The 144,179-nt window shown below is 50.8% G+C and overlaps 1 protein-coding gene and 1 long non-coding RNA gene across 3 annotated transcripts; one reads left to right on the forward strand and one right to left on the reverse strand.

Moving 5' to 3' along the window:
* Positions 1-6,729: 6,729 nt before the first annotated feature.
* LOC147101933 (neutrophil cytosol factor 2-like) lies at positions 6,730-103,818 on the forward strand. The gene is made up of 12 exons (XM_085965157.1): positions 6,730-6,735; positions 10,187-10,321; positions 19,119-19,226; positions 19,665-19,724; positions 36,826-36,848; positions 48,845-48,983; positions 73,116-73,172; positions 89,345-89,464; positions 91,651-91,796; positions 96,441-96,546; positions 103,228-103,351; positions 103,558-103,818. Exons 1-12 carry the CDS (start codon positions 6,730-6,732, stop codon positions 103,671-103,673), a joined length of 1,140 nt encoding a protein of 379 aa, XP_085821283.1. The 3' UTR covers positions 103,674-103,818.
* On the reverse strand, positions 80,484-85,540 carry LOC147101934 (uncharacterized). Of its 2 annotated transcripts, none has more exons than XR_015073395.1 (2): positions 84,626-85,540; positions 80,484-81,690 (listed from the first exon to the last, which is right to left on the reverse strand). It is a non-coding gene; the product is annotated as an uncharacterized LOC147101934 (long non-coding RNA). The 2 variants fall into 2 exon arrangements; XR_015073394.1 differs by having other exon boundaries at positions 80,484-81,706.
* Positions 103,819-144,179: the final 40,361 nt, after the last annotated feature.

The raw sequence follows: 144,179 nt of genomic DNA on the forward strand, positions 1-144,179 counted from the left end.
CGATCCGGCGTGGTGGCGTCGTTTAGGCGCCGGTAGTCCCCGCAGGGGCGCCATCCCCCGTCGGGTTTGGTGACGATGTGGAGTGGGGAGGCCCAGGGGCTGTTGGAGCGGCGAATGATGCCGAGCTGTTCCATTGTGGCGAACTCGGCCCGCGCGATCTCCAGCTTGGCCGGGTCCAGCCTGCGGGCGTGGGCGTACACTGGTGGGCCTGTGGTGGGGATGAAGTGTTCTACCCCGTGCTTAGCAACTTTCGCGGAGAAGGTCGGGTTGGTGAGGGCTGGGAACTCAGCCAGGAGTGCTGAGTAGTCGTCCGTTGAGTGGGCGCGGCACTGCCACGCCATTTCGGCGGGTTGGGGGGGGACCATGGCGCCCAGGATAGGTGACATGGTGTTCATGTCCACGAGGCGGCGCCGAGGCATGTTGACCAACAGGCCGTGGGCGCACAGGAAATCCGCACCGAGGAGCGGGGAGAGCACCTTGGCGGTGATAAACTCCCAGTGGTAGCGGCGGCCTGTGAGGTCGATGGTAACGGTGCGGGTGCCGTACGTCCGGATGTCAGTGCCGTTGGCGGCAGCCAGCGCAGGGCCGCGGCCGCCTCACTGGATCTCGAGGGCGGATGCGGGGATGATGCTGCGCTGCGCGCCCGTGTCGCATAGGAAACGGCGTCCGGAGGCGCTGTCCGTAACGTACAGCAGCGCGCCTGCTTGCCCCACGGCCATCGTGTAGGCCGGTGTGGGGGCGGTTGGAAACGTGCAGGGATGGCTGCAGTGGCGTGCCCGTGTGCCGAACCGGGTATGGAAGTAGCAGTAGCCCTGGGTCGGAGGGCTTGGGGGACGTGGGGGCCTCGTGGCCGAGCTGTGTGGCCGCGCGATAGAGGGTGGAGCGCGCGCCGACGCTGCGGAGGCCAGGTCGGGGGTGACGACGTGGTTGGAGCTGGCGGACAGGCGCTTATCGGCTTCGTCGGCCAGGGCCTCGAGGTCCATGAGGCTGGACGCCACGATCGCCGGGCGGATGCTGGGAGGTAGTTGGCGGATAAAGAGCGTGCGGAAGAGGGAGCCGGGCGGTTTCTCGTCGGTCAGAGCAAGCATGTGTGAGAGCAAGTCTGACGGCGTGGAGTCACCGAGGCCCGGGAGGTCGAGGAGGTGGCAGTTACGCAAAAATTGGGAGGCTGTGAATTTTTTAAGGAGCGCGGCCTTGAGATGTGCGTACTTGCCTTCCTCCGAAGGGTTTTGTAATGTTGTCCAGACTTTCGTGATTGTGGAGCTGCCCAGGGAGGCGAGGAGGTAGTCGTACATCGTTGCGTCGGCGGTGATGCCGCGGAGTCGGAATTGCGATTCGGCTTGAAGGAACCAGGCGGTGGCTAGGTTCTCCCAGAACTCCGGCAGCTTCACAGAAACTGCGTTTGTGTCAGCCATGGTTACGCTTAGGAGTCGTCCTGAGCGTCGGGGTCACCAATGTCGGAGTCTACGTACTCCCAGCAAAAAATACTGAACTCGGAGAGGTTCAACAGAAAAGGTTTAATTGTTGAGACTGCATGTTGAACACAAAACTTAGAGATATTACATCTAGTCCCCTCGTCTAGATCATTAATATATATTGTGAATAGCTGGGGTCCTAGGACCGATCCCTGCGGTACCCCACTAGTCATTGCCTGCCACTCGGAAAAAGACCCGCTTATTCCAACTCTTTGCTTCCTGTCTGCCAACCAGTTCTCTACCTTACCCCCAATCCCATGTGCTTTAACTTCACACGCTAATCTCTTAATGTGGGACCTTATCGAAAGCCCAAATACACCACATCCACTGGTTCTCCCTTATCTATTTTACCAGTTACATCCTCAAAAAATTCCAGTAGATTAGTCAAGCACGATTTACCTTTTGTAAATCCATGTTGACTTTGTCTGATCCTGTCACTGTTTTCCAAGTGCTCTGCTATTACATCTTTTATAATGGACTCTAGCATTTTCCCCACTACTGATGTCAGGCTTACCAGTCTATAATTCCCCATTTTCTCTCAACGCCTTTTTTGAATATTAGCTACCCTCCAATCCATGGGAACTGTTCGAGTCTATAGAATTTTGGAAGATGACCAGCAATGCATCTACTATTTCTAGGGCCACTTCCGTAAGTAAATTCCCCTGATTCTGACTGCAAGGGACCTATGCTTGACTTCACCAATCTTTTTCTCTTCACATATCTATAAAAGCTTTTACAGTCAGTTTTCATGTTCCCTCAAAGCTTACTCTCATACTCTATTTTCCCACTCTTAATTAATCCCTTTGTCCTCCTTTGCTGAATCCTAAACTGCTCCCAATCCTCAGGTTTGCTGCTTTTTCTGGCCAATTTATATGTCCGCTCCTTGGATCTTATGCTATCCCTAATTTTCCTTGTTAGCCACGGTTGAGTCACCTTTTTTGTTTTATTTTAATGCCAAACTGGGATGAACAAATTCTGTAGTTCATCCATGCGATCTTTAAATGCTTGCCACTGCCTATCCACCATCAACTTTTTAAGTAAAGTTCCCCAATCCATCCTAGCCAACTCGCGCCCCATACCATCGTAGTTTCCTTTATTTAAATTCAGGACCATAGTCTCTGAGTCAACTACTTCACTCTCCATTTTAATGAAGAATTCTATCATAGTATGATCGCTCCGCCCCAAGGGGCCTCGCACAACAAGATTGCTAATTAATCCTTTCTCATTACATATAACACCCTGTCTAAGATGGCCTGATCTCTAGTTGGTTCCTCGACATATTGGTCCAGCAAACCATCCCGTATACACTCCAGGAATTCCTCCTCCACAGTATTGTTACTAATTTGGTTAGCCCAATCTATATGTAGATTAAAGTCACCCATGATAACTGCTGTGCCCTTATTGCACGCAGCTCTAATTTCCCATTTAATGCCATCCCCAACCTCAGCATTACTGTTTGGGGGTCTGTATACAACTCCCACTAACGTTTTCTGCCTCTTGGTATTTCTCAGCTCTACCCATACAGATTCCACATCATCAGAGCTAATATCCTTCCTTACTATTGTGTTAATCTCCTCTTTAACCAGCAATGCTACCCCACCTCCTTTCCCTTTTTGCCGGTCCTTCCTGAATAATGAATACCCCTGGATGTTGAATTCCCAGCCTTGGTCACCCTGGAGCCAGGTCTCTGTAATCCCAATTATATCATCTCCGTTTACATCTGTTTGTGCAGCTAATTCATCCACCTTATTACGAATGCTCCTCGCATTAAGACACAAAGCCTTCGGGCTTGTTTTTTTAACACTCTTAGACCTTTTAGAATTATTGTTTACCGTGGCCATATTTGATTTACACCCTTGATTTCTCTGACTGCCACTTTTGCTTTTCTCCTTCCTCTCTTTTGCTTCCCTTTCCTCTGTCTCCCTGCACAGGTTCCCAACCCCCTGCCATTGTAGTTTAAACCCTCCCCCAGAGCACTAGCAAACACTCCCCCTAGGACATCGGTCCCGGTCCTGCCCAGGTGCAAACCATCCAATTTGTACTGGTCCCACCTCCCCCAGAACTGGTTCCAATGTCCCAGGAATTTGAATCCCTCCCCCTTGCACCATTCCTCTAGCCACGTATTCATCTGAAATATCCTTCTATTTCTACTCTTACTAGCACGTGGCACTGGTAGCAATCCTGCGATTGCTACCTTTGAGGTCCTATTTTTTAATTTACCTTCAGCCTTTAGGACCTCATCCCGGTTTTTACCTATATCGTTGGTACCTATATGCACCACGACAACTGGCTGTTCATCCTCCCCCTCCAGAATGCCCTGCAGCTGCTCCGTGACATCCTTAACCCTTGCACCAGGGAGGCAACATGCCATCCTGGAGTCTCATTTGCGGCCGCAGACACGACTACCTATTCCCCTTACCATAGAATCTCCTATCACTATAGCTCTCCCACTTTTTCCTTCCGTCCTGTGCAGCAGAACCACCCATGGTGCCCGGAAGTTGGCTGCTGCTACCTTCCCCGATAAGCCATCTCCCTCAACAATATCCAAATTTGAGAGGGGGATGGCCACAGGGGACCCCTGCACTACCTCCCTTGCCTACTACTCTGCCTGGCGGTCACCCATTCCTTTACCTGCGGTGTGACCAACTGATTAAACGTGATATCCACGACGTCCTCAGCATCGCAATGCGGTCTGCCAGTAGCTGCAGCTGGATACATTTCCCGCACACATGGTCATCAGGGACACAGGAAGTGTCCCTGATTTCCCACATAGTGCAGGAGCATGCCATGGGGCTGAGCTGTGCTGTCATGACTTACCCTTCAATTAATTTAAATTAAATTAAATCAAATCAATGCCACCAATTACACTACAATTAAATGATATACTCAAGGGCCCTTGGTTACTAGCACTCCCCGATACACAACAGAGACCTTAGAAACTATAACCACAAAAATTGAGACCTTCTAAACTTTATAAACTATTAACCGTAACTGTCAAACTATAGTTTGGTATAAATACCCACCTGGCCGTACTCACCCAATCAGCTGCTTCCTCTTGCCCGTGTCACTTTTTGAATCATGGCATGGCTCTGGAACGCCGTCGCCAGTCTGCGAGATTGACCGGCCTTTGAGAAAAAGCCTGCAAAAGTGAGTTTAAATACTCACTACTCTCCTGCTGTTCCTGACACCGGCCTCTTCCTACAGGGTGAAAAGGTAGGAAAAACAAAGGCGAAGCAAGGGAGCTCCTCCTTACATTCCTCATCGGACTCCCTGACTCACCCAACTCGCAGCACTCTGTTGAAACCGCACTCAGTGCAAAATCACACTTCAAAGTCTGTTTTATAGCCCTGACACAAGAGGGACTTGCTGAGCCCAGCTACAGGAAAACTAGTTTAATCTAGTTTCCCTAATTAACTGCCTTCAGCTGCTCTGAATTGTAGGCCTTGTACATCCCTTTATAACCCTGCTTAAAGCTGGGAAACTTAGATTTTAAACAGTAAACAGTCACAGCAAATGTGGAGAGAGACACACAGGCTGCGAGATTCTCAGCAGCTCAGCTCAACTCCGCTCTGCTAGGCGCTGTGTGAATGGGCTCCACACCCCGGCTGCTTGCAGGGAATGCCAGTGTGGAGGACCCAGTGCAGAAGGCCCAGGGTGGAAGACCCAGAGGAAGGTGTCCTAGGCGGGAGGCCCAGCACAGAGGACCCCAGGCGGGGGGGCCTAGGGCGGAGGACCCCAGGCGGGAGGCCCAGGGCGGAGGGCTCACTGCGGAGGGCCCAGTGCAGAAGGCCCAGGGTGGAAGACCCAGAGGAGAGTGTCCTAGGCGGGAGGCCCAGCACTGAGGACCCTAGGCGGGAAGCCCAGCCCGGAGGGCCCAGTGCGGAGGACCCAGTGCAGAAGGCCCAGGGTGGAAGACCCAGAGGAGGGTGTCCTAGGCGGGAGGCCCAGCACAGAGGACCCCAGGCGGGGGGGCCTAGGGCGGAGGACCCCAGGCGGGAGGCCCAGGGCGGAGGGCCCAGCACGGAGGGCTCAGTGCGGAGGGCCCAGTGCAGAAGGCCCAGGGTGGAAGACCCAGAGGAGAGTGTGCTAGGCGGGAGGCCCAGCATGGAGGATCCCAGGCGGGGGGCCTAGGGCGGAGCGGCTGGTCGACAGAAGCGGAGTCGGGTGATGCTGTGGGTGAGCATGCTGCACGGTTTCTAAGGTTGAAGACGGTCTCAGGCCCGAATGAGTTCCAGCGGCCCCGCCTGTGCTCCATCTGGTGGCAGCTGTGAGGCTTTGTTTCGGTGATGGGATCGGGTTTGTGCGCTGCCATTCTGGTGGAGGAAGGACAGACTGTTTCCATCTGTAGCCTGGCGTATGAGCGGCCATAAGATGGGAAAAGAGAACGGAATAAAAGTGGGAAAAAAAAGGAAAATAAAAGGAAGATAAAAGACAAAACAAAGTAATATCGGCGAGGAATACTGAGTATTTTGATGGTTGGGTCCTGTGAGCGATAACAGCAAGTAGAAGAAAATTTGAGTATTCGGTCTTTTTACGGGATTTGATAAAGTGGTTGGCTTCTTTTCCGTGGAAAAGCTGAGGACCGTGGACAAGGATTGTGACATTACATGGTTAGACGGCATCAAGTGAAAACGAGGAGTTATTCGATTGCCAATAGGACTGGCGTAGAACTGGTATTCACTTGTTTTGTTGAAGAAGTTTCTAGTTTTCTGGTTGAAAGCAGTCTACTTGAAGCTTTAATTGATTTCTGATAAGGCTATGGGACTTTGTACATTGTGATGTTAATTAGTGTTTGTCATAAATTTCATCATCGAGAAACTACCTGTGAAATAACACTGGACGGCCAGCTGGTGGCGCTGTCCAGTGTTATTTCATAGGTAGTTTCTCGATGATGAGATTTATGAGTGTTTATGTGGAATTTACTTTGAGATTATTGCCCAGTAAATGATATGTTTTACCAAGGGGAGAAAAATAAGTTAACGGGGAGGGGAAAAAATAGATAAAATAAATTATATTGTTAAGAAATCTGAGTACTTCGACGGCTGGGTTCTGGATCAAACGAACGCTCGAGTGAACGCACGCCGCAGAGACAAATGATACGCACGCACGCATGCAGGCACAATGGAACTTACAAATGAACGAACGGACGAACGCACGCATGCTCGCATGTAGACACAAATGACATGCACGCACAATGGAACTTACGCTCGAACGAACGAGCGAACGGATGATTGAACGATTGAATGGGTAAACGATGCCAGTAGGACTGGCATGATACTGGGTTTTTTTCTTGGTTTATTGAAATAGTGGTAGTTTGCACTGTAAATATTATTGATTTATTTGTAAAAATTTATCATTGCATTTATATTGTTAACCATAAAGCTGTTTTTTAAGACTAAAAAAAGCAGTAAATGTGAAACAAACAAAAGTTTGATTTTAGCAACCAATTAAACTGTTTCTGTTCCCTGACTGATTATGTTACCCTTATTCCTTACTTTGGTCTGATCTTTACTCTCATCTCTTATTTCTTTTATCTTCAGGCTTATGTTATTTTCACCAGATCTTGCTATTTTAAAGTCTTATCCACAGCCCTATTTATCCATTCCAATAGGACACTGGCCTCATTCAATTTAGGTGCAGCCTATCCCAGTGGTACAGCTCCTTCCTGTCCCAGTAGTGGTGCCAGTGTCCCATGACATGGAGCCCCTCCTTCCCACACCAGTCTCTCAGCCACGCATTACCTTCCTGATCTGTCTGTCCTGATGCCAATTAGCCCGTGGCTCAGGTTCCCCAGATTACCACCCGAGGTCCTGTTTTTTAAATTTAGTTCCTATCTCCTGATACTCCCTCAGCAGGAGCCTGTTCTTCCTATGTCATTGGTCTCGACATGGACCACAAGAACTGGATCTTCCCCCTCCCTTTCTAAGTTCCTCTCCAGTTGCTTTGAGATATCTTTTACCTTTCCAGCAGGTAGACAACACACCCTTCTGGATGCTCGGTCATGACAACAGCAACAACTTGCATTTATATAGCGCCTTTAACTTAGCATTAAGTCACAAGCCGCTTCAAAGGAGCATTTTCAGACACAATCTGACACCGAGACACATCATGAGATTTAGGACAGGTGACCAAAAGCTTGGTCAAAGTGGTAGGTTTTAAGGAGCGTCTTAAAAGAGGAGAGAGAGGCGGAGAGGTTCAGGGAGGGAATTCCAGAGCTTAGGGCCCAGGTCATCGTTGGCAATGGTGGAGCGATTAAAATTGGGAATGTGTAAGAATCCAGAATTGGAGGAGTGCAGAGATCTCGGAAGTTGTAGGGCTGGAGGAAGTTACAGAGATGGGGAGGGGCGAGGCCATGGAGGGATTTGAAATCAAGGATGAGAATTTTAAAATTGAGTCATTGCCAGACCAGGAGCCAGTGTAGATCAGTGAGCACAGGAGTGATGGTGAACTGGACTTTGTGTGAGTTAGGACACGGGCAGCAGAGATTTGGATGATCTCAAGTTTATGGAGGGTAGAATATGGGAGGCCGGCCAGGAGAGTATTAGAATATTCTATGCGGTAACAAAGGCAAGGATGAGGATTTCAGCAGCAGATGAGCTGAGGCAGGGGCAGAGTTGGGCAATGTTACAGAGGTGGAAATAGGCGGACTTGGTGATCGCGTGGTTATGTGGTCGGAAGTTCATCTCGGGGTCAAAGTTGCAAACAGTTTGGTTCAGCCTCACACAGTTGCCAGGGAGAGGGATGGTGTCGGTGGCTAGGGAACGGAGTTTTTGGCTGCAAAGGACGCTATCTATCTCTCTAATTATCAGATCACCTGTGACTACAACCTTTCTATTCTGCGCTTTCCCCCTTGGACTGCCTCCTGCTCCACGGTACCGTGGTGAGCATTCTGGCCATCCTCCTTGTAGCCTTTATCCTTATCCTCACGGGCAGTGTCTGCAGGACCTCCTTCTCTTACCTCCCCTCGGTTCCCCCTACCCTGCTGACTGACAGTCACACTCTGCTTCCTGCACCTGTGCTCTCTGAGGTGTGACTGCACGCTTCAGAAAACTATCCAGATATTCCTCCCCCTTCCTTATGTGTCGGAGTTTGTCTTGACTCTCACACCACCAGTTCAATGAGTCTGAGACGGAGTGTCTCAAGGTAGAAAAGGAAGAATGAGGAGAGGCAATATAAACTAAATTGGTACAATTTTAAAGAACATAAGAATTAGGAGCAGGAGGAGGCCATATGACCCTTCGAGCCTGCCCTGCATCCAATAAGATCACAGTTGATCTTCGACCTCAACTCCACATTCCTGCCTGATCCCCCATATCCCTTGTTTCCCCATGAGTCCAAAATCTATCGATCTCAGCCTTGAATATACTCAAAGACTCAGCATCCACAGCCCTCTGGGGCAGAGAATTCCAAAGATTCACAACCCTCTGAGTGAAGAAATTCCTCCTCATCTCAGTCTTAAATGGCCGACCCCTTATCCTGAGACTGTGCCCCCTAGTTCTAGACTCTCCAGCCAGGGGAAACAACCTCTCAGCATCTACCCTGTCAATCCCCCTCAGAATCTTGTATGTTTCAATGAGATCACCTCTCATTCTTCTAAACTCCAGAGAGTATCGGCCCATTCTACTCAATCTCTCCTCATAGGACAGCCCTCTCATCCCAGGAATCAATCTAGTGAACCTTCGTTACACCACCTCCAAGGCAAGTATATCCTTCCTTAGATAGGAGACCAAAATTGTGCACAGTACTCCAGGTGTGGTCTCACCAAGGCCCTGTACAATTGTAGCAAGAGGGTGCAGGAACAAAGAGACCCGGGAGTGTATGTACACAAGTCTTTGGCCGGACAAGTTGAGAAGGCCGTTAAAAAGCATCTGGGATCCTTGGCTTTATTGATAGTGGGATAGAGTACAAAAGCAAGGAAGTTAGGCTAAATCTTTATAAAACACTGGTTCGACCTCGGCTGGAGTACTGTGTCCAATTCTGGGCACTGCACTTTAGGAAGAATGTCAGGGCCTTGGAGAGGGTGCAGAGGAGATTTACCAGAATGGTACCAGGGATGAGGGACTTCAGTTATGTGGAGAGACTGGAGAAGCTGGGATTGTTCTCCTCAGAGCAGAGAAGGCTAAGGGAGATTTAATAGAGGTGTTCAAAATTATGAAGGATTTTGTTTGAGTAAATAAGGAGAAAGTGTTGCCAGTGGTGGGCGGGTCAGTAACCAGAGGACATGGATTAAAAATCATTGGCAAAAGAACCAGAGGGGAGACGAGGAGAATGTTTCCACCCAGCGAGTTATTGTGATCGGGAACGCGCTGCCTGAAAAGGCAGGGGAAGCAAATTCAATAGTAACTTTCAAAAGGGAATTGAATAAATACTTGAAGGGAAAAAATTTAGTGATGTGGGGAAAGAGCAGGGGAGTGGGTCTAAATGGATCGCTCTTTCAAAGAGCTGGCACTGGCACGATGGGCCGAATGGCCTCCTTCTGTGCCATATGATTGTATGTAATTCTATGAAAGCCCACCATCTAATTGCAAGTTGTTATCATCAATGACACTTCTCATTTCCTACACTGAGGCTCCTCAGCCTCTGTCGTCAGGTTAACAAAATGCACACCCACAGTTTCAAGTAAGAGCTGAAAATCTTCGGTTGCGAATCACATGCTGTGAAAGTATTGCCCCAGGATCAGCCTAACACTTGCTCTTACCATCATGTCTTAGGTTCTGTACAACTTGGCTGCAGTGTACTGCAGACTGGGCCAGTGGCTGGAGGCCCAGCAAAGCCTGGAGGAAGCTGTGCAAGCGAGGCCCCAGGGCAGCAACACTGAGCTGGAGAGTGCGCTAAGCATGGTGAAGGTACGATTGCCGCTGTATTTTGTTGTTGAGCATCACCACTAATTTCCAGTGATGAGCTGCGGTGATGACATTTTCCTTCAATGTGTAGGACGACAGAGAGCTGGTATTGGCACAATAACTAGCCCAGAGAACACTAATGGTGGCAAATTGAAGTTCACAGCGTCAGTTCGAAACAAAGACTGCAGCGATATTAGTACAGCCTCACCTTAGCGGCACATAAAGCGTCGAAACATGCAACTAACTACTGGAAGGAGTTGTTTGAAAGCCAGTTACTGAATGATGGGGGTTTCTGACCTGACCAAAGGACAGTTACACGCTAGTGAACCGAGCCTGTGTTTCTTTCACAATTACGGACAAGCAAGTATCCTGAAGTTAGGAAAGTGTCAGGAAATAATGAGACTTTTCTCCCCCTCTGTTGACTGGAGGTTGTTACAGTGGAAATTCTTGTGCATTGCACGGCACCAATCTCTCCCGTGATCAGACCTCGCGGCTTCTGCAAGCTGGAGAGTGCTATTTCCAGCTAAACGATAGTGAGACATGAATCATAACAGAGAACCCTCTCCCTCTGCTGCTGGTGAATGATCAATATGCCGTCTAAACAGTGATCATACACCCCAGAGGGGGAGGAGGAGGGGGAGGAGTCCCTGAGCCCCCTGATCCCCGCCCCCCCCGAGGCTCTCGCCCCCTCCCAACGAAGCACCGAACTCCGGAGGCCCGATCTCCCGAGCACCGGCCCCCCGCCCTCCCGAGCTGGCTTCAAGACCGCCGATTGCGGCTGTGAGAGACGGCCGGCGGGCCCGGTTGCCGGGGTAACCCTTCCCACTCTCCAAGCCCAGCCCGAGATCCGCACTCCCGAGAGCCCCGCCCGAGCCGAGCGGGGAACAGAGAGAGACGCCGCGTCTCAGCTGCTCCTGCTGCGCGCGCACCCTGACACTCGTGACCCTCGTGGCTGACGCCGTTGCCCCGGGTAACGTGACACTGGGGGGGGGTGAGGAGCTTAGCAGAAGCCGTGGGACAATTACCTAGCTCGTGCCTGGCTGGGCAAGAAAGACCCAGGCTTTGAGGCCTAACAAAAACGGGGAAAGGTAGGAAAAATAATCTTCAGGTTAGAGAAAATATTTACAAATGAATGAAGTTTTTTTTAAAACAATTTAATAAAAGCAATTTTATTTTGCTGGAAATGTATATTTGAAAAGAAAGACGCAGAAAGCAGGAAAAAGAATGGAAGCAAGATGGCGGCTACTCACCTCGGTTCAGAACGATAAGGCCCGCCCTCGAACGTCAGGTCACCAAAGCGTAGGATTGGTCAATCGTCCCGTCACTCGACCGTAGGAGGGCCCGGCCGCACGCGCCAGCAACCCGGCGTACGATTGGTCGACCTCGAGGTCACTCTGTCACTAATGAGCGGATAATGAGATGCTAATGAGCGGAATGTTGAACGTTTTTCGGATACCGCGGGCGCGATTTTCGTCCGGCCGAAACGTAAATACGCTTACCAGCGTTTCGGAAAGGTAAGCTTTCTTTCGACGTAACGCACGCGTAGGTACGCTCTATAACTTTCGAGCGCATAGCCGGACAGACGCACACCCGAGGACAGACAGAAGGACAGGCAGAAGTATCCGTTTATATATATAAAAATAAATAAGATATATATATAAATAAAAGGATACATCTGTCTGTCATTCCGTCTGTCTGTCTGTCTGTCTATTGTATAAACTCAAAAGTTATAGAGCGTACCTGCACGTGTGTTACATCGAAAGAAAGCTTACGATTCCAGAACCGTCATAAGCGTATTTACGTTTCGGCGAGACAAAAATTGCGCCCGCGGTATCCAAAAAACGTTCAACATTCCGCTCATTATCTGCTTATTAGCATCGAGTGATGTCGAGGTCGACCAATCGTACGGTCGAGCGACCCGACGGTCGACCAATCGCTGCGTGGCGGGGGCGGATTCCTGGCGCGTGCGGGCGGGCCCTCCTACAGTCGAGTGATGGGACGATTGACCAATCCTACGCTTCGGTGACCTGACGGTCCACCAATCGGTGCGTGTGTGGGCGGCCCTTATCGCTCTGAACCGAGGTGAGTCGCCGCCACCTTGATTCCAAACTTTTCATTACTTTTTCCCGCTTTCTGCATGTTTCTTTTCAAATCTACATTTCCAGCAAAAAAAAAGTTGCTTTTAAAACACAAATTGTTTTGTAAAAAAGTTAATTAATTTGTAAATCTTTTCTGTAACATCTAGAATTTTCCTACCTTTAACCGTTTTTCCAGGTCTGTAAGCCTGGGCCTCTGTTGCCCAGCCACGCCCGAGCTGGGCACCACCCGTCGCGCTGAACAAGCGGCTCGCGATCGCCACCATCTTTGTGAAGGTTGGAGGGGGCGGGCCTCAGCCGAGCGTCGCCACCGCCGCCATGTTAGTAAAGGCGGGTGGGGCAGGAGTCAGCGCGCGCGACTTGAGTCTGGCCGGGCCTCACGCGGTAGGCTGCGCGGCGGCGTCTCTCTGCTCTTGAAGCCGGCTCGGGCGGGGGGCGGGGCATGGGAGATCGGGCCTCCGGAGATCGGGGGGGTGGCCAGCCTCGGGAGATCGGGGGGGGTGCGGGGCTCGGGAGATCGGGCCTCGTGAAATCGGGCCTCGGGAGGGCGGGGCTCGGGGACTCCCCCTCCCCCCATCCCGTCCCCTCCCCTCCCCCCTATCCCGTGCCCTATCCCGTCCCCTCCCCTCCCTCCCCTCCTCCCCCCTCCCCTCTCCCACTTCCCCCCCTCCCCTCTCCCACTTCCCTCCCCTCCCCATTCCAGCCCCTCCCCCCTCCCCTCCTCCCCTCCCCTCCCCTCCCCCCCTTCCTCCCCCCCCTCCCCTCCCCTCCTCCCCTCCCCTTCCCTCCTCCGCCCCTCCCCTTCCCCCCTTCCCCCCTCTTCTCCCCACTTCCCCCCAGTCGCTCTCTCTTCCCCCCCAGTCGCGCTCTCTCTCTTCCCCCCAGTCGCTCTCTCTCTTCCCCCCGTCGCTCTCTCTCTTCCCCCCAGTCGCTCTCTCTCTTCCCCCCAGTCGCTCTCTCTCTTCCCCCCAGTCGCTCTCTCTCTTCCCCCCAGTCGCTCTCTCTCTTCCCCCCAGTCGCTCTCTCTCTTCCCCCCAGTCGCTCTCTCTCTTCCCCCCAGTCGCTCTCTCTCTTCCCCCCAGTCGCTCTCTCTCTTCCCCCCAGTCGCGCTCTCTCTTCCCCCCAGTCGCGCTCTCTCTTCCCCCCAGTCGCTCTCTCTCTTCCCCCCAGTCGCTCTCTCTCTTCCCCCAGTCGCTCTCTCTCTTCCCCCCAGTCGCTCTCTCTCTTCCCCCCAGTCGCTCTCTCTCTTCCCCCCAGTCGCTCTCTCTCTTCCCCCCAGTCGCTCTCTCTCTTCCCCCCAGTCGCTCTCTCTCTTCCCCCCAGTCGCTCTCTCTCTTCCCCCCAGTCGCTCTCTCTCTTCCCCCCAGTCGCGCTCTCTCTTCCCCCCAGTCGCTCTCTCTCTTCCCCCCCAGTCGCTCTCTCTCTTCCCCCCAGTCGCTCTCTCTCTTCCCCCCAGTCGCTCTCCCTCTTCCCCCCAGTCGCTCTCTCTCTTCCCCCCAGTCGCGCTCTCTCTTCCCCCCAGTCGCTCTCTCTCTTCCCCCCAGTCGCTCTCTCTCTTCCCCCCAGTCGCTCTCTCTCTTCCCCCCAGTCGCTCCCTCTCTTCCCCCCAGTCGCTCTCTCTCTCTCCCCCAGTCGCTCTCTCTCTTCCCCCCAGTCGCTCTCTCTCTTCCCCCCAGTCGCTCTCTCTCTTCCCCCCACCCGCTCTCTCTCTTCCCCCCAGCCGCTCTTTCTCTTCCCCCCCAGTCGCTCTCTCTCTTCCCCCTCAGTCGCGCTCTCTCTCTCTTCTCCCCCCACCCCCCCCCCCCCCCCCCAGTCGCTCTCTCTCTCTCTCTTCCAACAACTACATGCCCTCGAAAAAGCCTCGGCACCGCCGGGCACTTCAGCTAGTCTATATATATAAATCGGGACATCTGTCATTCTGTCTGTCATTCTGTCATTCTGTCTATCTGTCTATCTGTCATTCTGTCTGTCATCGCCTGTGCGTCTGGCGGGCTATGCGCTCGAAAGTTACAAGGCGTACCTACGCGCGCGTCACCTCCAAATAAAGCTTACGCTTCCGAGACGGTTTTAAGCGTATTTACGTTTCGGCCGGGCTAAAATCGCGTCCGCGGTATCCCAAAAACCTTCAACATTCCGCTCATTAGCATCTCATTATCCGCTCATTAGCAACAGAGTGACCTCGAGGTCGACCAATCGTACAGCGGCTTGCTGCCGCGTGCGGCCGGGCCAATCGGTGCGTGTGTGGGCGGGCCTTATCGTTCTGAACCGAGGTGAGTCGCCGCCATCTTGATTCCAAACTTTTCCTTCCTTTTTCCCGCTTTCTGCGTCTTTAAAAAAAACGTTGCTTTTAAAACACATATTGTTTTTAAAAAAATGATTTAGAAACGAATTAACTTATCTAATCTCATTAATTTTCCTACCTTTCCCCGTTTTTCCAGGTAGGCCTCGAAGCCTCGGCTTCTCCTCCACACCCACGCCCGAGCTAGGCACCTCCTGGCCCCACTCGAAGGCTGCAGGGGCCGGCCTCAGCCCAGCGCCGCTACCTTACTAAAGGGTGCGCGCGCAGCAGGAGCTGAGACGCGGCGTCTCTCTCTGGCTCGGCCGGGGGGCGGGGCTTGCTGAGCGTCAACAGTTGCCCTGGCAACCGGGCCCGCCGGCCGTCTCGCACAGCCGCAATCGGCGGTCTTCACCTCGGCGGGGGGGGGGCCGCGACCCTCGGGGGGGGGCGCGACCCTCGGGGGGCGCGCGACCCTCGGGGGGGGTGCGACCTTCGAGGGGGGCGCGACCCTCGGGGGGGGGGGCGCGAACCTCGGGGGGGGGCGCGACCCTCGGGGGGGGCGCGAACCTCGGGGGGGGCGCGACCCTCGGGGGGCTGCGACCCTCGGGGGGGGCCGCGACCCTCGGGGGGGCCCCCGCCCTCCCTCCCCCCCCCGCCCCCCCGCCCTCCCCCCTCTCCCCCCGCCCTCTCCCCCCTCCCTTCTCCCCGCCCTTCCCCCCTCCCCCCCGCCCTCCCCTCCCCTCCCTCCCTCCCCCCTCCCCTCCCCCTCCCTCTCTTCCCCCCAGTCGCTCTCTCTCTTCCCCCCAGTCACTCTCTCTCTTCCAACAACAACATGCCCTCGAAAAAGCCTCGGCACCGCCGGGCACTTCAGCTAGTGGACTAATAAAGGAGAGCCAGCACGGATTTTTTAAGGGCAAATTATGTTTGACTAACTTGATTGAGTTTTTTGATGAGTAACAGAGGGTGGACGAGGGCAGTGCAGTTGATATTGTGTATATGGGCTATAAGGCTTGTTAGCAAAATTGAAGCCCAGGGGATAAACGGGGCAGCAGCAGCATGGACATAAAACTGGCGAAGGAATCGAAAACAGAGCGTTGTGGTGAATGGCTGTTTTTCAGACTGGAGAGAGGTGTTCCCCAGGGTTCAGAACTAGGACCACTGCGGTTTCTGCTATACATTAATGACTTGGACTTGGGGGTACAGGGCACAATTTTGAAATTTGCGGATGACACGAAACTTGGAAGTGTAGTAAACAGTGAGGAAGATAGTAATAGACTTCAAAAGGACAGAGACAGCCGGTGGAATGGGCAAACACATGGCAGATGAAATTCAACACAGAAAAGTGTGAGGTGATACAATACACAGTAAATAGTACAATTTTTCAGGGGGTGCAGGAACAGAGAGACCTGAGGGTGTCTGTACACAAATCTCTGACGGTGGCAGGACAGGTTAACAAAGCTGTTAAAGCACGTGCGATCCTGGGCTTTATAAATCGAGGCATGGAGTACAAAAACCAGGGAGTTACACTAAACCTGTGTAAAACACTCGTTCGGCCCCAGCTGGAGTTTTGTGTCCAGTTCTGGGCACCACTCTTTAAGAAGGACGTGAAGACTTTGGAGAGGGTTCAGAAGAGATTTACTGGAATGGTTCTAGGGATGAGGGATTACAGTTACGTGGATAGACTGGAGAATCTGGGGTTGTTCTCCTTAGAGCAGAGAATGCCAAGAGATCTGATAGAGGTGTTCAAAACCATGAAGGGTTCAGGTACAGTCAGTAAAGAGAAACTGTTTCCAATGGCTGAAGGGTCGATAACCAGAAGGCCCAGATTGAAGGTGATCGATAAAAGAACCAGAGGCGACATGGGAGAACACTTTTTGATGCAGTGGTTAGGATTTGGAATGTGCTGCCTGGGTGGTGGATACAGATTGAATTGTAGCCTTCAAAAGGGAATTGGATCAATATTTGAAGGACAAAAGATTGCAGTGATATGGGGAAAGAGCGGGGGAGTGGGGCTGACTAGAGTGATCTTTGAAAGAGCTGGCGCAGACTCGATGGGCCGAATGGCCTCCTTCTGTGCTGTACTATTCTATGATTCCTGCTCCATGAAACAGCTTACAGCTTCAAAACTGGGTTAGTTTACCTATTGCTTGGCACAATCCTGACCCTCAAATTTTCTGTTGGCTGAAAAGCAGATTCAACCCCCACACTGAGGACCTTCAGGCAACCCCACCCCAACCCCCGCCGCCCGCCAGAGAAATACAATCCAAAGACCTCGGAAGTTGCAAGGGATAAAATATCATTGTAAAAGGCTGCATTCCCTTTAGCAGCATTAAATGTCGAGCCGTTCTTCAGCAGTGCTGTATGATGCTTGTCATTTAGTCTGAAGTCTCTGGCCGTTTGACCTTATTAGAACCTTAGGGGGAGAAAATGGCCTCCTTTGCGCCTCCCGCTAACACCTCCGGGGGGCGATAACGGGGGGCTAAGGGCTTACTGACCGGGCGCAGTGAAATTACCGACGCCCGCAATCTTCCATGGCGGGTTAGCGCTGGCGCTGAAACTTACCGCCTGGATCTCCTGCGCTCTGGAGATGATGACGTCATCCGGTGCGCGGCGCCCCATTATCACCCCGGATGTGAAATTCGCTCCTGCCCCCTGCAGCATCGCCGGGCGTCAACAACAGCAGCTGCAGGAGGGGCGTCACCTCGGCCGGCCGCTTGCAGAGCGCTAATTAAAGGCAGCGTGGTCAGGTAGGCCAACATTTAATAATCTCCCCAGTCTGTTGTACTTTGATTATTTTCCAGCCCAGGATTGATCAGCCCTGCACTCTGAGTGCTCGGGGCTGCTGTGTGCGTATCACAGGTGCTGTCGATGACCATTCCCAGCCTCAGCCTTCAATGACCGCAGCTTTGGCCCTTCCCTTTACGGGAGGGAAGGAGCCTGTAAAACCGGCAGTGCTGCACGGGACATCGCTCAGCGCTCTGCTGCTCCCGCCCCTCTCACTCACTCTGGCGCTCGAAGGGAAGTGGTATCACTTGATTTAGTGCTTCACTTCCCTCTGGGATGCGAAAACGGAAGGGCCTGTCGGAATCAGTAGTGTAGCGCCCGGCGTTGCTTTTGCGCTCCCACAAATGTTATCGGCAGAAACCATTAAGCCTCTCGCCCCTGATGACCACGCCCGCTAACTCCCCCGCTAACAAGGAAAGGGAATACACATTAAATGGTAGGACACTGAGTAGTGTAGAGGAACAAAGGGACCTTGGAGTGCATGTCCACAGATCCCTGAAGGTAGCAGGCCAGGTAGATAAGGCGGTTAAGAAGGTATACGGAATGCTTGCATTTATTAGCTGTGGCATAGAATACAAGAGCAGGAGCGTTATGCTTCAACTGTATAAAACACTAGTTAGGCCTCAGCTAGAGTACTGCGTGCAGTTCTGGTCACCACATTACAGGAAAGATGTGATTGCACTAGAGAGGGTACAGAGGAGATTTACAAGGAAGTTGCTGGGAGTAGAGAATCTTAGCTCTGAGGAAAGACTGGATAGGCTGGGTCTGTTTTCCTTGGAACAGAGGAGGCTGAGGGGAGACCTTATTGAGGTGTATAAAATTATGAGGGGCACAGATAAAGTGGATAGAAAGGACCTATTTCCCTTAGCAGAGGGGTCAAAAACCAGGGGAAACACAGATTTAAAGTAATTGGTGGAAAGTTTAGAGGGGATTTGAGGGGAAATTTCTTCACCCAGAGGGTTGTGGGGGTCTGGAACTCACTGCCTGAAAGGGCGGTAGAGGCAGGAACCCTAACCACATTTAAAAAGTACTTGGATGTGCACTTGGGATGCTGTAACCTGCAGGGCTACGGACCAAGAGCTGGGAAGTGGGATTAGGCTGGATAGCTCTTTGTTGGCCGGCGCGGACACGATGGGCCGAAATGACCTCCTTCCGTGCTGTAACTTTCTATGAGTCTAACCCCCCCCGCTGACCCCCCCGTTGACCCACCCCGCTGACCCCCCCTGCTGACCTTCCCCTGCTGACCCCCCCGCTGACCTTCCCCCGCTGACCTTCCCCCGCTGACCTTCCCCCCGCTGACCTTCCCCCCCGCTGACCTTCCCCCGCTGACCTTCCCCCGCTGACCTTCCCCCGCTGACCTTCCCCCCCCGCTGACCTTCCCCCCCGCTGACCTTCCCCCCCGCTGACCTTCCCCCCCGCTGACCTTCCCCCCCGCTGACCTTCCCCCCGCTGACCTTCCCCCCGCTGACCTTCCCCCCGCTGACCTTCCCCCCGCTGACCTTCCCCCCGCTGACCTTCCCCCCGCTGACCTTCCCCCCGCTGACCTTCCCCCGCTGACCTTCCCCCCGCTGACCTTCCCCCGCTGACCCACTCCCCCCCCGCTCGATGCTGTAGTTGATTGATCTTTGATTGGTTTTCTCAGTGCAGTAACACCTTTGAACCAGTCGATGTGCCTGAGGGGACTGTGTTCAGACCTCGGAAACATGAGGTGGACGAGCTGAATCTGAAAGACTTCCTGGGAACCCCCAAGGTAACCGGTGGATTCGGGTCTGGCGGTTAGTCCATGTCACTGTGTGCTGTCCTCGTAATTCAACCATTTCACCCACAAGAACATTTGTAAATTTAAGTCATAGCTTGTCATAGCAGTCTGTTTATATTGCTCCAGCTCAGCCCATCATTACATTGGATGATATTTATACAGATAATGCTGTCTGTATTTCTCCATTCCCCGGGTATATCTCTCTCATCCCATCTGGTCTGGAGCTCTCCCGATGGTTTCAGGTCAGTGAGCGAGCTGAGATTCCCCACCTCACTAATCTTCTGCCCCCAAGTGGTTGGGAGGGCCCCTGGAGGATTGAATGGATGTTCAGATCCCCTGCCCTGGCTCTGCTTTAAAGTGAAAGCGCGGGATGCTAAAGCGGGTTTCCAGCTGATTAACGTGCAAATCTTCTCCGCTCTGTGTCTCCAGGTGATCTCCTCCGTTGTCCCGAACGACAACTTCGCTGGATTTGGGCCCCTTCGCCCAACAGTACGTCTGTCTGTGCAACTTGCAATCACAGCTCTGGTGGGCGTGAGATGGGGCATGGGGAGGGAGACGGGGGGAGAGAGGGGGTGGGGAGGGAGACTGAGGGAGAGTGGGGGTGGGGAAGGAGACAGAGGGGGTGGGGAGGGAGACGGGGGAAAGGGGGTGGGGAGCGAGATGGGGAGAGAGGGGGTGGGGAGGGAGACGTGGGGGGAGAGGGGGCATGGGGAGGGAGACGGAGAGGGGGGGTGGGGAGGGAGACTGGGGGAGAGAGGGGGCATGGGGAGGGAGACGGAGGGAGAGAGGGGGCATGGGGAGGGAGACGGAAGGAGAGAGGGGGCATGGGGAGGGAGACGGAGGGAGAGAGGGGGCATGGGGAGGGAGACGGAGGGAGAGAGGGGGTGGGGAGGGAGACGGAGGGGGTGGGGAGGGAGACTGAGGGAGAGAGGGGGTGGGGCGGGAGACGGAGGGAGAGGGGGTGGGGAGGGAGACGAAGGGAGAGAGGGGGTGGGGAAGGAGCCGGAGGGAGAGAGGGGGTGGGGAGGGAGATGGAGGGAGAGAGGGGGCATGGGGAGGGAGATGGAGGGAGAGAGGGGAGGGGAAGGAGACGGGGGAGAGAAGGTTGGGGAGGGAGACGGGGGGAGAGGGGGCCTGGGGAGGGAGACGGGGGGAGAGGGGGCCTGGGGAGGGAGAGAGGGTGTGTGGGGAGGGAGACGGAGGGGCCTGGGGAGGGAGACGGGGGAGAGGGGGCCTGGGGAGAGAGATGGGGCAGAGAGGGGGCGTGGGGAGAGAGACGCAATGGGAGAGGGGGCGTGTGGAGGGAGATGGGGGAGAGGGGGCATGCGGAGGGAGAGGGGAGGGGGGGCGTGGTGGGGGAGAGGGGGCCTGGGGAGCTAGACGGGCGAGAGGGGGCGTGGGAGAGAGACGGGGGGAGAGGGGGCGTGGGGCGGGAGAGACGGGGCATGGGGAGGGGAGACGGGGAGGGGAGACGGGGCCTGCAGAGGGGAGATGGGGCCTGGGGAGGGGAGGAGGGGAGGGGAGATGGGGCCTGGGGAGGGGAGATGGGGCCTGGGGAGGGGAGGTGGGGAGGGGACATGGTGCCTGGGGAGGGGAGATTGGGTGTGGGGAGGGGAGATGGGGAGAGGAGATGGGGCCTGGGAAGGGGAGATGGGGAGCGGAGATGGGGAGGGGAGATCGAGCGTGGGGAGGTATTTATTGTGCCCTCCCTTCCATGCAGAGGACTGTGGGGTGAGAAGATTGAGTGGATTTACAGCAAGCTGTGCCCCCCTTGCCCCCCCCCCCACACTTTGTGTGCTCACGCGCTAGTCAGTATTAAGATGGTGGAGGAATACATGGCTGGAGAGATGGCGGAGGAGGGAGGGATTCTGATTGGAAACCTGTGCAGGGAGACAGAGGAAAGGGAAGCAAGGATAGAAGTAAAAGACAGGAAGGAGAATAGCAAAAGTGGAAGTCAGAGAAATCAAGGGTGTAAATCAAACGTGGCCGCATTAAACAATAATTCTAAAAGGTCTAAGAGTGTTAAAAAAACAAGCCCGAAGGCTTTGTGTCTTAATGCGAGGAGCACTCGTAATAAGGTGGATGAATTAGCTGCACAAATAGATGTAAACGGATATGATATAATTGGGATTAACATAGAAACTAGGAGCAGGAGTAGGCCATTCGGCCCTGCTCCGCCATTCAACGAGATCATGGCTGATCATCCAAACCCTAGCACCCGGTCCCTACACCGACAGCCATCCCACCCAAGCCCTATCCCCGTAACCCCGTGTATTTAATCCGCCCTAACACTAAGGATTAATTTTTATCATGGCCAATCAAACTAACCTGCACATCTTTGGACTGTGGGAGGAAACCGGAGCACCCGGAGAAAACCCACGCAAACACGGGGAGAATGTGCAAACTCCACACAGACAGTCACCCGAGGCCGGATTTGAACCCGGGTTCCTGGTGCTGTGAGGCAACAGTGCTAACCACTATGCCACCGTGCTGCCCTTTACGGAGATATGGCTCCAGGGTGACCAAGGCTGGGAATTCCACATCCAGGGGTATTCATTATTCAGGAAGACAGGCAAAAAGGAAAAGGCAGTGGGGTAGCATTGCTAGTTAAAGAGGAGATTAACACAATAGTAAGGAAGGATATTAGCTCTGAAGATGTGGAATCTGTATGGGTAGAGCTGAGAAATATCAAGGGGCAGAAAACGTTAGTGAGAGTTGTATACAAACCCCTAAACAGTAATGCTGAGGTTGGGGATGGCATTAAATGGGAAATTAGAGAGGCGTGCAATAAGGGCACAGCAGCTATCATGGGTGACTTTAATCTACATATAGATTGGTCTAACCAAATTAGTAACAATACTGTGGAGGAGGAATTCCTGGAGTGTATACGGGATGGTTTCCTGGACCAATATGTCAAGGAACCAACTAGTGATCAGGCCATCTTACACTGGGTATTATCACAGAAATCACAGAATCACAGAAACCCCACAGTGCAGATAGAGGCCATTTCGGCCCATCGAGCCTGCACCGACACATATCCCACCCGATCCCCGTAACCCCACATATTTAATCCCCCTAACACTAAGGGTCAATTTATCATGGCCAATCAACCTAACCCGCACATCTTTGGACTGTGGGAGGAAACCGGAGCACCCGGAGGAAACCCACGCAAACACGGGGAGAATGTGCAAACTCCACACAGACTGTGCAAACTCCTTATGTAATGAGGAAGGATTAATTAGCAATCTTGTGCGAGGCCCCTTGGGGCGGAGCGATCATAATATGATAGAATTCTTCATTAAAATGGAGAGTGAAGTAGTTGATTCAGAGACTTGGGTACTGAATTTAAATAAAGGAAACTACGATGGTATGAGGTGCAAGTTGGCTAGGATGGATTGGGGAATATTACTTAAAGGGTTGATGGTGAATAGGCAATGGCAAACATTTAAAGATTGCATGGATGAACTACAGAATTTGTTCATCCCTGTTGGCATAAAAATAAAACAAAAAAGGTGACTTAACATTGGCTAACAAGGGAAATTAAGGATAGCATAAGATCCAACGAGAGGACATATAAATTGGCCAGAAAAAGCAGCAATCCTGAGGATTGGGAGCAGTTTAGGATTCAGCAAAGGAGGACAAAGGGATTAATTAAGAGTGGGAAAATAGAGTATGAGAGTAAGCTTTCTGGGAACATAAAAACTGACTGTAAAAGCTTCTATAGATATGTGAAGAGAAAAGGATTGGTAAAGTCAAGTGTAGGTCCCTTGCAGTCAGAATCAGGGGAATTTATAATGGGGAACAAAGACATGGCTGACTAATTAAATACATACTTTGGTTCTGTCTTCACAAAGGAGGACACAAAAAAACTCCCAGAGATGTTGGGGAACATAGCGTCTAATGAGAGGGAGGAACTGAATGAAATCAGTATTTGTAGGGAAATGGTGTTCGGGAAATTGATGGGGTTGAAGGCCGATAAATCCCCAGGGCCCGATAATCTACATCCTAGGGTACTTAAGGAAGTGGCCCTAGAAATAGTAGATGCATTGCTGGTCGTCTTCCAGAATTCTATAGACTCTGGAAGGGGAGGGGGAGGGAGAGCGGGGAGGGGGAGCGGGGAGGGGGAGGGAGAGAGGGGAGGGAGAGCGGGGAGGGGGAGGGAGAGAGGGGAGGGAGAGCGGGGAGGGGGAGCGGGGAGAGGGAGCGGAGAGCGAGGGCAACGGAGAGCGGAGAGAGCGAGGGGAGGGAGAGGGGGAGCGAGGAGGGAGAGCGGGGAGGGAGAGAGGGGAGGGAGAGCGGAGAGGGGGAGGGAGAGCGGAGAGTGGAGATGGCGAGGGCGGGGAGTGCGGCCGAGGGCGGCGAGGGCGAGGGAAGGCGGAGAGCATGAGGGAGGGCGAGGGAAGGCAGAGAGGGCATGGGAGGAGAGAGAGGGCGGGTGAGGGAGTGCGGCGAGTGAGTGCGGGGAGGGCGAGGGAGGGCGAGGGAGGGGGAGAAGGCAAGGGAGTGCGGAGCGGGAGAGGGAGGGAGGAGAGGGCGAGGGAGGGAGGAGAGTGAGTGCGGAGAGGGCGAGGGAGTGCGGCGAGGGTGGGGAGGGCAAGGGAGTGAGGGAGAGGGCGAGGGCGGGTGGAGGGGGCGAGGGCAGGCGGAGAGGGCGAGGGAGGACGGAGAGGAAGAGTGGAGAGGGCGAGGGAGGGCGGAGGGGGCGAGGGAGGGCGGAGGGGGCGAGGGAGGGCGAAGGGGGCGAGGGAGGGCGGAGGGGCGAGGGAGGGCGGAGGGGGCGAGGGAGGGCGGAGAGGGCGAGGGAGGGCGGAGAGGGTGAGGGAGTGCGGAGAGGGTGAGTGGAAAGGGTGACTGAGGGAGGGGAGGGCGGAGAGTGCGAGGGTGCGGAGCGTGCGAGGGAGGGCGGGGAGGGCGAGGGGGTGCGGCGAGGGCGAGGGGGTGCAGAGATTGCGAGTGGAGAGGGCAAGGGAGGGCAGAGAGGGAGAGCGGAGAGAGCGAGGGAGGGCGGAGAGGGAGAGCGCAGAGGGCGAGGGAGGGCGGAGAGAGGGAGGGCGGAGAGGGCGAGGGAGGGCGGAGACTGCGAGGGAGGGCGGAGCGGGAGTGTGCAGAATGAGAGGGAGCGCGCGCTCCCTGAGCCAAAGTAAGCAACCTCTTCAAAATGGCGTCCCCCACAGCCACCCCCCCCCCCGGAACGTGGACACCATTTTCGACACAAAACGCCACCCCCCCCCCCCCCCCCCGTAGTGCAGACAATCGGGTGCCGCGAAGCCGAATGTCCAGGCCCAGGAGTCATAGAGTCATAGAGTTATACAGCACAGAAAGAGGCCCTTCGGCCCATCGTGTCTGCGCCGACCATCAATCCCTGTCCAGTCTAATCCCATTTTCCAGCATTTGGTCCATAGCCTTGTATGCAATGGCATTTCAAGTGCTCATCCAAATGCTTCTTGAATGTTATGAGGGTTCCTGCCTCTACCACCCTTTCAGGCAGTGAGTTCCAGATTCCAACCACCCTCTGGGTGAAAAAGTTCCTCCTCAAATCCCCTCTAAACCTCCTGCCCCTTACCTTGAATCTATGCCCCCTTGTTATTGACCCCCCTACTAAGGCGAAAAGTTCCTCTTTATCTACCCTATCTATGCCCCTCATCATTTTGTACACCTCAATCAGGTCCCCCCTCAGCCTTCTTTGCTCCAAGGAAAACAACCCCAGCCTGTTTAGTCTTTCTTCATAGCTGAGGCGCTCCATCCCAGGTAACATCCTGGTGAATCTTCTCTGCACCCTCTCCAAAGCAATCACATCCTTCCTATAGTGAGGCGACCAGAACTGCACACAGTACTCCAGCTGTGGCCTCACCAGCGTTTTGTACAGCTCCATCATAACCTCCCTGCTCTTATATTCTATGCCTCGGCTAATGAAGGCAAGTATCCCATATGCCTTTTTAACCACCTTACCTACCTGTTCCGCTGCCTTCAGGGATCTATGTACATGTACACCAAGGTCCCTCTGACCCTCTGTACTTCCTAGGGTCCTACCACTCATTGTGTATTCCCTTGCCTTATTTGACCGTCCAAAATGCATCACCTCGCACTTTTCAGGGTTAAATTCCATTTGCCACTTTTCCGCCCATCTGACCAACCCGTTTATATCGTCCTGTAGCCGGAGGCTTTCCTCCTCGCAATTTACCACCCCACCAATTTTCGTGTCATCTGCAAACTTACTGATCATACCTTTTACATTCTCATCCAAATCATTTATGTAGATCACAAACAGCAAGGGTCCTAGCACTGATCCCTGAGGTACCCCACTGGACACAGGCTTCCAGTCACAAAAGCAACCTTCGACCATCACCCTCTGCCTCCTGCCACTCAGCCAGTTTAGGATCCAACGCGCCAAGGCACCCTGGATCCCATGGGCTCTTACCTTCTTGACCAGCCTCCTATGCGGGACTTTGTCAAATGCTTTACTGAAATCCATATAAACCAGCATTTCCCTCATCCACACACCTAGTCACCCCCTCGAAAAATTCAATCAGATTGGTCAGACATGATTTACCCTTGACAAAGCCATGCTGACTATCCCCGATTAATCCTTGTTTTTCCAAGTGGAGACTAATTTTGTCCCTCAGAATTTTTTCCAATAATTTCCCTACCACAGATGTTAGGCTCACTGGCCTGTAATTCCCTGGTTTATCCCTGGTTTATCCCTGCTACCCTTCTTGAATAATGGTACTACGTTAGCTGTTCTCCAGTCCTCTGGTACATCCCCTGTGGCCAGAGAGGTTCTGAAAATTTGTGTCAGAGCCCCTGCAATCTCCTCCTTTGCCTCATACAACAGCCTGGGATACATCTCGTCCGGGCCTGGGGATTTATCCACTTTTTGGCCTGCTAAAACCACTAGTACCTCCTCCCTCTCGATGCTAATATGTTCAAGTATGTCACAGTCCCCTTGCCCGATTTCTATGTCTACATCGTCTTGCTCCATAGTGAACACAGATGCAAAAAATTCATTTAAAACCCCACCTACATCATCTGGCTCTACACACAGATTGCCACTTTGGTCCCTAATGGGCCCTACCCTTACCCTGGTTATCCTCTTGCCCTTAATATACTTATAAAACATCTTAGGATTTTCCTTTATTTTGCTCGCCAGTGTTATTTCATGGCCCCTCCTCGCCCTCCTAATTTCTTTTTTAAGTATGCCCCTGTAGAAAGGAAAGAACGAAACAAACCGAAGGAGTTTAAAAGTTGAGTCAGATTGACAAACAGGCAGGGCAAGGCTTGAGTTGTATTTATGTAAATTCATAAAGTCTTTTGAATAAAATTGCTGAGTTAAAGACACAAATTAATGTCTGGGAGCTGACCATTAATGTCTGGGAGCTGACCATTAACATCTGGGAGCTGACCATTAACGACTGGGAGCTGACCATTCCTGCTTATAAAACATCCAGGGGGGATAGAGCAGGAAAAAAGTGGGTGGGTGGCAGGATTTTATCGCTGCTTTAGAACATAAGGACGTGTGTTAAGACAGGATCCACGTGGATAGGAAGGGAAATGTTACAATTCTGGGTGTGAATGACAGCCCAGCACTGGAGATGTGATAGAGGGAGGACTGCTCCCAGATAGACTGGAATGAAGCTGGAGGAGATTGCAGGGGCTCTGACACAAATTTTCAGAACCTCTCTGGCCACAGGGGATGTGCCAGAGGACTGGAGGACAGCTAACGTAGTACCATTATTCAAGAAGGGTAGTAGGGATAAACCAGGGAATTACAGGCCAGTGAGCCTAACATCAGTGGTAGGGAAATTATTGGAAAAAATTCTGAGGGACAGAATTAGTCTCCACTTGGAGAGGCAAGGATTAATTAGGGATAGCCAGCATGGCTTTGTCAAGGGAAGATCATGTCTGACCAATTTGATTGAATTTTTCAAGGGGGTGACTAGGTGTGTGGATGAGGGTAGTGCAGTGGATGTGGTTTACATGGATTTCAGTAAGGCTTTTGACAAAGTCCCGCATAGGAGACTGTTCAGGAAGGTAAGAGCCCATGGGATCCAGGGTGCCTTGGCACATTGGATCCAAAACTGGCTTAGTGGCAGAAGGCAGAGGGTGATGGTCGAAGGTTCTTTTTGTGACTGGAAGCCTGTGTCCAGTGGGGTACCGCAGGTATCGGTGCTGGGTCCCATGCTGTTTGTGGTCTACATTAATGATTTGGATGTGAATGTAAAAGGTATGATCAGTCAGTTCGCAGATGACACGAAAATTGGTGGGGTGGTAAATAGCAAGGAGGGAAGCCTCAGGCTACAGGACGATATGGGCGGAACAGTGGCAAATGGAATTTAACCCTGAAACGTGTGAGGTGATGCATTTTGGAGGGACTAACAAGGCAAGGGAATACACAATGAATGGTAAGACCCTAGGAAAGACAAAGGATCAGAGGGACCTTGGTGTGCATGTACATAGATCCCTGAAGGCAGCAGAACAGGTGGATAAGGTGGTTAAAAAGGCATATGGGATACTTGCCTTCATTAGCCGAGGCATAGAATATAAGAGCAGGGAGGTTATGATGGAGCTGTACCAAACGCTGGTAAGGCCACAGCTGGAGTACTGTGTGCAGTTCTGGTCGCCACACTATAGGAAGGATGTGATTGCTTTGGAGAGGGTGCAGAGGAGATTCACCAGGATGTTACCTGGGCTGGAGCGCTTCAGCTATGAAGAAAGACTGGACAGGCTGGGGTTGTTTTCCTTAGAGCAGAGAAGGCTGAGGGGGGACCCGATTGAGGTGTACAAAATTATGAGGGGCATAGATAGGGTAGATAGAAAGGAACTTTTCCCCTTAGTAGAGGGGTCAATAACAAGGTGGCATAGATTCAAGGTAAGGGGCAGGAGGTTTAGAGGGGATTTGAGAAAAAACTTTTTCACCCAGAGGGTGGTTGGAGTCTGGAACTCACTGCCTGAAAGGGTGGTAGAGGCAGGAACCCTCACAACATTCAAGAAGCATTTGGATGAGCACTTGAAATGCCATAGCATACAAGGCTACGGACCAAATGCTGGAAAATGGGATTAGAATAGACAGGGCTTGATGGCTGGTGTGGACGCGATGGGCCGAAGGACCTCTTTCTGTGCTGTATAACTCTAGGACTCTATGACTATGACTCTAAGCTGATGGATGTGGTCAGAGTGGGAACACTCTTTGGGATGGACCAAGAGCTGCCTCCTGTATCAGTGCATTTCTAGTCCAACATTGATTAATTTGGTTCTGGGAAATGAAGTGGGGCAAAAAGCAGATGGAATTAGGAGAACAATTGAGAAATAGTGACCACGGCAGTAAGTTCAACGTAAGAACAGAAAAGGGTAATGAAGAGTCAAAGTTAGGCTGCAGGGCTGGGCAAGGGCAAAGTTAAACGAGATAAGAAGGGGAATGTAATTAATGATCGGGCAGTGAAGTTAGAAACAGTCGATGGATCAATAGCGGTCAATCTTCAAATATGAGATGGAGAGAGTTAAAAATATATAATGCTATCAGGTGAAAAAGGGGTGCATTAAAAAATACAGTTCCCTTGACAAAGAGATTAAAACTAGAGTAAAACTTAAAAGGGAGCAATATACTGAAGTTAGCAATTCTAAAGAAAATCATTAGGAATATAGAAAGTATAGTTAGGTTGATTGGCTATGATAAATTGACCCTTAGTGTTAGGGGGATTAAATACGTGGGGTTACAAGAATAGGGTGGGATATGTGTTGGTGTGGGGGTTACGGGGATCGGGTGGGATATTCGGTGCAGGCTCGATGTGCCGAAATGGCCTCTATCTGCACTGTGGGGTTTCTGTGATTTCTGTGATCTGTGATCTGTGATATAGTGTGGAGGTGAAAAAGGAGGTTGGCAAGGTTAAAAGGGAATGTGATAAACAGGAATAAGTAAAGCAACGGTGGGACAGACTAAGGTGTCCGCGATGTAGGAGACCAATTCCGGTTCAGTGGGAAGCGTCCTGAGACTGGGGAGAGTCCCCTAGAATGGGGAGAGTCCCCTAGAATGGGGAGAGTCCCCTAGAATAGGGAGAGTCCCCTAGAATGGGGAGCGTCCCCTAGAATGGGGAGCGTCCCCTAGAACGGGGAGCTTCCCTTAGAACGGGGAGCGTCCCCTAGAACGGGGAGCGTCCCCTAGAACGGGGAGCTTCCCTTAGAACGGGGAGCGTCCCTTAGAACGGCGAGCATCCCTTATAACGGGGAGCGTCCCTTAGAACGGGGAGCGTCCCTTAGAACGGGCTGTAGGGGGTGGCGTGTGCCCAGTCAGCTCTGCCCCTGACTGTCTCTGAGCGGTTCGAATCGCTCCCACACCCCCTGGATTCTAGAGGCGGCGATACAGAAAATAGAGTAGACAACTGGTTTGGTGCAAGAAAAACGTAATTTTTATTAAAGGCACAATAAAGTCACAACACTGAGAATTACTGGAATAATTACAGGCATATAAAATTACACATATTTGGGAATGGGGAACACACGGCACATCGAGGGAACAAACACATTAAAAATCCCCCTACCCTTATCCCACTCCCAATGCCTAACTAGATTAAGCTACGAGGGGCCAGGGATTTATGCTCACCAATGTGGTTCCTTTTTGATGGTTCGAAACCTGTCGATTAAGCCGGTTGTGGTTTTGGGGTTCGCTGTTGTTGTCCTTTGGGGCCTGCTGTCGTCACGTGGTCTCAGGGCACGGCGGTGGAGTCATCTGTGTAAAGTACCCTCCTTTTCCTCCATTAGAGAATAGGGAGTAAAGTCTTTGTTGGGTACTTTACCTTGCAGAAATGGTTGTTCTTCTGGTGGTGGTCTGGTCGCCGACGGTTTTGTTGCGGATGGGGTTCAGTTGGCGGTTTATATCGTTAGCTTGATTTTCCTACCCATGCTTGAAACTCCAGCTTATAACTGGACCGGGGTGCGTGCCCGCTCGTCCCCAACGCTTCTTTTCGCTGCCCTTCTCTGCTTATCGGTTTTTGCCGTTCTTCTCGTGTCCTGTGCATGTTTGATTCGGGTTCCGTTCTCCTCCCGCGTTTGGCCCCCGGTGTTGTAATGGGCGTCCTCGGTGTTGAGCAGCGCGGGGAGGGAGAAGAGAGCCAGCCAAGAGGCAAGAGACCTTGGCTACCGGTGGGCCTACAATTATACCCGGCTCTTCACCCCTTATCTGCGCACCGAATCAGGTCAGTTCTTTGTTTAATTTTGGCGGGCTCATCTAAAGTGATTACAATCATCCACTTTAACTGTTTTTGGGGCGGTTGTCTCCTTGTTTAATGGCTTCAATATCCTGGCTGTTTGTTATTTATGAAATTTAATCGTCTTTTCCTGGCTTGGTAGCTACCTTGAGCTGTTACCGATTATTTATGCAAAAGGTTAATGGTCTCAAGATTAGGTCCATCCTGAGTTGATCTGTTCCAAGATAAAGAATGCATATTCTGTGTTTACCTAGCTGTCTGGCTTTAGAAAAGGACAAAGTCTTTCACAGATCCATGCATGTTAGGTTTCGTTTCAGGATTTCAATGGGCCTGCCTTCTGCAGGGCCTTGCTTTTAAAATCCTGCAGGCCTTGGTCACGAGTTTTCAGAAGCCATTTTGGGTACCCTTTTTAATTTTTGGTCCATACAGGGTCCCTTTATCCATAACTTTCGGGTAATGTGGGAATTTTGAGAACCCTACAGGGGGTAGTCCCGTAGGACGGGGAGAGTCCCTTAGAAAGGGTGGAGTCTCTTAGAACAGGGAGAGTCCCTTAGAACGGTTGTTTTTGTGACTGGAAGCCTGTGTCCAGTGGGGTACCGCAGGGATCGGTGCTGGGTCCCTTGTTCTTTGTGATCTACATAAATGATTTGGATGTGAATGTAAAAGGTATGATCAGTAAGTTCACAGATGACACGAAAATTGGTGGGGTGGTAAATAGCGAGGGGGAAGCCTCAGGCTACAGGACGATATGGACGGGTTGATCAGATGGGCGGAACAGTGGCAAATGGAATTTAACCCTGAAAAGTGTGAGGTGATGCATTTTGGAGGGACTAACAAGGCAAGGGAATACACAATGAATGGTAGGACCCTAGGAAAGACAGAGGATCAGAGGGACCTTGGTGTGCATGTACATAGAGCCCTGAAGGCAGCAGAACAGGTGGATAAGGTGGTTAAAAAGGCATATGGGATACTTGCCTTCATTAGCCGAGGCATAGAATAGCAGGGAGGTTATGATGGAGCTGTACAAAACGCTGGTAAGGCCACAGCTGGAATACTGTGTGCAGTTCTGGTCGCCTCACTATAGGAAGGATGTGATTGCTTTGGAGAGGGTGCAGAGGAGATTCACTAGGATGTTACCTGGGCTGGGGCACTTCAGCTATGAAGAGAGACTGGACAGGCTGGGGTTGTTTTCCTTGGAGCAGAGAAGGCTGAGGGGGGACCTGATTGAGGTGTACAAAATTATGAGGGGCATAGATAGGGTAGATAGAAAGGAACATTTCCCTTTACTAGAGGGGTCAATAACAAGGGGGCATAGATTCAAGGTAAGGGGCAGGAGGTTTAGAGGGGATTTGAGGTAAAACTTTTTCACCCAGAGGGTGGTTGGAATCTGGAACTCTCTGCCTGAACGGGTGGTAGAGGCAGGAACCCTCACAACATTCAAGAAGCATTTCGATGAGCACTTGAAATGCCATAGCATACAAGGCTACGGACCAAGTGCTGGAAAATGGGATTAGATTAGACAGGGCTTGATGGCTGGCGCGGACGTGATGGGCCGAAGGGCCTCTTTCTGTGCTGTATAACTATGACTCTATAACGGGGAGAGTCCCTTAGAACGGGAGGGACCCTTAGAACGGGGAGCGTGCCTTAGAACGGGGGGGTCCCTTACAACGGGGGGGGAGTCCCTTACAACGGGGGGGAGTCCCTTAGAATGGGGGGAGTCCCTTAGAACCGGGGGGGTCCCTTAGAACCGGGGGGGTCCCTTAGAATGGGGGGGGGCGGGGGGGGAGTCCCTTAGAACGGGGTGGGAGTCCCTTAGAAGGGGGGGAGTCCCTTAGAAGGGGGGGAGTCCCTTAGAAGGGGGGAGTCCCTTAGAAGGGGGGAGTCTCTTAGAACGTGGAACGTCCCTTAGAACGGGGGAGTCCCTTAAAACGGGGGTAGTCCCTTAGAACGGGGGTAGTCCCTTAGAACGGGGGTAGTCCCTTAGAACGGGGGTAGTCCCTTAGAACGGGGGTAGTCCCTTAGAACGGGGGGAGGCCCCTCAGAACGGGGGTTGTCTCTCAGAACGGGGAGAGTCCCTTAGAACGGGGGTAGTCCCTTAGAACGGGGGTAGTCCCTTAGAACGGGGGGAGCCCCTTAGAACGGGGGGAGTCCCTTAGAACGGGGGGAGGTCCCTCAGAACGGGGGTTGTCTCTCAGAACGGGGAGAGTCCCTTCGAACGTGGAGCGTCCCTTCGAACTTGGAGCGTCCCTTCGAACGGGGAGAGTCCCTTCGAACGGGGAGAGTCCCTTCGAACGGGGAGAGTCCCTTCGAACGGGGAGAGTCCCTTCGAACGGGGAGAGTCCCTTAGCAGCGGGGGAGTCCCTTAGAAGGGGTGGAGCCCCTTAGAACAGGGGAGAGTCCCTCAGAAGGGGGGGCGGTCCCTCAGAAGGGGGGGCGGTCCCTCAGAAGGGGGGGCGGTCCGGTAGAACGGGGGGTGGGGTCCGGTAGAACGGGACGGTCCCTCAGAACGGGGGAGAGTCCAATAGATTGGGAGGGAGACCGTTAGAACGGCCAGGGGGTGGGACGATCCCTTAAAATGGGGGGAGACCAATAGAACGGGGAGTGTCTGAATGGGAAAGTCCCTTAGAACGGGAAGGGTCTGAATGGGAAAAGTCCTGCAGAACGGGGAGAGTCCCTGAGAACGGGGAGAGTCCCTGAGAACGGGGAGAGTCCCTGAGAACGGGGGGGTGGGGGGGTCCCTGAGAAGGGGGGGGTCCCTCAGAACGGGGGGTACTCCCTCAGAACGGGGGGTACTCCCTCAGAACGGGGGCTACTCCCTCAGAACAGGTGGAATCCCTCAGAACGGGGAGGGTCCGGTAGAACAGGGAGGGTCCCTCAGAACGGGGGAGAGTCCAATAGAATGGGAGGAAGACCCTTAGAACGGCCGGGGGGGGGGGGAACGATACCTTAAAACGGGGGGAGACCCATAGAACGGGGAGTGTCCCTTAGAACAGGGGGTAGTCCCTTAGAACGGGGAGAGTCTGAATGGGGAAAGTCCCTTAGAACGGGGGGTGTCCCTTAGAACGGCAGGAGTCCCTTAGAGCGGGGCGAGTCCGGTTGAAGGGGGGAGGAGTCCCGGTCGAGGCGGGGGGAGTCCCGGTCGAGGCGGGGGGAGTCCCGGTCGAAGTGGGGGGAGTCCCGGTCGAAGGGGGGGAGAGTCCCGATCGAAGGGGGGGGAGTCCCGGTCGAAGGGGGGGAGTCCCGGTCAAAGGGGGGGGGGGAGTCCCGGTCGAAGGGGGGGGAGTCCCGGTCGAAGGGGGTTAGTCCCGGTCGAAGGGGGCGTAGTCCCGGTCGAGGGGGGGGGAGTCCCGGTCGAAGGGGGGGGGAGTCCCGGTCGAAGGGGGGGGTGTCCCGGTCGAAGGGGGGGGAGTCCCGGTTGAAGGGGGGGTAGTCCCGCTCGAAGAGGGGGGAGAGTCCCGGTCGAAGGGGGGGGAGAGTCCCAGTCGAAGGGGGGGGAGAGTCCCGGTCGAAGAGGGGGGGAGAGTCCCGGTCGAAGGGGGGGGGAGAGTCCCGGTCGAAGCGGGGGGGAGAGTCCCGGTCGAAGGGGGGGGAGAGTCCCGGTCGAAGGGGGGGGAGAGTCCCGGTCGAAGGGGGGGGAGTGCCGGTCGAAGGGGGTGAGTGCCGGTCGAAGGGGGGGGGGAGTGCCGGTCGAAGGGGGGGGGGGAGTGCCGGTCGAAGGGGGGGGGGGAGTGCCGGTCGAAGGGGGGGAGAGTCCCAGTCGAAGGTGGGGGAGAGTCCCGGTCGAAGGGGGGGGGAGAGTCCCGGTCGAAGGGGGGGGGAGAGTCCCGGTCGAAGGGGGGGGAGAGTCCCGGTCGAAGCGGGGGGAGAGTCCCGGTCGAAGCGGGGGGAGTGCCGGTCGAAGGGGGGGGGAGTGCCGGTCGAAGGGGGGGGAGTACCGGTCGAAGGGGGGGGGGGCGGGGGAGTGCCGGTCGAAGGGGGGGGGAGTGCCAGTCGAAGGGGGGGGGGAGTGCCGGTCGAAGGGGGTGGAGTGCCGGTCGAAGGGGGGTGAGTGCCGGTCGAAGAGGGGGGGAGTGCTGGTCGAAGGGGGGTGAGTGCCGGTCGAAGGGGGGGGGGGAGTGCCGGTCGAAGGGGGGGGGGGGAGTGCCGGTCGAAGGGGGGGGGAGTGCCGGTCGAAGTGGGGGGGAGTGCCGGTCGAAGGGGGGGGAGTGCCGGTCGAAGGGGGGGGAGTGCCGGTCGAAGGGGGGGGGAGTGCCGGTTGAAGGGGGGGGGAGTGCCGGTCGAAGGGGGGGGAGTGCCGGTCGAAGCGGGGGGTGAGTCCCTTAGAACGGCGGGGGGGCGGTGGCGGTCCCTTAGAACGGGGGCTGTCCCTTAGAACGGGGAGAGTCTGAATGGGGAGAGTCCCTCGGAACGGGGGGAGTCCCTCGGAACGGGGGGAGTCCCTCGGAGCGGGGGGCGTCCCTCGGAACGGGGAGAGTCCGGTAGAATGGGGGGGAGTCCCTTAGAATAGGGGGAGTCCCTTAGAACGGGGGGTGGGGGGGGCGTTCCATTAGAACGGGGAGAGTCCCTTAGAACCAGGAGAGCCCGGTAGAATGGGGGGGAGTCCCTTAGAATGGCGGGGGGAGTCCCTTAGAATGGTGGGGGGGCGGTGGCGGTCCCTTAGAACGGGGGCTGTCCCTTAGAATGGGGAGAGTCTGAATGGGGGGAGTCCCTTAGAATGGGGGGAGTCTTTCAGAACGGGGAGTGGTCCCTTAGAACGGGGGTTGTCCCTTAGAACGGAGAGAGTCCCTTAGAAGGGTGTGTGTCCCTTAGAAGGGGGGGTAGTCCCTTAGAACAGGGGGTACTCCCTTAGAACGGGGGGTGTCTCTCAGAACGGGGAGCGTCCCTCAGAACGGGGAGAGTCCGGTAGAATGGGGGGAAGTCCCTTAGAATGGGGAGAGTCTGAATGGGGAGAGTCCTTTAGAACAGAGGGAGTCCCTTAGAACGGGTGGTGGTCCCTCAGAGTGGGGGTTGTCTCTTAGAACGGGGACAGTCTCTAAGAACGGGGAGAGTCCCTTAGAACGGGGAGAGTCCCTTAGAATGCGGAGCGTCCCTTAGAATGGGGAGCGTCCCTTAGAATGGGGAGCGTCCCTTAGAACGGGGAGCGTCCTTAGAGCGGGGAGCGTCCTTAGAGCGGGGAGAGTCCCTTAGAATGGGGAGCGTCCCTTAGAATGGGGAGCGTCCCTTAGAATGGGGAGCGTCCCTTAGAACGGGGAGCGTCCTTAGAGCGGGGAGCGTCCTTAGAGCGGGGAGAGTCCCTTAGAGTGGGGAGAGTCCCTTAGAACGGGGAGCGTCCTTAGAATGGGGAGCGTCCCTTAGAGCGGGGAGAGTCCCTTAGAGCGGGGAGAGTCCCTTAGAGCGGGGAGAGTCCCTTAGAACGGGGAGCGTCCTTAGAATGGGGAGCGTCCTTAGAATGGGGAGCGTCCCTTAGAATGGGGAGCGTCCTTAGAATGGGGAGCGTCCCTTAGAGCGGGGAGAGTCCCTTAGAACGGGGAGCGTCCCTTAGAGCGGGGAGAGTCCCTTAGAACGGGGAGCGTCCCTTAGAGCGGGGAGAGTCCCTTAGAGCGGGGAGAGTCCCTTAGAGCGGGGAGAGTCCCTTAGAGCGGGGAGAGTCCCTTAGAGCGGGGAGAGTCCCTTAGAACGGGGAGAGTCCCTTAGAGCGGGGAGAGTCCCTTAGAGCGGGGAGAGTCCCTTAGAGCGGGGAGAGTCCCTTAGAGCGGGGAGAGTCCCTTAGAACGGGGAGAGTTTTTTAGAACGGGGAGCGTCGCTGCGAAGGGGCAGAGTTGCTGACTTGGACATATATGTTTGTGCCTCCATCGTCACTGGGTCAATATCCTGGAAATCTCTAACAGCACTGTGGGAGGACCTTCAGCACACGGACTACAGCGGGTCAAGCAGCCTCACCGCTTTGTTAGGAGAGCTAGGGCTGGGCAATTAATGTGGCCATGTCAGCAACATTAGAACAGATAGAGTGTCAGAGGTTAGGACCACAGTGCGATGAAGGAAGGAGCCTCACTTTCGAGGATGGAGGTTTGGCAGAGATTTGAAAAATGTTGCATCACGTTTTATAAATGATGGGAGTGAGAATGTAGGGCAACTAGTGGGAATCTGGAACAATTGGATGAGATAACAGGAGAGAGGAATTGGTTTGGGAAAAATAAGCAGAGCTCAAGGTGGATCAGTCGCAGAGTTCTAATGGCTACACCATAGGCTGGGGAAAGTAGTCAGAGTGGAGAAAGCAGAATGTGCAGCTTCCTAAAAAGGATTACATGAAGAGAAACTGGATTTGTACGGAGCTTTTCAGGGTAAAGAGGGCTCAGAATGTCTAACAGCCTGTCTGTCGTTTTCTTTGACAGATATCGGAAGATGAAGCTGCAACGTAAGTAAAACCCAATTATACAGCACATTACACAGTGAGTTCCCCCACATTACACAGTGAGTTCCCCCACATTACACAGTGAGTTCCTCCACATTACACAGTGAGTTCCCCCACATTACACAGTGAGTTCCTCCACATTACACAGTGAGTTCCTCCACATTACACAGTGAGTTCCTCCACATTACACAGTGAGTTCCCCCACATTACACAGTGAGTTCCCCCACATTACACAGTGAGTTCCCCCACATTACAAAGTGAGGTCCCCCACATTACACAGTGAGTTCCCCCACATTACACAGTGAGTTCCCCCACATTACACAGTGATTTCCCCCACATTACACAGTGAGTTCCCCCACATTACACAGTGAGTTCCCCCACATTACACAGTGAGTTCCCCCACATTACACAGTGAGTTCCTCCACATTACACAGTGAGTTCCCCCACATTACACAGTGAGTTCCCCCACATTACACAGTGAGTTCCCCCACATTACAAAGTGAGGTCCCCCACATTACACAGTGAGTTCCCCCACATTACACAGTGAGTTCCCCCACATTACAAAGTGAGGTCCCCCACATTACACAGTGAGTTCCCCCACATTACACAGTGATTTCCCCCACATTACACAGTGAGTTCCCCCACATTACACAGTGAGGTCCCCACATTACACAGTGAGTTCCCCCACATTACACAGTGAGTTCCCCCACATTACACAGTGAGTTCCCCCACGTTACACAGTGAGTTCCCCCACGTTACACAGTGAGTTCCCCCACATTACACAGTGAGTTCCCCCACATTACACAGTGAGTTCCCCCACATTACACAGTGAGTTCCCCCACATTACACAGTGAGTTCCCCCACGTTACACAGTGAGTTCCCCCACATTACACAGTGAGTTCCCCCACATTACACAGTGAGTTCCCCCACGTTACACAGTGAGTTCCCCCACGTTACACAGTGAGTTCCCCCACGTTACACATTGAGTTCCTCCACATTACACAGTGAGTTCCCCCACATTACACAGTGAGTTCCCCCACATTACACAGTGAGTTCCCCCACGTTACACAGTGAGTTCCCCCACATTACACAGTGAGTTCCCCCACATTACACAGTGAGTTCCCCCACATTACACAGTGAGTTCCCCCACATTACACAGTGAGTTCCCCCACATTACACAGTGAGTTCCCCAACATTACACAGTGAGTTCCCCCACATTACACAGTGAGTTCCCCCACGTTACACAGTGAGTTCCCCCACGTTACACAGTGAGTTCCCCCACGTTACACAGTGAGTTCCCCCACGTTACACAGTGAGTTCCCCCACATTACACAGTGAGTTCCCCCACGTTACACAGTGAGTTCCCCCACGTTACACAGTGAGTTCCCCCACGTTACACAGTGAGTTCCCCCACATTACACGGTGAGTTCCCCCACATTACACAGTGAGTTCCCTCACATTACACAGGGAGTTCCCCCACGTTACACAGTGAGTTCCCCCACATTACACAGTGAGTTCCCTCACATTACACAGTGAGTTCCCCCACATTACACAGTGAGTTCCCCCACGTTACACAGTGAGTTCCCCCACATTACACGGTGAGTTCCCCCACATTACACAGTGAGTTCCCCCACATTACACAGTGAGTTCCCCCACGTTACACGGTGAGTTCCCTCACATTACACGGTGAGTTCCCCCACGTTACACGGTGAGTTCCCCCACATTACACGGTGAGTTCCCCCACATTACACAGTGAGTTCCCCCACGTTACACAGTGAGTTCCCCCACGTTACACAGTGAGTTCCCCCACATTACACAGTGAGTTCCCCCACGTTACACAGTGAGTTCCCCCACGTTACACAGTGAGTTCCCCCACGTTACACGGTGAGTTCCCCCACGTTACACGGTGAGTTCCCCCACATTACACAGTGAGTTCCCCCACGTTACACAGTGAGTTCCCCCACGTTACACAGTGAGTTCCCCCACGTTACACGGTGAGTTCCCCCACATTACACGGTGAGTTCCCCCACATTACACAGTGAGTTCCCCCACATTACACGGTGAGTTCCCCCACATTACACAGTGAGTTCCCCCACATTACACAGTGAGTTCCCCCACGTTACACAGTGAGTTCCCCCACATTACACGGTGAGTTCCCCCACATTACACAGTGAGTTCCCCCACGTTACACAGTGAGTTCCCCCACGTTACACGGTGAGTTCCCCCACATTACACAGTGAGTTCCCCCACGTTACACAGTGAGTTCCCCCACATTACACAGTGAGTTCCCCCACATTACACAGTGAGTTCCCCCACATTACACGGTGAGTTCCCCCACATTACACAGTGAGTTCCCCCACGTTACACAGTGAGTTCCCCCACGTTACACGGTGAGTTCCCCCACATTACACGGTGAGTTCCCCCACATTACACGGTGAGGTCCCCCACATTACACGGTGTGTTCCCCCACGTTACACAGTGAGTTCCCCCACGTTACACGGTGAGTTCCCCCACATTACACGGTGAGTTCCCCCACATTACACGGTGAGGTCCCCCACATTACACGGTGAGTTCCCCCACATTACACAGTGAGTTCCCCCACGTTACACAGTGAGTTCCCCCACGTTACACGGTGAGTTCCCCCACATTACACAGTGAGTTCCCCCACGTTACACAGTGAGTTCCCCCACATTACACAGTGAGTTCCCCCACATTACACAGTGAGTTCCCCCACATTACACGGTGAGTTCCCCCACATTACACAGTGAGTTCCCCCACATTACACAGTGAGTTCCCCCACATTACACGGTGAGTTCCCCCACATTACACGGTGAGTTCCCCCACATTACACAGTGAGTTCCCCCACGTTACACAGTGAGTTCCCCCACGTTACACGGTGAGTTCCCCCACGTTACACAGTGAGTTCCCCCACGTTACACAGTGAGTTCCCCCACGTTACACGGTGAGTTCCCCCACATTACACGGTGAGTTCCCCCACATTACACAGTGAGTTCCCCCACGTTACACGGTGAGTTCCCCCACATTACACGGTGAGTTCCCCCACATTACACGGTGAGTTCCCTCACATTACACAGGGAGTTCCCCCACATTAATGTATGTGTCATGGCTGAGTAGTAACTCTGTCACCTCATGAATCATACCGTCGTGGTTTCCAACCCGCTGCACTGCCACATGTGCCATCTTTCGGATGAAACATTGAACTGAGGCTCCTCTGCCCTCTCAAAGGGATCACCTGGCACTATGTGAAAAAGAGCAGGGGGGTTGTCCCCAGCATAAGGATAAGGGGTAAGCCATTTAGGACAGAAATGAGGAGGAATTTCTTCACCCAGAAAGTGGTGAAGCTGTGGAATTCTCTACCACAAAAGGCAGTCGAGACCAATTCATTAAATATATTCAAGAAGGAGTTGGATATATTTCTTAAGACTAAAGAGATCAAGGGGTTTAGGGAGAATGCCGGGACAGGGTACTGAATTTTGATGATCAGCCATGATCGCATTGAATGGCGGAGCAGGCTCGAGGGGCCGAATGGCCGACTCCTGCTCCTATCTTCGATGTTTCTGTGTTTGCTGATGATCTGGTCATTCTGTCCTTGCTGTCTGCAAATTCACTGCTGCTTTTCCGACATTGCGAGTGGGACGACATTTCAAAAGATCTTCTTTGGCTGTCTTAGCTTTGGGACATTCTGAATTTGTGAACGGCGCGATAGAAGAAGTTTTTCTTATATAGCGAGATCCTGGCCAGTCTGTTTCTGGTATCCATGGGTGGGGCAGTGCCAGAGTGACTGGGATCCAGGGGTGGGGCAGTGCCAGTGTGACTGGGATCCAGGGGTGGGGCAGTGCCAGTGTGACTGGGATCCAGGGGTGGAGGCAGTGCCAGTGTGACTGGGATCCAGGGATGGAGGCAGTGCCAGTGTGACTGGGATCCAGGGGTGGGGCAGTGCCAGTGTGACTGGGATCCAGGGATGGAGGCACTGCCAGTGTGATTGGTATCCAGGGGTGGGGGCAGTGCCAGTGTGACTGGGATCCAGGGATGGAGGCAGTGCCAGTGTGATTGGTATCCAGGGGTGGGGGCAGTGCCAGTGTGACTGGGATCCAGGGGTGGGGGCTGTGCCAGTGTGATTGGTATCTGACAGCCTCTCATACTGCACTGGGCTGGCATTCTATGTTCTCAAACTGTCCCTAGTTTTGACCACTTCAGTAATAGTTCTATGGAAACATATTCATCAAGGGAGCCAGTTGTAATATTGACACCTTTGAAAGTTGAAGCTCAGTTAGCTAAGCAAGAACAGCAATAGCAACCTGCAGTTATGAGGCACCTTTTACGTAGAAAAAATGTCCCAAAGCACTTCACAAAGGTGTCATCGAAAAATGACACTGGTCCAGAGAATGATATTAGGAGGCACGACCAAAGGTTTAATATAACCAATGATTGCCAGGTCTGGCTGGACCACCTAAAACACTCTCGGGTCCTGCTCTCCTCGGCTAAAGCTGCTCACTGTTCCAGGATCATCCTGCAATTTAAAGATAACCCCCGACCTTTCTTCTCTCCTGTAAAACATCTCAATTTATCCCTCTCCCTGTCTCCTCCACCCTCACCTCCAACAACAAGTGTCAGCTCATGGTGTCTCTAAGATTGAGACCATTTGTTCAGTGCCTTTGTCACTTCCCTCCCTTCCGCTTGCCCACCAGGCCAAACTTCCTCTAAGGTTCCCCCCTGCCCTAGCCCTGAACTCACATCTTTTTCTAGTTTCTCTCCTATCTCCCCTCATGACCTCTCCGCTCTCATCTTGTCCATGAGACCTACCCCCTGCTCCCTCGACCCTATTCTCACCAATCTGCTGACCACCCAACTTCCCTTCCTGCCTGCCATGTTAGCTGATATTGTAATGGTCCCCTCTCCTCAGGTACTGCCCGCCTCCCGTCAAATCTGCCATCATCACCCCTCTCCTCAAAAACCCCATCATTGACCTCTCCGCCCTCACAAACAACCGCGCCATCTCCAACTCCCTTTCCTCTCCGAAGTCCTTGAATGTGTCGTCGCCTCCCAAATCCACGTCCACCTTTCCCGCAAATCCATGTTTGGCCCCTCCCATCAGGTTTCCACCCCACCAAGCACTGAAATTACCCTTATCAAAGTCACAAATAACATCCTTCTCGACCTGTCTGCAGCCTTTGACACTGTTGACCACACCATCCTCTTCCAACGTCCCATCGGCCAGCTGGGTGGGACTGCACTCGCCTGGTTCCAATCTTACCTATCCCGATCATCACCTGCATTGGCTCGACCTCACCACCACTTCTCTCAACACCTCCACTGTCTCTGATTTGTCACACTGCTTGTCAGACATCCAGCATTGGATGAGCAGAAATTTCCTCCAACTAAATATTGGGAAGACCAAAGCCATTGTCTTCAGTCTCTGCCACAAACTCCGTTCGCTCACCACTGACTCCATCCCTCTCCCTGGCAACTGTCTGAGGCTGAACCAGACCGCTCACAACCTTGCTGTCATATTTGATCCTGAGCTGAGCTTCCGACCACATATCTCCTCCATCACCAAGACCACCTACTTCCACCTCCGTAACATCGCCCGACTCTGCCCCTGCCTCAGCTCATCTGCTGCTGAGACCCTCCCATGCCTAGGCTGGACTATTCCAATGCTCTCCTTGCCGGCCTCCCATCTTCCATCCTCCATAATCCTGAGTTCATCCAAAACTCTGCTGCCCATATGCTAACACGCACCGAGTCCCGTTCACCCATCAGCCCTGTGCTCGCTGACCTACATTGGCTCCCAGTCCAGCAACTTCTCAATTAAAAAATTCCCATCCTTGTTTTCAAATCCCTCCATGGCCTCGCCCCTCCCCATCTCTGTAACCTCCTCCAGCCCCACAACCCCCCAAGATCTCTGCTCATCCGATTCTGGCCTTTTGCGTATCTCCGATTTTAATCACTCCACCATTGGTGGCCATTTCTTGAGCTGCCTGGGCCCCAAGCTCTGGAATTCCCTCCCTAAACCTCTCCGCCTCTCTACCTTGGTCTCTTCTTTTAAGACTCTCCTTAAAACCTACCTCTTTCGCCTGTCCTAATAAGGGATACTTGCCTTCATTAGCCGAGGCATATGGGATACTTGCCTTCATTAGCCGAGGCATAGAATATAAGAGCAGGGAGGTTATGATGGAGTTGTACAAAATGCTGGTAAGGCCACAGCTGGAGTACTGTGTGCAGTTCTGGTTGCCACACTGTAGGAAGGATGTGATTGCTTTGGAGAGGGTGCAGAGGAGATTTACCAAGATGTTACCTGGGCTGGAGCACTTCAGCTATGAAGAAAGACTGGACAGGCTGGGGTTGTTTTCCTTGGAGCAGAGAAGGCGGAGGGGGGCCCTGATTGAGGTATACAAAATTATGAGGGGCATAGATAGGGTAGATAGAAAGGAACTTTTCCCCTTAGTAGAGGGGTCAATAACAAGGGGGCATAGATTCAAGGTAAGGGGCAGGAGGTTTAGAGGGGATTTGAGGAAGAACTTTTTCACCCAGAGGGTGGTTGGAATCTGGAACTCACTGCCTGAAAGGGTGGTAGAGGCAGGAACCCTCACAACATTCAAGAAGCATTTGGATGAGCACTTGAAATGCCATAGCATACAAGGCTACGGACCAAATGCTGGAAAATGGGATTAGAATAGACAGGGCTTGATGGCCGGCGCGGATGCGATGGGCCGAAGGGCCTCTTTCTCTGCTGTATGACTCTATGGCCTAGAAATTCGGTTGGTTGCGCCAGCGATTAGCACCTAAAGAGGCCAAGAATTGGGGCGTTACCCAATGTTCGGGCGGGCGCAATGAAGATAGCGACACTTCCCATATTGCGTATCCATTTAGCGCCAGCGCTAACTCTTAGCGCGCGCCCGCGTGCGCAGGCAGCTAATGACGTCATTTCAGTGTGCAACGCCTTTTTGGCGCCCCTGACTGGATATTTGGTGGTGCCCGGAACCTTTCCGCCTGGCACTATGGTGACAGTTGTATGGAACATTCCCAGGCCCTTCTCGGAGTCGGGGGGCGCTATTTAAAGGGGACAGCTCTAGTATAAAAGCCGCAGGCACTTGGCCTGTTCATTCTGTTCGTTGCTGGAGAGAGTTGGTGAACTACTGTTGCACACTATTTTTCGGATTTAGCCTTCGAAGACTTGGGAGCTGCAGGCCTGTCTGGAGCAGTTGGAGCGCGAGACATTACTGTGTGTTGCCCGTCTGGCATAGCAATGGGAGCTGCTTTGGAGGGGAACGTCCTCATGGCCGGACACTTGGAAGGGGCACAGAGACGGCGGGAGAGAGGGCCGGGATTGGCCAGAAGGAGGAGGGGCAATGGAGGTCGGCCAATCCGACAATACGCTGCGAGGTTTTTCAGGCAGCAGGTGTCATACCTCACCATGTCCGAGGAGCAGTGTCTGCGAAGGTCAGATTCGGTAAGGAGGTTGTGACTGAGCTGTGCCACCTGCTTGCTGAGGATCTGCAGCCGCGTCTATGGTGCAGAACCTCTCTGTCGGTTGCCGTCAAAGTGACTGTTGCCCTGAACTTTTACGCAAGCGGATACTTTCAGTCAGCCACTGGGGACATCGCGAATATAACACAATTTGCAGTGCATTGTTGCATCTGGCAAGTGACAGCTGCCCTCTATAGAAGGAGGCGTCAATTAATCACCTTCACTGCGACCCTGGAGAAGCAGGCGGAGCGCGCGCAGGGCTTCGCTGCTATTGCGGACTTCCCCATGGTGCAGGGGGCCATAGATTGCACACACGTGGCTTTGCGGGCGCCATTGCAGAATCCAGAGGAGTTCCGCAACCGAAAGGGGTTCCACTCCCTCAATGTCCAGCTGGTCTGTGACCACCGCCAGATGATCATGGCAGTCAATGCACAATTCCCTGGGAACAGAAACCATAACTAACAAAATAACAGTCAACTCTCTGGCAAAGCCGCAAAACTAAACAAACCATCACAAACAATCACAACAGGTGAGGGCGCCCTTGAATTTGGAGGAAGAAACGTCTCAGCAACTCCCTCTACTGCTGGCCCCTTGATGGAGACCAACTTCTCTTTCGTGGTCGGCCCCTTCCCTCCCTGCTGCTCCTACGTAATTGAACCCCAGTGGCGGGGTCAAGGCTGGGGGATGCCTGGTGACTGTCTGGAATCGCAGAAGCCCCTGATGGACGGCCTGGATGACCTCTGGGCTTGGAGGGTGCGGAGGCTGGCTGCTTGATCTGGGCATGGCTGGAAGCAGTGTGCCCTGCAGGTGGTGGCAGCTGCACTGCAGACGTTCCAGCGGTGGCAAGAGCAATGGTCACCTGCCGAGAGAGGACACCTGCACCATGGTCGGACGACATACTGGCTCTCGGAGGGGACCGGCTCGGCTCTACCGCCACAAGCGACTGCTCCACTGATTCCTGGCCTCGTGTGGTAATGGAAGGGCCCCGGGTGATCCTAGCTGATGCAGAGAGGGTGGCAGCAGTGAGAGTTCGCGTTGCCTCAATCTGGGTCTGGACGAGGCCAGCAAGTGACTGCGTGGCAGCAGTGAGGACCTGTGTGGCAGGTGCCAGTGCTTCGGAGAAGCCCTGGACAGTTCTCTCCATTGCTTCGGGCAAGGCCGGAGAAGTCCGTTCCACTGCCTCGGACAAGCCCTGGACAGACCTTTCCAGGGATTGTCCGAAGCTCTGAACAGTCCTTTCCATAGCGGCCTCGAAGCCCTGGACAGTCCTCTCCATTGCTGCCCCGAAGCCCTGGACAGTCCTCTTCATTGCAGTGCCAAAGTCCAGCACACTCTTTGCCACTGTTTCTATCGACTGAGGCATCCTCCCCACTGCAGCCATAAGCTCAGTGTGCCTGAGCCGGGCCTGGGTGCTCATTTCAGCCAGGCTATGCACCGCCTCTGCACTCTGTGCAGCAGTCATCGCTCCCTGCCTCGCCCTCCGGGGAGCCGGTGTCCGAACTTGCCTACCCCCCTCGCGTTGCTGCAGGCCGCTTGTTCTGGCAACTGGCTCCTCATCAGAGCTCCCCCCCCCCTCCCCTCCAGGGAGCGACTATCCCCAGTCTGCAGATGTGTTGGCTCCCCTGCGGCTGGAACGGATGGTGCAGCTTCCTCCTGATCCTCGCCTCCGGAGCCACTGGCACTGGCAGCTTCAGGGCCCGGATCCCGAGCTGGTGATGCAGCACCTGAAAGCAGGGAGGTGGAAGAGTGGCTTTAGCAAAAGGACAGGTTGGCAGCAAGGCATGCCAGATTGCGGCAAGGCTATGACATGGCTCCACAGTGAGAAAGCATGCTGGCGGGGGGACCAAGTGGAAGGAGACAGCTGAAAAAGGTGAGATCCTTACCAATGGGGTCGGCAGCTGCAGTGGTAACAGGACCACTCGGACGTCCTCCAAGAATCTGATGCACTCTCTCCTCTAGATCCATCAGAGTGACCACTTGTGGAGGTCCTCCACCGGTTCGAAGCTGGTCCTTGCGAATGGTCGCCAGCTTGGACTGCAGGGGAAAGAAGGGGAAGTTCTGTTACATGATGCCCTGAGTGATCATCTCATGCCCCCCATGGTGCAAGAGCCCTTACATGATGCCCTGAGTGATCATCTCATGCCCCCGATGGTGCAAGAGCCCTTACATGATGCCCTGAGTCAAATGTGCATGTGTGTGCCCAGAAAGGGCCATGGGTGCTTGCTGACACATGGCCATTGGGGCATCGCGCACCCTGTAGCCATGAAGTCAGGTGCAGATGGAGGGAATCAGAAGTTTGCATAAACACCACTCACCCTAACGACCCGAGTGAGGTTGTTGAATTTCTTCCTGCACTGAACAGGGCTCCTGGCCGCCATGCTGCTGGAGTTGACCCTCTGACAAACATCCCTCCAAGCTCGGCGGTAGTCCTTTTGATTTGGCCTCCTGCCATTGTCAGGATAGAGAACATCTCGACGGCGCTCCACTGCGGCCACCAACTGCTCCAGAGCCTCAGTGCTGAAGCGCTCTGCTCTCTGTCTCACCTTCTCCATCTTGGCCAAGTTTTTTGCGCCAGAGAAGGGCGTGCGCCGATTCTGAGGCCTACAGGGTGATGAGTGTGGAAGCTGAGGCTGACTGACCCACCCCTTTAAGAGCCGGCCAGCGCCTGGAAGTCTCGTGGTTATCGGTAATTGAGATCACCTGCGCTGCGCCCGTCCGCGCCGATATTGGGTAACGCCGGAAGTTTTCCACCTTAGGAGGCCCGTGCAACATCTGAATTCGCGCCTCAATCACCTTTGGGGGCGATGCAACCCAATATCGCGCCAGGCGGCGATAAGTTTCGTCTGGCTATAAACTTTGCGCAGCGCCAGTTCTAACGCCTCAAGCGGGGGCTATACCCAATTTCTAGGCCTGTGACTCTTATGTGGCTCAGTGTCAAAGTTTGTTTGATAACGCTCCAGTGAAGCACCTTGGGACGTTTTACTATGTTAAAGGCACTATATAAATACATGTTGTTGTTGTTAAAGAGGTGGATTTTAAAGGGGGTCTTGAGGAGGAGAGGCAGATATAGATGTGGAGAGATTTAGGGGGTGAATTCCAGACCACAGGGCCTAGGCAGCTGGAGGCACGGCCGGCAGTAGTGTGGAGTTGGAGGGTTGGAGGAGGTTACTGAGATAGGGAGGGGTGAGGCCAAGAAGGGATTTAAACATGATAATGAAAATTGTAAATTTGAGCTGTTAAGGGACTAGACCCAATGTGAGGATGGGTGAGTGGAAGTTATGCAAGTGGAAGTACTGGATCTTTGTAACATTCAAAAAAGTAGAGGCCTTTCAGCCCCTCAAGCCTGTTCTGCCATTCAGGTAGATCATGGCTGATCCACAACTCAACTCTATCTACCCGCCTTGGTTCCGTAACCTTTAATACTTTTACCCCCAAAAAATGTATCAACCTCAGTCTTGAAAGTTCCAATTGACCCCCACCATCCACAGCCTTTTGGCGGGGTGGGGGGGGGGGGGTGGAGAGTTCCAGATTTCCACTACCCATAGTGTGAAAAAGTACTTCCTGACATTGCCCGTGAATGGCCTGGCTCTAATTTTTTAAGATTTTGCCCCCTTATTCTGGACTCCCCCACCAGAGGGAATCGTTTCTCTGTATCTACCCTATCAAATCCTTTTAACACTTTAAACACCTTGATTAGATCACCCCTCAATCTCCTATACTCATGAGAATACAAGTCACATTTATGCTACCTGTCCTTATAATTTAACCCTTTAAACTCCAGTACCCCATTCTGGTGAATCTGTGCTGCTTCCCCTCCGAGACCAATCTATCCTTCCTGAGGTGTGGGGCCCAGAACTGAACCAGTGTCCAGATGGTGTTTAACCAGAACTCTGTACAACTGGAACATCACTTCCTCCCCCTTTGTATTCCAGCCCTCTTGAGATGAAAGCCAACATTCCATTAGCCTTTTTGATAATTTTTTTGTACCTGTCCACTAGTTTTTAGTGATTTCTGCTCATCCATTTCTATTGCACCTTTCACGGCCTCAGGACATCCCAAAGCATTTTACAACCAATAAAGTACTTTTGAAGTTCAGTCCCTGTCGTAATGTAGGAAACACGGCAGTCAATTTGCCCACAGCAAGATCCCACAAACAGCAATGAGATAATGCCCAGATCATCTGTTTTTAGTGATGTTGGCTGAATGATCAATATTTGGCTAGGACACTGGAGAGAATAGTGTTGTGGGATCTTTTACATCAACCTGAGAGGGCAAACGGGACCTCGGTTTAACGACACATCCGAAAGACAGCACCTGCGACAGTGCAGCACTCCCTCAGTACTGCATTGGAGGGTCAGCCTAGATTTTATGCTCAAGCCTCTGGAGTGAGACTTGAGCTCACAGCCTTCTGACTCAAGTGAGAGTGGGCCCCACTGAGCTACAGCTGACACCTGTTGTTATTAATGGTCCCTGCTTGCTATTGGCTAATTAGTTATCCTGCCTGTTATCAGAGGAACAAGAGGATATCACCATCTGCTGTTTGACTTCACTCCGAAAACAGCAAGTGAGGCTGAAGCGAAAGTTGGGAGTGTTGTGTTCGTCCTGGAAAATGGAGAGGATGGCTGGTCAACAGTTATTGCTGATGGTCAGGTGAGAGCGGTGTGGAATTTGTTCCCTGTACTAGTGTGTTAACCCACTGAGGTTCACCATTGACACTGCCATTTCACCAACCCCAGCTAATCCATGGGGAGGAGCCTGGGGACAGGCTGGGTTATGGGGAGGGGCCTGGGGACTGTGCTGGGTTATGGGGAGGGGCCTGGGGACTGTGCTGGGTTATGGGGCGGGGCCTGGGGACTGTGCTGGGTTATGGGGAGGGGCCTGGGGACTGTGCTGGGTTATGGGGCGGGGCCTGGGGACTGTGCTGGGTTATGGGGAGGGGCCTGGGGACTGTGCTGGGTTATGGGGAGGGGCCTGGGGACTATGCTAGGTTATGGGGAGGCGCCTGGGGATGGACCACCCGGCATCGACCTCGGCACTGGCTACGGACATGACAGTGGCACACCCAGCCCAGTCAACCCTGCAAAGTCCTCTTCACCAACATCTGGGGACTTGTGCCAAAATTGGGAGAGCTGTCCCACAGACTAGTCAAGCAACAGCCTGACATAGTCACACTCACAGAATCATACCTTTCAGCCAATGTCCCAAACTCCTCTTTCACCATCCCTGAGTATGTCCTGTCCCACCTGCAGGACAGACCCACCAGGTTGGCAGCACAGTGGTACACAGTCGGAATGGTGCAAGGGGGAGGGATTCAAGGGGGAGGTGGGACCAGTACAAACTGGACGGTTTGCACCTGGGCAGGACCGGGACCGATGTCCTAGGGAGAGTGTTTGCTAGTGCTCTGGGGGAGGGTTTAAACTAAAATGGCAGGGGGTTGGGAACCTGAGCAGTGAGACAGAGGAAAGGGAAACAAGGATAGAAGCAAAAGACAAGGAGAAAAGCAAAGGTGGCAGTCAGAGAAAGCAAGTGGTTTAAATCAAACATGGCCATAGTAAATAATAATTCTAAAAGGTCTAAGAGTGTTAAAAAAATATGCCTGAAGGCTTTGGCCATTTGGGGTGCCAGCCTCGCCAGGGCGCCGGAAATACCGCCCGCCGCAAATTCAGTTTCAGCGCCCCAGAGGGAAGTGCGGCACTACTCGAGGCGCCCCTGCATCCCTCTTGGGGCGCTGCAACTGAAAATCGCAGCGCAACGTGCCGCAGCGCCACACACTGCGGCACGGTGCGCTGTGGTACTGCAGGCCTTCCTCCCCTTCTTAAAGGGGAGGGGCCTGCTGCAGCGTGCTCAAAGAGCGCGAGTGCCGGCAAAAGAGCCCGGCACCGAGGAGAAGTGCCGGGCTCTTGGGACACAGCCGGCACTCCGCGGGGGAGGGGCTCAGGAGGCCGGGGAGGGTGGCGTGGCGAGGTGCTGGCAGGCGGCCAGCAAAAATAATGGCTGCTCAGCTCCTCTACCGCCGCAGGTGGGACTCCCTGAACCGGTCGCAAATTGCGACCGGCGTTAAAGCGGGGGGCGCAACTAAATTTCGCGATCGGGGCGGTAGCGGGGCACTGCTAGCGCCGCCATTAGCGTTCCGCTAAATTTAGCAGGAGGCGTGGCCAGTGGCGTAAAACCCACTAAGTGCCCTCTTAGGGTGCTAACGGGTGGCGCAGCCCACTGAATTTCTAGGCCTTTGTGTCTTAATGCAAGGAGCATTCGTAATAAGGTGGATGAATTAGCTGCGCAAATAGAGGTAAACGGATATGATTTGATTGGGATTAAAGAAACATGGCTCCAGGGTGACCAAGGCTGGGAACTCAACATCCAGGGGTATTCAATATTCAGGAAAGACAGGCAAAAAGAAAAAGAGGCGGGGTAACATTGCTGGTTAAAGAGGGGATTAACACAATTGAAAGGAAGGATATTAGCTCTGATAATGTGGAATCTGTATGGGTAGAACTGAGAAATACCAAGGGGCAGAAAACGTTAGTGGGAGTGGTATACAGACCCCCAAACAGTAATGCGGAGGTTGGGGATGGCATTAAACAGGAAATTAGAGACGCGTGCAATAAGGGCACAGCAGTTATCTACATATAGATTGGGCTAACCAAATTAGTAACAATACTGTGGAGGAGGAATTCCTGGAGCATATACGAGATGGTTTCCTGGACCAATATGTCGAGTAACCAACTAGAGACCAGGCCATCTTAGGCTGGGTATTATGTAATGAGAAAGGATTAATTAGCAATCTTGTTGTGTGAGGCCCCTTGGGGCGGAGCAATCATAATATGATAGAATTCTTCCTTTAAGATGGAGAGTGAAGTAGTTGACTCAGACTAGGGTCCTGAATTTAAATAAAGGAACCTACGATGGTATGAGGCGCGAGTTGGGTAGGGTTGATTGGGGAATGTTACTCAAAGGGTTGACGGTGGATAGGCAATGGCAAACATTCAGAGATCGCATGGATGAACTACAGAATTTGTTCAACCCTGTTTGGCATAAAAATAAAAAAAAAAGGGCAGCACGGTGGCATAGTGGTTAGCACTGTTGCCTCACAGCGCCAGGGACCCGGGTTCGAATCCGGCCTCGGGTGACTCTCTGTGTGGAGTTTGCACATTCTCCCCGTGTTTGCGTGGGTTTTCTCCGGGTGCTCCGGTTTCCTCCCACAGTCCAAAGATGTGCGGGGTTAGGTTGATTGGCTATGATAAAAATTGACCCTTAGTGTTAGGGGGATTAAATACGTGGGGTTATGGGGATAGGGTGGGATATGTGTAGGGGTTACGGGGATCGGGTGGGATATGTGTCGGTGCAGGCTTGATGGGCCGAAATGGCCTCTATCTGTACTGTGAGGTTTCTGTGATTTCTGTGATTTCTGTGAAAACAAAAAAGGTGACTCAACCGTGGCTAATGAGGGAAATTAGGGATAGCATAAGATCCAAGGAGAGGGCATATGCATTGGCCAGAAAAAGCAGTAAACCTGAGGATTGGGAGCAGTTTAGGATTCAGCAAAGGAGGACAAGGGATTAATTAAGAGGGGAGGAATAGAGTATGAGAGTAAGCTTTCAGGGAACATAAAAACTGACTGTAGAAGCTTTTATAGATATGTGAAGAGAAAAAGTTGGTGAAGTCAAGTATAGGTCCCTTGCAGTCAGAATCAGGGGAATTTATAATGGGGAACAAAGACATGGCTGACCATACATACTTTGGTTCTGTCTTCACAAAGGATGACACAAATAACCTCCCAGAGATATCGGGGAAAATAGAGTCTAATGAGAGGGAGGAACTGAATGAAATCAGTATTTGTAGGGAAATGGTGTTCGGGAAATTGACAGGATTAAAGGCCGATAAGTCCCCAGGGCCTGATCATCTACATCCTAGGGTATTTAAGGAAGTGGCCCTAGAAATAGTAGATGCATTGCTGGTCATCTTCCAAAATTCTATAGACTCTGGAACAGTTCCCATGGATTGGAGGGTAGCTAATGTTACCCCACTGTTCAAAAAAGGTGGTAGAGAGAAAACGGGGAATTATAGACCGGTAAGCCTGACATCGGTAGTGGGGAAACTGCTAGAGTCCATTATAAAAGATGTGGAAAAGACTTAGAAAACAGTGACAGGATCGGACAAAGTCAACATGGATTTACAAAAGGTAAATCGTGCTTGACTAATCTTCTGGTATTTTTTTGGAATGTAACTGGTAGTATAGATAAGGGAGAACCAGTGGATGTGGTGTATTTGGACTTTCAGAATGCTTTCAATAAGGTCCCGCATAAGAGATTAATGTGTAAAGTTAAGGCACATGGGATTGGGGGCAAAGTACTGACTTGGATAGAGAACTGGTTGGCAGACAGGAAGCAAAGAATTGGAATAAACAGGTCTTTTCCAAGTGGCAGGCAGTGACTAGTGGGATACCGCAGGGTTCGGTCCTAGGACCCCAGCTATTCACAATATATATTAATGATCTAGATGAGGGAACTAGATGTAATATCTCTAAGTTTGCAGATGACACAAAGCTTGGTGGGCGTGTGTGCTGTGAGGAGGATGCCGAGAAACTCCAGTATGATTTGGACAGGTTGGGCGATTGGGCAGATGCATGGCAGATGCAGTATAATGTGGATAAATGCGAGGTTATCCACTTTGGTGGCAAAAACAGGAAGGCAGCTTATTATCTGAACAGCAATAGATTGGGAGAAGGGGAAGTGCAACGAGACCTGGGTGTCCTTGTGCACCAGTCGCTGAAGGTAAGCATGCAGGTGCAGCAGGCGGTATCGAAATCTCGACTCCGAGTAAGACTCTAACACACAAGCAGTACCGTCAGATTGTTAGTTTATTTAACTTGTGCACAAGGGGAGAGTGCCTAGTCAAGGGCTAGGCAAGCAACTCCGAAAATCATCAGTAATCGCAGCATATTTATACACTTAAGTAAACAAGTTCCTCAGCGATGTTATTCTTCTCTAATTAACCACTTTAACAGTGTTATTAAATCAACACTCATCTTTGCCTAGTAACAGTTACCATCTCCTTATAGGGACTACCCTTTTCTCGACCCTTACTCATTGTTGTCATAGAGTCATAGAGTCATAGAGTAATACAGCACGGATAGAGGCCCTTCGGCCCATCGTGTCCGCGCCGGCCATCAAGCCCTGTCTAATCTAATCCCATATTCCAGCATTTGGCCCGTAGCCTTGTATGCTATGGCATTTCAAGTGCACATCCAAATGCTTCTTAAATGTTGTGAGGGTTTCTGCCTCCACAACCCTTTCAGGCAGTGAGTTCCAGACTCCAACCACCCTCTGGGTGAAAAAGTTCTTTCTCAAATCCCCTCTAAACCTCCCGCCCTTTACCTTGAATCTATGCCCCCTAGTTATCGACCCCTCTACTAAGGGAAAAAGCTCCTCAGCATCCATCCTATCTATGCCCCTCATAATTTTGTACACCTCAATCATGTCCCCCCTCAGCCTCCTCAGCTCCAAGGAAAACAAACCCAACCTGCCCAGTCTCTCTTCATAGCTGAAGCGCTCCAGCCCTGGTAACATCCTGGTGAACCTCCTCTGCACCCTCTCTAACGCGATCACATCCTTCCTGTAGTGTGGCGACCAGAACTGCACACAATATTCCAGCTGTGGCCTAACCAGTGTTTTATACAGCTCCATCATAACCTCCTTGCTCTTATATTCAATGCCTCGGCTAATGAAGGCAAGTATCCCATATGCCTTTTTTACCACCTTATCCACCTGTTCCGCCGCCTTCAGGGATCTGTGTACTTGCACACCCAGATCCCTCTGACCCTCCGTCTTGCCTAGGGTCTTTCCATTCATTGTGTATTCCTTTGCCTTGTTAGTCCCCCCAAAGTGCATCACCTCGCACTTTTCCGGGTTAAATTCCATTTGCCACTGTTCCGCCCATCTGACCAACCCATCTATATCGTCCTGCAGACTGAGGCTACCCTCCTCGCTATTTACCACCCTACCAATTTTTGTATCATCCGCGAACTTACTGATCATACCCTTTACATTCATATCCAAGTCATTAATGTAGACCACAAACAGCAAGGGACCCAGCACCGATCCCTGTGGTACCCCACTGGCCACAGGCTTCCAGTCACAAAAACAACCTTCGACCATCACCCTCTGCCTTCTGCCACTAAGCCAGTTTTGTATCCAATGTGCCAAGGCACCCTGGATTCCATGGGCTCTTACCTTCTTGACCAGTCTCCTGTGCGGGACTTTATCGAAGGCCTTACTGAAATCCATGTATACCACATCCACTGCGTTACCCTCATCCACACACCTAGTCACCCCCTCAAAAAATTCAATCAAATTAGTCAGACATGATCTTCCCTTGACAAAGCCATGTTGACTATCCCTGATTAATCCTTGCCTCTCCAAGTGGAGACAAATTTTGTCCCTCAGGATTTTTTCCAATAATTTTCCTACCACTGATGTTAGGCTCACTGGCCTGTAGTTCCCCGGTTTTTCCCTACTACCCTTCTTGAATAATGGTACTACATTAGCGGTTCTCCAGTCCTCTGGCACATCCCCTGTGGCCAGAGAGGTCCTGAATATATGTGTTAGAGCCCCCGCAATCTCCTCCTTTGCCTCACACAGCAGCCTGGGATACATTTCATCCGGGCCTGGGGATTTATCCATTTTTAGGCCAGCTAAAACCGCCAATACCTCCCCCCGCTCGATGTTAATATGTTCGAGCATATCACAGTCCCCCCGCCCTATTTCTATGTCTACATCGTCCTTCTCCATAGTGAAAACAGACGCAAAAAATTCATTCAGAACCCCTCCTACATCTTCCGGCTCCACACACAGATTGCCACTTTTGTCCCTAATGGGCCCTATTTTTTCCCTAGTTATCCTCTTACCCTTAATATACTTATAAAACATCTTCGGATTTTCCTTTATTTTGCTTGCCAGTGTTATTTCATGGCCCCTCCTTGATCTCCTAATTTCTTTTTTAAGTATCCCCCTGCACTTTTTGTACTCCTCTAGGGCTTCCTCCGTCTTTAGCCTTTTGTATCTACCAAAAGCCCTCCTTTTTTTCCTAATCCATTCCCGTATATCCCCTGACATCCAAGCTTCCCTGTGGTTTATGGAACCACCCTTGACCTTTACGGGAACATGTTGCCATTGTATGATCTCAATCTCCCTTCTGAAAGCCTCCCATTGCTCCGATGCGGATTTTCCTCCAAGTAGCTGATCCCAGTCCATTTTGGCCAGATCCTGCCTTATCCTATTAAAATCGGCCTTCCCCCAATTTAGAACCTTTATTTCCGGCCCATCCCTGTCCTTTTCCATGGCCACCTTAAATCTTACCATATTATGGTCACTATCACCAAAGTGCTCACCTACTAGCACTTTTTCCACTTGGCCGGCCACATTCCCTAGAATTAGGTCCAGTACCGCCCCCTCTCTTGTAGGACTTTCTACATGCTGGCTCAAAAAGCTCTCCTGGATGCACTTTAAGAATTCTACACCCTCTGAGCCTTTCACACTCTGACTATCCCAGTTAATATTGGGGAAGTTGAAATCCCCCATTATTATTACCCTATTATTTGCACATTTCTCTGAGATTTGCCTACATATCTGTTCCTCTATCTCCCCCTGACTGTTTGGAGGCCTATAGTACACTCCCAGCAAAGTGCTTGCCCCCTTTTTGTTTTTAAGCTCCACCCATATGGCCTCATTGGAGGACCCTGCTAATATATCATCCCTCCTTACTGCAGTAATTGACTCCTTAATTAATATTGCGACACCCCCTCCTCTTATACCTCCCCCTCTGTCTCGCCTGAAGATTCTGTACCCCGGAATATTGAGCTGCCAGTCTTGCCCTTCCCTCAACCATGTCTCCGTGATAGCAACAATATCATACTCCCATGTGTTTATCAACACCTTCAGTTCATCCACCTTATTCGCAAGACTCCTTGCATTAAAATAGATGCCATCCAGCCTTGCCCTTATATATTTGCCCTGTCTACCAAGCTGACTTGTTTTTTTCTCTATAATTGGCAGCACATCCCCCCCTATTTCAGCTCCCCTCTGTATCCCATCCCCCTGCCAAGTTAGTTTAAACCCCCCCCAACAGTGCTAGCAAACCTCCCCGCAAGGATATTTGTCCCGCTCTGGTTCAGGTGCAACCCGTCCGACTTGTACAAGTCCCACCTTTCCCAGAAGCAGGCCCAGTGATCCAGGAAAGTAAAACCCTCCCCCCTACACCAACTCTTTAGCCACGCATTCATCTGCTCTATCCTCCCATTCCTATACTTACTAGCACGTGGCACTGGGAGTAATCCAGAGATTACAACCTTTGAGGTCCTGCTCTTTAATCTGTTACCTAGCTCCCTAAATTCTTGATGCAGGACCTCATCCCTCTTTTTACCTATGTCGTTGGTACCAATGTGGACCACGACCATTGCCTGTTCACCCTCCCCCTCCAGAATGCCCTGCAGCCGCTCAGTGACATCCTTGACCCTGGCACCAGGGAGGCAACAAACCATCCTGGATTCACGTCTACGGCCACAGAAACGCCTATCTGTTCCCCTTACTATAGAATCCCCTACCACTATTGCTCTCCCACTCTTTTTCCCCCCTTCCTGGGCAGCAGGAGCACCCCCAGTGCCAGGAAGTTGGCTGCTGCTGCCTTCCCCTGGTGAGTCATCCCCCTCAACAGTATCCAAAGCGGTATACTTGTTTGAAAGGGGGATGCCCGCAGGGGTTCCCTGCACTACCTGCCTGCCTTTGTTGCTCCGCCTGATGGTCACCCCCTGTGCCGCCCTGCCCTGAGGCGTGAACAACTCGCTAAACGTGCTATCCACGAGCCTCTCAGCATCGCGCATGCTCCAAAATTCATCCACCTGCAGCTCGAGCGCCGCAATGCGGTCTGCAAGTAGCTGCAGCTGGATGCATTTCCCGCACACATGGTCGTCAGGGACACTGGCAGCTTCCCTGATTTCCCACATGGAGCAAGAGGAGCAGAACACGGGTCTGAGCTCTCCTCCCATGACTTACTCCTTTAATTAATTAAAAATTTTATTCAATACCCCAGTTACTGGTTTCGGTTATCACATCCTCATTGTTGTTACAACTGCTGACAGCTTGCCTGGTATTAGTTGCTGAGGTAAGCTCTAATTCTAAGTTGACCGAATATGATACCCCAGCAAGCCTTGCAATCTATAGTTGCCCCCTTTTTCTATATTTCCACATTCCCCCCTTTTGTCCTTACAAGGCCAATAACTTTAGTCTAACTGAATTTTACAGAGTCTTTCCATCTCCATGGTTTCTGCCTTCTTTGAGGTTTCTGGGGTTGTTGCTATCATCATAGTGGCAGCCCCCTCTGGTACGGCTGCAGCCCCTAGTCACGCACAGCAGCATTTTATCAGGACAAATACCGAATATAGGGCAAAGATAATGATCAGGAATATGATCAGCCCTTGTACTAAGGACTGACCTATAGGCCCTAACCATCCGTCTGCCCAATCAAATATGCCCCAAGAACCTGGTTCTTTTAACTTTTCAACTTCTTTCAGATGTGGTCCACTAAATCACCTATTTCCTCAGAATTGTCAGGAATGTATGTGCAACACTCAGATCCTATCAGGGCACATGTTCCACCCTTCTCTGCTAGCAGATAGTCTAGAGCCATTCTATTCTGTAGGGCAACTGTGCGTATTGCCACCATCTCGGTGTAGATTTTACTCAGTGACTCAGCTGTGTCATTGGCTACTTCCTCAAGAATCGAGGCTACAAGCCGAATTTCTTTTATTGCCCTGGCCATTCCATACCCGGGGAATAGGATAGCGAAGAACCGTTCTGTTTCTGTAACAGCTCTTTTGGATCGATAATGGTGATGATTCGCTAGAGAGGGCAAGTGATGAATGTATGGCACCACATATGCCAGGTAACATGATCCTGTCCAGCCCCTTTGCAACCAGGGGTATGCCTTGTGGCCACAAATAAAGTATGTCCCATTGTACGAGGTGGTTTTATCAACATCAAACCCTGCGGATACCAGGGAGTAGTTGAAAGTACCTGTCTGGTTGGCGTATGGGACTTCCAGCGTACAACCATAATACTGAGCGGACGTATAAAGGGGGAACCCGTCAGCAGTACAAGTTACTGTAAAATTATACTCGCACCGACTAGTGCCTACGAATATTCCCCCAGCCAAGTTCCTTTCTAAATATATTGTCCCCAGTAGCCTTCCCATACCTGTGGCCTTGGTGAGGGTGAGGAAGAGAGGCTGTTGGGAGCAGTCGTACCCTGGTTGGTACCACCCTTCGAAGGTATTCAGATAATATCCCCACGCTTCCCAGGGCTCTGCAGATATGGGGTAAAATGACAAACTCGAGGATGCCTCTCTCTTCCCGTCTGTTACCACAGACACAACTCTTATCATCCTAGGATTGGCGTGTGCCGCTCTGGTATATATACCACTCTACTACTTCTGACAGATTAAGTGGGACAGGTCTAAGGGGAATCCCTCCCTTAGAGTGGAGAGGGATTTGGGTACATACCCAACAACCTCCTTCCTTATTGTTTTCCGTAGCGTATTTGTGGGACATATACAAGAAGGTGTTTACATGCAATCCGGACATTACCGGTATTATAAGTGTCACAAGGAAACATAATCTTAATGTCCATTTCCATTTACTGATGGGGTTGGTGATTCCTTTTCCTCGTGTTCTGGAGCTCTTTTGCAGTGCGAGGCGTGGATCCATGTTGGTCTCTCTTTCACCTTTACAGCAGTATTGGTGGTTAACAGGATCTGGAATGGACCCTCAAATCTTGGGTGAAGGCTACTCTTTCTCTTGAACACCTTTACGTAAACGAACTCGCCAGGCTCCAAGCTATGGCATCTTCCTTCAGCAGGGTCAACCCATTTGAGTCCAGTCTCATCGCATAACTTAGCTAACTTATTTTTCAACATTCCATTATATCGCTCCACCAGCCCAGCTGACTGGGTGATAGCTGCAGTGAAAATGCTGATTGATTTGCAAAGCCTTACACATCTCTCGCATAATTGTCCCAGTGAAATGTGACCCATTGTCACTCGAGAGTTGTACAGGTATACCGAATCGTGGTACAATTTCCTTTAACAAATATTTAGCGACAGTAACAGCGTCATTCTTTTTACATGGAAAAGCTTCAACCCATTTACAAAACACATCTATAATAACCAATACATACTTAAAACCCATCCATGCGGGTAATTCAATAAAATCCATTTGCAAATTTACAAAAGGTCCTGTTGGATTTGGGTGGGAGGCAGACTGTACTTTCTCCATTTTTTCCCGGATTCATCGTTTGACAGGTAGTACACTTTTCACTAATTTGTTTTGTAATTGCCGAAATACCCGGTGCGTACCATGTCTGTGCAATATAGTCTGCCTTCCCCCCTTTGCCCGCATGTGTGAAAGTATGAACACAGCGGGCAATCCATGGGAGCAAAGATCTGGGTGCCACCACGCGGCCGGCATGGTGAACCCACACTCCCTCAGGTGTTTTAATGCATTGATCTTGTGCCCAATTTGTCTTTTTCGGGAATGCTGTATGCAATGCAGTCCAACAATTTGTCCAGAAATCACCTTGTGGTCTTGTGGTAGGACCTGCAGCTTGATCCTGGCGATGGTTTAAGAAACCATCAAAATGCTGCTCTAACATTCTAAACTTAGACTCCTTTAACCATGCTTTCATCAATATTTCACCATCCAAAATACTTGGTTCATGGCAAAGGACAATTGTTTTTAACTGTTCCAGAGCCTTTTCTAATTCTAATCTTGGGTCTGGAAGCCCATCCACCATAGTTCTTAATTCACTTGGGGTCCAAAGTCGGTGGACCACCACTGGTGGCCCTCCCGCTTGTTGGGTATTCGGAAAATATCTGAGCGGGAACATTCCAGGTGGGCCAGGATCCGATGTCAGTACGGCCACTATTGGAGTTACTGAGCCAGTTGCCTGGCCGTCATGTCCCGCCGCTCCCTGTCCTTCCAATTCCTGTCTTTGTTGTCCTAGTGACTGTGTTTGTTTTTCTTGCTGTTGTTGTTGCCTCAGACGTTCCTGAGCCCCAGTATTATTTGCGGGTGCGCCTGACCCACCTACTTGTGCTGCGGCGCCGTGACCATCCCCATTAGAGTTGTTGCCTGGTTGTTGAACCGGGGCAGGAGGATTGTTTACTGGACCCTGATTTTGCCCACCTGGATTTTGGACTGGTATGGTGGCGGTGGATAGGGATTATATATTTCTTCCTCTACTTCTTCCTCCTCCTCGTCAGTCCAACGAGGGGCAGTTGGTCTATTTCTTCGTGTCCCCCTTAATATCATTTGTTTATGAATTCCTACATCGCCTTTACCTTCCTCAACTTGCTTTTTCTTTCTACGGCCTGCATTACTGGCCTCGATACTTCACTCACGTCTTTTCTCAGCTTCTCGTTTCCAGTCCCCAAATCAAATCAAATCAAATCAAATCAAATCAACTTTTATTGTCATTGTTAGTGCACAAGTGCAGTACAACGAAATGTAGGCTTGCGGCTCCCGAGAGTGTACAATTTGGATTAGGACACTTAAACATTTCAACATACATTTGTACATATATATTAGCATAAATATGACCATAATAAAGTGAATAAAGTGCATCGGCAGATGTGCAGGCTTTAGTGTTTATTTGTGGAGTTCAGTAGGATGACAGCCCTGGGAAAGAAGCTGTTCCTAAATCTAGTCGTACGGGTGCGAATGCATCTGTAGCGTCTTCCAGATGGTAGGAGGGCGAACAGACTGTGGCTGGGGTGGGTAGGGTCTTTGATGATGGTCCGTGCCCTCCGTAGGCAGCGTTTTTAATATATATGTTCTATGGTCGGTAGCCGGGTGCCGGTAATGCATTGGGCAGTTTTGACTACCCGCTGCAGGGCTTTCCGGTCATGGGAGCTACAGCCGCCGTACCATACCGTGATACAGTTTGTCAGGATGCTCTCTATAGTGCAGCGGTAGAAGTTAGAGAGGATCGGGGGTGACAGATTACATCCCTTCAGCCTCCTCAAGAAATATAGGCGCTGCTGGGCCTTCTTCACCAGAGAGGAGGTGTTGAGGGACCAGGAGAGGTCTTCCGTGATGTGGACTCCGAGGAACTTAAAGCTGGCCACCCTTTCCACCTCCGCCCCATTGATGTGGATGGGGGTGTGACTTCCGCCTTTGGACTTCCTGAAGTCCACGATTATTTCCTTTGTTTTCTTGGTGTTAAGGGCCAGGTTGTTGTCGGCGCACCACTTCACGAGATGCTGGACCTCCTCCCTGTAGGCTGACCAGTTCACCTTCTTCGTACCACTCCTCCCTGGGTCTCTATTTAAGAGGCACTCCTCGAGATACGTTATCCTGTCGAGGTTAAATGTACCATCTGGTGGAAACGGCCTATTTCCCTTTTTGGTCCATTTTACCCATTTTGGTAAGTCATTTATTGATGTCTGACCACAATCCTGGAGCATATAACAGGCTGGTGTGCCTTTTTCTGGTATTTTGCTTGCTCCGGCACCCATTCTTAATGGTTGAGGTTATCACAGGTATTAGATCCGTGTGTTAATGGAGACACGGAATGCAGGAGTTGGTTTAACAAGTCTTTACTGAATGGAGACAACCTGGAAACTGAAACTACAGAAGCCTGCTAGGGCCTTTTATACAGGGGTGGTCACTGCTGGTACTGCAGTCTGAGACCAGTTATTCCCTTAAAGGGACATACACAACAATTCCTCCCCTTTTAGATAAACAGTACATAACATTCATTTAACAACTAAATAATAACTAATTACAATTACAATTACGGTTGCTAGATACATTGGTTGAAGTTAAGCAATTATAAGTTCAGTCTTTGAGGAGGCTCCCTGATTCACACAGAAATCACACAGAAACCCCACACTGCAGATAGAGGCCATTTCGGCCCATCGAGCCTGCACTGACACATATCCCACCCGATCCCCGTAACCCCTACACCAACACATATCCCACCCTATCCCCGTAACCCCACGTATTTAATCCCTCTAACACTAAGGGTCAATTTATCATAGCCAATCAACCTAACCTGCACATCTTTGGACTGTGGGAGGAAACCGGAGCACCCGGAGGAAACCCATGCAAACACGGGGAGAATGGGCAGCACGGTGGCATAGTGGTTAGCACTGTTGCCTCACAGCGCCAGGGACCCGGGTTCGAATCCGGCCTCGGGTGACTGTCTGTGTGGAGTTTGCACATTCTCCCCGTGTTTGCGTGGGTTTCCTCCGGGTGCTCCGGTTTCCTCCCACAGTCCAAAGATGTGCAGGTTAGGTTGATTGGCTATGATAAATTGACCCTTAGTGTTAGGGGGATTAAATACGTGGGGTTACGGGGATCAGGGGGGATTAAATACGTGGGGTTACGGGGATCAGGTGGGATATGTGTCGGTGCAGGCTCGATGGGCCGAAATGGCCTCTATCTGCACTGTGGGGTTTCTGTGATTTCTGTGATTTCTGTGAATGTGCAAACTCCACACAGACAGTCACCCGAGGCCGGATTCGAACCCGGGTCCCTGGCGCTGTGAGGCAACAGTGCTAACCACTATGCCACCATGCTGCCGATTCTGTCTGGATAACGCCTCTTTGGGATATCAGGTTCTTCTGGCAAGGTTGAGTCAGGATCAATGTCGTTGTTTGGTTCGTCTGCTTCCAATATCACCGATTCGGCGGTAGATGCAATTGGTACTTCGGTTTCATCACCAGGTGTATCAGATCGTGCTGTGGAGTTAATGTTTTCCAGTGACTCTAGACTCTGGTCAGCATGGCATCTTACAATGCTCTCTCCAACGTCCATGGTATACATTAGAGGTCCTTGCCGTGTACAGATCGTCCCTGGCTGCCATTTCTCTGTGCGGTAGTCCCGGGCCAAAACTGGTTGACCTATCTTAAAACTCCTGGTCGGCCTTTCATTCATATTCTGAAACTGCCTGTTCTCCACATCTCTTCTGACATTTGGCTTAACCAAATCCAAGCGGCATCGTTGTCTTCGATTGAAGAACATCATGGCTGGAGTTTGGTTGGTAACTGCATGTGTCGCATTCCGGTAGGCAAACAAGAAGTTATCCACTTTGTGTTGTAGGGGTATATCTTCATTACACATTGCCTTGATAGCCTTCTTGAATGTTTGAACAAACCTCTCGGCCAATCCATTAGTGGCTGGATGATATGGGGCGGATGTGTAATGCTTAACACCATTGTTCTTTAAGAACCTCCGGAACTCTTCAGACACAAACTGTGGTCCATTGTCAGAGCAAATCTGTTCAGGCAGCCCATTCCTGGCGAATATGGTTCGTAAGACTGTGATAGTTTTTTCTGTGGTGGTTGAGGACATTTTTATTACCTCTGGCCACTTTGAATGTGCATCCACCGCAATTAAAAACATCGAGTCCATAAAGGGACCAGCAAAATCAATGTGCACCCTTTGCCATGGCGATGAGGGCCACTCCCATGGATGTAGAGGGGCTTGTGGTGGGGCGTTTTGGACCTTCTGGCATCCTGTACAGCTCTCGGTCATCTCTTCGATTTCTCTATCGATTCCCGGCCACCACACAAACGCTCTGGCTAAGTTCTTCATTTTTACCCCTCCCAGATGACCCTCATGAAGCTCATTGAGCACTCTATCCTTCAATTTGGGTGGAATTACTACTCTGGATCCACACATCAAGGTTCCTCTGCACACTGACAGCTGTTCTCTTCTCGGCGAGAATGCTGGCAGCAGTGGTTCGCCATGTGCTGGCCATCCCTTCACCGTTAAATCATAGACCCAGGAGAGTGTTGGGTCATTTCGTGTTTCCTTTTCTATGTTTGCATTCATCACAGGGAGACATTCGACTATAGTCGAATGGAATAACTCCACTGGATCCACTGCCAGTTCTTCTTCCACCATCGGCAACGGTAGACGCGACAATCCATCAGCATTCCCATGCTGTTTAGTTCCTTTGTACTCGATGTCATATTGGTGTGCCCCTAGGAAAAGGGACCACCTCTGTAGCCGTTGTGCCGTCATTATTGGTACGCCCTTCTGAGGGTTGAAAATGCAGACGAGAGGTTGATGATCAGTTAGTAGAGTAAATTTCTGACCGTGCAGGTAGTGATTGAACTTCTTCACCCCCCACACCAGGCTGAAGGCCTCTCTGTCAATCTGGGCATAGTTACGCTCGGCTGAAGTTAACGAGCGTGACGCAAAAGCTATCGGCCTCTCAGAACCATCAAGGAATTTATGTGACAGTACCGCCCCAATGCCGTAGGGAGACGCATCACACGCCAGTCTTATCGGTAGTGATGGGTTGTAGTGAGCCAATACTTCTCTTGAAGTGATTAGGTCCTTATTCTTCTGAAAGGCCCGCTTACATTCATCGCTCCATTTCCATGCTACTCCCGTTCGTAGTAGGGCGTTCAGTGGATGCAGAATTGTGGACAAATTCGGCCAAAACTTATGGTAGTAATTCACCAATCCGAGGAATGACCTCAGTTGCGACACATTTTCAGGCGCTGGAGCCTTAACTACCGCTTCAATTTTGTCAGGGGACTTATGCAACCCCTCTTCATCAATCACGTGGCCACAATACGATATCTGTTTCTTAAAAAACTTGCACTTGGGGCGATTGGCTCGTAGCCCATGTTCACGTAGTCTAGTGAGCACCTGCTCTAGGTTGGCAAGGTGTTCACTGTCATCTTCACCTGTCACTAGGATGTCGTCCAAGTAACACTGAATCCCCGGAATCCCTTGCAGGACTTGTTCCATCGCTCTTTGCCATATCGCCGGAGCTGATGCTACTCCGAACACCAGTCGATTATACTGGTAAAGACCTTTATGAGTGTTTATCGTGAGATACTTTCTAGAGGATTCTTCAACCTCCATCTGCAAATATGCTTGTGCTAGGTCAATTTTTGTAAAACGCTTCCCTCCAGATAGTGAGGCGAAGATATCTTCTATCCTTGGAAGAGGATATTGTACTGTGTGAAAGACTGGGTTCACCGTCACCTTGAAGTCCCCACAGATGCGAACCTTCCTTGGCTCCTCAGACTTATTGTTTAACGTTTTCTTCATGACAGGAACAATGGGTGTCGCCCACTCGCTCCAGTCTACCTTAGATAACATGCCTGCATTCTCCAGCTCTGCCTCGATGGCTGGGCGAATTGCATATGGTACCGGTCTTGCTTTGAAAAACTTGGGAATTGCATTCTCCTCTATTTTTATCGAGGCGGTTACGCCTTTAAGAGTGCCCAGTTCTTGTTGAAATACCTCTTTGGCGTCAGCTAAGATTGTTGACAATCGTCCAGGAGTGACGTCATCATCCTTTTTACCAGCCACCGTCAGTGCCTGAATGGAGTGCCAGTCTAAACTTCTCTTTCTGATCCATTCACATCCCAATAACGGTGGTCCACCATCTTGCAGAATGTAGAGATACAATTTCCGTATTTTCTTGCCATTGTATTCGACAGGCACCCTTATTTTTCCTCTGGGGTATACTTTTTGCCCCATATACATCCTCAAGACAATGGATGTCTCTCTCAAGGGTATGTGTGAGAATAGCCGCTCGTAGTCTCGTCGATTCATGACGGTTAGAGCTGATCCTGTATCCAATTCCATTTTGACTTGGGACCCTGCTATCGTGAGGGTGACCCAAATGGTTTGGTGATCCTCTTTTGCGATTACGTTGTGAAGTTTGAGACAGCTTAGTCTCTTGTTCCCGGATTCACTATCGCTCATCTGGTCTTCGGAACTACTGTCCGTCATCTTTTGTACTTTCCTGTACGGTTCCTTAGTAGCCTTTTTGTTGTCGTTGGTCTTCTTCCCAGACCTGCAAACTCGTGCAATGTGTCCCATCTTTCCGCATTGCCTGCATATTTTGCCCTTGGACCAGCAGTCCTTCTGGTCATGGTTTGTTCTGCCGCAGCGATAAGTCATAGAGTTTTACAGCACAGAAAGAGGCCCTTCGGCCCATCGTGTCTGCGCCGCCCATCCATCCCTGTCCAGTCTAATCCCATTTTCCAGCATTTGGTCCATAGCCTTGTATGCAATGGCATTTCAAGTGCTCATCCAAATGCTTCTTGAATGTTGTGAGGGTTCCTGCCTTTACCACCCTTTCAGGCATTGAGTTCCACATTCCAACCACCCTCTGGGTGAAAAAGTTCCTCCTCAAATCCCCTCTAAATCTCCTGCCCCTTACCCTGAATCTATGCCCCCTTGTTATTGACCCCCCTACTAAGGGGAAAAGTTCCTCTTTATCTACCCTATCTATGCCCCTCATCATTTTGTACACCTCAATCAGGTCCCCCCTCAGCCTTCTTTGCTCCAAGGGAAACAACCCCAGCCTGTCCAACCTCTCTTCATAGCTGAGGCGCTCCATCCCAGGTAACATCCTGGTGAATCTTCTCTGCACCCTCTCCAAAGCAATCACATCCTTCCTATAGTGAGGTGACCAGAACTGCACACAGTACTCCAGCTGTGGCCTCACCAGCGTTTTGTACAGCTCCATCATAACCTCCCTGCTCTTATATTCTATGCCTCGGCTAATGAAGGCAAGTATCCCATATGCCTTTTTAACCACCTTATCTGCCTGTTCCGCTGCCTTCAGGGATCTATGTACATGTACACCAAGGTCCCTCTGACCCTCTGTACTTCCTAGGGTCCTACCACTCATTGTGTATTCCCTTGCCTTATTTGTCCGTCCAAAATGCATCACCTCGCACTTTTCAGGGTTAAATTCCATTTGCCACTTTTCCGCCCATCTGACCAACCCGTTTATATCGTCCTGTAGCCTGAGGCTTTCCTCCTCACAATTTACCACCCCACCAATTTTCGTGTCATCTGCGAACTTACTGATCATACCTTTTACATTCTCATCCAAATCATTTATGTAGATCACAAACAACAAGGGACCCAGCACCGATCCCTGAGGTACCCCACTGGACACAGGCTTCCAGTCACAAAAGCAACCTTCGACCATCACCCTCTGCCTCCTGCCACTCAGCCAGTTTAGGATCCAACGTGCCAAGGCACCCTGGATCCCATGGGCTCTTACCTTCTTGACCAGTCTCCTATGCGGGACTTTGTCAAAAGCTTTACTGAAGTCCATGTAAACCACATGCACAGCATTTCCCTCATCCACACACCTAGTCACCCCCTCGAAAAATTCAATCAGATTTGTCAGACATGATTTACCCTTGACAAAGCCATGCTGACTATCCCCGATTAATCCTTGCCTCTCCAAGTGGAGACTAATTTTGTCCCTCAGAATTTTTTCCAATAATTTCCCTACCACAGATGTTAGGCTCACTGGCCTGTAATTCCCTGGTTTATCCCTGCTACCCTTCTTGAATAATGGTACTACGTTAGCTGTTCTCCAGTCCTCTGGTACATCCCCTGTGGCCAGAGAGGTTCTGAAAATTTGTGTCAGAGCCCCTGCAATCTCCTCCTTTGCCTCCCACAGCAGCCTGGGATACATCTCGTCCGGGCCTGGGGATTTATCCACTTTTTGGCCTGCTAAAACCGCTAGCACCTCCTCCCTCTCGATGCTAATATGTTCAAGTATGTCACAGCCCCCTTGCCCGATTTCTATGTCTGCACCATCTTTCTCCATAGTGAACACAGATGCAAAAAATTCATTTAAAACCCCGCCTACATCATCTGGCTCTACACACAGATTGCCACTTTGGTCCCTAATGGGCCCTACCCTTTCCCTGGTTATCCTCTTGCCCTTAATATTTTGCAAATCCCCGTGTCATTTCGTGGGTGCCGTATTCCTGTGGCTTTTGTTGTATTTCCGCAGCTCCCCTTGCTGCTGCTTCATACGATACTGCCACGCTGAAAGCCTTATCTAGCGTCAGCTCTTTCTCTGAGAGTAACCTCTTCTGGTTTCCTTCACTCAGGAGTCCACAGACAAATTTGTCCCGTAAGGTATCTGCCAGTCCTGCTCTGAACTGGCAGTGCTTTGATAGCTTGTGTAGTTCCGTAAGGTAATCAGCATTGCTCTCATTTTAATGCTGATTTCTCCTGTGGAATTTAAATCTTTCTGCTATCAGCAGCGGTGTAGGATTTAGGTGTTCCTGTAGGATAGCAACAATTTCATTAAAACTCTTCGCCTTCGGTTTGGCTGGAGTAATCAGGTCCCGCAATAGGCCGTATGTTCTTGCACCCATTAAATTTAGCAATACCGATGCCTTTTTCTCATCGGCTATTTCGTTTGCCTCGCAATATACCTCGACTCTTTCCACATACGTGGTCCAGTCTTCTATTGCATTATCGAAGGCAGTGATATCGCCAGTCTTTGGCATCTTAAAAATCTAAAATGGTGCCTCCCGCGCTTTTCCTTCTTCCCCGCCGAGTTGAGATGGCGCCTCCCGCGCTTTCCCGCCGCTGCCACTGCTGCCAACGCTGTCCTCCACGGTATTTTTATTTTTCTATCGCGCTTCAATATTTGCTCCGTTAATTGAAGAACCGTTCCCGCCGTGGAGCGGACCCTCTGGGACACTTCCCTCCCTCTTCTTAGGTCCGAACGCTGCCCGGCTGCGAAGCACCGGCCGCGCCCTGTGTGCTCCACCCTCTCTCTTGCTTCCCGACTCGCTGCCCGGCCCCGTTGCAGAGCCACCCGATCGAGCTCTAGCCCGCCGCAGCCCAGGAAGGATCAGTGCACTACCTGCCACCAGCCCGATTAGCTGGGAAACCACAGACTGGGGAACCAAGCCTGGCTCTCGACAGTCTCTCCTGCAAGTTTTCAATCCGATGATTTGGAGGGCGGTTGCCCATGGTCGACGCCCGTTTCTCGAGTTTCTTTGGATTTTTTTTTTTCTCTTTCTTCTGGCTTTGACCTTCAATAACGTCGTCTGAGGTGCTGCCGAGTTGCAGGTAAGTTTGTTTCTTACACGAGTATTAGATCCGTGTGTTAATGGAGACACGGAATGCAGGAGTTGGTTTAACAAGTCTTTACTGAATGGAGACAACCTGGAAACTGAAACTACAGAAGCCTGCTAGGGCCTCTTATACAGGGGTGGTCACTGCCGGTACTGCAGTCTGAGACCAGTTATTCCCTTAAAGGGACATACACAACAACAGGTATTCGGAATCACAATCCTTCCGTTCCAACCGAGTTCTCTACGCCCACTTCATCTGACCGTCATGTGACCCATTTGGGCTCTTAATTCGGGCTCAGTCTGGGTGTGCGAGATACTGTTGGACACAGACCATGGGTGTATCGATCAACTGATCACTGTTTACTCTCCACCAATTTAAGTGTTTCTGAGACACAACCTCCCTTATTGAGTTCCCTGTTATGTCTTCCTTCGAGCTCACAGACAATTGACGCACAAAAATACGCACATAATAATATTACGAAGATAATAAAAATCGCGAAGACCAAAGGGGTATGTATACAGATCATAATCCTTATGCTCTAACTAAACATATAGTCAATTCTCAGTCTGCATTGTACGCCCCTACAGACTGAGTCCTTAACACAGCAACTTAACAACTTTAAGATCCTATCACACAAGGATCGATCCTATCAAACAAGGATCACGTCCCTTCTTATTTCTCCCTATCACACAAGGGTAATTGTTTCCATCACACAAGAAACAGGGACCTCTTAACGAACCTAGTAGTTTAATAATTCTAAGATCCTATCCAACAAGGATCGGTCCGATCACACACGGACTCTGTCCCTTTTCACCTTTACCCTATCACACAAGGGTACTTATCCTATCACACAAGGATAATTGTTTCTATCACACAAGAAACAGGGACCTCTTAGCGACATCTTTTCTTACCTTCCCCTTATACAATCTGCCCGGCCTGTTTCAGGGTTCAAGTTTTCGGAATCTGTCTTCTTTTACCATCAAGCTGAAAGAGGAAGTGATTACAAAAATTTCAACTCAACCCTGAAATGAGTCTTACAGATCGCAGTACTCCCACCGAGACAAACAGACTACACTCGCGCACCGTCCAAGGAAGGGCCCCTTTAGTGACTAAAATATCACCGATAACTGGCCAGTTAGGGTCCCTCCTTAGAGAGTCACCGTGTTTTTGTCCGTTTACGCACCGGCAAGTAGTAAGCGATCTTGGTGGAACCTCCAAGTAATACTGTCGAAATCTCGACTCCGAGTAAGACTCTAACACACAAGCAGTACCGTCAGATTGTTAGTTTATTTTACTTGTGCACAAGGGGAGAGTGCCTAGTCAAGGGCTAGGCTACCAACTCCGAAAATCATCAGTAATCGCAGCATATCTATACACTTAAGTAAACAAGTTCCTCAGCGATGTTATTCTTCTCTAATTAACCACTTTAACAGTGTTATCAAATCAACACTCGTCTTTGCCTAGTAACAGTTACCATCTCCTTATAGGGACTACCCTTTTCTCGACCCTTACTCATTGTTGTGTCTGGTTTCGGTTATCACATCCTCATTGTTGTTACAGCTGCTGACAGCTTGTCTGGTATTAGTTGCTGAGGTAAGCTCTAATTCTAAGTTGACCGAATATGATATCCCAGCAAGCCTTGCAATCTATAGTTGCCCCCCTTTTTCTATATTTCCACAGCAGTTAAGAAGGCAAATGGTTTATTGGCCTTCGTAGCGAGAGGGTTTGAGTACAGGGACAAGGATTTCTTGCTGCAGTTGTACCAGGTCTTGGTGAGACCACACCTTGAGTATTCTGTGCAGTTTTGGTCACCTTATCTGAGGAAGCATGTTCTTGCCATGGAGGGAGTGCAGCAAAGATTCACCAGACTGATACCTGGGATGGCAGGAATGACATATGAGGAGAGATTGGGTCAATTGGGCTTTTACTTGCTGGAGTTTAGAAGAATGAGAGGGGATCTCATTGAAACTTATAAAATTCTAACAGGACTAGACAGACTAGATGCAGGAAGAATGTTCCTGATGGCGGGGGAGTCCAGAACCAGGGGTCACAGTCTAAAGGTAAGGGCTAAGCCATTTAGGACAGAGATGAGGAGGAATTTCTTCACCCAGAGAGTGGTGAACCTGTGGAATTCTCTACCACAGAAGGCAATTGAGACCAATTCATTAAATATCTTCAAGAAGGAGTTCGATATATTTCTTAAGGCTAAAGGGATATGGGGAGAAGGCAGGGACAGGGTACTGAGTTTGGATGATCAGCCATGATCTCACTGAATGGCGGAGCAGGCTCGAGGGGCCGAATGGCCTACTCCTGCTCCTATCTTCTATGTTTCTATGACATCCATGTGGCGCTGTGGGCCATCAGCAGCAGAATTCTATTCCACCACAATCTGTAGCCTCGTGGCCCGGCATATCCCTCACTCTACCATTACTATCAAACCAGGGGACCATCCCTGGTTCAATAAGGAGTGTAGAAGAGCATGCCAGGAGCAGCACCAGGTGTACCTAAAATGAGTGCCAACCTGGGGAAGCTGCAGCACAGGACTACATGCATGCTAAAAAGCAGAAGGAACCTGCTATAGACAGGGCTAAGCGATCCCACAACCAACGGATCAGATCAAAGCTCTGCTGTCCTGCCACACCAGTCGTGAATTAAACAACTAACGGGAGGAGGAGGCTCTATGAATATCCCCATCCTCAATGATGATGGAGCCCAACATGAGTGCAAAAGACGAGGCTGAAGTGTTTGCAACCATCTTCAGCCAGAAGTGCCAAGTGGATGATCCATATTGGCCTCCTCCTGAGGTCCCCACCATCATAGGAGCCAGTCTTCAGTCAATTCGATTCACTCCACATGATATCAAGATTCAGCAAAGGCTATGGGCCCCGGTAACATCCCAGCTGTCGTGTTGAAGACTTGTGCTCCCGAACAAGCCGCGCCTCTAGCCAAGCTGTTCCACTACAGTTACAACACTGGCATCTATCCAATAATGTGGAAAACTGCCCAGGTATGTCCTGCCCACAAAAAGCAGGACAAATCCAATCCGACCAATTACCGCCCCATCAGTCTACTCTCAATCAGCAGCAAAGTGATGCAAGGAGTCATCAACAGTGCTACCAAGCGGCACTTACTCACCAATAACCTTCTCACTGATGCACAGTTTGGGTCCTGCCAAGACCACTCGGCTCCAGACCTCATTACAGCCTTGGTCCAAACATGGACAAAGGAACTGAATTCCAAAGGTGAGGTGAGACTGACTGCCCTTGACATCGAGGCAGCATTTGACCAAGTGTGGCATCAAGGAGCCCTAGTAAAACTGAAGTCAATGGGAATCGGGTGGGAAAACGTTCCACTGGCTGGAGTCATACCGAGCACAGAAGAAGATGGTTGTGGTGGTTGGAGGTCAATCATTACAGCCCCAGGACATTGCTGCAGGAGTTCCTCAGGGCAGTGTCCTAGGCCCAACCATCTTCAGCTGCTTCATCAATGACCTTTCCTCCAACATAAGGTCAGAAATGGGATTGTTCACCAATGACTGCACCGTGTTCAGTGCCATTCACAACTCCTCAGATAATGAAGCAGTCCATGCCCGCATGCAACAAGACCCGAATGACATTCAGGCTTGGGCTGATAAGTGGCAGGTAACATTCATGCCACAGAAGTGCCAGGCAATGACTATTTCCAACAAGCGAGAGTCTAACCACTGCCCCTTGACATTCAACGGCATTGAAATAGGCTCCAGACCACAGAGCCACGGACTGTGTCCAACTGCTGTGTCTCCACTCCATTCACATTCATACTGCTCAGTTTTCTTGATAACAAAAATAATACTGATTTCTTTTTGCTTATAGAGAGGGTTAATTCCAACTGCGTACATGAAGGTTTCAGCTGGAGGCAGAGGCAACATGGTGAGGTTGATTCATTCCTTCGACTGCTGGAGGTTGTGTGATTGCCCTCTCTCCGATTAGATGGCTGGAATTGTTTTAAAGGGTATCCCACAGGCTCGGGACCTGATCAGCTTCTGAGTCAGACAAACCAGACACCAGATTCTGCGCTCAGTTGGCTGATCTGGACCGAGAAATTGGCAATGCAATTTAACACTCCTTGGTAGAGACTGAAGGAGGGGTCTGGGACATGCATTGTGTGGTGAAATTTAACACTCCTTGGTAGAGACTGAAGGAGGGGTCTGGGACATGCATTGTGTGGTGAAATTTAACACTCCTTGGTAGAGACTGAAGGAGGGGTCTGGGACATGCATTGTGTGGTGAAATTTAACACTCCTTGGTAGAGACTGAAGGAGGGGTCTGGGACATGCATTGTGTGGTGAAATGTCAACAATCTGATGAGCGGTTATATCTAGAGTAAGGCAGTAGAAATCTCCTGAGGTTGTACGGGGGCTTTGCAACACACTGGGGTCCTGAGTTCTACTCTGCTCACCCTGTTAGAGATCGGACACAAGACTGGGGATGGTGCTGAGAGGGGCAGCAGGACTGGGGATGGTGCAGAGAGGGGCAGCAGGATTGGGGAGGGTGCAGAGAGGGGCAACAGGACTGGGGAGGGTGCAGAGAGTGGCAACAGGACTGGGGAGAGTGCAGAGAGGGGCAACAGGACTGGGGAGGGTACAGAGAGGGGCAACAGGACTAAGGAGGGTACAGAGAGGGGCATCAGGACTGGGGAGGGTACAGAGAGGGGCAACAGGACTGGGGAGGGTGCAGAGAGGGGCAACAGGACTGGGGAGGGTGCAGAGAGGGGCAACAGGACTGGGGAGTGTGCAGAGAGGGGCAACAGGACTGGGGAGGGTGCAGAGAGGGGCAACAGGACTGGGGAGGGTACAGAGAGGGGCAACAGGACTGGGGAGGGTGCAGAGAGGGGCAACAGGACTGGGGAGGGTACAGAGAGGGGCAACAGGACTGGGGAGGGTACAGAGAGGGGCAACAGGACAGGTCCCAATGTAAAGGTCGTGAGCTGTGTGGATCAGTGAGAGGAATTCTAACTCTACAGTCTCGTTGAAGGCGGGGGGGGGGTTCTCACTGAGGGATATCAAATCTATATCTTATATATATATATCGGTACTTCTGTCTGTCTGTTATTCTGTCTGTCTGTCATCGCGTGTGCGTCTGTCGGATATGCGCTCGAAAGTTACAGGGCGTACCTACGCGCGCGTTACCTCCAAAGAAAGCTTACGCTTCCGAGACGGTTTTAAGCGTATTTACGTTTCGGCCGGGCTAAAATCGCGCCCGCGGTATCCCAAAAACCTTAACATTCCGCTCATTAGCGACAGAGTGACCTCGAGCTCGACCAATCGTACGCCGGGTTGCTGGCGTGTGCCGCCGGGCCAATCGGTGCCTGTCTGGCCGGGCCTTATCCTTCTGAACCGAGGTGAGTCGCCGCCATCTTGATTCCAAACTTTTCCTTTCCTTTTCCCGCTTTCTGCGTCTTAAAAAAAAACGTTGCTTTTAAAACACATATTGTTTTAAAAAAAAATGATTTAGAAAGTAATTAACTTATCTAATCTCATTAATTTTCCTACCTTTCCCCGTTTTGCCAGGTAGGCCTCGCACCCACGCCCGAGCTAGGCACCTCCCGGCCCCACTCGAAGGCTGGAGGGCCGAGCCTCAGCCCAGCGCCGCTAGGGTGTGCGCGCAGCAGGAGCTGAGACGCGGCGTCTCTCTCTGGCTCGGCCGGGGGGCGGGGCTTGCTGAGCGTTCAGCGTTACCCTGGCAACCGGGTCCGCCGGCCGTCTCGCACAGCCGCAATCGGCGGTCTTCACCTCGGGGGGGGGCTGCGACCCTCGGGGGGGGCCGCAACCCTCGGGAGGGGCCGCGACCCTCGGGGGGGGGGGCCGCGCGCGCAGCAGGAGCAGCTGAGACGCGGCGTCTCTCTCTCTGGCTCGGCCGGGGGGCGGGGCTTGGTCAGCGTCACGGTTACCCTGGCAACCGGGCCCGCCGGCCGAGCCAGAGAGAGACGCCGCGTCTCAGCTCCTGCTGCGCGCGCAATCGGCGGTCTTCACCTCGGGGGGGGTGGGGGGGGGGGCGGCGACCCTCGGGGGGGGGCTGCGACCCTCGGGGGGGGCGCGACCCTCGGGGGGGGGGCCGCGACACTTGGGGGGGGCGCGACCTTCGGGGGGGGCCGCGACCCTCGGTGGGGGGGGGCCGCAACCCTCAGAGGGGGCCGCGACCCTCGGGGGGGGGGGCCGCGACCCTTGGGGGGGGCGCGACCCTCGGGGGGTCCGCGACCCTTGGGGGGGGGCGCGAACTTCGGGGGGGCCCCCCGCCCTCCCTCCCCCCCCGCCCTCCCTTCCCCCCTCTTTTTCCGCCCCCGCCCTCCCCACCTCCCTTCCCACCCCGCCCTCCCCCCCTCCCCCCTCCCCTCCCCCCTCCCCTCCCCCCCCCGCCCTCCCCTCCCCTCCCCCCCCCGCACTCCCTCGCCCTCCCCTCCCCTCCCCCCCTCCCTTCCTCCCCCTCCCCCTCCCCTCCCCCCCTCCCCTCCCTCTCTTCCCCCCAGTCGCTCTCTCTCTTCCCCCCAGTCGCTCTCTCTCTCTCTTCCAGCAACAACATTCCCTCGAAAAAGCCTCGGCACCGCCGGGCACTTCAGCAAGTATATATAAATAAATCGGTACTTCTGTCTGTCTGTCATTCTGTCTGTCTGTCATCGCGTGTGCGTCTGTCGGGTATGCGCTCAAAAGTTACAGGGCGTACCTACGCGCGCGTTACCTCCAAAGAAAGCTTACCCTTCCGAGACGGTTTTAAGGGTATTTACGTTTCGGCCGGGCTGAAATCGCGCCCGCGGTATCCGAAAAACCTTAACATTCCGCTCATTAGCATCTCATTATCCGCTCATTAGCGACAGAGTGACCTCGAGCTCGACCAATCGTACGCCGGGTTGCTGGCGTGTGCCGCCGGGCCAATCGGTGCGTGTGTGGCCGGGCCTTATCGTTCTGAACCGAGGTGAGTCGCCGCCATCTTGATTCCAAACTTTTCCTTTCTGTTTCCCGCTTTCTGCGTCTTTAAAAAAAACGTTGCTTTTAAAACACATATTGTTTTAAAAAAAAAATGATTTAGAAACGAATTAACTTATCTAATCTCATTAATTTTCCTACCTTTCCCCGTTTTTCCAGGTAGGCCTCGAAGCCTCGGCTTCTCCTTCGCACCCACGCCCGAGCTAGGCACCTCCCGGCCCCACTCGAAGGCTGGAGGGCCGAGCCTCAGCCCAGCGCCGCTAGGGTGCGCGCACAGCAGGAGCTGAGATGCGGCTTCTCTCTCTGGCTCAGCCGGGGGGCGGGGCTTGCTGAGCGTCAAGCGTTACCCTGGCAACCGGCCCCGCCGGCCGTCTCGCACAGCCACAATCGGCGGTCTTCACCTCGGGGGGTGGCGCGACCCTCGGGGGGGGGGGGCGCAACCCGGGGGGGGGCGCAACCCTCGGGGGGGGGCGCGACCCTCGGGGGGGCCGCGACCCACGGGGGCCGCGACCCTCGGGGGGGCGCGCGACCCTCGGGGGGGGGCCGCGACCCTCTGCAGCAGCCGCGACCCTCGGGGGGTGGGGCGCGACCCACGGTGGGGGGGCGCGACCCTCGGGGGGGGGGCGCGACCCTCGGGGGGGGGCCGCAACCCTCGGGGGGCCCTCCCTCCCCTCCCTCCCCCCCACCGTGCCGCCCCCCCCCCCACGCCGCCCCACCCCCCCTCCCCCCTTTCCCTTCCCCCCCTCCCCCCCTTCCCTTCTCCCCCGCCCCTCCCTTCCCCCCCGCCCCTCCCTCCCCCGTCCCTCCCCCACGCCCTCCCTTCCCCCCCTGCCCCCCCTCCCTCCCCTCCTCCCTCCCCCCCCCAGTCGCTCTCTCTCTCTCTCTTCCAACAACAACATGCCCTCGAAAAAGCCTTGGCACCGCCGGGCACTTCAGCTAGTATTAAATACAATCGATTAGCAAACATAAATTTAGGCTAGGACAGTAGGAACATGAGACATCATTTAAATTAATGAGAAGTACATTTTAGAGTGAGGAGAAATCAGCCAGAGTTCCTGCTCCTGATCACTGTCCAGTGACCCCTGGGTTAGAGAGAGGGGATATCAGACCGGGTTCCTGCTCCTGATCGCTGTCCAGTGACCCCTGGGTTAGAGAGAGGGGGAAATCAGCCAGGGTTCCTGCTCCTGATCGCTGTCCAGTGACCCCTGGGTTAGAGAGAGGGGAAATTAGCCAGGGTTCCTGCTCCTGATCACTGTCCAGTGACCCTTGGGTTAGAGAGAGGGGAAATCAGCCAGGGTTCCTGCTCCTGATCATTGTCCAGTGACCCCTGGGTTAGAGAGAAAGGAAATCAGCCAGGGTTCCTGCTCCTGATCGCTGTCCAGCGACCCCTGGGTTAGAGAGAGGGGAAATCAGCCAGGGTTCCTGCTCCTGATCGCTGTCCAGTGACCCCTGGGTTAGAGAGAGGGGAAATCAGCCAGGGTTCCTGCTCCTGATCGCTGTCCAGTGACCCCTGGGTTAGAGAGAGGGGGAAATCAGCCAGGGTTCCTGCTCCTGATCACTGCCCAGTGACCCCTGGGTTAGAGAGGGGGGAAATCAGCCAGGGTTCCTGCTCCTGATCGCTGTCCAGCGACCCCTGGGTTAGAGAGAGGGGAAATCAGCCAGGGTTCCTGCTCCTGATCACTGTCCAGTGACCCCTGGGTTAGAGAGAGGGGGAATCAGCCAGGGTTCCTGCTCCTGATCACTATCCACTGACCCCTGGGTTAGAGAGAAAGGAAATCAGCCAGGGTTCCTGCTCCTGATCGCTGTCCAGTGACCCCTGGGTTAGAGAGAGGGGGAAATCAGCCAGGGTTCCTGCTCCTGATCGCTGTCCAGTGACCCCTGGGTTAGAGAGAGAGAGGAAATCAGCCAGGGTTCCTGCTCCTGATCACTGTCCAGTGACCCCTGGGTTAGAGAGAGGGGAAATCAGCCAGGGTTCCTGCTCCTGATCACTGTCCAGTGACCCCTGGGTTAGAGAGAGGGGGAATCAGCCAGGGTTCCTGCTCCTGATCGCTGTCCAGTGACCCCTGGGTTAGAGAGAGGGGAAATCAGCCAGGGTTCCTGCTCCTGATCACTGTCCAGTGACCCCTGGGTTAGAGAGAGGGGAAATCAGCCAGGGTTCCTGCTCCTGATCACTGTCCAGTGACCCCTGGGTTAGAGAGAGGGGATATTTTAAGAACATAAGAAATCGGAGCAGTTCGAGCCTGCTCCGCCATTCAATGGCTGAGCTTCTACCACAAATCCACTTTCCCAATAATCTCTGTCTTGAATATACTCACCGACTGAACAGCCCCCTGGGGTAGTCACATATTGACCCAGACTGGGGTAAGGATGGATGATTTGCTTCCCTAAAGGACGTTAGTGAACCAGACACTAGCTTTTTATTCCAGATTTATTTAATTAACTGGATTTAAATTCCACAGCTGCCATGGTGGGATTTGAACTCATGTCTCTGTGATCATTAGTCTAGTCACTCTGCATTATTAGCCCAGTGACATTACCACTGTGGTACCATTCCCAATACTGTCACCCCTGGTTCTAGTCACTCTGCATTATTAGCCCAGTGACATTACCACTGTGGTACCATTCCCAATACTGTCACCCCTGGTTCTAGTCACTCTGCATTATTAGCCCAGTGACATTACCACTGTGGTACCATTCCCAATACTGTCACCCCTGGTTCTAGTCACTCTGCATTATTAGCCCAGTGACATTACCACTGTGGTACCATTCCCAATACTGTCACCCCTGGTTCTAGTCACTCTGGATTATTAGCCCAGTGACATTACCACTGTGGTACCATTCCCAATACTGTCACCCCTGGTTCTAGTCACTCCAGCCAGGGGAAACATCCTCTCTGCATCTACCCTGTCAAGCCCTATAAGAATTTTGTATGTTTCAATGAGATCACCTCTCATTCTTCTAAACTCCAGGAAATATAGGCCAGTCTACTCAATCCTCATAGGACAATCCCCCCATCCCAGGAACCAGTCTGGTGACCCTTCGTTGCACTCCCCCTAAGGCAAGTATATCCTTCCTTAGTTAAGGAGACCTAAACCCTAGGATGTAGGCCATCAGGTCCAGGGATTTCTCAGCTTTTCGTCCCATCAATTTCTCCAGTACTATTTCTTTACTAATACTAATTTCTTTAACTTCCTCATTCTCACTAAACCCTTGGTTCCCCACTATTTCCGGAATGTTTTTTGTGAAGACAGACACAAAGTACTTGTTTAATTTCTCTGCCATTTCCTTATTCCCCATTATAATTTCTCCTGTCGCTGCCTGTAAGGGATCCACGTTTACTTTCACTAAACACTTCGTTTTTACATACCTATAGAAGCTTTTACAATAATGGGCCGGAATTTCCAGTGAGTAATAACGGCGAACTAACAGCGTTCACTGTTATTACCCCTTTGAAACTGACCGCAACTTGGATGTAAAACATGCGCAGCTAAACGCAGAAATCCTGAAGTTGTGGTCAGTCATTCACTGCTCCAAAACTGGCTGCACTGTGGCCCCTCCCCCAATACTGGCAATCAGTGAAACTGATGAAAACATTTTCCACACTAATATTGCTGTTAAATTCCCCATTAAATGTTAGGCCTCGATGGTTAGGCGTAACTGGGGTTTTAACAGCGTATTGACTGCTAAACAAACATTATGGTCCTCAAAAACTAATTTTAATTTTGTGGAGTGTTAAATTTCTCCATTATGATAAAAATTATTTTTAAAAAAATTGTTTTAAAAAAAGTAAATTTTTTTTTAAGTTTATTCATATTTATTTCAGGTTTACTTTATCCCCATGTGAGAGCCCCAATCTTTGTTTTGCTCTCTGTAACATTTTTAAAAAGTCAGGATAAAAGTAGGTTCTCTTTTTCTGCTTCCCTGAATCTAAGAATTCTGCAATATTATTGGCTGCTCAGACAGCTGTTGACATCTCAGCAAAGCACGCTTGAGATTACCCACTACACTGTACTGAAATCACTTGCGCATTGAAAAAGGCAAAATTCTCTCCACAGAGATCGCAAGATCTTTTGTGGGCAGCTTGTGGTATGTTGCCTCCCTGGTTCCAGGGTCAAGGATGTCACTTAATGGCTGCAGGGCATTCTGAGGGGGGAGGGTGAACAGCCAGAGGCCGTGGTCCATATCGGTACTGTAAGAACCGGGTTTTTCTGGTCCTCGTCTTGAGTTACGTAGCACAAAGAATTCCAGGCTCGAGGGTTCGGAGAGTTAAAACAACATCATTTTATTCATTACTGTTCGGAGTGGTCATACAGCATATCGACAGTACATTCGTGTCCCGAGGGTCACACCGGGTTAGACACGTGGTGCCAGCATTTACGTCCCCGGGAGATGCCTGACCCTCTTGCATCACTTCCCTGGCAACAAGTGTTTCCTTACATCACTTCCCTGGCAACAAGCGTTCTCCAATAAGGGATCACTCAAGCCCTTTCGGTTTGACCATGATCTGGTCTTCAGTCTGGCAGGCAAGTCCTGACTTGCCTCACTGCTGTGGGCACCGAACAATGGCTAGTCAATCATTCTCTAGTCAGCAGTTAGGCCCTTTCAGTGACCCTGATCTGGTCGTTAGCACTTCATTAATACTTGGCCTCAGGCTGGGGCAGGTATTTCTCTGTTCTGCTAGCTTTTGCACTCTGCAAAGCTGGGGCTGCTTTTTAATTTAATCTAGACTTGTCTTGTGTGAAGCCATTTTGTGAGCCAATTCATTGCCCATTTTATTCCCATTTCCAAATCCAAACCATTTTTGTAAGCCAATTCATTGTCCATTTTATTCACGTTTCCACATCCCTCCCTTTGATTCTTTATACAATCTACAAGAATCATTATATACAAGGTATCCTCTTGATAGTGCACTTTATCAAGAACATACCCCGTGGCTCCGTTTTGTTTGTGTTCTGGCCATGAATACAACCAAAAGGGTTTTAATTTCGAATTTACAGATAACTGTGTAGGACCGAACAGGCTTCCTCTGGGGGTTCCCCCTGCTTTGCTGTGTCTACTTCTACCCTAATTCGGGAGAGGCGAGGGGGTATAGTAGCTCCTGCACGACTTATACAACATTTGATAATATTTACAAAAATAATAATTCCCAAAATTACACCACTTATAACAATCAAACCATACATTAATTTCTGCCCCAATGTTTTCAGCCATGTATGGGAATCATGGTACACAATAAGTCCAATTTATCCTTCTGTTGGGGCTCCTGTCGTATCTCTTTTCATGTGTGACGCGTGTATCCAAGCTTTCTTTCCTTGTACTTTCACGGCTGCTCCTGTGGTCAACAGGATGACATACGGACCTTCCCACTTGTCTTCCAGAGGGGCTGGCTTTATTTTCTTTACCCAAACTTGTAGCCCGGGGACTAAGCTGTGTCCTCCCGGTGGGGGTTCTTGCCAAGCTGCGCTGACCTGTTGGGAAGCAAAACTGACAGCATCTGTTAGATCTTTGCAATACTTTAGTACTGTGTCACTTAGAAGATGAATGTCAGCCCTACGTAGATCTATTGTTCCGGGTAGCGACATTGGTCTACCGGTAACGACCTCATAGGGGCTGAGTCCAGTGGTCCTATTCGGGATGGCTCGAATACTACATAGGACAAGGGGTAGGGCCTGAGGCCATGGCACTCCTTCAGAGTGATACTTAGTGAGCCGTTGTTTAATTGTCCTGTTTGCTCTTTCCACTTGTCCCGATGATTGGGGGTGGTATGGGCAATGCAATGACCATTGTATTTGTAGTAGTCTGCAAAGTTCTTTTTCCCTTGTTTCATGGGGGCCGAAACACTAGGTCATTTTGTGGGTTCTATCGAATTCTGTTGTAACCGCCCACCCTGCCAATCGGGTTCCTTTTTTCACAAAGGATGACCCATCCGTGTAAAGGACCATTTCGGGATTGTGTAAGGGTAGTTCCTGTGTCTCAGCCCTCTGCTGCTCAACTTTCGGCACTTTCTCGAGAGCCAGTTTCTTCCCCGAGATTTCCCTCGGTCGATTACACTGTAGTTAAAAGTCTCGCTTGCTAAATACACCACCTTAGTCTTTCCATCTAATGGGCAGTCTTGGGCATATTGTGTGGGGAAGACCGTTAATTCTGCTCCTGTATCCAATAGGCAGTCTACTTCCAGTGGGGGTGAGTGATCTGTTTTTCCCACCAACAAAGTCATATAGAGGCCGTCCCTGGCTTGGGTGATTAAAGCTCTCAGTTGCCAAGGTACCTCTACCTTCGGGGGTTCGTTGGTGGGGTCTATTGGTTTTTTGAATGCTGTCGGGCCATGCTGTCGAAGGTTTCCCTTCCGGTGAAGTTTGAGTTCCGGTACATTTCTACCATCGCCATCTCTCCAGGGCTAAGGGTCGGTGGGGAGGGGGTAATTGTCTGGGTGTCATACAGGCCGGCGGCGCCCAGGGTCTGCCACGGATTTGTGCCGGGTTGATTATCTGGGACTGCCTGTCCTTGCCATTGTCCTCCCCCACCTCTTCCTCTACCCCTGTTGCCCACTCGGCATGTTCTAGCCCAGTGTCCCTCTTTCCCACATTTGTGTCAATTGCCTGGTTTCTTATCTGGGTTTTCCCAGGGGGGTGCAGAGTTTACTCGCTCCGGGGGGTTTAGTTTCATGGCTCGGAGCTGGGCAGTGTTCTCTATCCTGGGTTACGGCTTGTTGGGTCAGGTCCGCAAAAGAAACTGCGTTTGTTTTCCAGTTTGCCATTGTTAATTTTACCAATTTTGCCAGGTCAGGTCTCAAACCATTCATAAAGGCATTTTTCAATGGTTCATGGGTGCAGGCATCCACCTCTGCTTCGGTATTCTGTCCCATGCCAGAGTACTCTAACCACTGGTTGGCGAAATGACCGGCGAAGTCATTGGGGTCTTCTTTTTCTTTTTGGACACAGGAGGCTATTTTGGACCAGTCTGGATTGGTCGGGCCCCTTTCCTGTAGCCAATTTCTAATGGCCGTCCACCCTTCTGTCCTATCGGCTTCTGATTCTATCAGAGCTAGGTCAGGGGGGACTATTAGGACTGGTGGTGCGGGAGGTGGTACGGCGGGGGGTTGGGCTCCGACAGCTGGAGGTGGGTTGGCTGCTTGGTGCGCCGCTAAGGCCACTTGGTGTGCTTGTCTGGCTGATTTAAGTAGGGCGTTTGCTCGTCTGGTGACGGCCATATTTACTATTGCTGTCAGGGCGGCCGACTCTCTTGCGCTAACTACTACTGCTATAACCTGGCATCCATCAAATGGGTGCCGGTTATAGATTGTTCTTTTTCGTTCCAGGAACTGCCAGGCTTTTACTCCGCTTTTCTTTGGATGCGGCATATCAGTTGCCCATTGATCTATATCTTTTGGGTTGGCCGGGTAGTAGGTATAAATTCGGAGATTTCGGCCGCCTACTTCATGTTTTTGTAACCTGATGGGGGCAAGGCGTGGGGGTGGTTTCTTGGTTATATCTTCCTCATCTGATGAGTCCGTAAGAGGGGTATTTATTATAGCAATATGGGCTTCGTTTGATCGGGGTTGGAGCGTGGGCTGTTCATATGCCGGAGGGGCTGTAGGGGGCGCTGCAGGATAGGTAGGATACAAGGGTGTTGGAGTAGTCGTCACCACTCTGGGATTTTCCCTATTTTCCCTGTGTATCTCCCTTTCTTTCTTGGTTTTTGCCTTCCACTTTTCTGCTCTTTCGTTTGCTTTTTCAAGGCATTTTTGGTGTTTCTCTAACTCGGCTTTGTATTTTGTTATCTGTTCGTGGAGAGCTGTTTTTTGTTCTTTCTCTTTGGCCTCTGCCGCCTTCCGAGTTATTTCCCCTCTCTGCCTACACTGTTTCAAGGTGGCCAATACTCAGCCCGTTTTTCTTTTCCCTCCTTTCATACGGGTGGTCTTGCCCCATGCTCTTTTTATATCATCAAGGGACCATTGTCCTTTTGAGGCACCAAATTTTTGTTCGATATTATATTCATGTTGTGGGACATCGAATGTACTTTCTATATACTGTTTGAGTTGGATTACTATTTCTTCTAACGTGGTCTCAGGAGGGGCTCTGCCTCCTTTTTCCGTCGTTGGTTTTCTACTTGGTTCCGTCATGTTGCCACAGGTCGTAGACTTAACGAATAAGTTTAAAATAGACTAGAGTCGTCCCGGACTCCGCCGCGTGCTAGCTAGCAATGGGACCTGTGCACAGGTCGTAGACGTAACGAATAAGTTTAAAATAGACTAGAGTCATCCCGGACTCCGCCGTGTGCTAGCTAGCAATGGGACCTGTGCTCCGTTAACCGCCAGCCAGAAGGTACGCTACCCGGTTGGTTCGTTCAATAAAGATCACAGAGACAGGGTGCAAAAAGGGCACAATAAATTCCAGTGCTTACCTTTTTCCCCTTTCTTGATGTCTTGCGATCCTGCCGACTACGCCAAGCTGTAAGAACCGGGTTTTTCTGGTCCTCGTCTTGAGTTCCGTAGCGCGAAGAATTCCAGGCTCGAGGGTTCGGAGAGTTAAAACAACATCATTTTATTCATTACTGTTCGGAGTGGTCATACAGCATATCGACAGTACATTCGTGTCCCGAGGGTCACACCGGGTTAGACACGTGGTGCCAGCATTTACGTCCCCGGGAGATGTCTGACCCTCTTGATGTTCCACACGCCTTCTGGCTAAGAGAGAGAATACCTGTGGGGAAGCCCCTATTATACCGTTGGACAAGGGTCACTACATCACTTCCCTGGCAACAAGTGTTTCCTTACATCACTTCCCTGGCAACAAGCGTTCTCCAATAAGGGATCACTCAAGCCCTTTCGGTTTGACCATGATCTGGTCTTCAGTCTGGCAGGCAAGTCCTGACTTGCCTCACTGCTGTGGGCACCGAACAATGGCTAGTCAATCATTCTCTAGTCAGCAGTTAGGCCCTTTCAGTGACCCTGATCTGGTCGTTAGCACTTCGTTAATACTTGGCCTCAGGCTGGGGCAGGTATTTCTCTGTTCTGCTAGCTTTTGCACTCTGCAAAGCTGGGGCTGCTTTTTAATTTAATCTAGACTTGTCTTGTGTGAAGCCATTTTGTGAGCCAATTCATTGCCCATTTTATTCCCATTTCCAAATCCAAACCATTTTTGTAAGCCAATTCATTGTCCATTTTATTCACGTTTCCACTGCACCAACGACATAGGTAGGAAGAGGGATGAGGTCCTGCAGGCAGAGTTTAGGGAACTAGGAAAGAGGTTAAAAAGCAGGTCCTCAAATGTAGTAATCTCCAGATTACTACCAGTGCCATGTGCTAGTGAGTTCAGAAATTGGAAGATAAAGCAGATGAATGCGTGGCTCGAGAGATGGTGTAGGAGGGAGGGCTTTAGATTCCTGAGGAATTGGAACCATTTCTGGGGGAGGTGGGACCTCTACAAGCCAGACGGGTTGCACCTCAACAGGAACGGGACCAATATCCTCACGGGGGGGGCGGGGGGGGGTGTTGCAAGTGCTGCTGGGGAGGGTTTAAACTAGCTTGGCAGGGGGATGGGAACCTAAGAGTAGAGTCAATAGGGAGGGAAGAAAAACTGGAATTGGAAAACAAAAATGTAGAAAGTAAATTGGAAGGACAGAGGAATCAAGGGCTAGATAGTAGTCAACAAGGAGGTTTGCCTGTACTAAATGGTATATACTTCAATGCAAGGAGTATAGCGAACAAGGCAGATGAGCTGAAGGCACAGGTATTGATATTATAGCTATTACAGAGACGTGGCTGAAAGAGGGGCAGGTATGGCAACTCAACATTCCTGGTTACAGGATTTTCAGATGGGATAGAGGGGGAGGTAAAAGGGGAGGGGGTCGCGGTATTGATTAAATAAACTATTACAGCTGTGCGGAGGGATGATATGTTGGAGGGATCATCAAACGAGGCCATATGGGTCGAATTGAAAAATAAAAAAGGGGCGATCACACTGCTGGGAGTGTACTACAGACCCCCAAACAGTGAGAGGGAGATAGAAGAACAAATATGTCGACACATTTCTGAGAAGTGCAAAAACTATAGGGCAGTAATAGTAGGGGATTTCAACTACCCCAATATTAACTGGGATAAAATGAGTGTGAAGGGTATAGAAGGTGCGGAATTCATAAAATGCATCCAGGAGAACTTTTTTAGCCAGTATGTAGCAAGCCCAACAAGGGAGGGGGCGGTCCTGGACTTAGGTTTAGGGAATGAAGCTAGGCAGGTAGAAGGCGTATCAGTGGGGGAGCATTTTGGCGCTAGTGACCATAATTCTGTTAGATTTAAGATAGTTATGGAAAAGGACAAGGATAGACCAGGAATAAAAAAATTCAAAATTGGGGAAAAGCAAATTTTGCTAAGCTCAGAGGGGATTTAGCCATAATGGACTGGAAACAGCTACTTGAAGGTAAATCAGTGTCAGAGCAGTGGGAAGCATTCAAAGATGAGATCCAGAGGGTTCCAACCAAACATGTGCCCTTAAAGAAAAAAGGTGAGACTAACAAATCTAGAGCCCCCTAGATGTCTAGGGACATACAGGGTAGGATAAAGAAGAAAAGGGAGGCGTATGACAGATACCGAGGGCTAAATACTCCAGAATCTTTAGAGGAGTACAGAAAGTGCAGGGGTGCAATTAAAAAAGATATTATAAAAGCAAAGAGAGAGGATGAAAAATTCTTGGCAAGTAAAATCAAGGAAAACCCAAAGATGTTTTATAAATATATTAAGAGTAAGAGGATAACTAAAGAAAGGGTAGGGCCTATTAGAGATCATGAGGGTAATCTGTGTGTGGAGGCGGGAGACGTCGGTAGGGTTCTTAATGAATACTTTGCGTCTGTTTTCACAAAGGAGAGGGACGATGCAGACATTGCTATCGGGGGGGGAGGAGTGTGAAATATTAGATGAAATAAACATAGCGAGAGAGGAAGTATTAAGGGGTTTAGCAGCTTTAAAAGTGGATAAATCCCCAGGCCTGGATGAAATGTATCCCAGGCTGTTAAGCGAAGCAAAAGAGGAAATTGCAGAGGCCCTGACCATCATTTTCCAATCCTCTCTGGCTTCAGGTTTGGTGCCGGAGGACTGGAGGACTGCTAATGTGGTACCCTTGTTTAAAAAGGGAGAAAGGATAGACCGAGTAATTACAGGCCAGTCAGCCTAACCTCGGTGGTGGGAAAATTATTGGAAAGAATTCTGAAGGACAGGAAAAATCTTCATTTAGGAAGACACTGATTAATCAAGGATAGTCAGCACGGATTTGTTAAGGGAAGGTCGTGTCTGACAAATTGACTGAATTTTTTGAGGAGGTAACAAGGAGGGTAGATGATGGTAGTGCATTTGATGTAGTGTATATGGACTTTAGCAAGGCTTTTGATAAGGTTCCACATGGCAGACTAGTCACGAAGTTAAAAGCCCATGGGATCCAGGGTAAAATGTCAAGTTGGATTCAAAACTGGCTCGGAGACAGGAAGCAGAGGGTAATGGTTGATGGGTGTTTTTGTGACTGGAAGGCTGTTTCTAGTGGGGTTCCGCAGGGCTCAGTACTAGGTCCCTTGCTTTTTGTGGTATATATCAACGATCTTGACTTGAATATGGGGGTATGATTAAGAAGTTTGCAGATGATACTAAAATCGGCTGTGTGGTTAATACTAAAGAAGGAAGCTGTAGACTGCAGGAAGATATCAATAAATTGGTCAGGTGGGCAAAACAGTGGCAAATGGAATTCAATCCGGAGAAGTGTGAGGTAATGCATTTGGGGAGGGCTAACAAGGAAAGGGAATACACATTAAATGGTAGGACACTGAATAGTGTAGAGGAACAAAGGGACCTTGGAGTGCATGTCCACAGATCCCTGAAGGTAGCAGGCCAAGTAGATAAGGTGGTTAAGAAGGCATACGGAATGCTTGCCTTTATTAGCCGTGGCATAGAATACAAGAGCAGGGGGGGTTATGCTTCAACTGTATAAAACACTAGTTAGACCTCAGCTAGAGTACTGCGTGCAGTTCTGGTCACCACATTACAGGAAAGATGTGATTGCACTAGAGAGGGTACAGAGGAGATTTACAAGGATGTTGCTGGGAGTAGAGAATCTTAGCTATGAGGAATGACTGGATAGGCTGGGTCTGTTTTCCTTGGAACAGAGGAGGCTGAGGGGAGACCTTATTGAGGTGTATAAAACTATGAGGGGCACAGATAAAGTGGATAGAAAGGACCTATTTCCCTTAGCAGAGGGGTCAAAAACCAGGGGGCACAGATTTAAAGTAATTGGTGGAAAGTTTAGAGTAGATTTGAGGGGAAATTTCTTCACCAGAGGGTTGTGGGGGTCTGGAACTCACTGCCTGAAAGGGTGGTAGAGGCAGGAACCCTAACCACATTTAAAAAGTACTTGGATGTGCACTTGGGATGCTCTAACCTGCAGGGCTACGGACCAAGAGCTGGGAAGTGGGATTAGGCTGGATAGCTCTTTGTTGGCCGGCGCGGACACGATGGGCTGAAATGACCTTCCGTGCTGTAACTTTCTATGATTCTATGATTCTAGCTTTCTTCAGGCCAATGCTGAACACCTTTGCTTCGCCGCTGACAGCAAATGTCTATGTCTCTTGCTAGTTTATTCTCATATTTTATCTTCTCTCTCTTTATCAATTTCTTGGTCATCCTTTGCTGAACTCTAAAATCCTCCCAATCCTCAGGCTTACTATTTTTGGCAACATTCTAAGCCTCTTTCTTTAATCTATTCCTCTCTTTAACTTCTCTTGTTAGCCATGGTTGAACCACTTTTCCCTGGGCTTTTTATTCCTGAAGGGAATGGATATTTGTTGCGAATTATGAATTAGTTCTTGAAATGTTTGTAATTGCTTATCTTAACTATCATATCATTTAATCTAGTTTCCCAATCTACTTTAGCCTATTCATCCTCATACCTATGTAGTTTGCTTTGTTCAGATTTAAGACCCTAGTTTCAGTCTTAACTAAATCACTCTCAAACTTAATATAAAATTCCATCATATTATGATCACTCTTCCCCGAGGCCCTTTACTACAAGGTTATTAATTAACCCTTTCTCATTGCATTTTTGCTTTTTGAGATTGAGATTTAAGATTACTTTTTTGTGGCAGCAAAGGCAAGGATCTGGAAATGTTGGTCAGACAGCTCCCCAGATCCCGCCCAGCAGACCAGAGCCTACTGGAGGAGAAATACATTCAAAGACTCTCTCATCAGCAGCAGTATCTGGGAAGGTAAAGCCTTTTAATAAATGGTATATGTTCTGCACAGGGATTCTGGGTACTTACAGGAGTCTGGTTATTGACCAAATGAGGGTGTTGAAGGCCCTGACCCCGACGCTAAACCTAACCCTTGACTCCAGGCCCTTCAGACCAGGGCCCTGGGGTAGTTACTGGTCCCAGGGCTCCTGCTCTCCTGCACAGTGTCATTGCTGAGTCTCTTGTGATTCTTCACTGACTGAGCTTTGTTGTTGGGGATCTCTATCTACCAACCATGTGGTGAGACGGGCGTCAGACATAAGGTCCTCATTGCCATCCCATCCCACTCGGATTGTTTGTAGCAAGAGGAGGGAAAACACCCCCAGAGTCTGTTCGTCCGGCTCTCAATGTCCCCCAGTCTCTCCATCCGGCTCTCAATGTCCCCCAGTCTCTCCATCCGGCTCTCAATGTCCCCCAGACTCTCCGTCCAGCTCTCAATGTCCCCCAGACTCTCCATCCAGCTCTCAATGTCCCCCAGTCTCTCCGTCCAGCTCTCAATGTCCCCCAGTCTCTCCATCCGGCTCTCAATGTCCCCCCAGTCTCTCCGTCCGGCTCTCAATGTCCCCCAGACTCTCCATCCAGCTCTCAATGTCCCCCAGTCTCTCCGTCCAGCTCTCAATGTCCCCCAGACTCTCCGTCCAGCTCTCAATGTCCCCCCAGTCTCTCCATTGGGCTCTCAATGTCCCCCAGTCTCTCCGTCCAGCTCTCAATGTCCCCCAGACTCTCCGTCCAGCTCTCAATGTCCCCCAGACTCTCCGTCCAGCTCTCAATGTCCCCCCAGTCTCTCCATTGGGCTCTCAATGTCCCCCAGTCTCTCCGTCCAGCTCTCAATGTCCCCCAGTCTCTCCATCCGGCTCTCAATGTCCCCCAGTCTCTCTGTCCAGCTCTCAATGTCCCCCAGACTCTCCGTCCAGCTCTCAATGTCCCCCAGTCTCTCCATCCGGCTCTCAATGTCCCCCAGACTCTCCGTCCAGCTCTCAATGTCCCCCAGTCTCTCCATCCGGCTCTCAATGTCCCCCAGTCTCTCTGTCCAGCTCTCAATGTCCCCCAGACTCTCCGTCCAGCTCTCAATGTCCCCCAGTCTCTCCGTCCGGCTGGAGGGTGTGAAGTAATGAAGTTGTTTGTTCTTCACCTCTGGTGGTGCCTTGCCCTGGTGCCCTCGGGACACAGATGGTGCCTGAGCGAGCATATTTCTGTTAAAACTTCATAATATTGGAAAGATATTCAGTGAAAGAGCCAACAGTGCTCCTGCCTCCCTGCCTGTCCCCTACAGTTGGGAATAGGGCAGGCTAAACAGGATTCTGCACAGAATGTTCCTGCTGGTTTAGCTGTTTGCACTGATTTTACACCAGGTTTTACACCAATGCATATTCAAATGAGCATATGCAGGAAATGTCCGTGTATCTCTCGAGGCCAGTGACGGGTGTACATTTCTTTACCAGATCAACACTGATATAAATCAGAGGAAATTCCAGGCCTATCTCCCTTAATTTGGAACATATCTCTGATGTGACACCTTATCAAACACAATCTGAAACATCTATTACATCACCTTTACAGACTCTGGGAGCCTGACCAACCCTGGACAAACCCTGACCAACCCTGGCCGAGTGGTCTTCATTAGTTTATGACTTGCTAAGTATTCACTCTTTAAACCCTTATTCTGGACTCTCAAAGTTTGCTGACGTTGATTAAGTGTAACTGCCCTCTCAGTAACTTCCTTCATCCCTTTCCCGTTTCTGGAACGGGAATGTAACATTTGCCACTGTCCAATCGGTTGGCAAATTTCCTGCTTCCCATGATTTCTGGATACCATCTGAGACTGGGGACTTTTCCACTTTTAATCACTGACTTTTTTTATTAATTCCAGTTGGGCTTCCCAGCAAGAGTGAGGTGGGAAAATCTAGCTCACTCCAAGAAGACAACTTCTGACACTGCTACAGTGGAGAGCGGATCTTCTTAGCTTGAACCTCAAGGCTGTATCTGATGCCAGAAGTACTTATTGCGAACATGGGCTCCAAAATCTGTCACTTTTCCATTCCACACAAAGCACAGATTCCACCTAGGGGTGGGGGGAATAGAAAATGGTGAACAATGGGGCAGTAAAAGTGCATCTGTTTATAATTTTTCTAACGGTGTGCCATTGTTCTTGATCATATCAGGACTGCTTGCATCCTGACTCTGTGATAATGAAGGTTCACTATGAGTACACAGTGGCAACGAGGGTGGAGCCAGGCATCTCCTACACTGACCTTCTGAGCGTCGTCAAATCCAAACTGGGCCGACAGTCAGGACAGATACAATTAAGGTGCAAAGGAAGTGGTGAAGGATGGGGAGTGTCCCCCAGTAACAATACTAACCGTCACTCCCCGTGTTAATCTCAACCTCATCCCATGTTAATCTCGCTTTAAACCTCACTCCCCGTCTTAAGGTCACTCTAACCCTCACTCCCCATCTTAACCTCACTCTAGCCCTCACTCCCTGTCTTAATATCAATCTAACCCTCACTCCCAGTGTTAATGTCACTCTAACCCTCACTCCCAGTGTTAATCTCACTCTAGCCCTCACTCCCTGTGTTAATCTCACTCTAGCCCTCACTCCCTGTGTTAATCTCACTCTAGCCCTCACTCCCAGTGTTAATCTCACTCTAACCCTCACTCCCTGTGTTAATCTCACCCTCACTCCCAGTGTTAATCTCACTTTAACCATCACTTCCTGTGTTCATCTCACTCTAACCCTCACTCCCTGTGTTAATCTCAATCTAACCCTCACTCCCCATCTTAAACTCACTCTAACCCTCACTCCCAGTGTTAATCTCACTCTGGCCCTCACTCCCAGTGTTAATCTCACTCTAACCCTCACTCCCAGTGTTAATCTCACTCTCGCCCTCACTTCCAGTGTTAATCTCACTCTAACCCTCACTCCCAGTGTTAATCTCACTCTAACCCTCACTCCCAGTGTTAATCTCACTCTAACCCTCACTCCCAGTGTTAATCTCACTCTAACCCTCACTCCCAGTGTTAATCTCACTCTAACCCTCACTCCCAGTGTTAATCTCACTCTAACCCTCACTCCCAGTGTTAATATCACTCTAACCCTCACTCCCAGTGTTAATCTCACTCTAGCCCTCACTCCCAGTGTTAATCTCACTCTCACCCTCACTCCCAGTGTTAATCTCACTCTAACCCTCACTCCCAGTGTTAATCTCACTCTAACACTCACTCCCAGTGTTAATCTCACTCTAGCCCTCACTCCCAGTGCTAATTTCACTCTAATCCTCACTCCCAGTGTTACGCTCACTCTAGCCCTCACTCCCGATGTTAATCTCATTCTAACCCTCACTCCGTGTTAATCTCACTCTAACCCTCACTCCGTGTTAATCTCACTCTAACCCTCACTCCGTGTTAATCTCACTCTAACCCTCACTCCCAGTGTTAATCTCACTCTAACCCTCACTCCCGGTGTTAATCTCACTCTCACCCTCACTCCCAGTGTTAATTTCACTCTAGCCCTCACTCCCGGTGTTAATCTCACTCTAACCCTCACTCCCAGTGTTAATCTCACTCTAACCCTCAGTCCCAGTTTTAATCTCACTCTAACCCTCACTCCCAGTGTTAATCTCACTCTAACCCTCACTCCCAGTGTTAGTCTCACTCTAGCCCTCACTCCCAGTGTTAATCTCACTCTAACCCTCACGCCCAGTGTTAATCTCACTCTAACCCTCATTCCCAGTGTTAATCTCACTCTAGCCCTCACTCCGTGTTAATCTCACTCTAGCCCTCACTCCCAGTGCTAATTTCACTCTAATCCTCACTCCCAGTGTTACGCTCACTCTAGCCCTCACTCCCAGTGTTAATCTCACTCTCACCCTCACTCCCAGTGTTAATTTCACTCTAGCCCTCACTCCCAGTGTTAATCTCACTCTCGCCCTCACTTCCAGTGTTAATCTCACTCTAACCCTCACTCCCAGTGTTAATCTCACTCTAACCCTCACTCCCAGTGTTAGTCTCACTCTCGCCCTCACTCCCAGTGTTAATCTCACTCTAACCCTCACTCCCAGTGTTAATCTCACTCTAACCCTCACTCCCAGTGTTAGTCTCACTCTCGCCCTCACTCCCTGTGCTAATCTCACTCTAACCCTCACTCCCAGTGTTAATCTCACTCTAACCCTCACTCCCCGTGTTAATCTCACTCTAATCCTCACTCCCCGTGTTAATCTCACTCTAACCCTCACTCCCCGTGTTAATCTCACTCTAACCCTCACTCCCCGTGTTAATCTCACTCTAACCCTCACTCCCAGTGTTAATCTCACTCTAACCCTCACTCCCAGTGTTAGTCTCACTCTCGCCCTCACTCCCTGTGCTAATCTCACTCTAACCCTCACTCCCAGTGTTAATCTCACTCTAACCCTCACTCCCAGTGTTAATCTCACTCTAACCCTCACTCCCCGTGTTAATCTCACTCTAATCCTCACTCCCCGTGTTAATCTCACTCTAACCCTCACTCCCCGTGTTAATCTCACTCTAACCCTCACTCCCAGTGTTAATCTCACTCCAACCCTCACTCCCTGTGTTAACCTCACTCCCGGTGTTAATCTCACACTAACCCTCACACCCCGTGTTAATCTCACTCTAACCCTCACTCACAGTGTTAATCTCATTCTAACCCTCACTCCCTGTGTTAACCTCACTCTAACCGTGCGTGGATTCTTTAGCGCAGTCAAGACCATCTACGGCCCAAGCACCCAAGGCCCTTCCCCACTGCGGGCCAAGAATGGAGAGGTACTCATCAAGGACAGGGAAGCAGTCAGTGCCCGCTGGAAGGGGCACTTCGAAGATCTCCTTAACCATTACTCTGTCTTCGACACGAGGTCCTCAACTCCATCCCACAGCATGCTACCCGCCACCATCTCAGCACAACCCCAGCCCGGCATGAAGTTCAAAAGGCCATCCGACAACTGAAGAACAACAAGGCCTCAGGAGCAGATGGAATCCCCGCCGAGGCACTAAAGCATGGCGGAGAAGCATTACTGGCGCGAATTCATGAACTCATTTATCTGGAAGGAGGAGAGCATGCCAGGGGATCTCAGAGACGCCGTAATTGTGACCATCTTCAAGAAAGGTGACAAGTCCGATTGCGATAATTACAGAGGAGTTTCCCTGCTGTCTGCCACAGGGAAAGTCATCGCAAGAATCCTCCTCAATCACCTTCTCCCAGTGGCCGAAGAGCTCCTCCCAGAGTCGCAATGCGGATTCCACCAAGGGGCACAATGGACATGATCTTCACCGCATGTCAATTACAGGAGAAATGCAGGGAACAGCACCAACCGCTGTACATGGCCGTCTTTGATTTCGACACTGTCAACCGTGAGGGATTATGGAGTGTCCTCCTCAAATTCGGCTGCCCTCAAAAGTTTGTCACTATCCTCCGCCTGCTTCATGACGACATGCAAGCAGTGATCCTGACCAACAGTTCCACCACAGTCCCAATTCATGTACGAACTGGGGTCAAGAAAGGCTGTGTCATCGCACCAACGCTCTTCTCAATCTTCCTTGCTGCAATGCTCCATCTCACCCTCAGTAAGCTCCCCACTGGAGTGGAGCTAATTTACAGAACAAACGGGAAACTGTTCAACCTCCGTCACCTCCAGTCCAGATCCAAGGTCGTCCCATCCTCTGTCATCGAATTACAGTATGCAGATGATGCTTGCGTCTGCGCTCACTCGGAGGTCGAACTCCAAACCATCGTAAACACCTTCACCGAAGCATACAAGAGCATGGGCCTTACACTAAAAATCTGTAAGACAAATGTCCTCTACCAACCTGCCCCCGCCACACAGTGCTGCCCCCCCGATTATCAAAATCCACGACAAGGCCTTGGACAACGTGAACCACTTTCCATATCTCGGGAGCCTACTGTCAACAAGGGCAGACGTCGATGACGAAGTCCAACACCGCCTTCAGTGTGCCAGTGCAGCCTTCGGTCGCCTGTGGAAGAGAGTGTTTGAAGACCAGGACGTCAAACCTAGCACTAAGCGATACCTGCCCTGCTGTATGCCTCAGAGACATGGACCATGTACAGCAGGCACCTCAAAGCACTGGAGTGGTACCACCAACGCTTCCTCCGCAAGATCCTGCAAATCCATTGGCAGGATAGGCACACCAACATCAATGTTCTTGCTCAGGCCAACATCCCCAGCATCGAAGCTCTGACCACGCTCAATCAGCTCCGATGGATGGGTTACATTGTCCGCATGCCCGATACGAGACTCCCAAAACAAGCGCTCTACTCGGAGCTCCGGCACGGCAAGAGAGCCCCAGGTGGGCAGAGGAAACGCTTTAAGGACACCCTCAAAACCTCCTTGAAAAAGTGTAACATCCCCACCGACACCTGGAAATCCCTGGCCCAAGACCGCACAAAGTGGAGGAGAAGCATCCGGGAAGGCGCCGAACACCTCGATTCTCTTCGCCAGGAGCAAGCGGAAGCCAAGCACAGGCAGCGCAAGGAGCGCTCGTCAACCCAAGCACCCCACCCACCAGCCCCTTCAACCACCGTCTGCCCCACCTGTGACCCCCATTGGACTAATCAGTCACCTGCGAACTCATTTTTAATGTGGAAGCAAGTCATCCTCGGTTCCGAGGGACTGCCTAAGAAGAAGAAGAAGCCCTCGCTCCATGTTAATCTCACTCTAACCCTCATCCCTGTGTTAATCTCGCTTTAAACCTCACTCCCCGTCTTAACCTCACTCTAACCCTCACTCCCAGTGTTAATCTCACTCTAACCCTCACTCCCAGTGTTAATCTCACTCTAGCCCTCACTCCCAGTGTAAATCTCACTCTAACCCTCACTCCCAGTGTTAATCTCACTCTAACCCTCACTCCCAGTGTTAATCTCACTCTAGCCCTCACTCCCCGTGTTAATCTCTCTCTTACCCTCTGCAATTCTCTTGCAGTTACAAAGGAAAGGATAAGCAGGAACAGGTTGTGATCAGAGGAGAGGAAGATTTAGAGAAGGTGTGGAATCAAACCGTCGATAGACGCCTTACACTCTGGTGCAAGGTAAGAATGTAGAGCTCAGCTCAGGGTTCTAACAGGTAATACTTCGCAGGCAAGCAACAGAATACAACTCACCTGAGCTGTGTATTTTCGCACCGAATGTACACTGAAGCACACACTCACTGCAGCACACAAGCACTCACTGCAGCACACACTCACTGCAGCGCACAAGCACTCACTGCAGCACACAGTCACTGCAGCGCACCCTCGCTGCACTACACACCCTCGCTGCACTACACACCCTCACTGCAGCACACACTCACTGCAGTGCACAAGCACTCACTGCAGCACACAGTCACTGCAGCGCACCCTCGCTGCACTACACACCCTCGCTGCACTACACACCCTCACTGCAGCACACACTCACTGCAGTGCACACGCACTCACTGCAGCACACCCTCACTGCAGCGCACACACTCACTGCAGCACACACTCACTGCAGCACACACTCACTGCAGCACACCCTCACTGCAGCGCACACTCACTGCAGCGCGCACTCACTGCAGCACACACTCACTGCAGCTCACACTCACTGCAGCACACACTCACTGCAGCGCACACTCATTGCACTACACACACTCACTGCACTACACACACTCACTGCGGCACACACTCACTGCAGCGCACACTCACTGCACTACTCACACTCACTGCAGTGCACACTCACTGCACTACACACACTCACTGCACTACACACACTCACTGCACTACACACTCACTGCACTACACACACTCACTGCACTGCACACACTCACTGCAGCACACACTCACTGTACTACACACACTCACTGCAGCACACACTCACTGTACTACACACTCACTGCAGCACACACTCACTGCAGCGCACACTCACTGCAGCACACAATCACTGCACGACACACACTCACTGCAGTGAACACTCACTGCAGTGCACACACTCATTGCACTACACTCACTGCACTACACACACTCACTGCAGCACACACTCACTGCACTACACAAACTCACTGCTGCGAAGAATCATTGCACTACACACACATACTGCAGTGCACACTCACTGCACTACACACACTGCAGCACACACTCACTGCACTACACACACTGCAGCACACACACTCACTACAGCACACTCTCACTGTAGTACACACTCTCATGGCAGCGCACACTCACGGCAGTGCACACTCACTGCACTACACAGTGCAGCACACAATCACTACACCCACTCAGTGCAGTGAACACTCACTGCAGTGCACACACTCATTGCACTACACTCACTGCACTACACACACTCACTGCTCTACACACACTCACTGCAGCACACACTCACTGCAGCATACACTCACTGCACTACACACACTCACTGCAGTGCACAATCATTGCACTACACACACATACTGCAGTGCACACTCATTGCACTACACACACTGCAGTGCACACTCATTGCACTACACACACTCACTGGCACACACACATTGCACTACACACTCACTTCACTACACAGTGAAGCACACACCATCACTGCAGTAAATACACTCACTGCACTGCACACTCACTGCAGTAAATACACTCACTGCACTGCACACACTCACTGCAGCACACACTCACTGCACTACACACACTGCAGCACACACACTCACTACAGCACACTCTCACTGTAGTACACACTCTCATGGCAGCACACACTCACAGCAGCGCACACTCACTGCACTACACAGTGCAGCACACAATCACTGCACTACACACACTCACTGCAGTGAACACTCACTGCAGTGCACACACTCATTGCACTACACTCACTGCACTACACACACTGCACTACACACTCTCACTGCAGTGCACACTCACTGCAGCGCACACTCACTGCTCTACACACACTCACTGCAGCACACACTCACTGCAGCACACACTCACTGCACTACACACACTCACTGCAGTGCACAATCATTGCACTACACACACATACTGCAGTGCACACTCATTGCACTTCACGCACTCACTGCAGTGCACACTCATTGTGCACTGCAGTGAGTGTGTGTAGTGCAATGAGTGTGCACTGCAGTGAGTGTGTGTAGTGCAATGAGTGTGCACTGCAGTGAGTGTGTGTAGTGCACTCATTGCACTACACACACTCACTGGCACACACACATTGCACTACACACTCACTTCACTACACAGTGAAGCACACACTCACTGCAGTAAATACACTCACTGCACTGCACACACTCACTGCAGCACACACTCACTGCACTACACACACTGCAGCACACACACTCACTACAGCACACTCTCACTGTAGTACACACTCTCACGGCAGCGCACACTCACGGCAGCGCACACTCACTGCACTACACAGTGCAGCACACACTCACGACCGCGCACACACTCACTGCACTCCACACACTCACTGCAGCACACACTCACTGCACTGCGCACACTCACTGCAGCGCACACTCACTGCAGCGCACACACTCACTGCAGTGCACACTCACCATGCTACACACACTCACTGTGCTACACACACTCACTGCAGTGCACTCTCACTGCAGCGCACACTCACTGCAGCGCACACTCACTGCAGCGCACACTCACTGTGCTACACACCATCACTGTGCTACACACCATCACTGTGCTACAGACACTCGCTGCAGCACACACTGCAGCACACACTCACTGCACTAGACACTCACTGCAGCTCACACACTCACTGCAGTGCACAGTTACTGCAGCGCACACTCAATGCACTACACACACTCACTGCAAAACACACTCACTGCAGCACACACTCACTAGCAGTCACTGCAGTGCACACTCGCTGCAGCGCACACTCACTGCACTACACACACTCACTGCAGCACACAATCACTGCACTAAACACACTCAATGCAGCACACACTCACTGCACTAAACACACTCACTGCAGCACACACTCACTGCACTACAGCCACTCACTGCAGCTCACACTCACTGTGCTACACACACTGCAGCGCACTCACTGCAGCACACACTCACTGAAGCACACATTCACTGCACTACACACACTCACTGCACTACACACACTCACTGCAACACACACTCACTGTAGCACACACTCACTGCATTGCACACCCTCACTGCACTACACATGCTCACTGCACTACACACACACTCTGCAGCGCACACTCACTGTAGCACACTCACTGCATTACACACTCACTGCAGTACACACTCACTGCATTACACACTCACTGCAGTACACACTCACTGCAGTACACACACTCACTGCAGCGCACACTCACTGCAACGCACACTCACTGCAGCACACACACTCACTACAGCATACACACTCACTGCAGCACACACTCACTGCAGCACGCACTCACTGCAGCGCAGTTACTGCAGCACACACTCAGTGCACTACACACACGCACTGCAGCACACACACTCACTACAGCACACACTCACTGCAGCGCAGTTACTGCAGCACACACTCAGTGCACTACACACACGCACTGCAGCACACACACTAACTGCAGCACACCTCACTGCAGCACACACTCACTGCAGCACACACTCACTGCAGCGCACACTCACTGCACTACACACTCACTGCAGTGCACGCTAACTGCAGCGCACATTCACTGCAGCACACACTCGCTGCAGTGCACTCACTGCAGCGCACACCCTCTGCAGCGCACACTCACTGTTACACACACTCACTGCACTACACACACTCACTGCAGCACACACTCACTGCAGCGCACACTCAGTGCACTATACACACTCACTGCAGCACACACTCACTGCAGTGCACACTCACTGCACTACACACTCACTGCAGTGCACACTCACTGCACTACACACACACTGCAGTGCACATTCACTGCAGCGCACACTCACGGCAGCGCACACTCTCACTGCAGCACACACTGCAGCACACACTCACTGCACTACACACACTCACTGCAGTGCACAATCATTGCACTACACACACATACTGCAGTGCACACTCATTGCACTACACACACTCACTGGCACACACACATTGCACTACACACTCACTTCACTACACAGTGAAGCACACACTCACTGCAGTAAATACACTCACTGCACTGCACACACTGCACTGCACACACTCACTGCAGCACACACTCACTGCACTACACACACTCACTGTGCTACACACACTCACTGCAGCGCACACTCACTGCAGCACACACTCACTGCAGCACACACTCACTGAAGCACACATTCACTGCACTACACACACTCACTGCACTACACACACTCACTGCAACACACACTCACTGTAGCACACACTCACTGCAGTACACACACTCACTGCAGCGCACACTCACTGCAACGCACACTCACTGCAGCACACACTCACTACAGCATACACACTCTGCAGCGCACACTCACTGCATTACACACTCACTGCATTACACACGCACTGCAGCACACACTCACTGCAGCGCACACTCACTGCACTACACACTCACTGCAGTGCACGCTAACTGCAGCGCACAATCACTGCAGCACACACTCGCTGCAGTGTACTCACTGCAGCGCACACCCTCTGCAGCGCACACTCACTGTTACACACACTCACTGCACTACACACACTCACTGCAGCACACACTCACTGCAGCGCACACTCACTGCAGCACACACTCACTGCAGCGCACACTCACTGCAGCACACACTCACTGCACTACACACACTCACTGCACTACACACACTCACTGCAGTACCGACTCACTGCAGTACACACTCACTGCAGAACACACTCACTGCAGTACACACACTCACTGCAGCACACACTCACTGCACTACACACACTCACTGCAGCACACACTCACTGCACTAAACACACTCACTGCAGCACACACTCACTGCAGCACACACTCACTGAAGCACACATTCACTGCACTACACACACTCACTGCACTACACACTCACTGTAGCACACACTCACTGTAGCACACACTCACTGCACTGCACACCCTCACTGCACTACACATGCTCACTGCACTACACACACACTCTGCAGCGCACACTCACTGTAGCACACTCACTGCATTACACACTCACTGCACTACACACTCACTGCACTACACACACTCACTGCAGCACACACTCGCTGCAGTGCACTCACTGCAGTGCATACCCTCTGCAGCGCACACTCACTGCACTACACACACTCACTGCATTGCACATTCACTATAGTGCACACTCACTGCAGCACACACTCACTGCACTGCACACACTCACTGCAGCACACACTCACTGCACTACTCACACTCACTGTAGCACACACGCTCACTGCAGCACACACACTCTGCAGTGCACACTCACTGCACTAAACACACTCACTACACTAAACACACTCACTGCAGCACACACTCACTGCAGCACACTCATTGCAGCACACACTCATTGCAGCACACACTCACTGCAGCACACACTCACTGCAAAATACACGCTGCAGCACACACTCACTGCAAAACACATTCACTGCAGCACACACTCACTGCACTACTCACACTCAATGCAGTGCACACTCACTGCAGCACACACTCGCTTCAGTGCACTCACTTCAGCGCACACCCTCTGCAGCGCACACTCACTGCTACACACACTCACTGCACTACACACACTCACTGCAGTGCACATTCACTATAGCACACACTCACTGCAGCACACACTCACTGCACTACACACACTCACTGCACTACACACACTCACTCCACTACACACACTCACTGCAGCGCACACTCACTGCACTACTCACACTCACTGTAGTACACACACATTGCACTACACACTCACTGCACTACTCACACTCACTGTAGCACACATGCTCACTACAGCACACACACTCTGCAGTGCACACTCACTGCACTAAACACACTCACTACACTAAACACACTCACTGCAGCACACACTCACTGCAGCACACACTGCAGCACACACTGCAGCACACACTCACTGCAGCACACACTCATTGCAGCACACAGTGCAGCACACACTCACTGCAGCACACACTAACTGCAAAACACATGCTGCAAAACACACTCACTGCAGCGCAGTTACTGCAGCACACACTCAATGCACTACACACACGCACTGCAGCACACACACTAACTGCAGAACACACTCACTGCAGCACACATTCACTGCAGCGTACACTCGCACTACAAACACTCACTGCAGTACACACTCACTGCAGTACACACTCACTGCAGTGCACACTCACTGCACTACACACACTCACTGCAGTACACACTCACTGCAGTACACACTCACTGCAGTGCACACTCACTCACTGCAGCGCACACTCATTGCAGCATACACTCACTGCACTACAGACACTCATTGCAGCTCACACTCATGGTGCTACACACACTCACTGCAGCACACACTCACTGCAGCACACACTCACTGCAGCGCACACTCACTGCAGCGCACACTCACTGCACTACAGACACTCACTGCAGCTCACACTCATGGTGCTACACACACTGCAGCACACACTCACTGCAGTGCACACTCACTGCAGCGCACACTCACTGCAGCACACACTCACTGCAGTGCACACTCACTGCACTACACACACTCACTGCAGCACACACTCACTGCAGCGCACACTCACTGAACTACACACACTCACTGCACTACACACACTCACTGCCGTTCTCTCTGCTCAAACTTCACCCTTTATTGCAGTGTACAGACCCCTTGGCTGGGCGACAAGTGCTGTACAGAACACTGGCCCTGTACGACTATACAGGACAAGGGCCTGAGGATGTGGAGTTTAATGAGGGAGATGTCATCGATGTGCTCTCTGAAGGTAGGATCTAATCTGAGTCTGTCTCAGTCTGCTGCACCCTGAAATGTAACATCAATGCAGCCCCTCCCCCGCCAATACAGACCCACCCTTCAATACATCCCCTCCCCCTTCAATGCGGCCCTTCCCCCTCAATATTGCGACTCCCCCTCATTACGGCCCCTCCCCTCAGTCCTCTCTCTGATGGTATTTCATGTGTTTTCTCGCAGTGAATGAGGAGTGGCTGGAGGGACATTCTACCGGGAACATCGGCATCTTCCCGCGGTGCTTTGTCGGCCCAGGCAGCACAGAAATACCCGACTCCCAGAGTACGGCCCCGCTCTGAAAGTGTTGGGGAGCCGCGTGCTGCGATCCTGGACTGGAGACTGCGAGCAGAGGGAGGGAGAGAGGGATGCTTGGCCGGCAGAGGTGGGGGTCTCTGGGAGGTGGTCTCCGATCGGTCTCTGGTATTAAAGAGCTCTTTCATGATCTTTCTTTGTCTCCATTTGAATTTGATTAAATATAGAATTGATGAATCATTGCCTGGACTTGGGAGGGGTCCTCGCACCGAGACCCCCTGGACTGAGGAGGGGTCCTCGCACTGAGACCCCCTGGACTGGGGAGGGGTCCTCGCACTGAGACGCCCTGGACTGGGGAGGGGTCCTCGCACCGAGACCCCCAGCACTGGGGAGGGGTCCTCGCACCGAGAACCCCTGGACTGGGGAGGGGTCCTCACACTGAGACCCCCTGGACTGGGGAGGGGTCCTCGCACCGAGACCCCCTGGACTGGGGAGGGGTCCTCGCACCGAGACCCCCTGGACTGGGGAGGGGTCCTCGCACCGAGACCCCCTGGACTGGGGAGGGGTCCTCGCACCGAGACCCCCAGGACTGGGGAGGGGTCCTTGCACCGAGACCCCCTGGACTGGGGAGGGGTCCTCGCACCGAGACCCCCTGGACTGGGGAGGGGTCCTTGCACCGAGACCCCCTGGACTGGGGAGGGGTCCTCGCACCGAGACCCCCTGAACTGGGGAGGGGTCCTCGCACCGAGACCCCCTGGACTGGGGAGGGGCCCTCGCACCGAGACCCCCTGGACTGAGGAGGGGTCCTCGCACTGAGACCCCCTGGACTGGGGAGGGGTCCTCGCACTGAGACGCCCTGGACTGGGGAGGGGTCCTCGCACCGAGACCCCCAGGACTGGGGAGGGGTCCTCGCACCGAGACCCCCTGGACTGAGGAGGGGTCTTCGCACTGAGACCCCCTGGACTGGGGAGGGGTCCTCGCACTGAGACGCCCTGGACTGGGGAGGGGTCCTCGCACCGAGACCCCCAGGACTGGGGAGGGGTCCTCGCACCGAGAACCCCTGGACTGGGGAGGGGTCCTCACACTGAGACCCCCTGGACTGGGGAGGGGTCCTCGCACCGAGACCCCCTGGACTGGGGAGGGGTCCTCGCACCGAGACCCCCTGGACTGGGGAGGGGTCCTCGCACCGAGACCCCCAGGACTGGGGAGGGGTCCTCGCACCGAGACCCCCTGGACTGGGGAGGGGTCCTCGCACCGAGACCCCCTGGACTGGGGAGGGGTCCTTGCACCGAGACCCCCTGGACTGGGGAGGGGTCCTCGCACCGAGACCCCCTGAACTGGGGAGGGGTCCTCGCACCGAGACCCCCTGGACTGGGGAGGGGTCCTCGCACCGAGACCCCCTGAACTGGGGAGGGGTCCTCGCACCGAGACCCCCTGGACTGGGGAGGGGTCCTCGCACCGAGACCCCCTGGACTGAGGAGGGGTCCTCGCACCGAGACCCCCTGGACTGGGGAGGGGTCCTCGCACCGAGACCCCCTGAACTGGGGAGGGGTCCTCGCACCGAGACCCCCTGAACTGGGGAGGGGTCCTCGCACTGAGACCCCCTGGACTGGGGAGGGGTCCTCGCACCGAGACCCCCTGGACTGGGGAGGGGTCCTCGCACCGAGACCCCCTGAACTGGGGAGGGGTCCTCGCACTGAGACCCCCTGGACTGGGGAGGGGTCCTCGCACCGAGACCCCCTGGACTGGGGCGGGGTCCTCGCACTGAGACCCCCTGGACTGGGGAGGGGCCCTCGCACCGAGACCCCCTGGACAGGGGAGGGGTCCTCGCACCGACACCCCCTGGACTGAGCAGGGGCCCTCGCACCGAGACCCGCTGGACTGGGGAGGGGTCCTCGCACCGAGACCCCCTGGACGGGGAGGGGTCCTCGCACCGAGACCCCCTGGACTGAGGAGGGGTCCTCGCACCGAGACCCCCTGGACTGGGGAGGGGTCCTCGCACCGAGACCCCCTGGACTGAGGAGGGGTCCTCGCACCGAGAACCCCTGGACTGGGGAGGGGCCCTCGCACCGAGACCCCCTGGACTGAGGAGGGGTCCTCGCACCGAGACCCGCTGGACTGGGGAGGGGTCCTCGCACCGAGACCCCCTGGACTGGGGAGGGGTCCTCGCACCGACACCCCCTGGACTGGGGAGGGGTCCTCGCACCGAGACCACCTGGACTTGGGAGGTGTCCTCGCACCGAGACCCCCTGGACTGAGGAGGGGTCCTCGCACCGAGACCCCCTGGACTGGGGAGATGTCCTCGCACTCTGAACTGGCGGGGCTGGGGAGGGGTCCTCGCACCGAGACCCCCTGGACTGAGGAGGGGTCCTCGCACCGAGACCCCCTGGACTGGGGAGATGTCCTCGCACTCTGAACTGGCGGGGCTGGGGAGGGGTCCTCGCACCGAGACCCCCTGGACTGGGGAGGGGTCCTCGCACCGAGACCCCCTGGACTGGGGAGGGGTCCTCGCACCGAGACCCCCTGGACTGGGGAGGAATCCTCGCACTCTGATCCGCTGGTCCGGGGAGGGGTCCTCGTTCCCTGACCCCCTGGACTGGAGAGGTGCCCTCATTCTCTCACCCCTTGGACTGGGGAGGGGTCCTCATTCTCTGACCCCCTGGACTGGGGAGGGGTCCTCGTTTGCTGACCCCCTGGACTGGGGAGGGGTCCTCGCTCTGAGACCCCCTGGACCGGAGGGGTCCTCGCACAGAGGCAGAGGCAGTGAGAGCGGCCCTGGGTGGAGACTGAGCGCAGAGACCAAGTGCGGTTTAAACAGAGTGCTGCGAGTTGGGTGTCAGGGAGTTAGGTGAGGAGTGGAGGGAGGAGCGCCCTTGCTTCGCCTTTGTTTTTCCTAACTTATCACCCTGTAGGAATTGGTTCTTACTGTACACCAAGGAAAGAGTCTGAGAACGGGTGAAGTCAAACAACGACAACTGCAAAACCGCTAAAGTGACATCATAACCAGGAAAGGAGCTGATTGGTCATTAGGACCTGGTGACTATTTCTACAGTCCAGTCATTAAAGTAAAAGTAAGGTCTGCAGTTTAGAGTAAGTAGTGTTTAAAGAGAAGTAAGGTCCCTAGTGTATTTCATATTCTTTAATTTAAAGGAAGTAAAGGGAGTTAATTAACGGTAGGACATGGCAGGGCAGCTCAGCAGCATGGAGTGCTCCTCCTGTGCGATGTGGGAAGTCAGGGACAATTTTGGTGTCTGGGGCGAACATGTACAGGAAGTGTCTCCAGCTACAGCTACTCAAAATCCGCGTTTCGGAGCAGGAGCTGTGGCTGGAGTCACTGTGGAGCATCCGTGAAGCTGAGATCTCCGTGGATAGCATGTTTAACGAGGTGGTCACACCGCAGGTAAAGAGTGCACAGGCAGACAGGAAATGGGTGACCACCAGACAAAGTAAAAGAACTAGGAAGGTGGTGCAAGAGTCGCCTGGGTCCATCTCCCTCTCCAACAGATTTTCCGTTTTGGATACTGCAGGGGGAGATGGTTTCTCAGGGGAATGCAGCAAGAGCCCAGTCCATGGCACTACGAGTGGCTCAGCTGCACAGGAGGGGAGGGAAAAGAGTGGGAGAGCAATAGTGATGGGGGATTCTATCGTAAGGGGAACAGAGAGACGTTTCTGTGGTCGCAGACGTGACTCCAGGATGGTATGTTGCCTCCCTGGTGCCAGGGTCAAGGATGTCACTGAACGGCTGCAGGGCATTCTGAAGGGGGAGGGCGAACAGTCAGAGGTTGTGGTTCACATTGGTACCAACGACATGGGTAGAAAGCGGGATGAGGTCCTGCAGCAAGAATTTAGGGAGCTAGGTAGCAGATTAAAAAACAGGACCTCAAAGGTTGTAATCTCTGGATTACTCCCGGTGCCACATGCTAGTGAGTATAGGAATAGGAGGATAGAGCAGATGAATGCGTGGCTAAAGAGTTGGTGCAGGAGGGAGGGCTTTAGTTTCCTGGATCACTGGGTCTGCTTCTGGGGAAGGTAGGACTTGTACAAGTCAGACGGGTTGCACCTGAACCGGAATGGGACCAACATCCTTGCGGAGAGGTTTGCTGGTGCTGTTGGGGTTTAAACTAACTTGGCAGGGGGATGGGATACGGAGTGGAGCTATAGTAGGGGGTGATGCACAGCCAAATATAGAGGAAAAAACAAGTCAGCCTGGCAGGCAGAGCAAATATGTAACGGCACAAGGGAATATTACAAGGCTGGATGGCATTTATTTTAATGCAAGGAGTCTTGCGAGTACGGCAGATGAACTGAAGGTGTTGATGAACACATGGGGGTATGATATTGTTGCTATCACAGAGACATGGTTGAGAGAGGGGCAGGACTGGCAGCTCAATATTCCAGGGTAGAGAATCTTCAGGCGAGACAGAGGAGGGTGTAAAAGAGGAGGGGGTGTCGCAATATTAATCAAGGTGTCAATTACTGCTCTAGAGGAACCTGCAAAGATATCATCCCTCCTTAATGAGGCCATATCGGTAGAACTTAAAACAAAAAGGGAGTGTACTATAGGCCCCCAAACAGTCAGGGGGAGATAGAGGAACAGATATGTAGGCAAATCTCAGAGAAGTGTAGAAATAATAGGGTAATAATAGTAGGGGATTTCAACTTCAACAATATTAACTGGGATAGTCAGAGTGTGAAAGGCTTAGCGGGTGCGGAATTCTTAAAGTGCATCCAGTAGTGCTTTTTGAGCCATGTAGAAAGTCCTACAAGAGAGGCGGCGGTGCTGGACCTAATTCTAGGGAATGTAGCCGGGCAAGTGGTAGATGTGTCAATAGGAGAGCATTTTGGTGACAGTGACCATAATTCGGTGAGATTTAAGGTACTCATGGAAAAAGACAAAGATGGATTAGAAATAAAGGTTCTAAATTGGGGGAAGGCCGATTTTAATATGATAAGGCAGGATCTGGCCAAAATGGACTGGGATCAGCAACTTGTAGGAAAATCCACATCAGAGCAATGGGAGTCTTTCAGAAAGGAAATAGAGAGAGTACAATGGCAACATGTTCCTGTAAAGGTCAAAGGTGGGACCAACAAGCCCAGGAAACCCTGGATGTCGAGATATATGAGAATGGATTAGAAAAAAAAGGGAGGCAGATACAAAGGACTGAAAATAGTGGAAGCCGTGGAGGGGTATAGAACGTGCAGGGGGGTACTTAAAAAAGAAATCAGGAGAGCGAACAGGGGGCATGAAAAACCACTTATGGGCAAAATAAAGGAAAATCCCAAGGTGTTTTATAAGTATATTAAGGGCAAGAGGATAACCAGGGACAGAGTAGGGCCCATTGGGGTACAAATTGGCAATCTGTGTATAGAGCCGGAAGATGTAGGTGAGGTTTTAATGAATATTTTGCATCTGTGTTCACTATGGAGAAGGGTGATGTAGGCATAGAAATCAGGCAGGGGGATTGTGATACACTTGAACAACTTAGTATTGAGAGGGAGGAGGTACTAGCGGTTTTAGCGGGCTTAAACGTGGATAAATCCCCAGGCCCTGACGGGATGTATCCCAGGCTGCTGTGTGACGCAAGGGAGGAGATTGCAGGGGCTCTGACACAAATTTTGAGAACCTCTCTGGCCACAGGGGATGTGCCAGAGGACTGGAGAACAGCTAACGTAGTACCACTGATCAAGAAGGGTAGTAGGGATAAACCAAGGAATTACAGGCCAGTGAGCCTAACATCAGTGGTAGGGAAATTATTGGAAAAAATTCTGACGGACAGAATTAGTCTTCACTTGGAGAGGCAGGGATTAATCAGGAACAGTCAGCATGGCTTTGTCAGGGGGAGATCATGTCTAACCAATTTGATTGCATTTTTCGAGGGGGTTACTAGGTGTGTGGATGAGGATAGTGCAGTTGATGTAGTCTACATGGAGTTCAGTAAGGCATTTGACAAAGTCCCACATGGGAGACTGGTCAAGAAGGTAAGAGCCCATGGGATCCAGGGCAATTTGGCACATTGGATCCAAAATTGGCTTAGTGGCAGGAGGCAGAGGGTGATGGTTGAAGGTTGTTTTTGTGACTGGAAGCCTGGTGTACCACAGGGATCGGTGCTGGGTCCTTTGCTGTTTGTAGTGTACATTAATGATTATATAAGAATGTAGGAGGTATGATCAGTAAGTTCGCAGATGACACAAAATTTGCTGGAGTGGTAAATAGCGAGGAGGGAAGCCTTAGGCTACAGGACGATATAGACGGGTTGCTCAGATGGGCAGAACAGTGGCAAATGGAATTTAACCCTGAAAAGTGTGAGGTGATGCATTTTGGGAGGACTAACAAGGCAAGGGAATACACAATGAATGGTAGGATCCTAGGAAGGACAGAGGATCAGAGGGACCTTGGTGTGCATGTACATAGATCCCTGAAGGCAACAGGACAGGTAGATAAGGTGGTTAAAAAGGCATATGGGATACTTGCCTTCATTAACCGAGGCATAGAGTATAAGAGCAGGGAGGTTATGATGAAGCTGTACAAAACGCTAGTTAGGCCACAGCTGGAATACTGTGTGCAGTTCTGGTCGCCACACTATAGGAGGGATGTAATTGCATTGGAGAGGGTGCAGAGGAGATTCACCAGGATGTTACCTGGGCTGAGGGGGGACCTGATTGAGGTGTACAAAATTATGAGGGGCATAGATAGGATAGATAGAAAGGAACTGTTCCCCATAGTAGAGGAGTCAAAAACCAGAGGGCATAGTTTCAAGGAAAGGCAGGGGCTTTAGAAAGTTTTAGGAAAAACTTTTTCACCCAGAGGGTGGTTGGAATCTGGAACTCACTGCCTGAAAGGGTGGTAGGGGCAGGAACCCTCACAACATTCAAAAAGCATTTAGATGAGCACTTTAAACGCCAAAGCACACAAGGCTACGGACCAAGTGCTGGAAAATGGGATTAGAATAGACAGGGCTTGATGGCCGGTGCGGACACGATGGGCCAAAGGGCCTCTTTCTGTGTTGTATAACTCTACGACTAGAGACCCCCTGCACTGGGGAGGGATCCTGGCTCTGAGACCCCCTGGACTGGGGAGGAGTCCTGGCTCTCTGACCCATTGGACTGGGGCGGGGTCCTGGCTCTCTGACCTCCTGGATTGGGGGGGTGGTTCCTCGGTCTGAGACCCGCTGGACTGGGGAGGGGTCCTCACACCGAGACCCCCTGGACTGGGGAGGGCCTCGCACAGAGACCCACTGGACTGGGGAGGGGTCCTCGCTCTGAGACCCCCTGGAATTGGGGGGGGTTCTCGCACCGAGACCCGCTGGACTGGGGGGGAGTCCTCGCACAGCGATCCCCTGGGCCATGGAGGGGTCCTTGTTCTCTGACCCCCTGGACTGGGGAGGGGACCTCGCTCTGAGACCCCCCTGGACTGTGGAGGGGTCCTCGTTCTCTGACCCCCTGGACTGGGGAGGGGACCTCGCTCTGAGACCCCCCTGGACTGGGGAGGAGTACTCGCTCTGAGGCCCACCAATGCTCAGTTTCCAATTCATTCCATTCCCATTCTTCCCAATGCACAGTCTCCAATCATTTCCATTCCAATTCAACCCAATGCTCAGTTTCCAATTTGTTCCATTTTGATCCAACCCAATGCACAGTTTCCAATCCGTTCCATTCCAATTCAGCCCAATACTCAGTTTCCAATCCGTTCCATTCCAATTCAATCCAATGCTCAGTTTCCAATTCGATCCATTCCCATTAAACTTAATGCTCAGTTTCCAATCTGGTTCATTCCCATTCTTCACAATGTACAGTCTCCAATCATTGCCATTCCAATTCAACCCAATATTCAGTGTGCAATCCATTCCATTCCATTTCAATCCAATGATCAGTTTCAAATCCGTTCCATTCCCATTCAACCAAGTGCACATTTTCTAATTTGTTTCATTGCAAATGAACCCAATGCTCAGTTTCCAAATCTATCCATTCCCAATCAACCCAATGCTTAGTTTCCAATTCATTCCATTCCCATTCATCCCAATATTCAGTTTCCAATTTGTTCCAATCCCATTCAACCCAATGACCAGTTTCCAATTCGTTTCATTCCACTAGAACCCAATACTCAGTTTACAATCTGATGCATTCCACTCCAATCCAGTGCACAATTTACATTCTGTTCCGTTCCATTTCAATGCAAAGATCAGTTTCGAATCCGGTCCATTCCAATTCAACCCAGTGCACATTTTCCAATTTGTTACATTGCAAATGAACCCAATTCTCAGTTTCAAATACGTTCTTTTCCCATTCAACGCAAAGCTCAGTTTCTAATTAGTTCCATTCCAATTCAACCCAATGCTCAGTTTCCAAATTGATTCATTTCAATTCAATCCAATGCTCAGTTTCCAATTTGGTCCATTCCCATTAAACTCAATGCTCAGATTCCAATCCGGTCCATTCCAATTCAACCCAATGCTCAGGTTCCAATTTGTTACATTCCAGTTCAACCCATTGTTCTGTTTCTAATTCGTTCCATTTAAGTTCAAACCAAAGCTCAGTTTCCAATTCGCTCCATTCCAAATGAACCCAAAGATCAGTTTCCAGTTCATTCCATTCCAGTTCAATCCAATGCAGTTTCTAATTCGTTCCATTCCAATTCAACACAATGCTCAGATTCCAATTCATTTGATTCCAATTAAACCCGATGCACAGTTTCCAATGGGTTCCTTTCCAAATGAGACCACTGCTCAGTTTCCAATTCATTCCATTATAATTCTACGCAGTGTTCAGATTCCAATTCGTTCCTTTCCAATTCAACCCAATATTCAGAGTACAATCCGTTCCATTCCAATTCAATCCAATGCTGAAATTCCAGTCCATTCCATTTGAATTCTTCCCAATACTCAGTTTCCAATCCGTTCCATTCCAATCCAATCCAATACTCAGTTCCCAATTTGTTCCATTCCAATTCAACCCAATGCTCAGTTTCTAATTCCTTCCATTTCAGTTCAACCCAATACTCAGTTTCCAATCCATTCCTTTCCAATTCAATCCAATGCTCAGTTTCCAATCCGTTCCATTCCAATTCAATCCAATGCTCAGTTTCCAATCCATTCCATTCCAATTCAATCCAATGCTCAGTATCCAATTTGTTCCATTCCAGTTCAACCCACTGCTCAGTTTCCAATTCGGTCCATTCCCATTAAACTCAATGCTCAGATTTCAATCCATTCCATTCCAATTCAATCCAATGATCAGTTTCCAATTCGTTCCATTCCAATTCAATCCAATACTCAGTTTGCAAATTGATTCATTCCAATTCAACCCAATGCTCAGTTTCTAATCTGTTCCATTACAATTCAATCCAATGCTCCGATTCCAATTCGTTCCATTCCAACTCAACCCAATTCCCAATTTCCATTTTATTCCATTCCAATTAATCCCAATGCACAGTTATCAATCAGTTCCATTTCCATTCAACCCAATGCTCAGTTTCCAATTCGGTCCATTCCAATTCAACCCATTGCTCAGTTTCCAATTCGTTCCATTCCAATGCAGCCCAATATTCAATTTCCAATTCATTCCATTCCAATTCAACCCAATGCTCAGTTTCCAAATCGTTCAGTAGCATTCAATCCAATGCTGCTTCTAATTCGTTCCATTCCATTTCAACCCAACGCACACTTTCCAATTCACTCCATTCCCTTTCAAAACATTGCTCAGTTTCCAATCCGGTCCAGTCCCATTCAGCCCAATGCACAGTTTCCAATTTGTTCCAGTCCCATTCAACCCAATGACCAGTTTCCAATTCGTTTCATTCCAAGAAAACCCAATACTCAGTATACAATCCGTTCCATTCCATTTCAATGCAATGATTAGTTTCGAATCCAGTCCATCCCAATTCAAACCAATGCTCAGGTTACATTCCAGTTTAACCCATTGTTCAGTTTCTAATTCGTTCCATTTCAGGAACGTTCATCGTTCATTCATCGATTGTTTCAGTGTATCCTTGTTTTCGTATCCGACGTCTTGGCACTCTACACCAGTATCCCCCACGATGACGGCATCGCTGCGACAGCCTCAGTACTCAACACCAACAACAGCCAATCTCCAGATGCCATCCTACAACACATTTGCTTCATCCTTGACCACAATGTCTTCACCTTCAACAACCAGTTCTTTACCCAAACACACGGAACAGCCATGGGGACCAAATTCGCACCCCAATACGCCAACATCTTCATGCACAAGCTCGAGCAAGACTTCTTCGCTGCACAGGACCTCCAACCAATGCTATACACCAGATACATCGACGACATTTTCTTCCTATGGACCCACGGCAAAGAATCACTGAAAAGACTACACGATAACATCAACAAGTTCCATCCCACCATCAAACTCACCATGGACTACTCCTCAGAATCGGTTTCATTCTTGGACACACGAATCTCCATCAAAGACGGACACCTCAACACTTCACTCTACCGCAAGCCCACGGACAACCTCATGATGCTCCACTTCTCCAGCTTCCATCCTAACCACGTTAAAGAAGCCATCCCCTATGGAGAAGCCCTGCGAATACACAGGATCTGCTCAGACGAGGAGGAACGCGATGGACACCTACAGACGCTGAAAGACGCCCTCGTAAGAACGTGATATGACGCTCGACTCATCGATCGACAGTTCCGACGGGCCACAGCGAAAAATCGCATAGACCTCTTCAGAAGACAAACACGGGACACAACCAACAGAGTACCCTTCGTCGTCCAGTACTTCCCCGGAGCGGAGAAACTAGGCCATATTCTTCACAGCCTTCAACATGTCATCGATGATGATGAACACCTCGCTAAGGCCATCCCCATGCCTCCACTACTCGCCTTCAAACAGCCGCCTAACCTCAAACAGACCATCGTTCACAGCAAATTACCCAGCTTTCAGGAGAACAGTGACCACGACACCACACAACCCTGCCACAGCAACCTCTGCAAGACATGCCAGATCATCAACACAGATACCATCATCACACATGAGGACACCACCCACCAGGTACATGGTACATACTCATGTGACTCGGCCAACGTTGTCTACCTCATACGTTGCAGGAAAGGATGCCCCGGAGCATGGTACATCGGCGAGACCATGCAGACACTGCGACAACGGATGAACGGACACCGCGCTACAATTGCCAGGCAGGAGCGTTCCCTCCCAGTCGGGGAACACTTCAGCAGTCAAGGACATTCAGCCTCCGATCTTCGGGTAAGCATTCTCCAAGGCGGCCTTCGAAACACACGACAACGCGAAATCATCGAGCAGAAACTGATAGCCAAGTTCCGCACCCATGAGGACGGCCTGAACCAGGATCTTGGGTTCATGTCACGCTACATGTAACCCCACCTGACGTAGGGTCATCCAGACTCGAGTCGTCATTGGCTTGTTCTCTCCACACAGATGCGGCCGGACCTGCTGTGATTTCCAGCAAAAAAAATGTTTTTTGTCTGTTTTTTTGTTTTTCATACAGACCCCAGCATCTGCAACATTTGACCCCTTGTGACCCCACCTCATTGCTCTTTGATGTAATGTTTTCCTGACTGACCTGTTTGGACACCATTTACACCTTTGATTGCTGTGATTACCTCTCTGCCGAGTTGTGATAAATGGCAGTTAGAAAGATTACCTGTAAACACCTGACTTTATTCTCTGACTATATAAGCTGTGTTTTTATGCATCTCTCCACTTCACCTGACGAAGGAGCAGCGCTCCAAAAGCTTGTGATTTCAAATAAAGCTGTTGGACTATAACCTGGTGTTGTGTGATTTCTTACATTTGTCCACCCCAGTCCAACACCGGCACCTCCACACCATGGCTACTATTGACACCACAAACTGCCGGCTCAAAGTGGAGAGGATCTCCAAGAAGATCGCGCATATTGACACAGACATCAAGTTTCTACAGAGATGCAAGAAAGCAGACAAGATCCCGAAAGGACTGCAGATCACGAACCCACTCAAGTCGACCTACAACACAGACAACGCTGAGAGATTCTGCCGTCGTACCTCTCGCACACTCCTCAACCATCTCATACACCTGCTCTACAGCAGACGCCACAACCTCGAAACCGAGATGCAGTCCATGTTCTCAGCCTGTGCTCAGGACACAGCAGACCAGCTATGAGATATCGCCAAACAGACGAGGCAATGGAACTGCGCTGCCTACATGCACACCAAGAACAGGAAGCTTGAGAAACTCAGCATCACCAGCAGCAGCAACCAAGCCTCTCCCGGTACCACGGTTGAAACCACAGGGAAGTCCATCGTCAACCTGTCTGACCACACCATTCAACCAGGCGAAATTGAAGTTCTCAGCCGAGGGCTCAATTTCTGCCCCACCACCAAAATGGACCCCATTGGTCTCGCAGCAGACACAGAGGAATTCATTAGGAGAATGAGGCTCTGGGAATTCTTCCACAAATCCCAAGATGTCAGCAGCGAGCCCAATGAGACAATCAATGATCCAGAGCAGCAGACAGAGTGATCCGCAGTGCAGCAACCGAAAAAGAAAGAGTCAAATTGGACCCCTCCGGAGGGGCGCTGCCCTAAGCTTGACATGTATGCTCAAGCTGTCAGGAGATGCATCAACGCCAGATTCATCAGCCGCACTCATAAGACAGTCCAGAATGTCACCCGAGCATAATGCAACGCCATCCACGCTCTCAAGACCAACCGCAATATCGTCATCAAAGGAGGAGCCATCGTCATACAGAACAGAATGGACTATTGCAAAGAAGCATACCAACAACTGGACAACCAGGAACACGACAGACAGTTACCCGCAGATCCGACCAAAGAACACACCCGCCAACTCAACAGACTGATCAAGACCTTCGATCCAGACCTTCAAAGCATCCCACATACTCCCCGCGTGGGAGACTTCTACTGCCTCCCAAAGATACACAAAGCCAACACACCCGGACGTCCTATTGTATCAGGCAACGGAACCCTGTGTGAGAACCTCTCTGGATACATCGAGGGCATCCTGAAACCCATCATACAGGGAACCCCCAGCTTCTGTCGTGACACTACAGACTTCTTACAGACACTCAGCACCCATGGACCAGTCAAAACAGGAACACTCCTCGCCACGAGTGACGTCTCGGCACTATACACCAGTATCCCCCACGATAACGGCATCGCTGCGACAGCCTCAGTACTCAACACCAACAACAGCCAATCTCCAGACGCCATCCTACAACTCATCTGCTTCATCCTTGACCACAATGTCTTCACCTTCGACAACCAGTTCTTTACCCAAACACACGGAACAGCCATGGGGACCAAATTCGCACCCCAATACGCCAACATCTTCATGCACAAGTTCGAGCAAGACTTCTTCGCTGCACAGGACCTCCAACCAATGCTATACACCAGATACATCGACGACATTTTCTTCCTATGGACCCACGGCGAAGAATCACTGAAAAGACTACATGATAACATCAACAAGTTCCATCCCACCATCAAACTCACCATGGACTACTCCTCAGAATCGGTTTCATTCTTGGACACACGAATCTCCATCAAAGACGGACACCTCAACACTTCACTCTACCGCAAGCCCACGGACAACCTCATGATGCTCCACTTCTCCAGCTTCCACCCTAACCACGTTAAAGAAGCCATCCCCTATGGAGAAGCCCTGCGAATACACAGGATCTGCTCAGACGAGGAGGAACATGATGGACACCTACAGACGCTGAAAGACACCCTCGTAAGAACGTGATATGACGCTCGACTCGTCGATTGACAGTTCCGACGGGCCACAGCGAAAAATCGCATAGACCTCTTCAGAAGACAAACACGGGACACAACCAACAGAGTACCCTTTGTCGTCCAGTACTTCCCCGGAGCGGAGAAACTACGCCATATTCTTCACAGCCTTCAACATGTCATTGATGATGATGAACACCTCGCTAAGGCCATCCCCATGCCTCCACTACTCGCCTTCAAACAGCCGCCTAACCTCAAACAGACCATCGTTCACAGCAAATTACCCAGCTTTCAGGAGAACAGTGACCACGACACCACACAACCCTTCCACAGCAACCTCTGCAAGACATGCCAGATCATCAACACAGATACCATCATCACACATGAGGACACCACCCACCAGGTACATGGTACATACTCATGTGACTCGGCCAACGTTGTCTACCTCATACGTTGCAGGAAAGGATGCCCCGGAGCATGGTACATCGGCGAGACCATGCAGACACTGCGACAACGGATGAACGGACACCGCGCTACAATTGCCAGGCAGGAGTGTTCCCTCCCAGTCGGGGAACACTTCAGCAGTCAAGGACATTCAGCCTCCGATCTTCGGGTAAGCATTCTCCAAGGCGGCCTTCGAAACACACGACAACGCGAAATCATCGAGCAGAAACTGATAGCCAAGTTCCGCACCCATGAGGACGGCCTGAACCAGGATCTTGGGTTCATGTCACGCTACATGTAACCCCACCTGACGTAGGGTCATCCAGACTCGAGTCGTCATTGGCTTGTTCTCTCCACACAGATGCGGCCGGACCTGCTGTGATTTCCAGCAAAAAAAATGTTTTTTGTCTGTTTTTTTGTTTTTCATACAGACCCCAGCATCTGCAACATTTGACCCCTTGTGACCCCACCTCATTGCTCTTTGATGTAATGTTTTCCTGACTGACCTGTTTGGACACCATTTACACCTTTGATTGCTGTGATTACCTCTCTGCCGAGTTGTGATAAATGGCAGTTAGAAAGATTACCTGTAAACACCTGACTTTATTCTCTGACTATATAAGCTGTGTTTTTATGCATCTCTCCACTTCACCTGACGAAGGAGCAGCGCTCCAAAAGCTTGTGATTTCAAATAAAGCTGTTGGACTATAACCTGGTGTTGTGTGATTTCTTACATTTGTCCACCCCAGTCCAACACCGGCACCTCCACACCATGGCTACTATTGACACCACAAACTGCCGGCTCAAAGTGGAGAGGATCTCCAAGAAGATCGCGCATATTGACACAGACATCAAGTTTCTACAGAGATGCAAGAAAGCAGACAAGATCCCGAAAGGACTGCAGATCACGAACCCACTCAAGTCGACCTACAACACAGACAACGCTGAGAGATTCTGCCGTCGTACCTCTCGCACACTCCTCAACCATCTCATACACCTGCTCTACAGCAGACGCCACAACCTCGAAACCGAGATGCAGTCCATGTTCTCAGCCTGTGCTCAGGACACAGCAGACCAGCTATGAGATATCGCCAAACAGACGAGGCAATGGAACTGCGCTGCCTACATGCACACCAAGAACAGGAAGCTTGAGAAACTCAGCATCACCAGCAGCAGCAACCAAGCCTCTCCCGGTACCACGGTTGAAACCACAGGGAAGTCCATCGTCAACCTGTCTGACCACACCATTCAACCAGGCGAAATTGAAGTTCTCAGCCGAGGGCTCAATTTCTGCCCCACCACCAAAATGGACCCCATTGGTCTCGCAGCAGACACAGAGGAATTCATTAGGAGAATGAGGCTCTGGGAATTCTTCCACAAATCCCAAGATGTCAGCAGCGAGCCCAATGAGACAATCAATGATCCAGAGCAGCAGACAGAGTGATCCGCAGTGCAGCAACCGAAAAAGAAAGAGTCAAATTGGACCCCTCCGGAGGGGCGCTGCCCTAAGCTTGACATGTATGCTCAAGCTGTCAGGAGATGCATCAACGCCAGATTCATCAGCCGCACTCATAAGACAGTCCAGAATGTCACCCGAGCATAATGCAACGCCATCCACGCTCTCAAGACCAACCGCAATATCGTCATCAAAGGAGGAGCCATCGTCATACAGAACAGAATGGACTATTGCAAAGAAGCATACCAACAACTGGACAACCAGGAACACGACAGACAGTTACCCGCAGATCCGACCAAAGAACACACCCGCCAACTCAACAGACTGATCAAGACCTTCGATCCAGACCTTCAAAGCATCCCACATACTCCCCGCGTGGGAGACTTCTACTGCCTCCCAAAGATACACAAAGCCAACACACCCGGACGTCCTATTGTATCAGGCAACGGAACCCTGTGTGAGAACCTCTCTGGATACATCGAGGGCATCCTGAAACCCATCATACAGGGAACCCCCAGCTTCTGTCGTGACACTACAGACTTCTTACAGACACTCAGCACCCATGGACCAGTCAAAACAGGAACACTCCTCGCCACGAGTGACGTCTCGGCACTATACACCAGTATCCCCCACGATAACGGCATCGCTGCGACAGCCTCAGTACTCAACACCAACAACAGCCAATCTCCAGACGCCATCCTACAACTCATCTGCTTCATCCTTGACCACAATGTCTTCACCTTCGACAACCAGTTCTTTACCCAAACACACGGAACAGCCATGGGGACCAAATTCGCACCCCAATACGCCAACATCTTCATGCACAAGTTCGAGCAAGACTTCTTCGCTGCACAGGACCTCCAACCAATGCTATACACCAGATACATCGACGACATTTTCTTCCTATGGACCCACGGCGAAGAATCACTGAAAAGACTACATGATAACATCAACAAGTTCCATCCCACCATCAAACTCACCATGGACTACTCCTCAGAATCGGTTTCATTCTTGGACACACGAATCTCCATCAAAGACGGACACCTCAACACTTCACTCTACCGCAAGCCCACGGACAACCTCATGATGCTCCACTTCTCCAGCTTCCACCCTAACCACGTTAAAGAAGCCATCCCCTATGGAGAAGCCCTGCGAATACACAGGATCTGCTCAGACGAGGAGGAACATGATGGACACCTACAGACGCTGAAAGACGCCCTCGTAAGAACGTGATATGACTCTCGACTCGTCGATTGACAGTTCCGACGGGCCACAGCGAAAAATCGCATAGACCTCTTCAGAAGACAAACACGGGACACAACCAACAGAGTACCCTTTGTCGTCCAGTACTTCCCCGGAGCGGAGAAACTACGCCATATTCTTCACAGCCTTCAACATGTCATTGATGATGATGAACACCTCGCTAAGGCCATCCCCATGCCTCCACTACTCGCCTTCAAACAGCCGCCTAACCTCAAACAGACCATCGTTCACAGCAAATTACCCAGCTTTCAGGAGAACAGTGACCACGACACCACACAACCCTGCCACAGCAACCTCTGCAAGACATGCCAGATCATCAACACAGATACCATCATCACACATGAGGACACCACCCACCAGGTACATGGTACATACTCATGTGACTCAGCCAACGTTGTCTACCTCATACGTTGCAGGAAAGGATGCCCCGGAGCATGGTACATCGGCGAGACCATGCAGACACTGCGACAACGGATGAACGGACACCGCGCTACAATTGCCAGGCAGGAGTGTTCCCTCCCAGTCGGGGAACACTTCAGCAGTCAAGGACATTCAGCCTCCGATCTTCGGGTAAGGATTCTCCAAGGCGGCCTTCGAAACACACGACAACGCAAAATCATCGAGCAGAAACTGATAGACAAGTTCTGCACCCATGAGGATGGCCTGAACCGGGATCTTGGGTTCATGTCACGCTACATGTAACCCCACCTGACGTAGGGTCATCCAGACTCGAGTCGTCATTGGCTTGTTCTCTCCACACAGATGCGGCCGGACCTGCTGTGATTTCCAGCTAAAAAAATGTTTTTTGTCTTTTTTTGTTTTCCATACAGGCCCCAGCATCTGCAACATTTGACCCCTTGTGACCCCACCTCATTGCTCTTTGATGTAATGTTTTCCTGACTGACCTGTTTGGACACCATTTACACCATTGATTGCTGTGATTATCTCTCTGCCGAGTTGTGATAAATGGCAGTTAGAAAGATTACCTGTAAACATCTGACATTATTCTCTGACTATAAAAACTGTGTTTTTATGCATCTCTCCACTTCACCTGATGAAGGAGCAGCGCTCCGAAAGCTTGTGATTTCAAATAAAGCTATTGGACTATAACCTGGTGTTGTGTGATTTCTTACATTTGTCCACCCCAGTCCAACACTGGCATCTCCACACCTTGTTTTCATTGATTCAGAGATTCAATGAATTGTTCATTCATTGAGTATTTCAGTGAATCCTTGTTTTTAGTGATTCATACATTCAATTAATTGTTCATAGAAACATAGAAACATAGAAGATAGGAACAGGAGTAGGCCATTCGGCCCCTTGAGCCTGCTCCGCCATTCAATGAGATCATGGCTGATCATCCAAACTCAGTACCCCATACCTGCCTTCTCCCCATATCCCTTGAGACCTTTAGCTCTAAGAAATATATCTAACTCCTTCTTGAATATATTTAAAGACTTGGCCTCAACCGCCTTCTATGGTAGAGAATTCCATAGGTTCACCACTCTCTGGGTGAAGAAATTCTTCCTCATCTCTGCCCTTATCCTTAGACTATGACCCCTGGTTCTGGACTCTCCGACCATCGGGAACATTCTACCTGCATCTAGTTTGTCCAGACCTGTCAGAATTATATAAGTTTCGATGAGATCCCCTGTCATTCTTCTAAACTCCAGCGAGTATAAGCCCAATCGACCCAATCTCTCCTCATACGTCATTCCTGCCATCCCAGGGATCAGCCTTGTGAATCTTCGCTGAATTCCTTCCATGGCAAGAACATCCTTCCTCAGATAAGGTGACCAAAACTGCACACAGTACTCAAGGTGTGGTCTCACCAAGGCCCTGTACAACTGCAGCAGGACATCCTTGCTCCTGTACTCAAACCATTTTGCTATGAAGGCCAAATACCATTTGCCTTCTTCACCGACTGCTGCACCTGCATGCTTACCTTCAGCGACTGGTGCACAAGGACACCCAGGTCTCATTGCACTTCCCCTTTCCCCAATCTATTGCCATTCAGATAATAGTCTGCCTTTCTGTTTTTGACACCAAAGTGGATAACCTCGCATTTATCCACGTTATATTGCATCTGCCATGCTTCTGCCCAATCACTCAACATGTCCAAATCATCCTGGAGTTTCTCGGTGTCCTCCTCGCAGCACACACGCCCACCCAGCTTTGTGTCATCTGCAAACTTGGAGATATTACATCTAGTTCCCTTATCTAGATCATTAATGTATATTGTGAATAGCTGGGGTTCAAGGACCGATCCCTGCGGTACCCCACTAGTCACTGCCTGCCACTCAGAAAAAGACCCGTTATATCCTACTCTCTGCTTTCTGTCCGCCAACCAGTTCTCTATGCAAGTCAATACCTTGCCCCCAATCCCATGTGCCTTAACTTTACACGCTAATCTCTTATGCGGGACCTTATCAAAAGCCTTTTGAAAGTCTAAATACACCACATCTACTGGTTCTCCCTTATCTATTTTCCCAGTTACATCCTCAAAAAATTCCAGTAGATTAGTCAAGCACGATTTACCTTTTGTAAATCCATGTTGACTTTGTCCGATCCTGTCGCTGTTTTCCAAGTGCTCTGCTATTACATCTTTTATAATGGACTCTAGGATTTTCCCCACTGCTGATGTCTGTAATTCCCTGCTTTCTCTCTACCACCCTTTTTGAATAGTGGGGTAACATTAGCTACCCTCCAATCCATGGGTACAGTTCCAGATTCCAGCGAATTTTGGAATATGATCAGCAATGCATCTACTATTTCTAGGGCCACTTCCTTAAGTACCCTAGGATGTAGATTATCAGGCCCTGGGGATTTATTGGCCTTCAATCCCATCAATTTCCCCAACACCATTTCCCTACAAATACTGATTTCTTTCAGTTCCTCCCTCTCATCAGACCCTATGCTCTCCAACACCTCTAGGAGGTTATTTGTGTCCTCCTTTGTGAAGACAGAACCAAAATATGCATTTAATTGGTCTGCCATTTCTTTGTTCCCTATTATAACTTCCCCTGCTTCTGACTGCAAGGGACCTACACTTGATTTCACTAATCTTTTTCTCTTCACATATCTATAAAAGTCAGTTTTTATGTTCCCTGCAAGCTTACTTTCATATTCTATTTTCCCCTTCTTAATTCATTCATCGAGTGTTTCTGTGATTGAGAGATTCAACGAATCGCTCATTCATCGAGTGTTTCAGTGAATACATGGTTTCAGTGATTGAGAGATTCAATGAATCATTCATTTACTGAGTGTTTCAGTGAATCCTTGCTTTCAGTGATTCAGAGATTCCATGAATTGTTCTTTCATCGAGAGTTTAAGTGAATTGTTGATTTCAGTGATTTGGAGATTCAATGAATCGTTCTTTCATCGATTGTTTCAGTGTATCCTTGGTTTCAGAGATTCAATGAATTGTTCATTCATCAAGTGTTTCAGTCAATCCTTGTTTACAATGATTCAGATATTCAATGAATCGTACATTCATCGAGTGTTTCAGTGAATTCTTGTTTTCATTGATACAGAAATTCAATGATGTGATCTTTTATCCAGGGTTTCAGTGAACCCTTGTGTTCAGAGATTCAATGATTCAATGAATTCAATGAATCAATGAAAACAAGGATACACTGAAACACTCGAAGAAAGAATGATTCATTCAATCTCTGAATCACTGAAAACAAGATTCACTGAAACACGCGATGATTGAACAATTCATTGAATCTCTGAATCTATGAAACCAAGGATTCACTGAAACACTCGATGATTGAACGTTTCATTCAATCTCTGAATCACTGAAACCAAGGATTCACTGAAAGATTCGATGAATGAACAATTAATTGAATCTCTGAATCACTGAAAAGAACGATTCGCTGAAACATTCGATGAATGTACGATTCATTGGCCTAGAAATTTGGTATAGCCCCACTTGAGGCGTTAGAACTGGCGCTGCGCAAAGTTTATAGCCAGACGCAACTTATCGCCGCCTGGCGCGATATTGGATTGCATCACCCCCAAAGGTGACTGAGGCGTGACTTCAGACATTGCACGGGACTCCTAAGGCGCAAAACCTCCGGCGCAGCACAATCTCGGCGCGGACGGGCGCAGCGCAGGTGCTCTCAATTACCGATAACCACGAAACTTCCAGGCGCCGGCCGGCTCTTAAAGGGGTGGGTCAGTCAGCCTCAGCTTCCACACTCAGCGCCTTGTAGGCCTCAGAATCGGCGCAGGCCCTTCTCTGGCGCTAAAAACTTGGACCAGATGGAGAAAGTGAGACAGAGAGCAGAGCGCTTCAGCACTGAGGATCTGGAGCAGTTGGTGGCCGCAGTGGAGCGCCGTCGAGATGTTCTGTACCCAGACAATGGCAGGAGGCCGAATCAAAAGGAATACCGCCGAGCTTGGAGGGATGTTTCTCAGAGGGTCAACTCCAGCAGCATGGCGACCAGGAGCCCTGTTCAGTGCAGGAAGAAATCCAACAACCTCACTCGGGTCGTGAGGGTGAGTGGTGTTTATTCAAACTTCTGAATCCCTCCATCTGCACCTGACTTTATGGCTACAGGGTGCGCGATGCCCCAATGGCCATGTGTCAGCAAGCACCCATTGCCCTTTCTGGGCACACACATGCACATTTGACACAGGGCATCATGTAAGGGCTCTTCCACCATGGGGGGCATGAGATGATCACTCAGGGCATCATGTAACAGAACTTCCCCTTCTTTCCCCTGCAGTCCAAGCTGGTGAGGATTCGCAAAGACCAGCTTCGAACTGGTAGAGGACCTCCACAAGTGGTCACTCTCACGGATCTCGAGGAGAGAGTGCTCCAGATTCTTGGAGGACATCTGAGTGGTCCTGTTACCACTGCAGCTGCCGACCCCATTGTTGAAAGCGATGGTAAGGTTCTCACCTTTTACAGCTGTCTCCTTCCACTTGGTCCCCCCGCCAGCATGCTTTCTCACTGTGGAGCCATGTCATAGCCTTGCCGCAATCTGGCATGCCTTGCTGCCAACTGTATCGATTTGTATGTGGGTTCAATGATGACACATTCATGAAAGAGATGTCTTTTTATCTAAAGTTTGTTCAACTCAGTTAACAGCATTTACAGGAGACATCATGTTAGAGATCCATCTAAAAACGAAAGTAAAACTAAACTGCTTGTCTCTCACATACCCTCTGCTGGTCAGGCATAAGTAATCAATCAGGCAAACATGCTGGTAAGGCATCATAATCAAACAGGCAAATACCATCACTATTTGCTGATATCATTACATCTCCCTTTCTTAAAACAAAAGTATTTTACTTTTAACTAACAACATGTTTTCTTTGTATTAATCTGCATTTTAACTGTAACACAATGAACTTACATTATCATTATCATGAGTAAGTTTTTTAACCTTGCTTTGTGTGTTCACATGAAATATGTAAATACACTAGAACTTGAAGAAAGAATAAGATAACATTACTTCCTTCTATAACAATAGTCCTTAAATTTGCTCAATGAGTCTCTCAGGAGGCTTCACATGTCTTGAGGATTTTCTGATTGATTGTCCTTGAATCTGAGTTGTTGCCTCCGATGATGGTTTCTCAGCTGTGTGATCAGGTTGTTCAACAGTATCAGTCTTTTGACCTGCTGTGTGATCAGGTTGTTCAACAGTATCAGTCTTTTGACCTGCTGTGGCTGGTCCCCTGAGAAGATCTTGACGATTTCTTCGCAGAACAGCACCCTCATCTGTCTGAATGGTGTATGATCTTGGTTGAACTTCACTCAGGACAGTTCCCTTCTGAGTCCATATGTTTGTTTTGTCTTTGAACCTTACTTGGTCACCAGTGTGGAGTTCAGGTAGGTTTTGTGTTCCTCTGTCATAGTAGTACTTTTGCTTTTCTTTCTGTTGTTCTTTGAACTTCCTCACTTTCTCCCCCTCTTTTGTTTTCAGGAGGTTCTCCGGGATGGGTAGGTTTGACCTTAGCCGACGTCCCATAAGGAGTTGGGCTGGTGACATACCACACTCGAGCGGCGTTGTGCGGTATACAAGCATGCTTTGGTAGAAGTCAGTTCCACTGTCTTTTGCCTTGTACATCAGTCTTTTCACTGTCTGGACCGATTTTTCCACTAGTCCATTGGACTGTGGAAAGTGAGGACTTGACGTTGTGTGGACAAAGTCCCACTCTTTGGCAAATTGTCGGAAACTTGCATTGTAAAACTGGGGTATGTTGTCTGGAGAATATGGCTTTCATACATGTTATCACAGCATCTGCAGTGGTGGTGTACAGTCTACAAACTTCTGGATACAGGGAGTAATAGTCTGTGACTACAAGATAGTCCTTCCCTTGACATACGAATAGGTCAGCGCCTACCTTCTGGTAAGGTCTGTCTGGCGCTGGGTGTGGCTTTAGTGGTTCTACCGGATTGCTTGCTCGATATTTCAGGCATATTGTGCAGTTTGACACCTCATTTGTCACATCTTGGTTGATTCGTGGCCAGTACATCACCTCTCGTGCTCTTTTCTTACACTTTTCGATTCCCAGATGTCCTCCATGGATCCTTTTTAGCATCTCTCTTCTCAGACTCTTTGGGATAACTATTTTACTTCCTTTGTAGATGATGTCTTCGACCACTGATAGTTCCGCCCTGCAGTTCCAGTACTCTGCCATGTCAGGTGAGCAGTCTTGCTTCATGTTGGGCCATCCATCCAAGATGCTTTTCCTCAGTCGTCTCATTGTTTCATCTTTGTTTGTCTCAGTCTTTATGAGCTCCATTTTTGCATCTGCTATGGGCAGTGCACTTGTGATCATGTCCACGTAGGCGTTCATTTTTTCATCCATTTTGGTGTTTGCGGGCTCACTTGGGTCAACAGATCTGGACAACGTGTCTGCTGTATACATCAGCTTACCCGGTGTGTACGCAACATTCAGTGTATAGCGTTGCAGCCTGATCATCATTCTTTGTATTCTAAGCGGACAGCTATTTAGTGGCTTTTGGAACAATGCAATCAAGGGCTTATGGTCAGTCTCTACACTGATTGCTTGTCCTGCCACAATCTGGTGAAATCTTTCACAGGCGTATGTGATGCTGAGCAGCTCCTTTTCTATTTGAGCATATCGCGTCTCCGCGTCTGTCATTGAGCGCAATGCATATGCAATAGGTTGCCAGTAGTCATATTTTTGCAGAAGAACGGCACTGAGCCCACTCTGTGATGCATCTGATGATATCTTGATGGGTCTCGCTGGGTCATAAAACCTCAGAACTGGTTCCTCTGTGAGCAGTTTCTTTAGATCGCTCCATGACTTCTCATGCTCATGATTCCATTCCCATTCTATGTTCCTTTCAGTTAGTCTTCTCAGTGGCGCCATCTTTTCTGAGAGGTTGGATGTGAATTTACCCATGTAGTTGATCATTCCATTAAACCTCTGCACGTCCTTTTTGCATTGTGGCTTTGGCATATTCTCAATGGTGGACACCTTTCTGGGATCTGGTCTGATGCCCTCACTGCTAAGGAGATCTCCCACGAATGTCAGTTCTGTCACCCCGAGCTGCTTGTTGCTTCCAGCACTTTTTTCAGTCTCTCGTCATGCTCAGTTCTCATGGTTCCCCATACTATGATGTCATCCATTGATGTATCAACTCCCTCCAGGTGCTCATAGATCATATGGATAGTTTTGTGATACACTTCAGGAGCTGAGGCAATGCCAAATGGTAACCTTAGGAATCTGTATCTGCCAAATGGACTGTTGAACGTGCACAGTTTTGAACTTGCTTCGTCCAGTTTCATCTGCCAAAATCCTGATGATGCATCTAACTTGCTGAAATACTTTGCATTTGCAAACTGTGACATGATTTCCTCACATGTAGGAAGCTTGAAGTGCTCTCTCTTTATTGCTCTGTTTAGATCTCTTGGATCCAGGCAAATTCTGAGCTTTCCATTCTTTTTGTCCACAACGACGAGGGAACTCACCCACTCAGTTGGCTCATCTATCTTCTGAATCACGTTCAGGCTTTCCATCCTGTCCAACTCTGCCTTCAGTTGCTTTTGAAGAGCAAACGGAACTTTTCTGCATGGATGTATGACCGTTGGCATACTTTTATCTACTCTGATCGTGTGTTCTCCTGGAATGCAGCCTAGACCCTTAAATAGGTCATTGTACTCTTTCATGAGTTCATCATAGACTGTCTCTCCTTCACGTTCCACAACGAGGACTCTCTTTACCAGGTTCAGTCTCTCACAGGCTTTTAAACCTAGTATGGCTTGTACATCCTTTGGCACCACGATTAATGCTAGCGTGTGCTCTCTGTCCTTGTGTGTTACTTTGACAATACATCTTCCTTTCACTGGTATATCAGTACCTGAGTATCCTGTCACTTTCACTTTTATTCCATGCATCTTTGGTCTGGGTCTAATTTTCTTAAAATCAGTCTCTGAGATCACATTAACTTGTGCTCCAGTATCCAATTTAAATGGAATATGTATGTCATTCACTTTTAGTGTCAACATCCAGTCTCTTTTTTCTTCTTTGTTTTCAGACACACCATCTACATAGAACTCCTCTATCTCACTTTCATCTGTTGCATGGACCTTGCTTTGTTGCGCTTGGTTCCTACAGCAACGGGCATAATGGTTGTTTTTGTTGCAACTATTGCATTTTTTACCATATGCTGGACACTTTTTTGGTGTATGCTGTGTACCGCATCGACCACATGACTTTCGATTGCCCCTTTCATTTTTGTTCGCTGGCCACGCCTCTTTTTTCACATTGGCACTGTTTTTGTTAAATGGTTTGCGTCCGTTCTTACTCACTGCATCCACGTTGCAGCCACTGTCACTGAACAGCTCCTTTGCCTGCAACTTCACAGTCTCTGTAGCCCTACACAGTGCTATGGCTTTTCCCAGGTCTAGATCTTGCTCTCTTAGCAGTCTTTCCCTTAGACCATTATCTGGAATACCACACACCAGTCTGTCTTTTATTAGCGAGTCTGTCAGTCCCCCAAATTCACATGTTTTGCTTCGGTTTCTCAGTTCAGTCACATACTGACCGAGGCATAGAATATAAGAGCAGGGAGGTTATGATGGAGCTGTACAAAACGCTGGTGAGGCCACAGCTGGAGTACTGTGTGCAGTTCTGGTCGCCTCACTATAGGAAGGATGTGATTGCTTTGGAGAGGGTGCAGAGAAGATTCACCAGGATGTTACCTGGGATGGAGCGCCTCAGCTATGAAGAGAGGCTGGACAGGCTGGGGTTGTTTTCCTTGGAGCAAAGAAGGCTGAGGGGGGACCTGATTGAGGTGTACAAAATGATGAGGGGCATAGATAGGGTAGACAAAGAGGAACTTTTCCCCTTAGTAGGGGGGTCAATAACAAGGGGGCATAGATTCAGGCTAAGGGGCAGGAGATTTAGAGGGGATTTGAGGAGGAACTTTTTCACCCAGAGGGTGGTTGGAATGTGGAACTCAATGCCTGAAAGGGTGGTAGAGGCAGGAACCCTCACAACATTCAAGAAGCATTTGGATGAGCACTTGAAATGCCATTGCATACAAGGCTATGGACCAAATGCTGGAAAATGGGATTAGACTGGACAGGGATGGATGGGCGGCGCAGACACGATGGGCCGAAGGGCCTCTTTCTGTGCTGTAAAACTCTATGACTCTATGATCAATAGTCTCACCCGTTTTCTGTACACATGTGATAAATCTGTGCCTCTCAAACGTCACATTACGTTTAGGTATGCAGTAGGCCTCAAACTGTTCCATTATTTTATCTAGCTTCATTTTGTCTCCATCAGCAGCGAATGTGAAGTTATTATACACCTCCAGCGCTTCATCACCCACAACATGTAAAAACACTGACGCTTTCATTTTATCACTTTTCTCGTCAGCTCCGATTGCTGATAAATACAACTCCAAACGTTGTTTGAACCTTCTCCAATTTTCAGCCACATTACCTGTCAACTGAAGCTTCACCGGTGGGTGTAATCCTTCCATTTTTCACTTCGTTAGCTATTCTCCAATGGTAACTAACGATGTTCTCTTTTGGCTTGCTAATATGTGGAGAGCTGATTTAACTTCAGATTTTTCCTCTTCATCTCTTTCAATCACTTCTGACACCATGTATCGATTTGTATGCGGGTTCAATGATGACACATTCATGAAAGAGATGTCTTTTTATCTAAAGTTTGTTCAACTCCGTTAACAGCATTTACAGGAGACATCATGTTAGAGATCCATCTAAAAACGAAAGTAAAACTAAACTGCTTGCCTCTCACATGCCCTCTGCTGGTCAGGCATAAGTAATCAATCAGGCAAACATGCTGGTAAGGCATCATAATCAAACAGGCAAATACCATCACTATTTGCTGATATCATTACACCAACCTGTCCTTTTGCTAAAGCCACTCTTCCACCTCCCTGCTTTCAGATGCTGCATCACCAGCTCGGGATCCGGGCCCTGAAGCTGCCAGTGCCAGTGCCTCCAGAGGCGAGGATCAGGAGGAAGCCGGACCATCCGTTCCAGCCTCAGGGGAGCCTTCACATCTGCAGACTGGGGATCATAGTTGCCTGAAGGGGACGGGGGGGGGGTGCTCTGATGAGGAGCCAGTTGCCGGAACAAGCGGCCTGCAGCAACGCGAGGCGGGTCGGCAAGTTTGTCCACCGGCTCCCCGGAGGGCACGGCAGGGAACGATGACTGCTGCACAGAGTGCAGAGGAGGTGTGGAGCCTGGCTGAAATGAGCACCCAGGCCCGGCTCAGGCACACTAAGCTTATGGCTGCAGTGGGGAGGATGTCTCAGTCGATAGAAACACTGGCAAAGAGTGTGCTGGACTTTGGGGCAGCAATGGAGAGGACTGTCCAGGGCTCCAAGGCAGCAATGGAGAGGACTGTCCAGGGCTTCGAGGCCGCAATGGAAAGGACTGTTCAGAGCTTCGGACAATCCCTGGAAAGGTCTGTCCAGGGCTTGTCCGAGGCAGTGGAACGGACTGCTCCGGTCTTGTCCGAAGCAATGGAAAGAACTGTCCAGGGCTTCTCCGAAGCACTGGCACCTGCCACACAGGTCCTCACTGCTGCCACTTGCTGGCCTCATCCACACCCAGATTGAGGCAACGTGAACTCTCACTGCTGCCACCCTATCTGCATCAGTTAGGATCACCCCGGGCCCTTCCAGTACCACATGAGGCCAGGAATCAATGGAGCAGTCGATTGTGGCGGATGAGCTGAACCGGTCCCCTCAGAGAGCCAGTGTGTCGTCCGACCATGGTGCAGGTGTCCTCTCTCGGCAGGTGACCATTGCTCTTGCCACCGCTGGAACGTCTACAGTGCAGCTGCCACCACCTGCAGTGCACACTGCTTCCAGCCATGCCCAGATCAAGCAGCCAGCCTCCGCACCCTCCAAGCCCAGAGGTCGTCCAGGCCGTCACTCAGGGGCTTCTGCACTTCCAGACAGTCAGCAGGCGTCCCCCAGCCTTGACGCCACCACTGGGGTTCAATTACGTAGGAGCAGCAGGGAGGGAAGGGGCCGACCGTGAAAGAGAAGTCGGTCTCCATCAAGGGGCCAGCAGTAGAGGGAGTTGCTGAGACGTTTCTTCCTCCAAATTCAAGGACGCCCTCACCTGTTGTGATTGTTTGTGATGGTTTGTTTAGTTTTGCGGCTTTGCCAGAGAGTTGACTGTTATTTTGTTAGTTATGGTTTCTGTTGACATGACGTTGTTATGCTGGAAGTAAGCACATTTTTGACAATAAAGAAAACTTTTTATTTACAATGGTACTCGTAACTATTTACACTCATGGTGGACTTCCTAGGCTTTGAACGATCCGAAGTGCGCAGGATGAATGTCAGAGGGGCCTAGAACCGAGTCCTTATGAGCCTCTGACGGACAGCCCTTCCACTTTCAGGAGCCCTCCCATCTTCCGCCTCCTCCTCCTCCTCGTCCGCATGCACTTCCTCCTCCTCCTCCTCTGCATGCTCCTCCTCCTCCTCCTCGTCCACCTGCTCTGCTGGACCTTGAGGGTCAGCTGGCATTGGCTGGGTTCGTCGAATGGCCAAGTTGTGGAGCATGCAGCAGACGACGACGATGCGACCCACTTGCTTCGGCGAGTACTGCAGGGCTCCCCCCGAATGGTCCAGACAGTGGAAACGCTGTTTGAGCACACCAATAGTGTGCTCGACAAAGTTCCTGGGCGCCTGATGGCTGCTGTTGTAAAGCTCTTCTGCCGGGGTAGCGGGCAAACGGAGTGGGGTCATGAGCCATGGGCAGAGAGGATAGCCCTTGTCGCCCAGAAGCCAGCCTCGTGGGTGAGCCGGGCCCTCAAAAAGGTCAGAAACTGAGGTCTGCCGCAGGATGAATGCATCGTGGCTGCTCCCAGGGAATTGTGCGTTGACTGCCATGATCATTTGGCGGTGGTCACAGACCAGCTGGACATTGAGGGAGTAGAACGGGGAGCGTCCCATAGAATGGGGGGAGTCCCTTAGAATGGGGGGCGGGGTGGGGTGGGCGGTCCCTTAGAACGGGGAGAGTCTGAATGTGGGCGAGTCCCTTAGAATGGGGTAGAGTCCCTTAGAACGGAGAGAGTACCTTAGAATGGGGCAGAGTCCCTTAGAACGGGGGCAGTCCCTTAGAACGTGGGGAGTCCCTTCGAACAGGGAGAGTCCCTTAGAACGGGGAGAGTCCCTTAGAACGGGGGGAGTCCCTTAGAACGGGGAGAGTCCTTTAGAACGGGGGGTGTCCCTTAGAACGGGGTGTGTCCCTTAGAATGGGGGGAGTCTCTTAGAACGGGGGGAGTCGCTTAGAACGGGGAGAGTCCCTTAGAACGGGGGTAGTCCCTTAGAACAGGAGGTGTCCCTTAGAATGGGGGGGTGTCTCTTAGAACGGGTGGAGTCCCTTAGAACGGGGAGAGTCCCTTAGAACGGGGAGCGTCACTGCGAAGGGGCAGAGTTGCTGACTTGGACATATATGTTTGTGCCTCCATCGTCACTGGGTCAATATCCTGGAAAACTCTAACAGCACTGTGGGAGGACCTTCAGCACACGGACTACAGCGGGTCAAGCAGCCTCACCGCTTTGTTAGGAGAGCTAGGGCTGGGCAATTAATGTGGCCATGTCAGCAACATTAGAACAGACAGAGTGTCAGAGGTTAGGACCACAGTGCGATGAAGGAAGGAGCCTCACTTTCGAGGATGGAGGATTGGCAGAGATTTGAAAAATGTTCCATCACGTTTTATAAATGATGGGAGTGAGAATGTAGGGCAACTAGTGGGAATCTGGAACAATTGGATGAGATAACAGGAGATAGGAATTGGTTTGGGAAAGATAAGCAGGGCTCAAGGTGGATCAGTCGCAGAGTTCTAATGGCTACAACATAGGCTGGGGAAAGTAGTCAGAGTGGAGAAAGCAGAATGTGCAGCTTCTTAAAAAGGATTACATGAAGAGAAACTGGATTTGTACGGAGCTTTTCAGGGTAAAGAGGGCTCAGAATGTCGAACAGCCTCTGTCATTTTCTTTGACAGATATCGGGAGATGAAGCTGCAACGTAAGTAAATCCCAATTATACAGCACATTACACAGTGAGTTCCCCCACATTACACAGTGAGTTCCCCCAAATTACACAGTGAGTTCCCCCACATTACACAGTGAGTTCCCCCACATTACACAGTGAGTTCCCCCACATTAAACAGTGAGTTCCTCCACATTACACAGTGTGTTCCCCCACATTACACGGTGAGTTCCCCCACATTACACGGTGAGGTCCCCCACATTACACAGTGAGTTCCCCCACATTACACATTGAGTTCCCCCACATTACACGGTGAGTTCCCCAACATTACACAGTGAGTTCCCCCATATTACACAGTGAGTTCCCCCACATTACACAGTGAGTTCCCCCACATTACACAGTGAGTTCCCCCACATTACACAGTGAGTTCCCCCACATTACACAGTGAGTTCCCCCACATTACACAGTGAGTTCCCCCACATTACACAGTGAGTTCCCCCACATTACACAGTGAGTTCCCCCACATTACACAGTGAGTTCCCCCACATTACACAGTGAGTTCCCCCACATTACACATTGAGTTCCCCCACGTTACACATTGAGTTCACCCACAATACACAGTGACTTCCCCCACATTACATAGTGTGTTCCCCCACATTACACAGTGAGTTCCTTCACATTACACAGTGAGTTCCATCACATTACACAGTGAGTTCCCCGACATTACACAGTGAGTTCCCCCACATTACATGGTGAGTTCCCACACATTACACAGTGAGTTCCCCCACATTACACAGTGAGTTCCCTCACATTATAGAGTGGGTTCCCACACATTACACAGTGATGTCCCCCACATTACACAGTGAGTTCCCCCACATTACACAGTGAGTTCCCTCACATTACACAGTGAGTTCCCCCACATTACACAGTGAGTTCCCCCACATTACATGGTGAGTTCCCCCACATTACACAGTGAGTTCCTCCACATTACACAGTGAGTTCCCCCACATTGCACAGTGAGTTCCCCCACATTACATGGTGAGTTCCCCCACATTAAACAGTGAGTTCCCCGACATTACACGGTGAGTTCCCCAAAATTACACAGTGAGTTCCCCCATATTACACAGTGAGTTCCCCCACATTACACAGTGAGTTCCCCCACATTACACAGTGAGTTCCCCCACAATACACAGTGAGTTCCCCCACATTACACAGTGAGTTCCCCCACATTACACAGTGAGTTCCCCCACATTACACATTGAGTTCCCCCACGTTACACATTGAGTTCCCCCACAATACACAGTGACTTCCCCCACATTACATAGTGTGTTCCCCCACATTACACAGTGAGTTCCCCCACATTACACAGTGATTACCCCCACATTACACAGTGAGTTCCCCCACATTACACAGTGAGTTCCTTCACATTACACAGTGAGTTCCATCACATTACACAGTGAGTTCCCCGACATTACACAGTGAGTTCCCCCACATTACACAGTGAGCTCCCCCACATTACACAGTGAGTTCCCCCACATTACACAGTGAGTTCCCCGACATTACACAGTGAGTTCCCCCACATTACACAGTGAGCTCCCCCACATTACACAGTGAGTTCCCCCACATTACACAGTGAGTTCCCCCACATTACACAGTGAGTTCCTCCACTTTACACAGTGAGTTCCCCCACATTACACAGTGATTACCCCCACATTACACAGTGAGTTCCCCCACATTACACAGTGAGTTCCTGCACATTACACAGTGAGTTCCCCCCATTACAACGTGAGTTCCCACAGATTACACAGTGAGTTCCCACACATTACACAGTGAGTTCCCCCACATTACACAGTGAGTTCCCCCACATTACACAGTGAGTTCCCCCACATTACACAGTGAGTACCCCCACATTACACAGTGAGTTCCCCCACATTACACAGTGAGTTCCCCCACATTACACAGTGAATTCCTCCACATTACACAGTGAGTTCCCCCACATTACACAGTGAGTTCCCCCACATTACACAGTGAGTACCCCCACATTACACAGTGAGTTCCCCCACATTACACAGTGAATTCCTGCACATTACACAGTGAGTTCCCCCACATTACACAGTGAGTTCCCTCACATTACACAGTGAGTTCCCCCACATTACACAGAGAGCTCCCCCATATTATACAGTGACATCCCGCACATTAAACAGTGAATTCACTCACATTACACAGTGAGTTCCCCCACATTACACAGTGAGTTCCCCCACATTACACAGTGAATTGCCCCACATTGCACAGTGAGTTCCACCACATTACACAGTGAGTTCCCTCACATTACACAGTGAGTTACCCCGCATTACACAGAGAGCTCCCCCATATTACACAGTGAGATCCCGCACATTAAACAGTGAGTTCACTCACATTACACAGTGAGTTCCCCCACATTACACAGTGAGTTCCCCCACATTACACAGTGAATTCCCCCACATTGCACAGTGAGTTCCACCACATTACACAGTGAGTTCCCTCACATTACACAGTGAGTTCCCCCACATTACACAGTGAGTTCCCCCACATTACACAGTGAGTTCCCCCACGTTACACAGTGAATTCCCCACAATTACACAGTGAGTTCCTCCACATTACACAGTGAGTTCCCCCACGTTACACAGTGAGTTCCTCCACATTACACAGTGAGTTCCCCCACGTTACACAGTGAGTTCCCCCACGTTACACAGTGAGTTCCCCCACATTACACAGTGAGTTCCCCCACATTACACAGTGAGTTCCCCCACATTACACAGTGAGCTCCCCCACATTACACAGTGAGTTCCCCGACATTACACAGTGAGTTCCCTCACATTACACAGTAAGTTCCTCCACATTACACAGTGAGTTCCCTCACATTACACAGTGAGTTCCCCCACATTACACAGTGAGTTCCCTCACATTACAGAGTGGGTTCCCACACCTTACACCGTGAGTTCCCCCACATTACACAGTGAGTTCCCCCACATTACACAGTGAGTTCCCCCACATTACACAGTGAGTTCGCACACATTACACAGTGAGTTCCTCCACATTACACAGTGAGTTCCCCCACATTACACAGTGAGTTCCCCACATTACACAGTGAGTTCCCTCACATTACACAGTGAGTTCCTCCACATTACACAGTGAGTTCCCCACATTACACAGTGAGTTCCTCCACATTACACAGTGAGTTCCTTCACATTTCACAGTGAGTTCCCCCACATTAAACAGTGAGTTCCCCAACATTAAACAGTGAGTTCCCCCACATTACACACTGAGTTCCTCCACATTACACACTGAGTTCCCCCACATTACACAGTGAGTTCCCCCACATTACACAGTGAGTTCCTCCACATTACACAGTGAGTTCCTCCACATACACAGTGAGTTCCTCCATATTACACAGTGAGTTCCCCCACATTACACAGTGAGTTCCCTCACATTACATAGTAAGTTCCTCCACATTACACAGTGAGTTCCCTCACTTTATAGAGTGGGTTCCCACACATTACACAGTGAGTTCCCCCACATTACACAGTGAGTTCCCCCACATTACATAGTGAATTCCTCCACATTGCACAGTGAGTTCCCTCACATTACACAGTGAGTTCCCCCACATTACACAGTGAGTTCCTTCACATTATAGAGTGGGTTCCCACACATTACACAGTGAGTTACCCCACATTACACAGTGAGTTCCCCCAAATTACACAGTGAGTTCCCTCACATTACACAGTGAGTTCCCCCACATTACACAGTGAGTTCCCTCACATTATAGAGTGGGTTCCCACACATTACACAGTGAGTTCCCCCACATTACACGGTGAGTTCCTCCACATTACACAATGAGTTCCTCCACATTACACAGTGAGTTCCCCCACATTACACAGTGAGTTCCCCCACATTACATAGTGAGTTCCCTCACATTACACAGTGAGTTCCCCCGCATTACACAGTGAATTCCCCCACATTACACAGTGAGTTCCCTCACATTACACAGTGAGTTCCCCCGCATTACACAGTGAGTTCCCCCACATTATACATTGAGTTCCCCCACGTTACACAGTGAGTTCCCCCACATTACACAGTGAGTTCCCGCACTTTACACATTGAGTTGCTCCGCATTACACAGTGAGTTCCCCAACATTACACAGTGAGCTCCCCCACATTACACAGTGAGTTCCCCCACATTACACAATGAGTTCCCCCACATTAAAAAGTGAGTTCCTCCACATTACACAATGAGTTCCCCCACATTACACAGTGAGTTCCTCCACATTACACAGTGAGTTCCCCCACATGACACAGTGAGTTGCCCACATTACACAGTGAGTTCCCTCACATTACACAGTGAGTTCCTCCACATTACACAGTGAGTTCCCCACATTACACAGTGAGTTCCTCCACATTACACAGTGAGTTCCTCCACATTACACAGTGAGTTCCTCCACATTACACAGTGAGTTCCCCACATTACACAGTGAGTTCCTCCACATTACACAGTGAGTTCCTCCACATTACACAGTGAGTTACCCCACATTACACAGTGAGTTCCCCCACATTACACAGTGAGTTCCCACACATTACATAGTAAGTTCCTCCACATTACACAGTGAGTTCCCTCACATTACACAGTGAGTTCCCCCACATTACACAGTGAGTTCACTCACATTATAGAGTGGGTTCCCACACATTACACAGTGAGTTCCCCCACATTACACGGTGAGTTCCTCCACATTACACAATGAGTTCCTCCACATTACACAATGAGTTCCCCCACATTACACAGTGAGTTCCCCCACATTACATAGTGAATTCCTCCACATTACGCAGTGAGTTCCCCCACATTACACAGTGAGTTCCCTCACATTACACAGTGAGTTCCCCCACATTACACAGAGAGCTCCCCCATATTACACAGTGAGATCCCGCACATTAAACAGTGAGTTCACTCACATTACACAGTGAGTTCCCCCACATTACACAGTGAGTTCCCCCACATTAAACAGTGAATTCCCCCACATTGCACAGTGAGTTCACTCACATTACACAGTGAGTTCCCCCACATTACACAGTGAGTTCCTCCACATTACACAGTGAGTTCCCCCACGTTACACAGTGAGTTCCCCCACATTACACAGTGAGTTCCCCCACATTACACAGTGAGTTCCTGCACGTTACACAGTGAGTTCCCCCACGTTAAACAGTGAGTTCCCCCACATGACACAGTGAGTTGCCTCACATTACACAGTGAGTTCCTCCACATTACACAGTGAGTCCCCCCACATTACACAGTGAGCTCCCCCACATTACACAGTGAGTTCCTCCACATTACACAGTGAGTTCCCTCACATTACACAGTGAGATCCCCCGCATTACACAGTGAGTTCCCCCACATTGCATAGTGAATTCCTCCACATTACACAGTGAGTTCCCCCACATTACACAGAGTTCCCCACATTACACAGTGAGTTCCCCCACGTTACACAGTGAGTTCCCCACATTACACAGTGAGTTCCCCCACATTACACAGTGAGTTCCCCCACATTACACAGTGAGTTCCCTCACATTACACAGTGAGTTCCCTCACATTACACAGTGAGTTCCCCCACATTACACAGTGAGTTCCCTCACATTACACATTGAGTTCCCCCACATTACACATTGAGTTCCCCCACATTACACATTGAGTTCCCCCACGTTACACATTGAGTTCCCCCACAATACACAGTGACATCCCTCCCATTACATAGTAAGTCCCTCCACATTACACAGTGAGTTCCCTCACATTACACAGTGAGTTCCCGCACATTACACAGTGAGTTCCCTCACATTATAGAGTGGGTTCCCACACATTACACAGTGAGTTCCCCCACATTACACAGTGAGTTCCTCCACATTACACAGTGAGTTCCCCCACATTACACAGTGAGTTCCCCCACATTACATAGTGAATTCCTCCACATTACACTGTGAGTTCCCTCACATTATACAGTGAGTTCCCTCACATTACACAGTGAGTTCCCCCACATTACACAGTGAGTTCCCTCACATTATAGAGTGGGTTCCCATACATTACACAGTGAGTTCCCCCACATTACACAGTGAGTTCCCCCACATTACAAAGTGAGTTCCCTCACATTACATCGTAAGTTCCTCCACATTACACAGTGAGTTCCCTCACATTACACAGTGAGTTCCCCCACATTACACAGTGAGTTCCCTCACATTATAGAGTGGGTTCCCACACATTACACAGTGAGTTCCCCTACATTACACAGTGAGTTCATCCACATTACACAATGAGTTCCTCCACATTACACAGTGAGTTCCCCCACATTATACAGTGAGTTCCACCACATTACACATTGAATTCCTCCACATTACACAGTGAGTTCCCCCACATTACACAGTGAGTTCCCTCACATTACACAGTGTGTTCCCTCACATTACACAGTGAGTTCACCCACATGACACAGAGAGCTCCCCATATTACAAAGTGAGATCCCGCACATTAAACAGTGAGTTCACTCACATTACACATTGAGTTCCCCCACATTACACATTGAGTTCCCCCACGTTACACATTGAGTTCCCCCACAATACACATTGACATCCCTCCCATTACATAGTAAGTTCCTCCACATTACACAGTGAGTTCCCTCACATTACACAGTGAGTTCCCGCACATTACACAGTGAGTTCCCTCACATTATAGAGTGGGTTCCCACACATTACACAGTGAGTTCCCCCACATTACACAGTGAGTTCCTCCACATTACACAGTGAGTTCCCCCACATTACACAGTGAGTTCCCCCACATTACATAGTGAATTCCTCCACATTACACAGTGAGTTCCCTCACATTATACAGTGAGTTCCCTCACATTACACAGTGAGTTCCCCCACATTACACAGTGAGTTCCCTCACATTATAGAGTGGGTTCCCACACATTACACAGTGAGTTCCCCCACATTACACAGTGAGTTCCCCCACATTACACAGTGAGTTCCCTCACATTACATCGTAAGTTCCTCCACATTACACAGTGAGTTCCCTCACATTACACAGTGAGTTCCCCCACATTACACAGTGAGTTCCCTCACATTATAGAGTGGGTTCCCACACATTACACAGTGAGTTCCCCTACATTACACAGTGAGTTCATCCACACTACACAATGAGTTCCTGCACATTACACAGTGAGTTCCCCCACATTATACAGTGAGTTCCACCACATTACACATTGAATTCCTCCACATTACACAGTGAGTTCCCCCACATTACACAGTGAGTTCCCTCACATTACACAGTGTGTTCCCTCACATTACACAGTGAGTTCCCCCACATGACACAGAGAGCTCCCCATATTACAAAGTGAGATCCCGCACATTAAACAGTGAGTTCACTCACATTACACAGTGAGTTCCCCCACATTACACAGTGAGTTCCCCCACATTAAACAGTGAATTCCCCCACATTGCACAGTGAGTTCCACCACATTACACAGTGAGTTCCCCCACATTACACAGTGAGTTCCTCCACATTACACAGTGAGTTCCCCCACATTACACAGTGAGTTCCCCCACATTACACAGTGAGTTCCCCCACATTAAACAGTGAGTTCCTCCACATTACACAGTGAGTTCCCCCGCATTACTCGGTGTGTTCCCCGACATTACACGGTGTGTTCCCCGACATTACACGGTGAGTTCCCCAACATTACACAGTGAGTTCCCCCATATTACACAGTGAGTTCCCCCACATTACACAGTGAGTTCCCCCACATTACACAGTGAGTTCCCCCACATTACACAGTGAGTTCCCCCACGTTACACATTGAGTTCCCCCACATTACACATTGAGTTCCCCCACATTACACATTGAGTTCCCCCACGTTACACATTGAGTTCCCCCACAATACACAGTGACATCCCTCCCATTACATAGTAAGTTCCTCCACATTACACAGTGAGTTCCCCCACATTACACAGTGTGTTCCCTCACATTATAGAGTGGGTTCCCACACATTACACAGTGAGTTCCCCCACATTACACAGTGAGTTCCTCCACATTACACAGTGAGTTCCCCCACATTACATCGTGAATTCCTCCACATTACACAGTGAGTTCCCTCACATTACACAGCGAGTTCCCCCACATTACACAGTGAGTTCCCTCACATTATAGAGTGGGTTCCCACACATTACACAGTGATGTCCCCCACATTACACAGTGAGTTCCCCCACATTACATAGTAAGTTCCTCCACATTACACAGTGAGTTCCCTCACATTACACAGTGAGTTCCCCCACATTACACAGTGAGTTCCCTCACATTATAGAGTGGGTACCCACACATTACACAGTGAGTTCCTCCACATTACACAGTGAGTTCCTCCACATTACACAATGAGTTCCTCCACATTACACAGTGAGTTCCCCCACATTACATAGTGAATTCCTTCACATTACACAGTGAGTTCCCCCACATTACACAGTGAGTTCCCTCACATTACACAGTGAGTTCCCCCACATTACACAGAGAGCTCCCCCATATTACACAGTGAGATCCCGCACATTAAACAGTGAGTTCACTCACATTACACAGTGAGTTACCCCACATTACACAGTGAGTTCCCCCACATTAAACAGTGAATTCCCCCACATTGCACAGTGAGTTCCACCACATTACACAGTGAGTTCCCCCACATTACACAGTGAGTTCCTCCACATGACACAGTGAGTTCCCCCACATTACACAGTTAGTTCCCCCACATTACACAGTGAGTTCCTCCACAATACATAGTGAGTTCCCCCACGTTACACAGTGAGTTCCCCCACATTACACAGTGAGTTCCCCCACATTACACAGTGAGTTCCCCCACATTACACAGTGAGCTCCCCCACATTACACAGTGAGCTCCCCCACATTACACAGTGAGTTCCCTCACATTACACAGTGAGTTCCCCCGCATTACACAGTGAGTTCCCTCACATTACACAGAGTTCCCCACATTACACAGTGAGTTCCCCCACATTACACAGTGAGTTCCCCCACATTACACAGTGAGTTCCCCCACATTACTCAATGAGTTCCCCCACATTACACAGTGAGTTCCTCCACATTACACAGTGAGTTCCCCCACATTACACAGTGAGTTCCCCCACATTACACAGTGAGTTCCTCCACATTACACAGTGAGTACCCCCACATTACACGGTGAGGACCCCCACATTACACGGTGTGTTCCCCGACATTACACAGTGAGTTCCCCCACATTAGACAGTGAGTTCCCCCACATTACACAGTGAGTTCCCCCACATTACACAGTGAGTTCCTTCACATTGCACAGTGAGTTCCATCACATTACACAGTGAGTTCCCCGACATTACACAGTGAGTTCCCCCACATTACACAGTGAGCTCCCCCACATTACAAAGTGAGTTCCCCCACATTACACAGTGATTACCCCCACATTACACAGTGAGTTCCCCCACATTACACAGTGAGCTCCCCCACATTACACAGTGAGTTCCCCCACATTACACAGTGAGTTCCCCGACATTACACAGTGAGTTCCCCCACATTACACAGTGAGTTCCCTCACATTATAGAGTGGGTACCCACACATTACACAGTGAGTTCCTCCACATTACACAGTGAGTTCCTCCACATTACACAATGAGTTCCTCCACATTACACAGTGCGTTCCCCACATTACACAGTGAGTTCCCCCACATTACATAGTGAATTCCTCCACATTACACAGTGAGTTCCCCCACATTACACAGTGAGTTCCCTCACATTACACAGTGAGTTCCCTCACATTACACAGTGAGTTCCCCCACATTACACAGAGAGCTCCCCCATATTACACAGTGAGATCCCGCACATTAAACAGTGAGTTCACTCACATTACACAGTGAGTTCCCCCACATTACACAGTGAGTTCCCCCACATTAAACAGTGAATTCCCCCACATTGCACAGTGAGTTCCACCACATTACACAGTGAGTTCCGCCACATTACACAGTGAGTTCCTCCACATTACACAGTGAGTTCCCCCACATTACACAGTTAGTTCCCCCACATTACACAGTGAGTTCCTCCACATTACAGAGTGAGTTCCCCCACGTTACACA

This window comes from Somniosus microcephalus, chromosome 23, assembly GCF_052327205.1.
Source record: "Somniosus microcephalus isolate GS21.2 chromosome 23, FLI_Smic_1.0, whole genome shotgun sequence".
NCBI lineage: Eukaryota > Metazoa > Chordata > Chondrichthyes > Squaliformes > Somniosidae > Somniosus > Somniosus microcephalus.

Bases quoted from the DNA above. Each gene is read 5' to 3' on its own strand.
- LOC147101933 (XM_085965157.1), top strand. The intron at 48,984-73,115 runs GTGAGAGCGGTG...TTTTGCTTATAG, and splicing joins CAGTTATTGCTGATGGTCAG to AGAGGGTTAATTCCAACTGC. The intron at 103,352-103,557 runs GTAGGATCTAAT...GTTTTCTCGCAG, and splicing joins CATCGATGTGCTCTCTGAAG to TGAATGAGGAGTGGCTGGAG.